At 42.4% G+C, this 107,491-nt stretch overlaps 2 protein-coding genes across 4 annotated transcripts; one reads left to right on the forward strand and one right to left on the reverse strand.

Annotated features, from left to right (window-relative positions):
* Positions 1-13,591: 13,591 nt before the first annotated feature.
* On the reverse strand, positions 13,592-16,533 carry BCL2A1 (BCL2 related protein A1). Its single transcript, XM_054042575.1, has 2 exons — positions 16,049-16,533; positions 13,592-14,467 (listed from the first exon to the last, which is right to left on the reverse strand). The coding sequence occupies exons 1-2, from the start codon at positions 16,466-16,468 to the stop codon at positions 14,360-14,362; spliced, it is 528 nt and encodes a 175-aa protein (XP_053898550.1). The 5' UTR covers positions 16,469-16,533; the 3' UTR covers positions 13,592-14,359.
* Positions 16,534-49,315: 32,782 nt separating this feature from the next.
* ZFAND6 (zinc finger AN1-type containing 6) lies at positions 49,316-104,203 on the forward strand. 3 transcript variants are annotated; one of them, XM_054041760.1, is made up of 6 exons: positions 49,316-49,412; positions 84,187-84,357; positions 86,590-86,701; positions 89,567-89,667; positions 102,663-102,776; positions 103,450-104,203. In XM_054041760.1, exons 2-6 carry the CDS (start codon positions 84,204-84,206, stop codon positions 103,596-103,598), a joined length of 630 nt encoding a protein of 209 aa, XP_053897735.1. In that variant the 5' UTR covers positions 49,316-49,412; positions 84,187-84,203; the 3' UTR covers positions 103,599-104,203. The 3 variants fall into 3 exon arrangements, with proteins under 3 accessions (XP_053897735.1, XP_053897733.1, XP_053897734.1); XM_054041758.1 differs by lacking the exon at positions 49,316-49,412 and adding an exon at positions 50,126-50,225; XM_054041759.1 differs by lacking the exon at positions 49,316-49,412 and adding an exon at positions 59,664-59,736.
* Positions 104,204-107,491: the final 3,288 nt, after the last annotated feature.

Here is a 107,491-nt window from a genome sequence, read left to right on the forward strand (position 1 = left end):
GAGACGACAATTGGCTTACTTTTTTTGCACCTTTTCATTTCCCCCACCTCTTAGGAAGTGCTGAATAACTCTATTTAATTTCATCATTAAATCAGCTTCATCAGATGCATGAGGATGTCATCAATGTAGCGCAAGTAAAGTAGGGGCATAAGGGGACGAGAGCTGAGGAAGTGTTGTTCTAACTCAGCCATAAAAATGTTGGCATACCGAGGGGACAGGCGGGTACCCATAGCAGTCCCGCTGACTTGAAGGTATAAATTGTCCCCATATCTGAAATAGTTGTGGGTGAGGACAAAGTTCAGCCACCAGGTTTGCCTTGATGGTATCGGGGCATCCAGGATTCCCAGGTTTATCGATTTTGGGTAGCAGGTAGAATACCCCTGGTCGAGGCTCTAGGGGTGTGTCAGTGTAGATTTGTTCCTGTGCTTCTTTAGGGAGTTTCTTGAGCAGATGATGTAGTTTCTTTTGGTAATCCTCAGTGAGGTCAGAGGGTAATGGCCTGTAGAATGTGGTGTCAGAGAGTTGTCTAGCAGCCGCTTGTTCATATTCCGACCTATTCATGATGACTACAGCACCTCCTTTGTCAGCCTTTTTTATTGCGGTGGGGGAGGTCTAGTTTGGATATTAGGAAAAACTATTTCACTAGGAGGGTGGTGAAGCACTGAAATGGGTTACCTAGGGAGGTGATGGAATCTCCAGCCTTAGAGGTTTTTAAGGCCCGGCTTGACAAAGCCCTGGCTGGGATGATGATTTAGTTGGGGTTGGTCCTGCTTTGAACAGGGGGTTGGACTAGATGACCTCCTGAGGTCCCTTCCCACCCTAATCTTCTAGGATTCTATGTCAGAGTTGTTTCTGAGGCTGTGGATGTCATTGTGTTCTGCACGGCTGAGGTTATGGGGCAAGGAGCTGCTGTAGTCATCATCTCAGGCATTGGCACCCTGATAGCAGGATTATCTGGCTATGTAGACTCTCTCCTCAGGGCCTACGCTACCAGCACTCCCAGCTATCTTCGAGACACCACTGACTTCCTGAGGAAATTACAATCCTTTGGTGATCTTCCAGAAAACACCATCCTAGCTACTGTTGATACAGAAGCCCTCTACACCGGTGTTTCCCAAACTTGGGACGCCACTTGTGTAGGGAAAGCCCCTGGCGGGCCGGGCCAGTTTGTTTACCTGCTGCGTCCACAGGTTCGACCAGTCACGGCTCCCACTGGCCACGGCTCGCTGCTCCAGGCCAATGGGAGCTGCTGGAAGCAGCAGCCAGTACGTCCCTCAGCCCTCGCCGCTTCCAGCAGCTCCCATTGGCCTGGAGCAGCGAACCGCGGCCATTGGGAGCCACAATCGGCTGAACCTGCGGACACGGCAGGTAAACAAACCGGCCCGGCCCACCAGGGGCTTTCCCTACATAAGCGGCGTCCCAAGTTTGGGAAACACTGCTCTACACCAAAATTCTACACAAAGATGGACTACAAGCCATCAGGAATAGCATCCCCGATACCATCATGGCAAACCTGATGGCTGAAATTTGTGACTTTGTCCTCACCCACAACTATTTCAGATTTGGGGACAATTTATACCTTCAAGTCAGCGGGACTGCTACGAGTACCTGCATGGCCCCTCGGTATGCCAACATTTTTATGGCTGAGTTAGAACAATGCTTCCTCAGCTCTCATCCCCTTACGCCCATACCCTACTTGCACTTCATTGATGATATCTTCATCATCTGGACCCATGGGAAGGAGGCCCTTGAGGAATTCCACCAAGATTTCAACAATTTCCACCCTACCATCAACCTCAGCCTGGACCAGTCCACACAAGAGATCCACTTCCTAGACACTACAGTGCTAATAAGAGATGGTCACATAAACATCACCCTATACTGGAAACCTACTGACCACTATACTTACCTACATGCCTCCAACTTTCATCCAGACCACATCACACAATCCACTGTCTACAGCCAAGCTCTAAGATACAACCGCATTTGCTCCAATCCCTCAGACAGAGACAAACACCTACAGAATCTCTATCAAGCATTATTAAAACTGCAATACCCACCTGGTGAAGTGAAGAAACAGATCGACAGAGCCAGAAGGGTACCGCAAAGTCACCTACTACAAGACAGGCCCAACAAAGAAAGTAACAGAACACCACTAGCCATCATCTACAGTCCCCAACTAAAACCTCTCCAGCGCATCATCAAGGATCTACAACCTATCCTGAAGGATGATCCCTCACTTTCACATACCTTGGGAGACAGGCCAGTCCTCACCTACAGACAGCCCCCCAACCTGAAGCAAATACTCACCAGCAACTACACACCACACAACAAAAACACCAACCCAGGAACCAAACCCTGCTACAAACCTTGGTGCCAACTCTGTCCACATATCTATTCAAGGGACAACATCATAGGACCTAATCACATCAGCCACACCATCCGGGGCTCGTTCACCTTTACATCTACCAGTATGATATATGCCATCATGTGCCAGCAATGCCCCTCTGACATGTACATTGGCCAAACCGGACAGTCTCTACGCAAAAGAATAAATGGACACAAATCTGACATCAGGAATCATAACATTCAAAAACCAGTAGGAGAACACTTCAGTCCCTCTGGTCACTCAATAACAGATCTAAATGTGGCAATTCTTCAACAACAAAAACTTCAAAACTCCAACGTGAAGCTGCAGAACTGGAATTATTTTGCAAACTGGATACCATCAGATTAGGCCTGAATGAAGACTGGGAGTGGTTTGGTCATTACAAAAGCCAAACTTAATTTCCCCAATACTAATTTCTCCCTACTATTACTCACACCTTCTTGTCAACTGTCTGTAATGGGCCACTCTCTTACCACTTCAAAAGTTATTTTTCCTCCCTTGGTATCCTCCTGTTAATTGATTTATCTCGTTAGACTGACCTCACACTTGGTAAAGCAACCCCCATCCTTTCATGTATTTATACCTGCTCCTGTATTTTTCACTTCATGCATCTGATGAAGTGGGTTCTAGTCCATGAAAGCTTATGCCCAAATAAATTTGTTAGTTTCTAAGGTGCCACAAGGACTCCTCCTTGTTTTTGCTGATACAGACTAACATGGCTACCACTCATTAAACAGAAATGTGCATTTAGGCTTATGCAAATTACTGTCTATCAAAATTCAACAAGGCTTTGCTGACTCTTGTGGAAACAGCCACATTGACATTTAGATACTCAAGGAAAATTAGACTCCACACTTGAACTTTAGGCCAAATTCTGCTCGCTGTGTAAATCTACTGCCATCAACTCAAGTTTTACTTTAAAAAAATGTGTGCAAAAAAAAAGTAGGTTTGGGGTTTTTTTTAGTCTAAAAAATTTGTATATTTTCCTCCCAAAATAACTGAAAACCTGGTGACTAGAGATTCCTCAAATAAGAGACAGAAAATCACCGATTACTAATAATAAAAAGACAATTGCTTGACTTATTGAAACATGAGTAAATCTGAGATGCAAATTCACCAGATTCACACTAAGACGTGTGCTGCCAGGCAGACTTCCATCACCAACTCTCATTCTGACCCGTGATAGTCTCATAAGAATGGCCATACTGGGTCTGACCAAAGGTTCATCTAGCTCAGTCCTGTCTTGCGACAGTGGCCAATGCCAGGTGCCCAGAGGGAATGAACAGAACAGGTAATCATCAAGTGATTCATCCTCTGTCGCCCATTCTCAGCTTCTGTCTCCCCTCCCTTTCCCGCTCCCTCCTCAGCCTTTTCTGTGGCAGGCTGCAAGAGGGGCCTCAGTGGGAGTCATGACCTGCTGTCCTTCCAGTTGGGTCTCCATTTTAGTGCTCAAGGGAACAGATAAAGGAAGGCCATTAATGCTCTTTTGGGCAAAAAGAGTCTGAAGGGAAGGGACAGGCTGCCCAAGAGAGAAACTGCTGCAGGAAATCTCCCCATCCCCAGAGGGAAGATAGGCTTGGGGTGGTTTGAGAGACTGGAGAGCCACTCAACAGCAGCCTGGCCCCAGTGAGAGAAGCAGCTGCTGGGGGGTAGGAGGAGTAGAGAGCTGCTGTACATTTGAACAATCCCCAGGGCCGGTGCTACCATTAAGGCGAACTAGGCGGTTGCCTAGGGCGCCAAGATTTGGGGGCGCCAAAAAACGGTGCCCCCAATTTTTTTTTTACAGCGTTCCAGCCTGAGCACGCCGTTGCTGCTCCACTTCTCCCGCCTCCCAGGCTTGCAGCGCCAATCAGCGGGGGCGGCGTGTTCAGGGAGGAGGCAGAGCAGAGGTGAGCTGGGGTGGGGAGCTGCCGCACGGCTCTCCGGGGGGGGAGAGTTGCCACGGGGGAGGCGCCTCAGTGCAGGGGGAGGGGAGCTGCCGTGAGGGGGCACCTCTGGGCGGGGTGGGGGTGTGTGGGGAGCTGCCGCAGGGCTGGGGGGGAGGCGCAAGGTGGAAGTTTCGCCTAGGGCGCGAAACTTCCTTGCACCAGCCCTGACAGTCCCCCTCTGGCCCCAGTGACAGAAGTTGTGGCAGCAGTAGGCGAGAGAAAGAGGAAGTTCTGGCAGTAATAGGAATGATTTTGGGTGAGCTCTGAACAACCAAGAGCAGTTTACAGTGGACGTTGAGCTGCACTGTCTCACCATTTGTTTTGCGGTAGAAGTTTGAATTCCCAGCAGCTATGTTTGCGAGAGTGCATTCTGCACAGGGCCAAATCCTGAAGTCCTTACTCAGTCCTGGGAGATTTGCCTGAGTAAGGGCCTCCAGCTATGGTCCCTAATATCTAGAGGAGCAACGCAATATGGTTTACACATGCAGCGCATGCGGAGTTGCAAACAGATACAGCACTGACTGCAGGGGCTTTGCTCAGGTCAGCTCTGTGCTTTTATCAAGCACTTAGTATGCTTATTATTCAACCCCCTCCCCCCCCCCCACCCCACCCCACCTCTGTAGACAAAACTCACATCACCATTTCTGTCTGCCAGCCACTAGGGCTGAACTGTGTTTTACTGAGACCTCCATTAAGGTGTTCCCAAGCAGTCAGCAGGTGTCACTATTGAACAGCAAAATGTCAACCCTCCTGAACCCCCTCTCCCCCCAATTTCCAGGAGCTGATTGATTGCAGAACAAATGGCAGAAGTTGATACTGACACTCTCCTAAAGGGATAAAAGGTTTCTCTTCTTTCTGACTCATCTAAGCACACACTAAAATAAAATAAAATAAACAAATATTACTTATCATCAGATGGGAAAGTAGTGGGGAAATTACTTTTTCCCCCTCCAGAGCATGCTGTACAACATCTGCTATTGTATGTGAGGTAATTTAGGGGAAATGGGCTTATTTGCAAGAATTGGCTTTTGAAGAGCACAAAAAATGTCACAGAATTGCCCCAGTCCTCGGAAAGCCTTCAGTCCTTCCTAGCACTTTGCATACGATTAGCTAACTCCTCAGCAGATCTGTGAACCATTACAGAATATGGAATTGTTTGACCTGAAGTAACTTGGGAATTTGTCATAACGTTGTTTGAATGACACAGACATTTAAAGGGATTTGCTCAAATGATAGTGCCAGCCTTGTTTTCTCTTTTATATGGAGAAACCACAACTAAATACATGCTAGGGTGAAAGTCTTCGCTCCAATCTGCACTGTGTATCTCTGATGCTGTTCTGCGCTGCATGGAAATATTGAGCTAAAGAAGAATCATTGTTTGCCATCAGCAATTATATGGCTTTTAGCCCATTTGCAGATAAGGCAACAGAGGATTATATATTTCACAGAAACTTGAATCACCTGACACTCTATTCTGTAGCATGTGGTGTTTTGAAAACTGTGTTACAATTGTAGGCTGTCCCTTTAAATTTTGGAGGTTTTCCCCTGGCCTTGCTTGCAGGTTAGGATCTGTCCCTAGCAGCAGTCAGTCTGAAGATACCCCAGAGTAAGGTGGGGTGAGTTGTGCCTCTCTTTTAGGGAGTAGCCTGCTTTGTCTATTTTTTGGGAGGGTTCTTGTGTGTTATTCTTCTGAATTCTAAGAAATAACACTGTGTTACGTTGCAGCCTTCCCGCAAGAGTACTTTATGTTTTTATCTAACTTCTCGGAGTGTATGTCATGAACATAACATAGAGGACAGTGATGACAAGTACACACACGCACTGGCTAGTGCAAGACCACCCAATTTACACTAGGGGCAGCACCACACATAGAACAAGGGAACCTGCATTACAGTTTCTCTGCAGAATCCTTATAAGTCCTGTGCCTGACTAGCTCAATGAGTCTGCCTGAGATGTGGGAGGAGAAAAATGGAAAATGTCCTACACTGTTGTGTACTGCCTCCAGGCAGGTCTGCTTATGCCCCATTTAACATTTCGTTGAGTGGATGGAATTTGAGACTTGCCCAAGTTTTTGTAGCTGGCTGACCCTACAAACAGGATGCTCTATAAGCCCTATTACTTCACTGTACCGGAGATTCTTCTTTAGCTGAAATGCTAGAGACCAGTGTTTCAACTAGTAAGGTCATACGTTCTGTTCTCTATTGTGCTATTTAGTTCAGAGATGGAGCCAGACCAGAGGTGGGCAAAGTACAGCCCGTGGGCCATATCCGGCCCACGGGACCGTCCTGCCCGGCCCTTGAGCTCCCGGCTGGGGAAGCTAGCCCCTGGCCCCTCCCCTGCTGTTCCCCCTCCCCCGCAGCCTCAGCTTGCTGTGCCGCCAGTGCTCTGGGCGGCGGGGTTGTGAGAGTGGCCAACCTGCCCTGGTGCTCTAGGCTGGATGGCAGCGTGGCTGGCTCTGGCCGGACAGCACGGCTGCCAGTCCTGGTGCTCTGAGTGGCATGGTAAGGCAGTGGGGAGCAGGGGGGTTGGATAAGGGGCAGGAGGTTCCAGGGGGCAGTTGGGACAGAGAGTAGGGGGCAGTTGGATAGGCGTCGGAGTCCTGGGGGGCCTGTCAGGGGGCGGGGATGTGGATAGGGGTTGGGGCAGTCAGGGGACAGGGACCAGGGGCAGTTGGATAAGGGGTGGAGTCCCGGGGGGTCAGTTATGGGCAGGGGGTCCCGGGAGTGGGCGGTCAGGGGACAAGGAGCGGGGGGGGGTGTTGGATGGATTGGGGATTCTGAGGGGGGCAGTCAGGGGGCGGGAAGTGGGAGGGGGTGGGGGCCAGGCTGTTTGGGGAGGCACAGCCTTCCCTACCTGGCTCTCCATACAGTTTCGGAACCCTGATATGGCCCTCAGGCCAAAAAGTTTGCCCACCCGTGGTCTAGATAATACTTAGTCCTGCCATGAGTGCAGGGGACTGGACTAGATCAGTGGTTCTCAAACTTGGGCCGCCGCTTGTTCAGGGAAAGCCCCTGGCAGGCCTGGCCGGTTTGTTTACCTGCTGTGTCCCCAGATTCGACCAATCGCGGCTCCCTCTGGCCGCGGTTCGCCGCTCCAGGCCAATGGGGACTGCAGGAAGGGCGGCCAGCACGTCCCTCAGCCCGCACCACTTCCTGTAGCCCCCATTGGCCTGGAGCGGTGAACCGCGGCCAGTGGGAGCCGCGATTGGCCGAACCTGCGGATGCGGCCAGTAAACAAACCGGCCCGGCCCACCAGGGGCTTTCCCGGAACAAGCGGCGGCCCAAGTTGGAGTACCACTGGACTAGATGACCTCTCAAGGTCCCTTCCAGTCCTATGATTCTGTGGTTCTGGCCACGCATGAGACCCTGACCCACCCATTCTGACTGCAAATCCTTGTAAGCTTGAAATCAGCCTTGGCAGCTCTTCTGGTTTTATCACCAGTGGTGCAGTGGTTGATGTTCTTAAACCTGTAGCTTTTGGAGTCGAGTGCTGACTAACAGTCTCTGCTTTCAGAAACTTCTAATCCTCATAGTTCCAAAGAACAGTTTGAAAATGTGAGCCAAGTGCACCCTAAAGAGTCAGAAGCCAGGCAACTAATTAAAGTCTTGTGATTTTTAAGCGAATCTCATGATTTGACTTCTGATTTTAGAATGCCTGGAGATTCACTACTGTGAGGGTTTTTTTAATGATTCAGACTTTAGCATCTACTACTAAAATCAACCAATTGAAAGTGACTGACAAAAATACTTTGGAAGATGTCGGGGGCCTCTGTTGCTTCTTTCTGATGTATGAAGAGACCTGAAAGGTACTTTTTAATGTATTTTGGGGTTTTTTGCTACTCTGTTAGAAATATTGCTCCAGATTCACTGGCCTGCCTGAGCTGTGCTCAGCACAGGACCAGAGGCAGGTGGCAAAGATGGTTTAATGTTATCCCCCGCACACACCATAATTTAGAGCAGTCTGAAGTTGACTGTTATGTTTGTAGAAAGGCATCCCATCCAACACTTGGTTGCAAATCATTTTTGCCTAGTATAAACAGAACATCATAAAGAAATCGCCCCCATCATGGTTTTGCTATCCAAAGGGGGAGTACAACTTAATAGAATTTAACAGCCGTTGACCAAGTGATTTCCCATCCTCCTACTGACTAAATGGCAACTGGTGGAGAGTCGGAGACAGTGTCTGGAACGCTAGGGGAATTTTGTGAGTTACAGGAATGGACGATGGCTTTTTTTGTCAATGTGGTTTCTCCCTTTCAGTATGTCTCAGCAGTTTCTGTGGCCTGCACTGTCTTGCATCATGCCTGTCAGGAACATGTATTAACCCGTGCAACAATCTCCCAAGAAAAGGGGCATAAGCCACATCATTTGGGGCATTTAAAACACCTGACCAAACACTAGTAAATACAATAATGACCAATGCTCCATTGGTAAGAAAATGGGATTAGGTGATCTGGTAGGTCTCAATGCCATCATGTGCTGCAGTGACATCCTGATACTACCTGACCACTATACTGATGTATTCATCTTCTGTGCTGTTCCACTGCCGTTTGACTGCCCTTTCCTCCAGAAACAGAGCATTGTCTGCTGCTCCAATATTTTGCCTGACAGTTGAAGGGATGTCTTCAATGGCTGTGGTATAGATACACTGCAGATGTGGTGGTGCATAATGTGATGTCAGTAACCAAACAATGTCAGTAGTGTTCTACACGATTGAGGCAGTAGCATTAAAATATACTACAAGTATACTTAGATACCACATAGAAATCAAGATATACCAGCGTAACTGCATCCCTTCACTGACTTTCTTCTCTATTGTATCAAATGTTAGCTACTTGTGTTCACTTTCAAAGCCCTTCACGACCTATCTCCACCCTACCTATCATCTTTCATTCAGTATCAAAAGGTTGACTCCTGCCTCTGATTGAAAATTTAACAAGTGGTCAATAGAGGCGGGCATTATGGGCCAAACAAGCATCTTTGTGCTTTCTCCTATGCTTCCCCTCAGCCTTGGAAAAAGTTCCCTGTAAACATCTGCAAAACAAACTCATTATCCTCATTCAAAACCCTCCTTAAAAACTCTTGCCGTGAGGCCTACAAAAACTTGACAAAGGTTAGGCTGTTGGGGTGCTGAGACTACTGCCTCTCAGGCTGACCAATATTGTCTCATTGTTTCCCTGAACTCCCCATCTGTCTGTATCCAGCTGCTGTCTATTGTCTTGTACTTAGACTGTAAGATCCTTGGGGCAGGGTCTGTCATTTCTAGCACACTGGAGTCCTGTTCCAGGCCTAAGGCTCCTGGAAACTACGATAGTACAAAGAATGAATAATAAAATAATAAAAAGAGGTACCAGATACACTGTTCTTTTTTGTAAATCCAGAGCAGCTATAGATTTTGTTATTGGTGAAGATAGTCCATAGTCCCAATGGATCATTTAGTGGATAATCCTAGCTTCCCTTATTTAAACCCATGTTTTAGAGATGAAAGACAAGTGCTAAAACCATTCACTGTCTATCTGTCATTCTATGTCTATATAAAAGGCCAAGTCTGGCTTTGTATATTTAATATACAAGTTATACAAGTTAAGTTATTAGACAAAAAATGAACTTATATTTTTCCATTGGGGCAAGATATACCCAAAGAATCTCAATGAATGTGTCATTTAGTTGACAGAGGAAGTTCACAAGGAGAGCTAACTACAAATCTTTAAACACTTAATTTACAACCGTTTTGTTCACAATTAGCGGTAAGGTCATTTTTGATTCCCTGCTGCTGATCTACAATCCCTAGGAATTACTGAAGTTCTGTGTCTGTACAATAGTAATAATAATGACAACTAAAATAAACATTGAGAATTGTGTCTGAAGGTGAACTGACATGCTTTAAAATCCCTAATCCTTAACAGAACATATATATGAAGGGTTAGATTACAAATAAATACATTAAAGCTTTTATTTTTAAAAAGCCATAGGAACTGCCTTGTCCGATATTCTGCTTCTTACAGTGGCCAGTATCAGGTGCTTCAGAGGAAAAGGTAAAATCCCATAATGGACACTTATCCTCCTTCACATCTGTTTATTTTCTCTCTAATGCATTCATAATGCACTCATAGTGGTGATATGCAGACATATATACTTGTTAAGAGACCTGAATCCAGGCTTTTGGGGTTCTGGATTTTCCCTGCTACAATTGTTGACCTAAGACTGCGTAAGGAATACAACTACCTGGACTCTTAGGTCTTAGGCACCACTCCCTGCAGGTGAATGAGCAGGGTCAGTGACTTAGTGACCAGGATTCCTGTAGGAAGAGACAATGTGCTGCAGAAACTCCATGAGGTTCGTCACATGACGCTGGATTTGCACATCCCAGGGTTGGCAAGGATCCACATGGAAGGCATGTCACGTGATCTAGATCCTGGGCTATCTTTGAAGATGGCTTTCCACCTCTTTGTGCTCTCAAGAGTCCTTCTCCTTAACAGCAGCTAGATTAACCAGGAGCTGTACTGTCAGTAACCATTCCCTTGCAGCTCTGCAATATCCCATCTTCAAGTGAAAAGAGAAACTGTAGAGGGAGCTAATACTGCTTGTAACTTTTTTTTTATGGGGACGCATTGGTTAGAAGTAACGGAAGAGGAGAAGGACCTAGGGGTCCTTGTGGACCGCAGGATGACTATGAGTCGGCAATGTGACGTGGCGGTGAAAAAAGCCAATGCGGTCTTGGGATGTATTAGGCGAGGTATATCTAGTAGAGATAGGGAGGTCCTGCTTCCGTTGTATAAGGCGCTGGTGAGACCTCATTTGGAGTACTGTGTGCAGTTCTGGTCTCCAATGTTTAAAAAAGATGAACTCAAACTGGAACGGGTGCAGAGAAGGGCGACTAAGATGATCAGAGGAATGGAAAACCTGTCGTATGAAAAGAGATTAGAGGAGCTTGGGTTGTTTAGTCTGACAAAGCGAAGGCTGAGGGGGGATATGATTGCTATCTTTAAATATATCAGAGGGGTTAATACAAGGGAGGGAGAGGAATTATTCCAGTTTAGTACTAATGTGGACACGAGAACGAATGGATACAAACTGGCCGGGGGGAAGTTTAGGCTTGAAATTAGACGAAGGTTTCTGACCATCAGAGGGGTGAAATATTGGAACGGCCTTCCAAGGGAAACGGTGGGGGCGACGGACCTGTCTGGTTTTAAGATTAAGTTGGATAAGTTTATGGAGGGAATGGTTTAATGATAAAACATAGTAGCCAAGGAAAACCAAGCAATGGTACATGAACAGCATAATGGCCAACAAGGGTCAGGCTAGAGACTCTTGCCTATATGCTCGGGGTATTACTGATCGCCATATTTGGGGTCGGGAAGGAATTTTCCTCCAGGGTAGATTGGCTGAGCCTCTGGAGGTTTTTCGCCTTCCTCCGCAGCATGGGGCAGGGATCACTAGCAGGAGGGTCTCAGCCGATTGAAGTCACTAAAACACAGGATTGGGGACTTCAACGGTAGAGTCCAGGGAAGGGTCTTGCGGCCTGCAGCATGCAGGGGGTCAGACCAGATGATCATAATGGTCCCTTCTGACCTTAATGTCTATGAGTCTATGAGTCTATAAAAACTGGAGTATTTTCTATCAAAAAGCCACCCCGTCACATAGAGAACATGCCCTCCAAAAGCAACTGCTTGCCTTCCTGCTATGGCACATCCAACACCACAGAACCATGCTTATATAGAGGGCTCTCAGAGAAGACATGGCATGGCACAGACCCACTGTTCCTCACCCATATGTACTTGGTGTTTCCTACCCTGGTTCACTCCCTCCATTCCTGTAAGGGAAGGAGACCAGTGAGTCCCAACTCTCATTAGCTATTCCAAGAGAATCCTAGGGTCCTAGTAGTTAAAGAAAAGGTATTTTAGTTAGCCTAAGTTGAAATCTTTAACAATCACTATATGAAGTCAGAAAGCAAATGTAAGACTTGAGTCAGTACAAATGTGTCCACCTTTGACAAGGGAAGCCAAGAAATCCATTAGAGGATGTTCTGTGACTTTTCAGAGGCTCCTACAGTAACTCTTCACTTAAAGTCATCCTGGTTAACATTGTTTCGTTGTTCTGTTGCTGATCAATTAGGGAACATGCTCGTTTAAAGTTGTGCAATGCTCCCTTCTAACGTCGTTTGGCAGCCGCCTGCTTTGTCTAAACTGCTTGCAGGAAGAGCAGCCCCTTGCAGCTAGCTGGTGGGGGCTTGGAACCAGGGTGGACCGGCAGCCCCCTATCAGCTCCCCTTATCAACTCCCCACTCCCCTAAGTTCCCTGTGCAACAGCTGCCTGCAGTTCAGCTGCGTCCCTCCCCGCACTGTGTCCCTCCCCCTTCCCTCCCTTTGCCTTGGAGCTGCTCCCCGAGACTCCTGCTTACTGTGCCAGAGGGGAGGGAAGGAGGGGGGGGCTAATGTCAGGGTGTCTCCCTCCCCCCTGCTCCTGCACCCCGCTTACCCCATCTTCCATAAAGCAGGGCTTAGGATGGAGGGAGCTTGCAGCAGCTGAGGTCTCAGCAAGCTGATCTAATTAACAAGGCAGTGTACTTAAGGGAAATGCGCATATCTCCCTCCATTCCTGCTGCCTTGTAGAGTGAGAGAGAACCATTGAGGGCTCAGCCAATTGCTAGTTCATCATTTAGCAGTAAGGGAAATATCTCACCCTCTGAGTCCTCTACCTCAACCAAGCTTCACAATCATCATCACTGTGTACCAGTATTAAATTGTTTGTTTAAAACTTATACTGTGTGTGTGTATATATATATATATAATATAGTCTTTTGTCTGGTGAAAAAAATTTTCCTGGACCCTAACCCTCTCATTTACATTAATTCTTATGGGGAAATTGGATTCACTTAACATCGTTTCGCTTGAAGTCGCATTTTTCAGGAACATAACTACAATGTTACGTGAGGAGTTACTGTACTTCATTCACTAAATGTATCCCCTAAATATCTAGTACTGTACCGCCATCCAAATCTGATCCATATATATTATTTCATCAAGATCTAACAGGCTGCTCATACAAGTTGCCAGATAATACACCAAAAATGCTACAGACTGGCTTGTAAACAAATCTTTGTATTGACTTCAATGGGTTTTGGATCAGGCCCATACTGCCTAGATTTGCACCTATGCCCACACTTACTTTACCAGGTGTATCTAACTCAGCTAAATAGAAACAATGTTTTTTCAGAGATGAAACTTGGTAAAAATAAACTTTCAGCCTAAGTATATGTTTATATTTTAATATATTTTTCCAAAAACCCATTGGTCACATTTTAATTATAGAAGATACAAATAGTTTATTGATTTCAAATAAAGTTTTTGCACTTGGCCATTTAAAAGCATCTCTTTAAACAAATCAAGTGGTCATTGCAGGTGGAAAGAACTCCATGCATATGAAAAACCTTTTTTTAAAAAAAAGAAATTATTAAACAGATGCCATTGTACTGATTAGTAAATATATACACACATTTTAAATTGCTGGTCCCAAGTGATCATTTGATCCAGCTCATGAACTTGCATGTACTTTCATGAGTGAGTGTTTTAGCCTCTTTATTTAAGAAGTCTACTGCTGATTAAGTAAACAACAAAATGCAATAAAGTAAGAAATTTAATTCACAAAATTTTTAAAATTCAGAATTAAAACTGATACTGCTCCTAACCCATTGGATTATGTGTAGGTGAAACAATGCACATCTTTGAAGGTGCATCAGAGAAGATAGACACTGAACTGCTTGCTGTCTCGCCTAGAAGAGTTCTCTCCAGGTCAGGGTTGAGGCATATTGGGAGTCAGTTCTGTACCTCTTCGATAGCAGGAGGACTTCAGTCTTTACTGTTGTCAAATAAGCCAGCACCTAAACATTTACTAGTAAATATATAAATTAAAATATAATATAAGCAAGAAAACATGTCCTTAATTCTAGAAGGCTGATTCATTTTCCTCTTGCTTGAAGAAAGCCACTGCAATGTGTCTTGTGGCAACATCCAGTTTACATGGAAAGGCTGATCTCCATCTTGTCAATAGTACTGACTGAAGAAGGAAAAAGCATCCATGATTTTTGCTTTAATGTTGAATAAGGACAGCCATGATCGTTTTTCCTCAAACATAGGTAGGAAGCCGTTTTCCTGTGGAGAAGAATATGTACAGTCTGGTTATAGCTTTCAAATAATGAGCTCGTGAAAAATGCACCATTGTTTTGTGATAGCAGGAGGCTTTCAGTTCAATAGAGCTGTTGAGCCTTTATTCCCATAGAGGCAGGTTTACAGACAACTACCTCAGAAAAAGATGAACTGGGCTTTAAAAACAATAGCTGAAACTATTTGCAAATCATGCAATGCCTGTCTCATCTCCAGGTCATAACATGGCCAAATTTGCTCCCTCCCTGCCTACTCCCTTCTGGGGAAGGTTCATTATTTAGGTTGGATTTAAACTTTGTGGTTTGGGCTCATTTCTGCAAGTAACATAACTGTCTGTGTTTCAGTTTTAATATGCTTATAAATATTCCCCCTTTAAACCTTCTCTTTCTGGTGTTATGAGGTACTTATTGAAAATTCCAGATACTGTGAGAAAAAAATGTCAGGAATAGATGGTGACCTTAAACAGGTTTGACTGAAAGAGGCAGGCAAAGGAGCTTCTATAAACATGATGTATGAAGCACCACTAACTCACTGCAACTGTTATCCAACAGAAATAGACAAAAGCAAGCTAGAAAAAAGTGTGGGAAAGGATAAAGACAGTAGTAAAGGGAGACAGGTTAGAAAAGAGAAAATAAGCCTGATTCTGAGCTCATCTACAATGGTATAAATCAAGAATAATTGCACTGAGAGCAGAATCGTGCCCAAAGAGGCGATATGAAGAGAATGTGACATTTGCATACAGACACACACACAAAATACCAGGGGATCTCAGGGTCTGATGGCATTTACCATCAACTTCCCCTAAACACCTACAGAAAATCAAGTTTGCGTGATGAAACCCTGCAAAGCAGAAGAGCGGAGTTTCCTACAACTTTCCTCTGCATCAGCACAGGAACTTTCATTAAATGGTCATATATATGACGCTGGAAAAAGGAACTACTGTTTGTCAAATACTTTACTCGTATTTGTAAAATAACCATGGGGAAGTCTTAGGAATATCTCAGCCAATTTTTCTACTCACACATGTAGTCTCAGTGCATGAATAAGGCAAGAGGGATTTAATCCCAATTATACTTAATTATCAGACTGTACAACTAAATTGACAGGGGATGAAAACCTGGCTGTATGGAGCTCTGTGGCAAAACTCCCATTGACTTCAATGTGGACAGGATTTCACCTATAAAGATTTCCCTTTCCATTGACTTCAAAAGGTTTTGGATCACGCCAGTCATAGCATTATTATTGCATCCTTCCACTTTAATTTCAGTTTGGAAAGTGTACTGTAAAAATGATTCAGGGCTTACTTTAGTGGTTTATACTGTCACAAGCACCTTAAGAAGATCTTGTATTTTCCTCTAATTTAGATCTGAAGCAAGATATTTGCTTTAAGTCTTAAGGAAGAATTCAAGATATAAAAGTTTTAAATAAAGCAAATGATAAAGCCCTGGCTAAGTTGACAATTCTTTTTGACAGTAGTTAAAAGAACATTTTTTTTTAATTTATTAAGGAAAATTCGCCTGATCTAGACAACAGTGAAAAATGGTTATAAAATATAGCTCTGAAACTTACCCAACCTCCATTTGCCTCTATCCACTCAGCCTTGTTGTTTATAATGTACTCGGTGATGAAATAAGAAATCTGCTCTTTATTATCTCCTGTAAGCTGAACTTTGTGTTCTTGAAGCCTCTTAGAAAGAATTCCTCCAAACATAAATATTGTCAAAATCCGTCCCCAGTTAGTGTTTCCATCAGCAAATTCTTTATCCACGACTTCAGTGAAAATTCTTCTGGCAGCATCTACAGAGGTAATATCAAGTGTGTCCAAACATGGTTTCAGACTCTCTTCATTTTCCTTTTGCAGAAAGGATACAGTATTTCTTAAGACATGAGCAACTCTGCTTGGGGCTGGTCCAAGCTGTGGTTCCTGAAGAATGTATTTCAGATAATCTTGGACTAAATGGTAAACATAGCAGTACTCAGAGCGTTCCATTTAGAAGCAGGCTCAGAGCAAATCACAGCCTTTGACCAGTGTGAAACTGCTAATCCACTCTAAAAGCTGAACTAAATAACTACAAGCGAGGCACTTGCATCACAGAAAGTTCCTGTAAAGCTTCCTTAAATGAATGTGTGGGTTGTGGCTATGAGTTCAGAAATGAAAGAAAAATTCTGACTGAGGTCAAAGAGTAGAAAAAAAAATCCTAAATGATGTAGATGCAGGAAGTGAGGCCTTACACGAATACATTAGTAGGGGCCACATCCTCATCTTGTGTAAATTGGTGTCGCTTCAACGGGCCTGTGCTGATTTACACCCATTGAGGATCTGCCACATTTTGCTTTTTAAAAGAAAAGTGCACACTATTGGAACAGGCAACTCTTGAGAAATACTCTGCCACTGGCAGTGGCCAATGCTTCACTCTGGACTGCATGGAGATGGTGACTAAATCTTCACAGTTAGTGATAAGAGGGAACCAAAATCTGGTATATCTTTCCTCTTGCCTATGGAAGAAGGGGGTGTCAGCTCTATAAGATTATACTTCTGCCCTTATTCCCACAAAAGCCCCCATGTGAGTGAAGATCAGGCTCTGACGATTGGAATGGAGTGACTGACTGTGACAAAGTTCTTCCCACACACAACTCCTCCATCTCTCAGGGAATCCAGGTATAAGAGAATACTGATCCAGTCAGCATTAAGTGATATGGCCTACTGTACTGTGAACACACACACACACAAATTACAGGGGGGTTTACTGGGCAGCAGCCAGGGCCTTCTCCAGGGTTTTGGCCGCCCCAAGCAGCCAAACAAAAAAGAATAAAATAAAGCCGCGATCGCGATCTGCGGCGGCAATTCGGCGGGAGGTCCTTCGCTCCGAGCAGGAGTGAGGGACCGTCCGCCGAATTGCCGCCGAACAGCTGGACGTGCCGCCCCTCTCCGAAGTGGCCGCCCCAAGCACCTGCTTGGTAAGCTGGTGCCTGGAGCCGGCCCCGGCAGCAGCTGAGAAAGAGGTATTGGTGCTCCCAGTGTCAACAGGGTGCTTGGGAGGAAGGAGAGAAGAGCAGGGTCTCTGAATGGTAGGGGCCAACAACCATGCCATCCTCTACCTCTGACTTATCCAAAAAGACATCCTTCAAAAATTAGAAGCCAAATCCTAGTGAGGAAAATAGAAAGGAGCATAAACTCTGGCAAATCAAATATAAAAGTACTGTATAAGGCAGGCCAAGAATGAACCTGAAGAGCAACTAGCTAAGGACACAGAAACTAACAGCAACAAAATGTAAGTACATCAGAAGCAGAAAGCCTGCCAAACAGTCAGGGGGACCACTGGACAATCGAGCTGCCAAAGGAGTACTCAAGCAAGAGAAGGCCATTGCGGAGACGCTAAATGAATTCTTTGCATCAGTCTTCACTGCAGAAGATGTGGGGCAGATCCCCACACTTGAGCGATTTGTTTTAGATGACAAATCTGAGGAACTCTCCCAGATTGAGGTGTCAGTAGAGGAAGTTGTGAAACAACTGATAAATTAGTTCTGAAGGAACTCATGAAATTGCAGAACTATTAACTGTAGTATGTATTCTGGCATTTAAATCAGCTTCTCTACCCAATGATTGTAAGGTAGCTAATGTAATGCCAATTTTTAAAACGGCTCCAGAGGAGTTCCTGGCAATTACAGTAGGCCAGTATCCATGTGGCAAGGGTGGTTTAGTTCATATAGTGTACTTGAACTTTCAGAAAGCCTTTGACAAGGTCCCTCACCAAAGGCTCTTAAGCAGAGTAAACTGTCATGGGGTAAAAGGGAAGGGCCTCTCATGGATCAGTAACTGGTTAAAAGTTGGGAAACAAAGGGTAGGAATAAATGGTCAGTTTTCACAATGGAGATAGGTAAATACCAGGGTCCCCCAAGGATCTGTAGTGGGATCTGTGCGGATCAGCATATTCATAAGTGAGCTGGAAAAGGGGGTGGCAAAATTTGCAGACAATAAAAAATTACTCAAAATAGTTAAGTCCAAAACTGACTGCAGAGAGTCACAAAGGGATCTCACTAAACAGGGTGACTGGCAGCAAACTGGCAGCTGAAATTCAATGTTGATCAATGCAAAGTAATGCATATTGGAAAACATAATCCCAACTATACATACAAAACGATGGGGTCTAAATTAGCTGTTACCACTCAAGAGAGAGATCTTGGAGCAGAGGTGATCCATGGGCCTTTGAGGGGCCTAAGTGACTTCCCCCTCTAAATTAATGAAAATTATTAATACTTCAGAACCAACTTGTCTGAGAGCATAAATGATTAATTTATGTTATTGTCAAGCAAAAGATGGTTTGGTTTGCTCAGTGGTGTGCTGCCACCTACCCGCCGCAAGCATTCCTGCATGCACAGAAATGTTCCAGCAGCACAGGAAATAATGTCACAGCAGTTATCTGCTCAGGGTTTCTGTGTCTTGTGTCTGTTTGTATGCACAGTGAGGAACAGCAACACAATGGTATTTGTGCTCACCCACTGCCTCTCAGTATAAATGATTAGGTGATTTTTTTATTCTTATTTTATTTTTATTTTTTGCATTTCTCGGGGTATTCAGTCAGTCTAGAAACCTTAAACACTTCATGTCCAAAGTTTTGGGATGCTCCTCTCCTTAAATAGAGATGTGCATCCCGTTCAATTTAAAAGCTTTCTCTTCTCCTAATCTTTACATGACCGAGAAATAGAAGAGGAAATAGCTGCAGTAGGGTAGCAGTTCTTAGCTTCTTAAGACAGTTGAACCAATTCACCAGGCTGTGGGCTGGGGCCAGAATCCGTGCTGTACCTCTCACGAGATGAAGCACAGATAGCACAGCCCGAGGGGTGGGGCTAGGGTGAGACCAAGCTACTCTTGCTTGCCCCTCACATATTCTGGGATAATGTGCAGGTCAATGTGGATCCCAACATAGAGGGGCTCTCTATGGATCCTAACTTGTAACTTCTGCACAGCTGCCATTGGGCTTCAGTGGAGCCCACCATTGCCAGGTGCTGAGCACTCTAGCCATTCCCCCTCCCGTCCCTGAAACAATCCATCTGCTCTCAGGATGCCCATACACCAGAGACTAAGGATGGGCAGTGTAAGGCTACATATGCTGCTCCTATTCTGCCCCTGCACAGAAAGAATTCTTGTGCGGGTCCCCTTTGCACTCTGTCCCCTTTGCAACCTCTCTCCACCACTAGAATGGCATAAAGAGGCCAGGGCCAGGGGCCTGCCACCTCCCACTAAGCAGTACATAGCCTAACCCACAATGCAACTCCAAACCCAGCCTCATTATCATGAGGTGAGACATGGCACCATACTGGGTCCCAGAACCAACATTCATCACTAAGATGGGGAGATGGAGCTTGGAATGGTTGGTAACCAGGGGACACTGTTCTGGAGTGTTCCTCTATCTATGGCTTTGTCCCGAGCCCTCCCTCACCTTCCTTTCCAGATTTTTACTCAGCACTGAGCCAGTTTGAATGATCCCTATATCTTACCAATGGTGAAACAAGCAATATACACGTCTCTTCAAGCCTCCCTTGCAGTGGAGTATGACTCTAAGTGAAGCCCTGTTAGAGCCCTACAAATCCTCCACAAAGACTTCATGTGTCACTGGTAAAACCCTCAGGCTCCAGCCAAATTCATTTTGGTATTCTAAATACCCATCTCACCGTGGTACTATGTGGCAAATGAAAAGGCTTGCAGGAATCAATGTCATTATAAGACATGGTCTCATGTTGCAGCATTGGATCCAAGAGCAACATTTTCAAACACCTCAAAGTTTTAAGGCTCTCCGATCTTGAGTTTGGGTTTGGCCTATTATAAAAACCAGGGGAATTTGGACACCTGCAAAGTTCACTCGCAAGTGGATCAATAGCATTGGTTCAGGTCTACATCTAACTATAATGCCAACAGGGAAGAGAGAGAGAGAATGTTATTGCAGTCTGAAAAGCATTAGAGCCGGGCTGTGTGCATGAGCATGAAGGTACTTTACATGGTGATTTGTCAATAGATAACTCCTGCCACATGTAAACCCCATTTCAGCAAACTACTTAAGCACATGCTTACCTTTAAACATTGGGTGAGATTTTTCAAAGGCACAAATGGGAAGTAGGTGCACAATTCCCAAGGATTTTCAGTGGGACTTGAGTGCCTAACTTCCTTAAGTTTCTTTAAGAGTCCCAGCCACTGACTTCAGAGGGACTATTCACATATTTAAAGTAAGGCATTTGCTTGAGTATCTTGCTGAACTGGGCGTAAGATACTATTTCTATTTTTTTAGAACAGGTTTAAATAGCCAATGCTAAAAACATAACTGAGTTTGAAATTTAATTTTACTTCATACTAAAAGTTTATATATAAGTTGTAACTGCTTGTGATAGGGGATCATCTCACCAGACCACATCCCTTAGTGGTCCAAGTCCAGGGTTGGCAGTAGGGGAACCAAGGCCCTCATGCTCCACTGGGTTCCAACCCAGGGTCCTAGGGCAGGCAGTTCATGTGTGTAACCTACGTAAGGATACCACCCAGCCTACTCCCCCGGTCACTTCCTACTGCATCCCTGCCTCTCCAGAGTCATGGTGAAGGCCTGGCTATTGGCCCACAACATATTCCACCAGAAAGAGGGTCAGGAGGTTCCTTCCCGACTCACAAGCAGATGTTCAACTCTCTTCTGCAATGGGTTGCAGTTCTGAGTTGAGGTCTGCTTTGGGGCAGCATGGGGATCCTACGTATTCCAGCAGGAGCTACCAAGAAAGTCTTCTCCTTTCCACTGACCACCCAGACTGAACTGTGCTGCACCCTTTTAAGCTCCGGCACGGCTGGGCAGAGCCTCTTATGACCAGAGTTGCTCCTTGTTCCCCAGAGTGGGGTTTGTATACACCATCACACAGCTAGTGATTCAGAAATCAAATATCTTCCTTTAGAAGATAGAAAATATATTCTTTTAACAAATCCAGTCCTTCATCACTCTTCTATAATATCCTTTCTGTTCACAACCCTATAAAGAGGGCTGTATCAATACCAGTACTTCCATTATAAATCAGTATTGATAGAGGTTCGTAGCTCATCCTTAAAGTGTGCTCGTGGGGAAATCTTTACATTCCGTGTTTCAGTCCAGGAGCACATTTGTTTTAAATTGTCTTGAACTAGTCTGAGTTATTAAAGAGCAGAAAAATTCAATTCTACTATTTAGAGATACTTCTTATTCTTTAATCCATCCAAATCTGTTTTAAATTTAAGTTATGTTTAAAGAGATAGATCTAGAATGTGGTTTTACTAATTTTGGTATGTTGAAAATAAATAAATAAAGCATGTAGCATATTAAACTACATTCATGAACCCTAACTCAGAAAGTTTTCAAGAATTTTATTGCCTTCCTATATGTATCTTTGCATGAAAATATCAAGATGCTAATCTCTGATGTTTACATGCTCTTTTCAAAAACCTGTAATCTACCCAATAGATCAGAAACAGGTGAAACTACTTTGCACTTTCAATTTCTGTAACCCCTTTCTTCCTAGGGTCTCAAAGCACTTGAGGTGAAATTCACTCCACCCACATATAATCTAAGAATTGAGGCTCTATATAAGCAGGATGAAATCCACAGAATAACTCATGATCTGGTTTGGGTTCTGTGCAGAAAAAACACATGTGGGGCCGTCTGCCCCCTGAGCAGCCACACAAGTTTGCCTCTGTGCTCCTTGCGTGTTGCAGAAATGATCTCTGCATCAGCCTCACATAAACTACTTCAGAAGGATGCTTTGGAGATGGGTCAGTGAACCCAATAGCTTATGCAATCACTATGGATATATTATTTTCAACATATAGAGATTATGCATAAATTGCTGCAAATAATAGCAAGAAATTGACTGTATTTCCCATTATATATTTGTATCCTTGTGTTTATTGTGAGTTTCTGATCTTCCAAAGAGCATGCTGTGATGGCAGTCCTCTTTACCCAGGAGACTGTGAATACAAATAGCTAACTAATCTGTCTGTCTAGGTATTTATACTATACCCATCACTGTGTTATTGAGCACACAGAAATACTCTCAACTTCATAAAAGTAAAAGATATCCCATAAAACAAGAGTGAAGCAAAACTGGTGCTTGATGCTTCGCTTACCAGTTACACAAACCAATGGGCATTCTTTAACTATAGCAAATGGAAATTTGCTTCAGAGCAAAAATCAAATGTCCTAACAGACCCTCTTTTTGTGTCACTTAGCTTCATCGTGCATTATGTTTTTATCTATATTTGCCCATCACTTCATTTTCATATTTAGGTCCCTATTCAGTTAGAAACTTAAGCACAAACCTAACTTTAAGCATTACAATAATGAGACTTAAGCATATGTTTGCATTTAAGCTGAATTCGGGCCCCAGTGAGCTTTTGTCCTTTAGAAAGGCTAGTTCTTTGGGAGTTTTCTAGTCTTTTCAACATAACCCTGTTGCTGCCTGTTGTTGACTGTTACTATTATGTATTATTGTACAGCGGCAGCACCTAGAGGCCTCAATCAGGGCCTCACTGTACTAGGTAATGGACACTTCACAAATTTATATCTAAAAGGTGGTGCCTGCCCTGAACCACTTACAGGCCAAGGACATGAGCCTGTAATTCAGGGTTTCTCAAACAGGGGTCGCTGCTTGTGTAGGGAAAGCCCCTGGCAGGCCGGGCCGGTTTGTTGACCTGCCGCGTCCACAGGTTCGGCCGATCGCGGCTCCCACTGGCCGCGGATTACTGCTCCGGGCCAATGGGAGCTGCTGGAAGTGGCGGCCAGAAAGTCCCTCGGCCCGCGCTGCTTCCAGCAGCTCCCATTGGCCTGGAGCAGCAATCCGCGGCCAGTGGGAGCCGCAATCAGCCGGAGCCCGCGCACGGGGCAGGTAAACAAACCGGCCCGCCAGGGGCTTTCCCTACACAAGCAGCAACCCCTGCTTGAGAAACCCTGCTGTAATTCATTGCAGTGGAGAGGCTGCTAAGCCCGCAAAGAGCCCCATTGCCTTCAATGAATTGCAGGAGCAGGACCTTAGTGTTCACTCATTATGCAGCAATTGTGATTCATATTTAATTATGAGTCAAATTTTAAATTGTATTGATAAAATATCAACACCAAGTACATTCAGTAGCAACAAAGGAATGGGTGATAATTTTGTAGTCCCATGTTAATCCACAAAATACCTGTAAATCTTTTGCAAACCTGCCTTTGCACTGATTTGGGGCTGGAATCTGTGCTGATTATGGAGGGGTAACACCAGATATTATTTTCAACAGATGGAGATTATGCATAAATTGCTGCAAATTAGAGCAAGAAATTGGCTGTTTTTCCCATGATTCCCCAGGCTGTGTGCCTTTTATTGATTTCATCAGGAGTTTTACAGTAGATTTATAGCCATGCAAACTTCACAAGCTCAAATCCAGATTAAGGCTGGAGTGGACTTTTGCACCTGTGCAGAACCCTTGACATCAAAGAAGCTCTGCACTGACTGACCCCGTGTGCCTGAGTGGTGCCACATTGACTTTAGTAGCTCCAGTTGCCTGGGGACATGAGTCCACTTGCATGGAGCTAAGTGGAGCCTAAGGTAGTAGATATGTTAGAGAAAGGAACCTTAGTTCAAGCTCTTTTGTGTTTTCCCATATACTCCTGATTTTGCACTAAGACATCACATAGGGTGACTAGATGTCCTGATTTTATAGGGACAGTCCTGATTTTGGGGTCTTTTTCTTATATAGGCTCCTATTACCCCCCACCCCCGTCTTGATTTTTCACATTTGCTGTCTAGTCACCCTAACATCACATCATGGCACAATATTATACTCAGCAGCCCTGATGAATAACATGTTCAGTGTTATCTGGTTTATTACAGCACAATCTGAAAGAACATGAATTATTGAACCAAACAGGCTTTTTTGCTATCTGTATTGGACAGCTGTTAATCATCCAGTGAGAAAAGACAGGTCTGATGTGCAACTACTCAAATAACTTATATAATAGCATCATCCTTGTTTTTTCTTTAGATTTAATTTTCCTTTGGAGATTTTACAATAAATGATAAATCTGCTTTGAAATGGAAATCTCTGATAAAAAAAAACCCTTAATTAGTTGGCTTGACATTTATCCTCTACATATTCTTGAGCAAATAAATAAGCAGTGGAGTTCGGAGGGAAGTTCCTTTCTCTAGTTGTCTAAAGAGGATGGAAAGTCTGATCTCAATTCTATACAATTCAGTGGGTAGGCTGAAGGTACTGGAAGAGGCTTGTGGTCTGAACAAAAGCTGGGCAGCCAGGAAATCTTGAGTTTTCATATCACACAATTGACTCAGGACATCTGGATTCATTCAACTGTCAGATTTCCTGCATGACTTTGAGCAAATCATTTGATCTCTCTCTGCAAAATGAAAATACTAATATTTCTTTTCTTCCACCTTTAGCTGAAGTCAGTGAGGCTCCATGCGGAGCTGGGGTGTGCCCACATGCCATCAGTTATAGAGTTGGGGCCTTGAAACTTCAGATCTTCCAGGCAGAGACTGTCCCTTACTATGTTTGTCCATCCAGAACCTGACCCTATGGGACCCCAACCTCGCTGGGGCCTCTAGGTGCTACTATAAATATATAGAATAGACATTTCACTGAAGATGAAAGTGATATTCTTGGCATTTTTTCATATGTGTACATTAAATCTCAATTTTCACCTCTGACATTGCATAGATTGCAGGTTGCTTTGCCACAGTGATGATGCAGAATTCCTCAAGGTTTTTTAGAGCGGTGATTCTCAACCCGGGGTATGCGTACTCCTGGGGGTATGCAGAGGTCTTCCAGGGTACCTCAGCTCATTTAGATATTTGCCGAGTTTTACAACAGGCTACATAAATAGCACTAGCAAAGTCAGTACAAACTAAAATTTCATACAGTGACTTGTTTATACTGCTTTATATACTATACACTGAAATATAAGTTCAAATATTTATATTCCAATTGATTTATCTTATAATTATATGGTAAAAATGAGAGCCATTTTTCAGTAATAGTGTACTGTGATACTTTTGTATTTTTATGTCTGATTTTGTAAGCAACTAGCTTTTAAGTTAAGTGAAACCTGGTGTATGCAAGACAAATCAGACTCCTGAAAGGGATACAGTAGTCTGGAAAGGTTGAGAGCCACTGTCTTAGAACATATGTTTTGGTTAAGACACCAAAGAAGACTGAACATTTAGAGGCACTCTGTAAGACAACCTTAACAAGCCCATCTTTTTAAATCACATTTCTTCCCTACTAAGGTTTACCAGCTGTAAAATTATTCTGTTAAACTGTGTTACAGCACTTTGAGGTGATTCATTCTCTTACATATTGAACATTGCTCCAAGATACTTGTTCCTATATAATAGCTACAACTATTCTTCTTCTGTTTAACCACTTATGGTTAAGACAGTTTTGTATAATCTGGAAATCTTTGTGGACCAATTTGTCCAGTGTAGCAACATCTGTTTTTGGTGCTACTTGGTAATCATGCCTTTTGCACAATAATGGTTCATATTCATTCAAGGTCAATTTATTTAATGGACAGCTCAATTGCTGTTGTTACCAAATTAATGTCTTGGATAGCCTCCCAAGTTCAGTGAGAAAGTGAGGTTTAATAAATGACAGCAATCTTGACCCAAAAAGTGCACTGAACTAGGTACAAAGAGGACAGATGATGAAGGCCCAAAGTTCAGTATTAAAAAAAAAAGTGACTTTGACAGAGGGCTGGATGTTTGAGGGAGGAGAAGAGGAGGAATGGAAAATTAAAATAGAGACATAGGAGTAACAAGAGGGAAAACAGTGGGGGAATCTGCTCCATATCTTAGATGTCTATGCACAAATGCACCAAAAATTCTGTTGGGAAAACAACACAAAACACAGTATGTCCAATAAGTTCTTGGAATGTGATGGGACAACTTGTTTCAGATGGTGGAGAAAGTAACCAGGGGAGGGTACAGCCATTTTAGACTGGATTTTGACTAACAGGGAAGGGATTAGTTGTGAATCTGAAGGTGGAAGGAAACTTGGGTGAAAGTGATCATGAAACAATAGGCTTCATGATAATCTAAGGCAAAAAAGGAGTGAAAGCGGAAGAGTAAGGACAAGGGAATTCAAAAAAAGACTACTTTTACAAACTTGGAGTAGATTGGGTAGGTAAAACCCATGGGAAGAAAATCTAAGGGAAAAAGGAGTTCAGGAGAACTGACAGTTTCTCAGAGACAATATTAGAGGCACAACAGCAAACTATCTGGATGCAAAGGAAAGATGGGAAGAATAGCAAGAAACCAATATGACTACATCAGGAGCTCTTGAATGCCCTGAAAATCAAAAAGGAATCTTTTAAAAAGTGGAAAGATGGACGAATTGCTAAGGATGAGTACAAAAAAATAGCACAAACATGTAGGGACAAAATCAGAAAGGTTAAGGCACAAAATGAATTATACCTAGCGAAGGACATAAAAAGCAATAAGAAGAGGTTCTATAAATACATTAGGAACAAGAGAAAGATGAATGAAAGTGTAGGTCCACTATTTAGCAGGGAAGGAGAGCTAATAAAAGATGACACCAAGAAAGCTGAGGCGTTTAATGACTATTTTGCTTCAGTGTTCTCTTAAAACATTAATTGTGAATGGGTGCTTAAAACAATTAATATTAACAAGAAGCAGAAAGGAACACAAGTCAGAATAGGGAAAGAACAGGTTAAAGAATATTTAGGTAACTTAGATGTATTCAAGTTGGCATGGCCTGATGAAATTCATCTTAAGGCATTTAAAGAACTAGCTGAAGCAATCTCAGAAACATTAGTGATTATCTTCAAGAACTCACGGAGGATGGGTGAGGTCCTAGAGGAGTGGAGAAGGACAAGCATAGTACATATATTTCAAAAGAAGAACAAAGATAATCCAGGGAATCGCAGATCAATCAGCCTAACTTTGAAATCTGGAAAGATAATGGAGCAAATTATTAAACAACCAATTTGTAAGCATCTTGTAATACTTTGATAAGTAGTAGCCAATATGGATGTGTCAAGAACAAAGCATGCCAAACCTACCTAAGTCGTCTTCTTTGACAAGGAGACTGGCCTAGCGGGAGCGGGGAGGAGGAAGCAGGAGATATGATATATCTTGATTTTAGTAAGGCTTTTGACAGTCCAACTTGACTCTTTCGTAAGCAAACTAGGAAAATGTGCTCTAGATTAAATTACTATAAAGTGAGTGCACAACTGGTTGAAAACTATACTCAAAGAATAGCTATCAATGGTTTGCTTTCAAACTGGGAGTCCTTCTGGGTCTAGTACTATTCAATATTTTCATTAATGACTTGAATAATGGAGTCGAGAGTATGCTTATAAAGTTTGTGGATGACACCAAGATGAGAGGTGTTGCAAGCAATTTGGAAGGCAGAATCAGAATGACCTTGATAAATTGAGAACTGGTCTGAAATCAACAGGACAAAATTCAATAAAGACAAGTGCAAAGTACTATACTTGGGAAGGAAAAATCAAATTCACAAATTAGGGCTGTCAAACAATTAAAAAAATTAATCTCGATTAATCCCATGATTAAAAAATTAATCTCAATTAATCGCACTGTTAAACAATAATAGAATAGCATATATTTAAATGTTTTTGGATTTTTTCTACATTTTCAAATATTGATTTCAATTACAACACAGGATATGAAGTATACAGTGCTCACTTTATTTTTTATTATAAATATTTGCACTGTAAAAAGCAAAAGAAATACTATTTTTCAATTCACCTAACATGAGTACTGTAGTGCAATCTCTTTATCATGAAAGTTGAACTTACAAATGTAGAATTATGTACAAAAAAATAAATGCACTCAAAAATAAAACAATGTAAAACTTTAGAGCCTACAAGTCTACTCAGTCCTACTTCACTCAATCGCTCAGACAAACAAGTTTGGTTACAATTTGCAGGAGATAATGCTGCCCGCTTCTTGTTTACAATGTCACCTGAAAGTAAGTACAGGCATTCGCATGGCACTGTTGTAGCCGGTGTTGCAAGATTTTTACATGTCAGATGTGCTAAAGATTCATATGTCCTTTCATGCTTCAATCACCATTCCAGAGGACATATGTCCGTGCTGATGATGGGTTCTGCTCGATAACAATTCAAAGCAGAGTGGACCGATGCATGTTCATTTTCATCATCTGAATCAGATGCCACCAGCAGAAGGTTGATTTTCTTTTTTGGTGGTTCGGGGTCTGTAGTTTCCACATCGGAGTGTTGCTTTTTTAAGACTTCTGAAAGCACACTCCATACCTCATCCCTCTCACATTTTGGATGGCGCTTCAGATTCTTAAACCTTGGGTCGAGTGCTGTAGCTATTTTTAGAAAGCTCACATGCTACCTTCTTTGTGTTTTGTGAAATCTGCTGTGAAAGTGTTCTTAAAATGAACACGTGAAGGGCCATCACTGGAGATTGCTAGAACATTAAGTATATGGCAGAATGCAGGTAAAACAGAACAGGAGACGTACAATTCTCCACCAAGGAGCTCAGTCACAAATTTAATTAACACATTATTTTTTTAACAAGCATCCTCAGCATGGAAGCATGTCCTCTGGAATGGTGGCCAAAACATGAAGAGGCATATGAATGTTTAGCATATCCGGCACATAGATACCTTGCAATGGCGGCTACAACCGTGAAAATAAACTTGTTTCTCTTAGCGATTCGCTGAAGTAGGACTGAGTGGACTTGTAAGCTCTGAAGTTTTACATTGGTTTGTTTTTGAGTTCAGTTATGTAACAAAAAAGCCTACATTTGTAAGTTACATTTTCATGATAAAGAGATTGCACAACTACAGTACTTGTATGAGGTGAATTGAAAAATAATATTTCTTTTGTTTATCATTTTTACAGTGCAAATATTTGTAATAAAAATAATATAAAGTGAGCACTGTACACTTTGTATTCTGTGTTGTAATAGAAATCAATATATTTGAAAATGTAGAAAAACATCCAAAATATTTAATACATTTCAATTGGTATTCTGTTGTTTAACAGTACAATTAATAGTGATTCATTTTTTTGAGTTAATTGCATGAGTTAGCTGCGATTAATCAACAGGCCTAGCACAAATACAAAATGGACAATAACTGGCTAGGCAGTAGTACTTCAGAACAAGATTTGGGGGTTATAGTGGATCAAAAATTGAATATGTGCCAATAACGTGATGCAGTTGTGAAAAAGGCTACTATCATTTGGGGGTGTATTTGTATGTAAGAAACGGGAGATAATTGTTCCATTCTATTCAGCACTGGTGAGGCTTCAGCTGGAGTATTGTGTCCAGTTTTGGGCACTACACTTTAAGAAAGATGTTGACAAATTGTGAAGAGTCCAGAGGAGAGCAACAAAAATGATAAAAGGTTTAGAAAGTCTGATCTATGAAGAAAGGTTAAACAGAGCATATTTAGTCTTGAGAAAAAGACTGCAGGGTGGTGTGGGGACCTGAGGACAAATCTGTTAAGGCCTGTTATAAAGAGGATGATGATCAATGTTCTCCACGTCCACTGAAGGTAGGATAACAAGTAATGGGCTTCATCTACAGCAAGGGAGATTTAGATTAGATATTAAGGAAAACTGTAAATATAAGCGTGAGGACTCAAACCCAGATCTATGGGTTCCCAGACCATAGCTATCACCTAGCAATTCACTGGTACTAGCAGGGGGTATGGGCTTGTGGATGCTATCTCACCATAGGCTCTGCCCACAAAGCTCCTAGTTGGATTAGACATCTGGCCTCGCCAATTGGCTCAGATTCACTCTTTAAGCCAGAAAGAGGCAAGTGAAATTGAGCAACTATATGAATCCTTGGCTGGCTGCCACATTAGACTCCCTTTTTGCCTGACTCCTGAGCCCTGCTTCATTCCTGTCCTGTTCAGTTCCAGATTCCTGCTTTCATGCCCCCAGCCTACTGACTGACTCTGAACCTTTCCCTGTCTCTGACCTCTGGTTTCTGACTCCTTCTCTGACTATGAGGCCTAATGGCCTCTGCTTTGACCACTAGCTATGCCTGCCTACATCCAGGTCTATGAGAATAAGGGGAGTTAAGTACTAGAATAGGTTACCAAGGGAAGTTGTGGAATCCCTGTTATTGGAGGCTTTTAAGAACAGGTAAGACAAATACCGGTCAAGGATGGTCCAGGTGTGCTTGGTCATGCCTCAGTGCAGGGGGTTGGACTTTATCTCTTGAGATCCCTTCCAGCCCTGCAAACACTGTTAAAAATATACTGAATTCACTGTAAATATATTTTTCACAAGTTTAAATTAAATAAAGTTTAGAGTTGATTAAAAATATATCTATGGTACTACATGGTTGACAATCATGAGATCACTGAAAGCTTCAGTAGTGCAACAAGATTGACAGGGATGGACACAGCCTGAACATCCAGCCAGTCCATCTTAAGGGCATAGCTAGAGATCGATCTGGGTGGCTCTTGATTTGCAAGGAGGCTGTGTCCCTTTGGGATTTGCCTTACTGATGTAATGTAACTATAAACTATTCTTCCTTGGCAGGTAAGTTGCACAGAGTTTGTGCATGATGTATACAAGGTGGCTATTACTAATATGCAACTGGTTACTCTGCAAAGGAAATCTTGCTCTTTTGATTGTGATGCATTCATTCTCTGCAGATACAGAGCTGTACATCAACAACCTGTCTGATTGTCAGACCCAGCTCCTCCTTCAACTGAGTCCAAAGAAATATCTCTATGCGTTCCCTGTTCCTTACACCCTGCAAATTTAAGACCTAGTCCTGCAATCCCATACATACCCAACTAGACCTGACTCATGTGACAATTCCGACTGACCTCAAAGGGTACTTCTACACTACAGTAAAGGACCCATGGCTGGGCCAGTTCAGGTGACTGACACTCATGGGGCTTGGGCTACAGGGCTAACAATTGCCCATAGACATTTGGGCTGAGGCTGGAGCCCAGGCTCTAAAACCCCATTGGAGGGGAGGGTCTCAGCCCGAGCCCCAGTCTGTTGACCCAGGCTCTGAGACTTTTGGTGCTGTGGGTTTTTTATTGCAGTGTAGACATAGACAAGGAGTCTTCTCCTTGCAGGGTGAGTAAGGGATTGCAGCATGAGGTCCTTATGTCATCCTCTGCATTATAAGTATCGCTACCATAGTCTAAGAAAAATCAGTCTGATTAAGAATCCAGAGGCCCACACTGGAGAAGTTTTTTAGCCATGACAAAGCTCTTCCATCATTTTAACAGGGTAGGCTTGCAGTCTGGGTGGACAAACATTTTACAACCCAGTAACACTTAGTGTGGTGCTGCCATGAAGAGTTTCTCTGTAAAACTGTCATTGTCTGGCTGTAGGTTTATTATCAGATAAAATGTGCTCAGTTTACAAGGAGAATTTTTTTTCTAACTGCCAGCCATGCAAATGGCTTGTGCTCTCAGTGCCTGATTCTCCATTGCTTACACCTTGTGCAAAGTAGGTGTAAAATGTTATAATCCTGATTTTGTAGTGTTTTACATCCACTTTGCACTCACATTGCCCAGGTGTAAATGTCTACACATTAGACACTTGCAAGGCAGGAATCAGACTCTGAGAGTCAAGCTGGGTTCTTTACTTTTCATTCATCATTACCAGTAATAGATTTTGAAGGCCAGATCATCTCATCTGATCTCCTGCATAACACAGGCCATAGAATTTCACTCACTAACTCATGCTTCTAGCCCCTAATTTCTGGCTAAGTCAGGTTCCACAAGCCAAATGAGACTTCTTGTATTAATTTAAATGGAATAAATGGGCCAAAGGTGTTAGCATAACCCAGTCACTGTCCAACTGGAAACAGTGTTAAACAAGGTTTGTTATACAGAGACCTCAGCCTGCTTAGTACCCTGGCAAACACGCCACTAAAAATCCTTTTAGCCTTGTATTAAAGATACAGAAAAACAGTTAAAGCATTTGAAATGTAAAGTAGCAAGTAAGGCTTTAATTTTAACAAGATTTCTGGTTTCTGTGCCCATTAGCTGGAGAGAATTTGAGAAGGAAAATCTCCCTCGCTTGACAGTCTCTTAGATGGTAATAACTGTCCTTTTGGGGACAAGAAGGAGTTAGTTGAGATGGGCTGGAGCTGTGGTTGTTGCTGCTCAATTCTGATCCCCTTTCATCCTGAGTGGTGTTTGAGATTCAGCTGGAGCTGGTAGGGGTGGCAGTGTTATCTGGGTCTCTGTCTCTGGCCCATACCAGTGAGGATTATTCCTCAGGATTAGAATGAAGAAGGTCATGGGCCCCAGGAGATGGTGGGTGTGGCAGCCATGATGGTGTAGCCCACTCCAGTAGCCTCTCTGCTCTTCCATATTCTCCCTCCAAAGTCTCTCTTTAAGGACCCAGGAAGGGAATGATGGGCGGACTAGCCCATCCCTTCATTATTTTGTCCACCAATTAGGCCTAATATCCAACACACCAGTTTTGATTCATTCATTTCTAGTTGCACATCTTCTGTTTTTACTAACCATGATTTTAACATAGTCCTTCAACCATATCAGTAGGTCTTTTTGTTTAGACTAATTTAGTTTTTCTGTCTCCTTGTCACAGGGTCCACTTGCTCCACCAAGTCCTCCAGCACCTTTGCCCCCAGGGTCTGAGTCCCCACTGTTTTGTGGTTCATCTCAGTGTTAGTCTCTTCATTAATTACTTTCCTTCCTGGAGTCTCTCCTTCTCCCTCTGCCCCAGCCCCCCAGTTTCACCTCACACTTCTTACCTGCCTCTTGGGTTTCTCCACCATTCTTTTGGGCTCCTTACGGCCTCTGGCTCTTCTTTTCTCTCTTGGCTTGGACGCTTGTGCTTTTCCTGGATCTCTCTTTTCCCTGTGGGGACAATGTCTATTTATATGACCCTTTTCCACACACCAAAAGCAGGTCCTCCTCTGACCCAATTGCTTATTGAGTGGGACTCTCTGGGCCCTTGTCTCAGTCCTTGCCTCATGGGAAGGCTCTTTCCTTCCCTCTAAATAGGGGCCCTCCCTCTTCAGGTGCTCCCTGTTCCCGCAGCTGTAGCCCCTTTGGGGTTAGCCCTATGCCCCCCTACTCCCAGAGCAACTTTCCCATTCCTGGCCCTTACATCTCCTCCTGCTTCTTTCCTGCAGGATTCTGTACAGCTGCTACCGTTGACCAACTACCCATACCATACAGTTTTGTAAATACACATGGGATTCCCACAGTCTCTGCTGGTTCTCTGATATCTGTCCCCACATAGCATAGACCCACCCCTGTTGGTTCTCCACTCCCCTCTTTGGGAGCAACAACTCTGGCATCCACCTTAGTAGGAGACAACTTCCCTCAGCCAAGAAACTCTGTGCTGGAGGCATTTCCATTTTCATCTTCCCTTAGGGGTTCCTTCTTTATTATGGCCCCCTGTATCAGGGTTCAGCCTCCCCTTGTATCAGGGGCAACCATGTGTCCGTTTCTTTACCACTTGTGACAGGGTGCTCCAATCTCCTCTGGGATGGCACCTCCTTCTGGTTGCTCTGACGATTAGCTCTTGAGGTGGACACCCCCTTCCATGGTTTGCATGCCATCACTCCAACTCCGGTCTGCAGCTCCTCTCACTCCAGGACCTTCACCGTCTCCTTTGCCTTCCAGCTAAGTCACTCAGCATTCCCTCTTCCTGGGTACAGTCCATCAGCAGTCCTAGGCAGTCTTCCCATTCACTATCTCATTTCTATGCCACACCTTCAGTGGCTGGTAGGGGAACCCACGCCCACCCTCTTCTCCAGAGTCCAGTCCAGGGACCCGCAGCTCAGCAGTTCTGGGCTTCCTCACTCTACCCTCACTGCTCCATCCCTGTCTCTCTCTGGGTGTACCAGCTCCAAACCTTCCTCCCACTTCTCAGGGAGCAACTATTGCTTGCCTTCCTGCAGCCTTTCCCAGCAGCACCCTTCTGCTCTCAGCTTCTGGGCTTTATAGGCCTCACCTATTCCTGTCCAGCTGAGCCTCATTTAATCAGCTCCCTGCTCCCTGGCTCCTCCTCCAAGTGCAGCCTGGGCAGTTAATGGGCCAACCTGGCTACCTTAATCCCTTCTAATCCTGTGTAAAGTGGACACCCCATCACACTCCTTTTCCCCAACAACATTTGTTACTATACATTATTGCAACATCTTATGAATTTACACATAGTTTTTACTTTGAAGCTTACAACTGGGGTAAATTTTTAGGCCAAATTATTACAACAGACCCTCACTGACAACTGTGCAATCTCATTCTTCTTTGGACAAGTGTAACAAATTAGAATTTAGTAATCAGATCTTTGGCTCTTTGGATCTGGCTGACCTGTGCTGGACACAAGTCTCAAGGCAGAGGAGAGGATGACTGTACGCCACCTTTGCATTCTCCCTCCTGATCCAATGTGAATAAGGGCAGCAGCATCTGTCCCTTAGTATCTGAGACTCATTGAGGGTTTGATCTGCATCACTGAAGTCAATGAACATTTTGTGCTTGGCTGACTTCAATAGTGTCAGAACAAGGGTTATAGCAAAGAAATTCGCTAGAAAAGCTAAAACCCCAGGTTGATGCTGCCCTTTACTCTTGCCCCTTATCATTTGCACACTTGTTTGAGTTGCAATGTGGTATCAAGATATTCTATAACCTCTCACTCTGAATAACTTAGCTTTGGGGCATTTAGTCAGACTCATAAACTAATTTTAATATAGTTTTATGGTTTCAATTACTTGTAGGATATATATACATTATAGTTAGAGGAAAAAGGAAGAATGCTGACTCTGTGTAGGCCACAGCTCTTGGTCATGGATGATCTGATGGTATCAGGAAGCATTTCCTAAGGAATTTGTTCAGACTTATCTTGAAACAAACAGCTGAGTTATCAACCTAGGAAGTGTTGATCAATAACAATCAATTCTGGCTATTATTATGCTGGTAATTTGGTTCCATTATCCCTTTGACATGAAGTCATGATTTTTTTCTAATTTAATGAACTAGAACATTTTTCTTTAGTGTCAACAATGGGAGATCAGGACCACTAGCTCCCAGGTGATAAGAAGACCAAGCAGCTTTACAATCTGTTTTGTTATAACAATTCTGAAAAGCTTAAAGAATGATTGGAAGACGGAAAATCTATTAAGGGATAAAATTTCAGTGTAGGGGTTAGCCACACATCTCTTGGCAGTGTTAATGGGGCTCTCACTACTAGATTCATGTGCACCATGCTAAACACTTTTGCCTAATGATCTTTGTTAAACACAGAAAAACAAACACAATTTAAACTTGACATTCCCTGATTCAATTTTAAAACTAATCTGGGTTAATCATCCGGGGCCAGCTCCTTGGTACAGCTGAAGGGTGCACAGCTCGGGTCCAGGTGTGTGAGTTGCACAGGTAGTATAAAACTCACCTTTGCTCTTTCCCATTCCTGGATCTGTGCAGGGCTGGTCCTAAGGCAGAACTTAGAGCAGCCCTAAACTATTCAGTAAAACAGTAGCAATAGACTAATGATGTATCTCAGTCATGACAGCATCACATATTCTACTGTATTTAGGAAACATTAGCTCTGTCTTAGATGTACAATATTTTCACAACAACTTGAACATCAGCAAGGTGCTCACATTACACTGGCCAAGTACTGCTCTGTTGCTGCCTGTCACGCTCATTACAGGTACCTTGCTTTGCAAAATTTTCTGCAGCCATAGCTGATTAAGCTGTGAACTCTTTAGATCTCATAAACTAATTGGACTTCATTGGGGCTTGGATGGGAGATTCCCAAAGGAAAATACAGGAAGTGGTGCATTTTACTCTGTGAGTGGCACTCCCTCCTCTGAGTCAGAATGGTGTGAAATCAATGCCCTGATCACTGTGATGGTGAGGAGAGTTAAGCTTGTGGAATTCCCATCTTTCACATGAGCTATGGAACTTGGTCCATGAATACTTTGTGACTCTTTTTTTCAAGAATAAGCCTGACAACACTCATGTCCTGGCCAAATCCTAGTGCGGATAATTATACTATAGTCTGACAATCTAAAATTCCCTGTAGTTTCAAATAGCCACATTGTTCTTTGCTTCCCTTCCTAACTATATTTTTGTAACATTGCTCGTGCAGAGCGGTCACCAGCTTTCCTAGCTATCATCAGTTACTTTTCAATGGGGGTAGCATGACCCCATTATCAATCTACACAGAACCTTGGGATCATTCAGGACAGATAGTACCATATAAATGTAAGGGATTCTTTAAAAACCTATTGTAAACACTTTGAGCATATTAGCCATAATAATAGTCTGATTGTTTTATCGGGCAGTAATCCCATTCCTTTGTCCATGATACATCACTTGGCTTTTGTCCTCATAGACTAACCACTTGGGAGCTGGATTATTGGGTCATAAAATAGCACAATGGCAAAATTATGAAGGAAAACAATAATATGTTTTATGTCACTGTAATTTATAGCTGTATAATAAAGGGGGGGGGACGAAATTCCTGAGCCCTCAAGTATAAAGGTGAGAGTTTTATTGTGGCTGTAAGTTCGGAAATGTGTATTTAATATAGAATGATCTTTAACCACCTGGCATGCTTTTTGTGTCCTGGTGTAATGAAAATAAACATGAACAAGATTTCAGTGGTGCTAAGAAAGTATAGCAAGCCAATGTTTTTGTCAAGGTCACCAGCCGGAGGAAAGTAATGCAAAACATCCTTAGTTGAAAGCAAAAATCTAAGGGCTGCAAAGAATGATGGGGGTGCAAATAAAACACTAGCCCAAATTGTTCCCCATTCTAGTTTCTTTGAAGTCAAAGGAGTTGGCCTGGATATTAATTTGGCTCACTATATTTAAGCGGACCCTGCCAAGACAAGAACATATATATATTGGAATAATAATGATATCCAGCTCTTATATAGCACATTTCATTAGTAGATCTCGAAGTGTTTTACAAATAAGGTCAGCATCATTGTCCCCATTTTACAGAGTGGGAAACTGAGACATGGAGCAGTAAAGTACTTGGACCAAAAAGTGTGTTTATATGTAATACTAATTAGAGCTGGCCGAATAAAAAAGCATTGACATTCACATGTATTTGTCAAATAATTCCCCTCAGCTGCCTACAGATCTGACTGAATTTAAAAAAATATATTTTGATAAATGATTTAATTTAAAATGGAGACATTCACACAATAATGCCTTTGTTGAATGACATTCTATCAGCTGCAATAATTAATAATAATATAACACAGGGGTCGGCAACCTCTGGCACGCAGCTCGCGAGGGTAAGCACCCTGGCGGGCCGGGCCAGTTTATTTACCTGCTGACAAGGCAGGTTCGGCCGATCGCGTCCCCTACAGGCCGCGGTTTGCCGTCCCAGGCCAATAGGGACGGTGGGAAGCGGCGTGGGCGAGGGATGTGGAGAAGCTTAATAATATATCTAAATGAAAGCTGAAATTCTCATGTAAAAATCTCTTGGTTCCAGCAGTTGGGGCTTGAGGAAAAACACCAAATATTGGGAGATTCATAATAGAATCACAAGACTTGACAACACTGATGCTGTCACTGAATTTAGATGGGTAACTTCCCCTTCCCATTTAAAGCGAGTTTCGCTTTCCAGATTTATACATCTGTGCCTCTGTGTTTGGGTTTCTAAAACCATCAAAGGAAGTTTTAATCCAAAAATATAGACCGTTTTCGCTGATGTTTTTTTCAATTGTGTAAATATTTCCGTTCATGTTGGGTGAAATTCAGAACTGTGCAGAGGCCAGCCATAGGCTGGAAGAACTGCCTCAAGAGGACAATACAACTGGTCTGCATCCTGGCCTTGGCTTGGGAGGTATTGATTTCAACTTTCCAACTGCCCTGTACTCCACCTGCATACAGCCTCGTTAATTGGGCCTTTTGCCATTAGTCAATTTCACCCATTCAATTTTGGAATTATTCCCCTTCCCCTTTTCTTTTTTGAACCTCATTTTTGAACCCAACACTATTTATTGAGCAAGGCACTCAATGGCCTGGGCTTAAGATATTTAAATCCAGGACGAAGGCTTTGGTTGACAACTCTGTTCCTCTGGCACAATGGATCTCTCTACAACAAGGATAATGCTTGCCTGTGTGGGAGTCAGAGCTTTGTTGAGTGTCCCTGACTGTGGAAGGAACTCTCCCAGGAACTGAGGACCATCACAAACCTCACCACATTCCATGCCAAGTGCAAGGTGCACTTCTTTGACCTGTCTTCCACAATATAAACACAGAACAGCATATACATTTTTTAAAAAGACAACAAAACACTCCACTGCACACACAATTCTTCCCCAGGGGAGAGGATGAGAGAACAAATTACACGTGACAGATATTAGTCATGCACTTCTGGAAGACACCCAGATACTACAGTGATGAGCAACATATAAAAACCTATGCAGAAAACAGCCTTGCCAACTCTCACCATTTTATTGCCAACTCTTGCTGTGATTTTGTTTGTTTGTTTGTTTTTCTTAAAGCTCCTAATTCTGGAATCATATTATTACTCAAGAATCTCAGCTTTAAAAAAAAAAGTTTCTAGCTTTCATGCTTGTAGAAAAAGGTTAGAAAATGTGACTCAAAAACCAGAAGCAAAATAAAAAGACCCTCAAACTGTACTATTTTTAAAATAATTTGTAAGCCAATCACATGGTTTTGGGGGCCTGACTCATTATTTTTGAATCCTTGGTGTCAGCAATCACGCAGTTTCCCTTTAACATCTGTATTTATGCTTGTGTACCTTGGCTTACAACTCCTGCAATAAAACTACCATCATTATTCAGATATATATTAAACTTTGTTTATTTTTCTTCTAGTTCTCGAGTCACTAACTGGAGAGATAATGCTCTGCAAGGCAATTTCTCAGACAGAGCAAGATTAAAACATGGAATATATTTCCTGGAGAAAAAAATATTTACATACTATCTACTGCACAAATGAAAAAGGGATGAAAGCTTAAACACTTCCTGTTCTGAGTCCTTGCTACTCATAAAATAAAGTACACCTCTACCCCGATATAACGCAACCTGATATAACATGAATTTGGATATAACACGGTGAAGCAGTGCTCTGGGGGGCGGGGGCTGCGCACTCCGGCGGATCAAAGCAAGTTCGATATAACACAGTTTCACCTATAATGCGGTACGATTTTTTGGCTCCCGAGGACAGTGTTATATCGGGATAGAGGTATATTTCTTTTGTTTTTCTTCCTTGAAAGAAGAAAAATTGTTGGAAGACAAGGATTCAAAACCGGGGAGAGGAACTCACTGAGTGAGTTGTGGGGAAAATGTTTGTCATTCCTCTACTGTACATAATGTCTCACTTCTATGAGGCTGTTGTATTGCAGGCAAAACATAATAACATGACAATGAATAAAATATTAAATACTGCTGAGTCTTTTATAGGGACTTTTTTATAGTTCTGTTTGGTATAGCAGCATTCTTCTAAGTACCCTGACACTGAGACAGCTACATGGTAAAGCATCAATTCAGTAGTATACATTTTTGCAATAAAAAAATACACAATCACCTAGAGTAATTCAGCAGTAACTAAGGACTGTTAGAGCCTGGAGACTCTCTTCTCTGTACATAAATGTTCCTTGTGTTGTCCACCCTGATGTGTCCACAGCTATTACCCTGCTAACTTGCTGAAATACATTTTAAAAGTGATAAAATCTGTGTGTACATCACATATCATCCTCTTTTGGGAAATGAGGATGTTGTTGATCTGGTAAACTTGGAAACTGCTGATCAGACTGATGTGACATTCAGACCAGCTGTAGAAAGACATGAATGCCAGAGTGGAACCACTAGTGCATAACAGGACTGATCACCAGAACAACCCACTGACTGCTGAGGTCGTCCCACTAGAGAGAGAAAAGCGCCACAGATACTGACATCTGAACAGTTAGGGACACTTATTAATCAGTATCTAAATCTAACTTTTGGACTGGTGGGTTGTCTTCATGTTTGTCCCTTGCTCTGTCAAGTGCCTATTCCTGTACTTTACCCTGCATTCTGTCCAAGTCTGAAGTAATATTGGTAAATGAAGGGTTTTATAGTTCTGGATAGTTTGTAATTATGTTAATTTAATACATTTTCTAAATAGCTTTCCATACACCCAGTGACTTGGAGTTTCATAGTTATAACATTGATCATATAGGAAATTTTATTTCATAAGATAAGAATGATTATCTTTGGGGATTTAAGGTGTTTAGATCTGACTCTTTAGTTGGATAGTGGAACTAAAATTGCCACAGAAACTTTCAGCTTCATATGAAATAAACTGAAGAGAGATGTAGAAGCTTCCACCATCAATACATTCTGACAGAGGAGAGACTCAAAGACTCGAGGACTACTGTTATAAGCTGTGGAATTCATGGATGACTGCTAATAAGTCAAATAGATGAGCTGTGTGTTATATTTTGTTAATAGAAATGTCAGGTCAACATTACATTTATGAGGGGGGAGCGTACAACTCATAACGGAATGTCGGAGTTAGATTGACCTGTGCCCTGTTTCTTTAAGAATTGAAAGTCTGTTGAAAGGCTCAAAGGAGATAGCTCTGGTTTCAGCAACAGAGTTGTGTGTATTCTAAAAGGACTACGCAGCAATGGGGCTTGTGCAAGATGTAGTTGTTTGAGTTTTATGATAATTTAATAACACTCCAGTTTTAAAACTGTCCTTGGTCTGGGAGGGAACACTAACATAACTTATTTACTTTAATGTATTGGATTGTGTGTGCCACTCAGCATCTCACAACACACCTGTGAGGTTAGGAAGAGAAAGAGAAATTAAGTGATTTGCCCAAGTTCACACAGAAAGTCTGCGCCAGAGCTGGAGGGAAAAATCCAGATTTCTTAGGTTCCAGTCTATTGCCTAAATTGCAAGACCATCCTTTTTCTATACCAGTGGAAAAGAGTTTATATAGGTTGTATTGTATGTGTATTTCAAGTGTCCTGGGGGAACATTAGTACATATTCTATATAGAGAAGACATAATTTTTCTTAGATCTAATTAAACTTAGACATGGACTAGTACAAGGACTGTCGGTTTTTATGGTTCTCTCTGATATAACATGACTAAATATTGATTTTTTTTTACTACACAAAGCTGTACTCTTAATGCACAGCTTGCTATTTTATGGGTGTATATCCCCACTCCTTTCTTCCAAGACCCAATATGTGCAACTGCATAATTAGGTACTTCAGCAAATTAACGGCAATGATACCAATCACTATATATATATAGAGAGAGAGAATTTCTGGGTTTTTTTACAATCTCACAGTGTGTGTAAGTATCTAATCTATCTATCTATCTATCTATCTACACACATACATACACACACACTACTCTGCACAGCTAGTGAGTGAAAAATAGGGAAAATGAGCACTACTATGCAGTTCTGAGAGGAAAGTATTATAGAGGAGAGTAATGTATACCGCAAAGCATATTTTATGAAATAATGCTAGGGTTGTAGTATTTCCAAAAAACGTGATGTACTTAGATATCCCAAAGTTCCTTCTGACTGAATGGGATAGATACACTGGAATCTATGAGCTCGTCATTTAAGGTACACTGACTCCTAGTAGTAAAAAGATGTAGCTTTCAGAAAAATGGAAGTGATCATTGGTCAAGAAAATGAGAACCACCGTGTGAAGGTGTGTGCATGAGCTATGTGCCTGATAACTACTCTCATGCTATAAAATTTGCCACTTACAATTGTCACTCTACTAATTGGCAGTTTCCCAAAGCAGGGAAACTTTAGTAAGCCCATAAAATGTGCCCAGGCTTAGATCAAATGGCTCCTACTACGCAAATCACAAAGCTCTAGAACAGTACATTCATTTTGAAGATTGCCAGTCAAATGAAGGATTGGGAGGACATAATTATTCATCCACAGTCTCCAAAGATTTTTAAATGAAGGGATAAAGATGTGACCCTATATTAGTAAAGATAAACTTAATAAATAAAGAAAAAAGGAAAGAAAGAGGGAAAAAATGGTCAGTGTAAACTGTGGAGGCACAAATATGCACTTGCAAAACAACTTCTGATTGAACAAATCAGGAAACAACATATGCTGTTTAACACATGTGGGTTGTGTTACCATTTTGTTTGTGTTCATATCCCTGTTTATACAGCACACATTTCAACAAATAGATCTGCCGAATGCAAATAACTGAAGGAGAATGAAGCAGAAGAAACAATAGGAGAGAAGTAAGGGAGATGTGGCTTATTGCTAATGTCACAATCCTTGTCATCCTCTTGAGTAGAGGAGAAGATGAAAAGAGGTAGAGGGAGGCAAGTTGGGAGAGAGGATTGACTTGTCTCTCTGATGTCATAGTCCGATTGCTTATCAGTTATGTCACAATCCGCTGCTCAACAGTGAGTAGTTCATAAGGCAGCGGAAGAAAGGAGAGGAATGTGAAAAGAGGAGAGGGAGGAACGATGAAGAGGGGGAGGGAAAGAGGGGAAGGAAGGAGGGGCCAAAAAGGTCTGGCATTCTAAGATGACTGACACACCTTATGAATCACTAGCTGTGCTATTTAGTGGTGGAGTTAAAACGTTTCATTGAGTGTGATGTTACGGAGAAGCCTATCTTCTACTACACAGTCTTCAGTAATCCTCTTCCATAGTCTTCATCAACAGTTACTTATGAAATCCAGCTTGGAATGTATTGTGGTGTAAGACTGGTAAGTGTTGCTGATATATATTATTATATTTTTGCATATTGGGTGAGATTTTCAAAGGCACCTAGGAGAGTTAGGCAGTTAAATCTGTGCTGCATTAGGATGTAGCTAACACCCATGCAGGGCCTTTTTCTCTGTTGTATACAAGGTGTAGCAGAAACAGGATTGGTACGAAGGTGCTCAGGGAGCCACTTATAGTTCCCTGATTCTCTGCCCAGCCATGGCCCTAGCACAGGTTAGAGTAGCCTGGGAGCTGTTCTCGCCAGCTGGCAATGGTCCCCAGGTGACTGGCCACCAGCAAAGAATAAGCCATCCTCATCCCTATCCTCCCTCTGCTTTCCCCACCCTCTGCCTTCTGCACTGGAGACTGCAGGGAGGGTGCTGTAAGATCTATTATCCACCAGCAGTTCCCTTAGGGGCGATAGGGCCAGATTCTGTGCCTCTTGCATTGTGGCTATAGCACACAGGTCCGTGTTGGTGGTAGAGTTAATGAATGGTTGTAAGCCTTTGAGATCGTTGGATGAAAAGTGCTATTCACATCCAGATATTGGTATTAATTTTCAAAATCCATGGATTTCTTTTCTGAGCCAGACAGTCAGGGCAGCATTCCCCTCTGTCAGATCAACTATACACTTAAGATATGTATAAGAAAACCCAAAACAGAAGGGATGCAGAAAAATAGATGGCAATTGATGGGAAAAAATACACCATCATCTGGGTATATGAAAAGGCTTACCTCCAGACTTACTAATGAGCACTCAGAAGGTCTCAAAGGCATTATAAATATCCACGGACCCATAGATACGTTCTGTTTTATGATTTTTCTCTAGTAATTCACTTTACCCCCCAGCCTTCCGCCCCGCAAAACCTGATAAATTGTTCATAGTGCAGATTAATTGGATTGCTTATGGAGACACTGATCAGATCTATTTTGCTGTAAAACTTTTTATTATTTTATTTCAAGTCATTTCAACCCTCAATATTTTCTTATGGGGAGGAATTCAGGCAGTATAATTCACAAAAAGTAGATAACCGCCTGGAGATTTTTGAAGAACAAATAGTTTACTTTGTGAGCAATCAGAGGGATGTTTTCGCCTGCCTAATAACCCAGTTTCATCATGAAGTTGGAGATTCTGACACAAGATATTCCCTCGGTAGCTGCAGCAGACTCTTCTGCCGTTGACAAATAGCATTTTTGAAACAGCAAGGTTAGAGGGACAGTCACAGAACAAATGAGGGACACAGATTTCCTGTGTGCCCTTGGGCAAGTCATGTAGTGCCTTTGTGCTTCATTTCCCCATCTGTGAAATGGGCATAATAACAGTACCCTGGCTCACAGGGTTGAAGGAGGATAAATACATTAGAGATTTTGAGATGCTCAGATATTACCATGATGGAAGCCAGATAAGGACCTAGATAAGTGAGCAGGAATTTTCATCAAGGCCAACCCTTAGTGGGTTGAGCCTTTTTGTTAACAAACTTGAGGCAAAATGCCATGACTACTAAAGTGAAATTATGTGTAACAATAACTACCCCAATGTGAACCAAACTCCAACCATCCCTATTGCTCTTGTGTCCTGCTGAGCTGCAATCTCAGAGCCTGTCCAACCTGTTATATACAGCAAGTAGAGATGGCAAGCACTGAATAGACAATGACATGACTGCACATTCTGATTGCAGTATTGAATAGACCAGTGTTTCTCAACGACCAGTCTGTGGACTGGCACTGGTCCCTGAGATCTCTCTGACACAGTTTAGGAAGGCAGCAAATTGGTCCCTGGTATCAAAAAGGTTGAGAAAACACTGGAATACACCGTGTTATGTATGGTAGATGATTACTCCATTTCGTGGTAGCATTATATGGCTACATGAGGCAGGTCCAGAGACCTCTTTATGCTTACCAGATTTAGTAAGGAGCTGATTGTCTATATGTGACATAAGCTAAACAAACAAACATGCTAGCCTTTTGAGGAAAACAATCAATGCTTTATATTCATATGACATAAAAGTCTCCCTTTCTGGCTCATAATAGTTTTAAAATGAAAACTGTTTGGAGAAAAGAAAAGAGCAGAAATGAAAGAGGCAAACTAGGAAGATGATAGCATGCAACAGGCTGGGACTGCAAATGAGTGTAACAGAAAAGCAAAACAGAAAGATCTCTCAGTTGGAACGAGTGAATGACAAGAAAAGAAAAGCGTGACAAGAAAGTCATACAGCAGTGATTCAGGGAATCTAGACAGAAAGCTACCAGCTGATGATGCCCAGGAAAAGAATTACATCAGGGGAAGAGGGAAAGAAATCTAGAAAAGGCTCCATCTACCCTATTGAAAAAGCCATGTTTAAGCAACAAGACTCCAACATGCTCATCTCACATGTTTCTATGTGTCCACATAGCATTATTTATCCTGGTATAGTTTTGTGCCAATTTTGTTGGCCAGTCCACGGCTACCATGCTGCACAGTGTGTTCGTGCATCCTGGGAAAATTTGTGCAAGTATCCCATAATGCCTCAGCTACTAGCGGCAGAGGGCACAGGATTTTAGATATTCATGATATAATGCAATCCGTTTTGGGATAGCTCCCCATGCAGAGTTGGAAAGTAAAAGAACTGGTTAACCCAACTACTGTACACAATCATAGTTGTATGGTTCCGTATGCTGATCAGAAGAAACACGTTGCAACCCAGTTGCAGCCTAATTGTGTTACAGCCCAGATAATGAACAGGTTCATTGATAATGAAAATACAGTAGATCCACACAGTTAGGAATCATGGATTAATATTTTGTGAGTACGTAGACACAAACCATGAGGGGAATCAATTGTATCACAACCTAGTTGCAAAATCAGTTAAAGTGTGCAGTGTAAAGTCTCATCTACATGTTAACTCCTCCCATGTTCAGGAAAGTTACAATACAGTAGTCTTCTGACAACACTGAAATACAGTTGTGTCGTGCAGGATAGATGCGACAGCACTGTATTTTAACTGTGTTCCCAAATAGTGCTACAGCTCTTCAAAAGTTTGGGATTTCAATCAATACATGTTAATACTGCAAGAGCAAATCATGCTTTAACCATGCCAATGGGCTATTGTTTTTGTAACCAGCTCAACTCTGGAAAATAAGGAGCAGTTGGCCCGTTAGGGCCAGATCCTGCTAGGTTCTAAACTCCTGCCAGGTGTTGTGGCTTTTTATTTCCATTGAAGTTAATGGGAAACAAGAGCACTCATCACCCGGCAGCAGGTGCTTAGTGCCACACAAGATCATGACTCCTAGTCCTAATTCACTAATGGTATTGGTTCCCTCACTGCTTGTTCTAAAATCCAGACTGTGACTAAATCCTTACCATGTCCTCAACACTTCTCCCGCTTTTGTTTTCTCCACCGAGCTCGTGGAGGAGCATGCTATGCTCTTCCTTTTGAAAACCAAACTTGCTACTTTACCTCACTCTTAGGAAAAAATAATAAAACAAACAAAAAAAAAACAACAAAAAAAAACCTCACTTGATATTTACCATCTCATCTTCTGTCACTTGCTCCTCCTCAGCAATGTTTTAGAGAAAATAGATTTCTCTTTCCACCAGCTGTTTCAGTTGAGCCTTTGACCTTTTGCATCTTCACTAACTGATTTCTGACCCTTTCTCAGTATTGAGAGTAGAGGGCCCTTCTCTCAGTGTTTAACAGTTTATTCTTTCCTCTGATCACGGATTCCTCTCTTTTCTCATCCTACTTGACTTCAGGGCAGTTTTTTATACTACTGATGGCGCTTATCCTTCTTTAGTTCCTCCAGTGAGAAAACTGGGGTTTCCTCTCTTGCTTTCAATCTTCCTTCTTTAATCACATCTTTCCCTTTGTAGTGGACCAAGATTTACACCTAGCCTTTATCTCCTCCGTTGCTGTAAGACGCTCTCCGTGGGCCTCTTCTCCATATAATTTCTCCCTTGAGGACAATTCACTACTAGCTTCAAATGCAGGCACTATCTATGAAGATGACACACAACTATGCATCTTCTATTCTTTCTCTATTTTCCATTTAGCTGCCTGTCTTGGCTCTGTCAGTTCCTAGCTACATGATAACTTCTTGAATCTGAATGCTTCAAGGAGGAAAGTCCATGAGTCTTTGTCTCATGTTTCTGGCTCCGCTATCAGTATTACTGTCCTTAACTCACACATTTCTCCACTGTCAAAGCAGTTCTCATTTTGGTGTGTATGCACTGAATGGTTGGGGCCAAACTTGGTACACAACTCCAGGAATGTGGCCTTCCACACCTGAAAGTTCTGCATCATTCCAGGTTTCAGTGAATACCTACAGCAGCTGTCCAGTTTCATTCACTGCTGCCTGCATCATCGAATCCTCCTCACTATTCTCATTTTCCCTGCTGCATGACCAGGCACTGTGGTGGTTCTGCAAATATAAAGAATCAGTCATCCTGTCTCTGAAATAGACACAAGAGCTCCACTAATCTGTTCAGCATCCATATTTCTGATGGTGAGATGGTGAAGAGATTGAAAACCTGCACGGAGGAGAGTAGATTATGGGATGGACCAGAGAAAAACATGGGAATTTTAAAAACGGTATGAAAGAGAGAAGATTATAGGATGGAACAGAATAAATGGTGGGAACTTGACCCAAACTCCCCCGGTTCCCTAAGTTGTGCTGGTATCCCACAGTACACCACAAAAATTTCCCACAAAGTAGTGTGCCAGACAGTGGTTCAGGGGACACTGTGATGCCAACTCACAATACCACATATCTTCTGCCAATACAACCTGGCACTGTGAGGTAGCACTGCACTAGCAAAGGCCGACAAATGTGAATGCACTCTACAGCTATTTTGGCAGATACTTGCCAGCAGACATTTTACCAAGAAAGCTTTCTGGTGTAGACATGGTTTCAGATACCATGGCCAGAAACCTAGAAATCATCATTCACAAATCATCTTCATGCTGAACCTTTTTCACTTGTTGAATCTCCTCTGTCTATAAGTCTATTACTGGATCATCCGTACCTTGATTTTATCTCTTGTGAAACCTTGATCTATGTCCTGTTGCAATCCTCTCTTCATGGTGTTCCCAAATTCCTATTATCTAAACTCAGAGATTCTAAAATGCAGCAACCTGGCTAAACTTTCCCTCCAAGAACTGGAAACATGTCCTATCCATAATCACCTTCCCTGGCTTCCTCTCCATTTCTGAATCTACTTCAAAATTGTTCTTTTTCCCCCAAAAAACTCCCAATAGGCTCACTTTACCTAACTTCTCTGACTCATCATCCAGCTATTCTCTTGTGTATACCTCCAATCTTGACCTCTTCCCCTCAGTTTTCCACACTAAGGTTGTTTTTTTGCTTGTGCTGTTTCATCTATCTGGAATTCTCACCTCTCCTATCTGCCTTTAAACCATTGAGTCATTCATGCTCTTTAAATCTCATTTTAAAACCTTCCTTTATGCTTTAATTTACAGCTGACTCTCTGTGTGGTTATGTGATACTGTGAACTGAAGACGCTATATAAAAATCACTATATAAAAATAAGATGTGGTATATTGTCTCAGCTCTCCATGGGAAAATAAAACTGGTGTGACATATTGCACAGAACTACAAGATATTCAAAATCTGGAGCTGACTTTTTATAGGGGGAATAAAGTAGCTAAACTAAACTAAAAGCAAGTGACCACGAATGTATTTGTTTAACTGACTGACATGACTATATACTTTTAATGTCCATAGAACAATAAAAAAGACTACATAGTAAAATTTATCTCAGTTTAGTAAGCCAGAATCATTCTTGTTTTCTCTGTAAACTCCAAACATCTTCCCATACAGAAGTGGGTAGAGTGGAGAGCTGAAAAGATGAAATTGTGTAAAATCTTTGGAGCGGCAGTCAAATAAATAAATAATTAAAGGGAAAAATACTAACAGATCATGCTGGTTTCAGTGAGCAAAATCTTTTAATCAGGCTGACTTCAAAGGGGATGCCACAGGAATTCTCCTCTCTCTCCATAGAGCGCTCAGCTGCAAAGTTGTTTGAATATAAGGTTGCATGCGTCAGTGATTTAGTTGTGAAATATTCCTGGAATGGGAAGAAGCCACACAAAGGTCTTGAAGCTCTGGTCCGAGGTAAATAATACGTCAGGAAACTTGTAACAAACAATGACACAAGCCACAGAGACGGACCTGTCAACTCTAATTTATTTGGAAGGTGGTTCCATCCCTTATTCTGGACCAAGGCAGCTTTTGAAGGTAGCTTTTAAAATGTGTGATTCTGCAATATGTAAGGTCCCTGACACATTTTAAAATAGAATCGCTTGTTTTTAACTTTCCCCATTTAGATCGTCACTGTTGGAGGCAGAGCACTGCAGATATATAGAGAGAGGGGGGAGCATTGGTGCCCTGGCTGGGGAGTTACTGAACATTTAATGCATGGGAATGGGGGGGGGGGAGGAGGAAAGGGGACATTTCCCTGACCTATCAATACATTTTTGTCTTGTGTTATTATGATTCATGTTACAGTTGCCACAAAACTGCTTCCTATTTGGCACTTTGCCCCTTGCCTTCTTCTTCCTCCTTATCCCTCCTCCCCCCATCTCCCCTTTCTCCTTCCTTCCTACCCATCAGCCCTACCCCCCGCCACCCATTCCACATCCCCGCTCTCCTTCCCAATCTCCGACCCCACCCTCTGCTCACCCACACTTGCCGCTCGCCTCCCCTAAGCCTCTGCCACTCTCCCCCCCCCTTACCTCACCTACTGCCCTACCCCCCTCTGCTCTGCCCCACATCCCCCGGCTGGGTCAGGCGGCAGCTGCGCACTGGGGCGCTGTCCCTTTAAATCCCTCTCTGTCCAGCTCTGTGGTTCACGTCGCCGCCGTCCCCTGTAATAATTAGTTGCGGGAGCCGGTGCCACCCTCCCTCCCTCCCGGCTCCGCCAATCAGCGCCCGCCCGCGTCACTCTCAGGGCAACGAAACAGGAAAAAAAAAAGTTTAGTAAAGAGCTAGCGAGCGGGGCCAGCGGCGGCGGCCGGGCGGAGTGGGGGCTTCAGCGGGCCCTGGAGCCAGGTAAGGGCGGGTGCCAAGCTACGGGGGCCCGCTGGGCGGCTGTCTCGGAGGGGCGGCCCCCCAGCATGGTGATGGGGGGCAGGCTCCCCCCCTCAGGCACCGTGGCCTGGAGCGTAAGGGGACCAGCGGCCCCGGCCGGGGGCGCCCTGTCCGCAGAGGGGCGGGGGGCCCGGAGTGAGGGGGGACGCCCTGTCCCCAGAGGGGCGGGGGGCCCGGAGGGACGGGGGGCGCCCTGACCGCAGAGGGGTCCGCTTGGAGTGAGGAGAGGGGCCGTGAGGGGTGGGGTGGGGTGAGGTGAGGGAGGGGGCCGTAGCAGGAGGACCCCGGGAAGAGTAAAGGGAGGCGAGGGGGTGGCTAAGGAGGGGCCCCCCATAGGGGAGTAGGGGGGATACGGGGCAGGTGGTGCGCACCCCTCCCACACACAAACATAGGAAGTGAGTCTCACTCAAGGAAGCTGCTGTTGCCCCCACCCCAGTCCTGGATGTTTGTGTGGATGAGTCAGGTGAGCGTCCAGGAAGGAGCATCTGGCTGTGTGGCTCAGCCTCTAGGACTTCCTGTAATTTGTGGGGCACGGGGAGAGGGGGATCCGTGGGACTCGGACTCAGCCCCGTCAGGTACCGAGGGTTGAAGGTGTCAAAATTGAGTTCCCCACAGTGTGTTGTATTTAACTGTGGTTTCTCCCTTTTTTGGGTTGTTTCTTCTCCCGCCCAACACTAATAGCGTGAAAGCCCAAGAGCAACCTTATGAGAGTAGAATTTCTACTAGTGTCCTTCAGTGACAATTCCCCTTCCCTTGTTGTTACTCAACTTGTTTGCAGGTATGTTGGCTTCTACACAAGGGAGGCTGAATTTCAGAGGTGATAGGTTTCAGAGTTCAGAGTAGCAGCCCTGTTAGTCTGTATCCGCAAAAAGAACAGGAGGACTTGTGGCACCTTAGAGACTAACAAATTTATTAGAGCATAAGCTTTCATGGACTACAGCCCACTTCTTCTCCTCAATATATGTTCCACTCTATATGCATCCGAAGAAGTGGGCTGTAGTCCATGAAAGCTTATGCTCTAATAAATTTGTTAGTCTCTAAGGTGCCACAAGTCCTCCTGTTCTTTTTGAGGTTTCAGAGTGGTAGCTGTATTAGTCTGTATCAGCAAAAACAAGGAGGAGTCCTTGTGGCACCTTAGAGCCCAAAGTGGGTTCTAGCCCATGAAAGCTTATGCCCAAATAAATTTGTTGGGCTCTAAGGTGCCACAAGTACTCTTCGTTGTTTTTTCAGAGGTGATGTGATTCCTCTGTTTTGTAGAGTGTTATGTGATCTTTCTGAACAAAGGGTGCTATATAGAGGTGGTCAGAATAGTTTGTCATGATTTATTTAACTAATCCAAGATGCATTTTTGAGAGAATTTTCCTAAATTGTTTTTTTTCAACCAGCTCTACTGCTATGTAAACACAGGGACTGCTGCTTCTGTTGTAAGTGTAAGGATTGAGTTTGTATGCCTGTGTATTTTTATACAGCAACCAGCACTCCATTGGGGGGTTAGGGCCTTAGGGACAGTACTATAATATAAATATTTACTATACTAGGATTGCTTCAGTCCAGAACACCTGGCTGTTTGGGAGCACGTGGATGAATTTTTGCTTCCTGAACAACCTAAATTGTGGTACTAAGCTCCTAGTTGAACCAGTGTGTATGATTGACTTAGGATTTCATTGTAAAATATTACATTTTTTCTAGTCCTTACACTTGTGAAAATAACCTTCCCAATGTAACCTTGATGAAGTGCTCTCTTTCCAGTCTCTGAAAAGCCTGAAATGCTAGGTGTGAGTGGTGTGAACATCCCCTTTTGTCTCAGTAGGTTGTTAACTCTGAAAGAATGACTTCCCACAGGTCAGCATTAATTATCTCACTGAACTGTTTTTACAGAAGCATGCAGCAAATGTATTTATGTAGTGGCAGATACTCGCCAGGAGTGGTGGTGGCAGAAGCAGCTGCACCTCTTTTTCTCAGGGTTTATGAATGTGTACTACTAGATGTGTCTTGCACAGTTGCACCACGGTCCTTTCCCTGACTCTTTGTCTGCACTTGTTCTGTGACTGAAATCTGTGCCCAAAAGGCCTGGGGGGAGTGGGTAGAGAAATTAGCTGGTGGGTTTTTTTTCCATTCTGCTGAAGGGTATATAATCTACTCTCAATTATTGTGTCAAACTTTTATTAACATTAGTGTATTGAGGGTAGTATATATCCCTAACTTTGTAGTCATGACCTTTAAAACTGAAATTTAGTCCTCTCCATTTCATCCAATTATTCCCTGTTATATCTTTTTGGTTCCACCTTAAATAATTCCTTTCTTGGTGTGTTTACACTCTTTGAATTGTAGATGGTTAATCATACTCTCATTCCATTAGATGATCAGCAGAGTTATATGTATCTAGTCCTAAACTTTCTTTAATTTCTTAACCGTTTCCTCCAGGCTCCTTTAACTTTTATCACGGCTCTTTGAATTCTCTCTAATCTATTGATATCTTTTGGTATTGAGGTACATAGAAATGTACTTTGCACTAGAAATAGTCTCCAATGTGTCATATAGAAGGAGACGGTCCCCTTCTATCTAGTCCAGGGATTCTCAAACTTCATTGCACTGCGACTCCCTTCTGACAACAAACATTACTACATGATCCTGGGGGAACGAAGCCTGAGTCCGCCCGAGGCCTGCCACCCCAGGCGGAGGGGCGTGTGGGGCCAGAGCCTGCTGCCCCTGGCAGCGGGCCAAAGCTGAAGTCCCAGGGCTTCCGTCCCAGGCAGGGGGCCCTGTAACCTGAGCCCTGCCAGCCAGGGCTGAAGCCCTCAGGCTTCGGCCCCTGGCAGTGGGGCTCAGGATTCAGCTTCAGCCCTGGACCCCAGTAAGTCTTAAACCAGCCCTGGCAACCCCGTTAAAACGGGGTGGTGGCCCACTTTCGGGGCCCGACCCACAGTTTGAGAACCCCTAATCTGCCTTTTTGTTCTGCCCAAAGTGTCATTGTGTGGTGTGTGTATAGTGTTTTGGGGTTTTTTGCTATACACCGCTACCTCGATATAACGCGACCCGATATAACACAAATTTGGATATAACGCAGTAAAGCAGTGCTCCGGGGCGGGGCTGCGCACTCCGGTGGATCAAAGCAAGTTCAATATAACGCGGTTTCACCTATAACGCGGTAAGATTTTTTGGTTCCCAAGGACAGCATTATATCGAGGTAGAGGTGTATATCACTGCAAGTTTATATCTGATTTGATATTTACTACTGCCCCTCTACCACTTTTGGTGTGACTTCTTTTCAGGTGTCTCCTTCACTACTGAATAGTTGTGATTTTTTTTTTCTCCAACTTTCCTGACTTTTTTTTTTTTTTAATTAGAGAAAACCCAAACTATTTCCTGCATGTATTTGTTGTGTCTTCAGGTCCCTTTGTATTATTTTTTTTGTCTTCATAAGCAATTCGTTTGGTATATTATACATATGGAAAGTGGCTTCTGGTTTGTCATATTCTTTTGCTCTTATAACTCAAGTGGTGTGTGTTTGAAAATATAAGAACTCACAGTAGTTATAAATTCAGCATCTGACTACCTTAAACTCAAACTGTCTACACAAAACCCCATACAAATAACTTACCACTCTCTTTTTAAAGTTATCAGTAGATGACAGAAATATTAACACAAGCTGCTGAGAAGTTACTATGGTTACTGATTAGGGTACCTCCTGTTCCTGTGAAAATGTGTGCCTTTTTGTAGGAACTATATTAATCACTTCTCTTTAAAGAATCGTAAATACACTTGGCAGCTAATTGGTATAAAGTTATATACACCTGGATCTTGAGTAGCCTTTCTGAATCAGATGTTGAACAAATTTTGGCTTGTTCTATATAGCCTTACTGGACATGCTTATTTCAGTTTAGCGAAAAGGGCAAACATTGATATATACGTATTCTTAGGCCATTGAATTCAGCATGCTCAACCATACTGTAGGATGCTGCTGTCCCATCTGAGCAAGATGGCTGATGTCAAGGGAATGGTCTGGATCCTTCCACAGGGGCTGTAGCCAAAAGGTATGATGTCTACCACCAGAGCTTTCACCTGTATAGTTCTATAATAGACACTGCTCTTTCCTGGTCTTATTGAATATCGTAACCCTTGGGAGTGATTGAGACTTCTTGAAGCTACAATTGTCAGAAAGATGTAGCCAATACTCAACTGTTTATTCTTCATGAAATCTCTGTCACCCAGGTATCCCAGCATCTGGGTGAAAAACTGGCTGAAGCTACTCTGTCCTGTTTTATGCTTCTAGGCAGGGCCGGCTCCAGGCACCAGCTTACCAAGCAGGTGCTTGGGGCGGCCACTTTGGAGAGGGGAGGCACGTCCAGCTGTTCGGCAGCAATTCGGTGGATGGTCCCTCACTCCTGCTCGGAGCGAAGGACCTCCCGCCGAATTGCTGCCGCAGATCGCAATCGCACCTTTATTCATTTATTTTTTTTTTTTGGATGCTTGGGGCGGCCAAAACCCTGGAGCCGGCCCTGCTTCTAGGCAGAAGGAAGCACTGTGAGGTGCTTTCTGCCACGCTGACAATTTTGGACTAGTGGAGACTTTAGGGTATCTAATGTAAAGGGTCCTTCAGGATATTTTGTTAGACTTTCCTTTAGCATCAGTCACAAAAACACATTTGACCTTCTATGGCTAGCCAGGCATCTAAGGCCTGGCCTTGGTCATATGCACTTTTGTTATTTCCAGACTTGATTGTAGCAGTGCAATATATCTTGGGCCTGGTCTACACTAGGGGCAGGTGTCGATGTAAGATACGCAACTTTAGCTACGGGAATACCATAGCTGAAGTCAACTTATCTTATTCCGACTTACCTCCCATCCTCATGGCGCAGGATCGATGGCCGCGGCTCCCCCGTTGACTCCGCTACCGCCGCTCGCTCCGGTGGAGTTCTGGAGTCAACGGGGAGCGCATTCGGAGATCGATCACTACCTGCTGATATGGCGGGTAGTCTGGATGTACCCTTGGATTGAAATCATCAAGAAAAGCACTAGAAAGACTCAGAGGGGTGGCCATGTTAGTCTGGATCTGTAAAAAGCGACAAAGCGTCCTCATGCGTCTGACGAAGTGGGTATTCACCCACGAAAGCTTATGCTCCAACACGTCTGCTAGTCTATAAGGTGCCACAGAACTCTTTGTCGCTTTTTACTAGAAAGACTGTGAGGTTACCAAGAGCACATCTGTATACTGCTCATTCTGCTGGCTTCCTGTTGAACAAATAGTCAGATTCAAGGTCTTGGTCCTAATCCTCTGGTTTTACCCTAGAATAGGTGAAATACTGCTTAACCATCCAGGCGCTTGACTGCCTTTGACAGTTTTGCTCCTTTTGAATAATGGAATTGTATGTCACTAAGGAGAAGCTCATCTGCACAGGGGAGAGTTTGTTCTTGGTGGTGGAATTCACACCCACAGGATCAAAGGATGAACACTAACTTCAAAACTTTCAGCTGAAAATGCAAATCTCCATTCTTTGATCTTTCCACACAGCTACTCATAACCTACTAGCATATCTGCAAAATGCAATCTCATGCAACTAACTCAGGGAGGAGCTGATATACATAGAATACATCAGTGATGTAAATCACTCTCTCTTTTGAGGATGATGCCCAGATACCATGCCCATCACCATGGTATAAGAAAGTGAACAGAATAGTGTTTGGAATATACTTTTGAAACAATGATTTGTATGTTCATGTAGTCATGGCACTAGTGTACATGTAAGTCATCTGTTGAGAGAATGGCTTTTTTTATAGAATAATTTAAAGTATTCAGAGATAATCTGGTGATCAATAGGTATACTATTTTCAAAATTATTAAGAATAGTAAAGTTTTTGTATATAGCAACTTCAAAAGCATAATTACTTTCTGTGTAAATATTCATAAATTTTGAAATTTGCCCGGGGTGGGAAAGAATTTGCAAGCTAAATAACTAGTACCATAACTTAAAATTAAAAGGCAGATAATGGTGGAAAGCAGGTTAAAAGTTAGAGCTGCATTTCTTTAAAAAAAAAACATACCCAAGAATGAACCCCATAATAGTACTAGCATATTGACAGCCCTGGAGGCTGAAGACCTTTTTCCATAGTGCAGGTACAGCACATGAAAGCTGTAGTTCCCTATGTTGCTTTGCCATTTATTAACCTGTAGAAACCTAGAGGTAAGTGTTATGTGTTTCCTAAGACTGCTTCACAATTGGCACCAATTTTTGGCAGGCTTTTGTGATTCACACATGCCCATAGGGACCTGGACTGAGATTGACATATTTTTACATAGATCACTGAACAGCCATCAGATGAAAGCATTTGATCATTACCATTCTGTTCTGTTTGAACTGGAGACTTAAATGTAACAGGCTCAGTTCTTCTTTTCCTGAGCTATCTAGTCTCACTATGTATCTTTTATGTATCTTAATATTGCAGCAGAAATAGACTTCTGGGTTTTCTACAATTAAAATAATCAAGTGAGACTAAGGCACCTTCTTTTCTTACTCTTGTCTCCAGCGCAAGTTACAGTAGCAGCTAAAATTTGAATTTGTCTTCAAGGCTGCTCATGCTCAGAGCTTCCTTAATTAAGTGGCAGATTGCAACTACGATGATCACATCAGTTTCACTCTGCAGATGTTACAAGAGCAGTAGAGGCTTAACTTCCCTTCTGAGTTTGATATAAAGTGAATTTCTCCAGACTCTGATCCAGAAAAATATAGGATGTGTGCAGAAATTAAACCTATAAAATTAGTGTCCTTCATGCTCATTTTCAACAGTCCTGATTGTGGTTTTCTTTGAGGCTGGACAGGGATTTGAGCAACAAAATTCCAACCTGGATTTCTAACCCCTAAATTCAGCTGTATCCACACATGAACTTTGATATGTAATAAATAAGAATCCAGGCCAGTTGTATCCTTACCCCAGTTCTCTGATTTGGAGGGGGGGAGGGTGGTGTCTGTTTACTTCACAAGGGCAGCAAACTATTCCCTGTCCCCTGGCCCAGTCAGTAAAAATAGGGTATCCTTGGACAAAATTTTCTCCCCTTTCAATACTATGCAGTGTGCTATTAGTTTGGATGTTGTAGATCACCTGATGGTGGCTGCATTTCTGTGGTGATGGATAGGTATGGGGTTTCTGGGATTCTTCAGGAAGAAAGGTACTATGTAAATACAATATAAGGTTGTATATGTAAGCAACAAAACTTGTTTTTAGGGCAGAAGATGTTGCCTTTCCAGAGTAGGGTAGTTTTGATGGTAAGATTTTGTGACTGTATCTATTGTTCTCACAGACCTGCAACTTCATGAACTCCAAATTGAAAGAAGTTTGTCCTAGGTATCATTGTGACCCTTTACAAGTCTTACTCATGTTGCTTTATTTGCCTAACCTATGTTCTTGCCATCGATTGCTTAGATTGCATGGCACTTTTATGATTTAATGCTGTCTTTTGCAATACAGCTGTGAAACTATATGAAGAGGATCTGAGTAACTTTATTCTTAATGTTCTGTGCATTCAAAGTATAGAATCCTCACAAAGCATCTTGGGATTAGGCCTCTGAATTGACTTTTTCAGTTAGTATATTAGGCACTATAATACATTGTGCAGCTGTAGAGCTTTCTTAAAGTTAGCCCCCCCTTTTTTATTTTTTAAAAAAGCTCTTTTTAGAAAGTGGTGCATGCATTAAAATTCAGCCTAGTATTTTGCTGTAAATATTCCCCTCAAATGTGGGTAATAACGTAGTATTTTGCTGTGACTAAAATTTCTTGGACATTTCATCTATAATAGCAAAATAGTTTAGAAGGGCCAATTGCTCTACAAATACAATCTTGGAGACCCTATATAAAACAGTTATCCCTCAACACTGTTGACACTGGCATCCATTTTGCAGTATAGCCTAGACCTTAATTATTTCAGAAGGAAAGCTGCTGCAATGGAGTCTTGAGGAAAGAGGGGTGAGAACCAGAGGGCTGGGAATTGGCTGTTCTCCCTGGAGATCCTTGTTTCCTCCTCCTCCTCTCTTTCCCTCTAACTTTTCCCTTTTATTAAAAAAAAACAACAACCACCTTGCCTCCCCCCCCGCCCCCCAAACAAAACCCGACAAAAAGTACAAATGTGCAGATAATTCACAGCTTGTACCATCCTGGGTAGAGTTTGAAATGGATGAAATATTAAACCCATGAAAATCTTGCATGTAATACAACACTAACTGGGTAAACTGTGGTGGCACTAAAAGTGGGGAGGTGTCCTGTTCATCTGTCAGTCTCCAGAATACAGCATTTTCTGGGTTGAGTCAGGGAGGGGTCTTCCTGAAGTGATCTGTGCATTTGTGAGACCTGATGCGAGATGCCTCTTTATTCTGTGTAACTTTTCCCCCTGAATGTCAGGCTTGTCAGTTAGGTAGACTTTTCTGGCAGGTGGGGCTGGAGCTGTTCAGATTTTTTTTTTCCCCAATGATGCCTAAGATCTTGTTAATGCAAACTGACAGCATTTTGTATTATTCAGTTATGAAGTGTAAAGATCAGCTGAATGGAATATTTAGTCATAAGCTAATTATCAGATCTAATTATTAAAATTCTTTTTAAAAAATAGCTTTAAAATAGTGTTAAACAAAGATTGAATCAGCAAAAAATAAAAAACACTGACTGTCGCTGACTCAGAAACATACCTAGACCCTGGTAAGATCCAGATGTTGTTTTCCATAGTGTGAAAGCCACTTTTGCTGAGTCATGTCTTAAATTAGCAGAAGAAAGCAGGTTGAAACAAGTGACTGACTATTCATATTTTCAAGTTTAGACTACTAAATCGTACCTTGAAAGTTACGTATAGTGTACTTAATTTTTCAGTTAGTTTATTATGTGATTTTTGAATAGTGAATTTGTTCCTGAAGCTTGAATTAAATTTTAACCTATATTAAAAAGCAAGCAGCAGTTAAGCTTTATATAGATAGAATTCTTTCCATTTCACTTCATGAAGTTTTACAGTACATCTAGATTTGTCACAAGTATGTATTCTTTAACATCACCTTTATGTTTCTAGATAAAACCCTATGAATCCATATGGTTTTGAGTGTTATGTTCAAGATCCGGAGTAGCAAAGTCTAGGCTCGTATTGTTCAGTTTTATGTAATGTTAATTGATATCCAGCTAGTCAAAAATAATGTAATTAAAATGCCTTGGGTTGGCACAACTAAAGGCTTGTGTGCTGTTTCTTTAAGAAACCAGCTTGTCCTGGGTGTTTTAACCAGATTAACCTAACATGCTAGCAAGGAAAAGTTCTTTAAATAATGGATATTAAGTTTTACCAATCAGAGATACCAGTTTTAGTGAAAGGGTGGAGTTTTTTCCATTTCAGCCACTAGAACTAAAGAAGGTGGGGCTTTCTGTTCAGGTTAGGTTGCTCAGGAGTACAGCTTCCAGTGAAGTTAATCTGGGGTGAAGCAAACAGAAAATTGTGCAGATTTTCTTGGTAGGATTTTTTTGTTTGTTCTAATCTTGTTCTATTTCTTCATTTTACCCTCTAAGGCACTTATGCTTATGTGTGGGCCAAATTTTGTGATTGTTTTGTTTTCCAGTGCTGGCAGAATATTAAAATGTATGCGGGGAAGCAGAACAAAAGGGCTCTTTGGGCAGGAAATAAGCTGTTGAGAGATGCAAACTTGATTGAGTTTCTTTTATCATTTATTGCTAGTTTAAAGTTTTGGTATTTTTATTTGAAAAAGTCAAGTTGTACAACAGTATCTTACCAAGTTGTGTTAATTGTAAAAAATTGAGGATCATGCTGCTGTTTTCTATAATGTTGTGTAACTCCAAAAGAGCTTTATTTTTAACTCTGACTTCTCTGGTTCTGATGAGACTTGAATTAACTGAATGTGACAGTTGCTACTAGATTATACAATGATAACATTTGTTTAAAGTCATCTGCCTTTGTTTTAAGTCATGTCCAGGTTTATGTCACTTGATTGATACTATTTATTTTTTGTGTTATACTTAAAAAGGAGAAGAACACTTTGTATAGATTTTGGTGTATTTGGAACAGTGTATGCAAAGAGGCTTAAAAGCTAGATTTAATGTGTTCTAAGTCGTCCCCCCCCCCCCACCTCCCTTTTCTCTTAATACAACTTCCCAGAATATCAAGGACCATCAGAGCTCTGATTTAAAAAAAAAAAAAAAGAGGGGGGGTGCAGGGGAGGAAATTAATTCCTCTTGCGCTTTGTTGCAGCCACAGTCCTTCCAGCTGAAGATGGGGCTTTCTTCAAAACTAATCAATACAGTACCACCCCGAATCTTATGTGTTACTTGAGCATAGTGTGGTGGTTACTTGTTGTTTGGGTGTGGGGAGAGGGTTATCTTCAGTTTCTACGCCATTTCCCCCCCGCCGCCCCCTTTTGGCTTTTATATTTAGGGGTGAGTTTTTGCAATATCTTTTCTCAGTGTCCAAGGGTCTTCAGGATTGGAACATGCTATAAATTAGTATTATGGAGAGGAGTTTCTATTGAGTATTGCAAAGTGTTTTTACTGCGGTCCCTTTGTATTCCTAGACAGAGAGATCAGATCGTGCTCAAGTCTGGGTATTTGGTTCAAATGCAAGGCATACTTTTTTTTTTTTTTTTTTTTTTTTTTTGAAAGCCTTCCCTAATTTTCCCCCCCCTTCCTTCACAAAAAAGTGTCTGTATGTGCATGCATGCACAGTTGTATTCATGCACACCTGCTCCTGGGGATCAAAGAAATACTATGTTATGTTCTCTGACATTGATTAACTTTAATGCTTAAATACCAAGTTGATGGATGCATTACAAGTAGCTAAGATGTGGCAGTACCTGGAAGTTTGGGGAATAGAAGAACAGACCTGAAAATCAAACCAGGATCTTCCAGGTGACAGTGCAAAGCATTTCACAAGATAATTAGACATGGTCAACATAGTACACTTCACACATTTTCAATTTTCCATTAGTTAATTTTCTTTTTTTAAAAATTTGGATTATAAATAGTTTTCATTTTTGTCTAAGAACATCCTAATACAGTGGCATCTCAGACTTGGTTCAGTATTTTATAGGCTTACGCACACTTATTACATATTCTGATTTTTATTATGGAATAATTTCATTCACTTTCCAAAATTTTTTGGAAATGTGTTTTACTACTAGAAAGTATTATTACAAAATGTGTGACCATCAAACTATGGAAATATTTAATACTCATCAGTAGCTCTACTGGCCATTCTAACTGCCCTTGGGCCAGAGGCCTCTTATTTAAATTGTTACTCTTTAATTACAGGAGAAAGGGAGTACTTAGACAAAAATTGACTTTAAGTGCAAAGTATCACAAACATCCTTCAATTGAGGTTAGGCCTTAATTGAGTGACCAGAGTTCATGTTTCAAATGAAAGCAAAAAGCAAAAATAAACTACAGGGTTATACTTGTGCAAACTATGCATGTATTATATGTATGTATATTTAATGTACACAAGCAAAATCCTACATATTTGTGTAATATTAAATACTAATTATGCAGAATGCTGCTTTTACTTAGCTGACATTTTCAGCAGACTTTTCTAGTTTAACTTATTTCAAACCAGTCAGTGGTTGAAGCAACCATTCTTTAATTTTTCTTGTACATGATCTACCTAGCTAGTAAAGATGGGACCAGTAATTTTCCTGATGCATTAAACTTTTGAACAGGTCACTTCTGAGTCTTCACCTCATGTATATAATTCTGATTGGCCCTAAAGAATAAACGTACCACGTTGCTGGCATGGCTGGAGAACTTCTGTATCAAGATACAGCAGGCATTCTTTGCCTGTATTCAGAATTGTAGCTAAGCAATCTGCATAGATTTGCTAGTTATTCCAGCAATTTTTACTAGTAAAACATCATTTTACACAGACAATTCTTCTACACACAGAGAGGTGTATATTCTGTGTCTGGAGATTCATGGACATACTACTTATGTCAAGATGGAAATTTACACATCTGATGTAAGTGAAATTTACATTCTCTTTAAAATTAAACTCCTAACTGACACTTAGGGCTAGATCATACTTTCTTCATCCATTCATGGAAAAGAGAGGGCAAAGGACCCATTCTTCCTCCCGCCTACCTTCTGAAGTCACTCCATGGAGTAGTGATTGGGTGGTTCTGCATTGAGCATGGATGTAGCTGAAGCACACTGCCCCCTCACCCCACCCCTTCAGCTCTGTGTAAACTACTTGGGAAAGATAGTACAACTTGGGGCTGTATTGCATTTCTCATGGAACTCCCTTCATGGTGAAGATACTGCTTTAAGGTTGTCCAAATTAGGAAAAGCGGTGTAGTATTAATATGTTTGTAAAAACTGCCTTGTCCATACTAGAATTTTTACCATGTTTGCCATGTTAGCTACATGTGGTAGCCAACACCTATTTTCCTAGTGAAGACAGGGCCTAAGTGGGGATCCAAGGGGCAGCTTTGGCTGTTGGTGCTGTGCTGCCAGCAAGTGGATTACGGATAGGGTACTGGAGGTACCGAGCTCATACATAAGATCAGGGACTTCAAGTGGATATCTTTGGCTTCCCATGGTGTGGAATTTTGTATGGAAGAGATTGATTATACTGTAACAAAGTTGTGTGAGAACAGTCAATCAATAAAATGACCTGTAAAGCAATAAAAAATAGCTTTGGCCCATTTTAGCTGCATTAAGATGTATATAACAGAGGCATGAAAAGTTTTTTCAACATAACGTGTTTTTTTTTTTTCTTCCCCTGCTTGTTTTTTTTACTGTAGAAATATTAAGTCCTTCTTCCCTGATTTTGTTGGATGTGTCTACACTTTGAGATGAAGAGGTAAACTCCAGCTCAAGGAGACATACCCCTGGTAGTTCTGATTGAACTAGTGTGCTAAAAATAGTGTATAGCAGCATGAGGGACTAGCCACCCTCACTATGTACCCGTCCAAGACCCAGGTACGTACTCGGGCAGCTAACCCCTTGTGCTGCTGCGTCTATATTCTGTTCTTATTGAGTTAGCATGAGTGTGTCTCCTTGAGCTGCAATTTATACCTCCAAATTAAAGTGTAGACATACCCTCAGATATGTGTGGTAATCTCTCAACCTTTAATTGAAGGGTGGGGGGACAGGTGGTACATTTTTACAGATCTCTTATTTCAACTGTGTTTATAGGGCTTTTGAGTTAAATAGGGATTAGCAAAAACAACGCTTTAAACAGTCTAAATGAAAAGCATTGCCCTCCCTGCTTGTTATGCTCCTAGTTCTCTAGTTGTTCATAATCTTGCAGGTAAAATGGGGTAAACAAGACATGAACTTCTAATGTTCCATACAGAGAACTTTTTTGAAAAGGTTTTATTCATCATGAAGAAACAAAATGAGTTAAAACCTAATTTCTTTCCCCTACCCCTTTAAGTCCGCTTCAGGCAACTTCTCGAGGCTCTTTGTCAAATAACTGAAGCCTTGAACTTAAGGGCGAGTCTTCACTAGCAACATTAAAGCGCTGTGCTCTCCCAGCGCTCTAAAAAAAACCACCTCCACGAGGGGAATAGCTACTGGTGCTGGGAGCACAGCTACCGGCACTGGCACTTTATATTGCTGAAACTTGCAGTGTGTGGGGGTGTTTTTTTCACACCCCTGAGCAAGGAAGTTGCAGCATTGTAAAGTGCCAGTGTAGACAAGCCCTTACATGCTAAACAAGCTATAGGGATTGAAAGCTTCTTATTTGCCAGAAGGTGGTGATGAAGGGTGTAAGAGAGTGAATATTTACTTCCCATACAGTAGTTTTTAAATGGGAAATCTGTAGAAGTTTACCTCTTTTGCTGTTAACCTGTCAAGATTTGCAGAACCTGAACTTGTCTCTGCATTCAGAATTTAGGCTTCCTGTGCACAGGGTGATTCCTGGTTAGCCATTTTATGTTGTGCTATGACACATTTGTATCATGACACTGACAAATACCACATCCTGAAGGATAGCCTAATATGTAGTAATACCTTGTTTGCTGGACCAAACTTTTAACAGCATGGCTGACCTGGCAAGCTCTGACAACCACCCAAACAGTTTAAGTAGCCTGTGTTTTAAGACAGTAATGCTATGGTGTGCCTCCTGTGATTTATAGTTCTAATTTGTGTAGCCACATGAGGTGTTGGGGAAATGTATAAATACAAATTCAAAGCCACCTTACAATAGGAGCTTAAAATTAGTATTTTTTTAGGCCAAAAATTAGCTATTGCCAGCATACTTGAATGCCCTGTAGTGGACTTTTACTCATAACTATTTTCTACCGTGAATGTGTGTCTGCGCTACACTTAACGTGGGCAAGGAAAATAGACTAGACACTTTCACTTTCTGGCTGTTGAGTACTAACACAACTTTGGGCTATTGTACTTGAAATAAAAATGTTTAAAGTTTCTCCCATAAAAATCCTATTTTTACAGGCATTTGGGATTAAATCAAGCTGACAGTAGTAGGTTTTCAAACTAAGGAGTAATTTATATATCTTAGAACTAAATGTGTCTAGAAATATGTAGATTGATTTAACCAATTGTTGGTCATATTGTGTATCTGGTGGCAAAAGAAATAAGGCTATGCATCAGATTAATACAAACTTGGTTACTTTTTTGCAAACTCTTGTAGGAGGTGGAGTGACTGAAGTTGCTTTCAGAAGTATAGTCTCATGGAATTATGTCCTTCATGTTGTAGTACTTTTATTGTCCAGTAGAACATTGTTTAAAGCAGCTTAGTAGGACAGGTGTGGCAATACAGTGAACCTTTCTTAACAAGAGATCTGCAGCTTTTGGATAAATTGGTGTCTGTTAAAGGGTGAGAATGCAAAATGAGAAGTTGAAGGTGGTTTTTCCTGTCTAGCTTCTCTGAATTCAGGTAAGCAGCTTACCAAGGTAGCTTTTGTTGTCAGTGCAGGGGAGTTTATATCATTAAAATTTTCTAAGAACTGCATTAGGCTTTTTATGTTGGGATAGTTCTAACAATAATTGCATGATACTGCTGGATATTGGTGTTAAATCTTGGAATGAAGTTGCTTTGCAGTTGTATTTACGGTAATCTGTTAACAGTTCAACAAAGTTTGGCTGAGTAAAATTCAAAGATAAGTGGTCATGTAGTCACTACACAGTATAAATATCCCACTTTATTAAGAGGTAAGGTTTCCAGGTGTCCAGTTTTCAACCAGAACACCTGGTCAAAAAGGGACCCTGGCAGCTCCGGTCAGCACCATTGACTGGGCCGTTAAAAGTCCGGTTGGTGCGGGGCTGGCAGGCTCCCTACCCATCTCCATGCGGCTCCCGGTAAGTAGCGACGTATCCTTCTGGCTCCTATGCATAGGGGTGGCCGTGGGGGCTCCATGCACTGCCCCTGCTCCAAGCGCAGGCTCCATAGCTCCCATTGGCCAGGAACTGCAGCCATTGAGAGCTGCAGGGGCTGCGCCTGCAGGCGAGGGCTGCGCGTAAAGCCTCCTGGCCGCATCTCTGTCTATGAACCAGAGAGACATGCTGCCTGAAGTAAGCACCACCCACAGCCTGCACCCCAATCCCCTGCCCCAGCCCTAATCCCCCTTCTGCACCCCAAACTCCTCATCCCTGGCCCCACCCCAGAGCCTGCAGCTGGAGCCCCTATCCCCTCCCTCACCCCAGCCCCCTGCCACAATCCAGAGCCCCGTCCAACACTCTGAAACCCTCAACCCTGGCCTGGAGCCCCTTCTTGCCCCCCAAATCCTTCAGTCCTGGCCCCACCACAGAGCCTGCACCCCCAGCCAGAGCCCTTACCCATTTCAGCAACTGAACCCTCTGCCTCAGTCCGGAGCCCCCTCCTACACCCTGAACCCCACATTTCTGGCCCCATCCCACCCCAGAACCCTCACCCCGAGCCGGAGACCTCGCCCCCTCCCGCTCCCCAAGTCCCTGGCCCAGCCCAGTGAAAATGAGCGAGTGAGGGTGGGGAAGAACAAGTGATGGAGGGAGGGGCCCCAGAGAAGAGAAGGGGCAGGGCCTCAGGGCAGGGGGTGGGGCAAGGGTGTTCAGTTTTCCGTGGTTAGAAAGTTGGCAACCCTATTAAGAGGTGGTGAAACAAAAATGAAACATGACAGTCCAAAAGGAGGCCTGTGTCCACCTCGGTAGAGCAGCAGTGATTCTAAAGAGGGGGGATTATGAATTATTTAACACACACGTAAGCAACTGATTTTTAAACAACAGTAGACTTCTATTAAAAAGAAACTTTGCTGTTAATGTTGCAAAGATTCTCTTTTCTTTTTAAAAATGAGCTGTCAACTAATTTACAACAAATCAGGTTCCCAATAAGCTGTAGAGATCAGTACAGAAAGGATGGAAAGCTTTCATCTCACTATATTTAAGTAATTCTTGTGGTCTGGCCCAACTTTCAAATATTGATGCCTTTTCATAGGTGTAGTACAAAGTGCAAGTTTGATTTAAAACTAGGAGTTATGTACCATATTGTTAAGTCAACTAAATTTCTGTCTTTTGCATTTTAAAAGATAACTTGCTTCTGTTCTGTCCTTTTTATCCTTCTTAATGTCACACTGTTCTCTTAACTAATCATAATGTATCTTCCTTCAATTTCATCTGTTCTTTCTCTCTCTCCATTGTTAGATCTCCACCCTATGTTTATCTTTTTCCTATATATTTAAGTAGAATTGCTCAATATACTTGCCAGAAAAAGCGACTTGTACATGTTGTCTACAAAACTGCATTTTAGAGATTTCAGATGGACATGGCTAATGTTTAGTTTGATTTTACTACAGCAATTAGCTTGCCATTCTGCAAAGTCACAGTGACCTATGACCTAAGTTTCGTATGCACAGTACATAAACCAGTCCTTGCATGGTTCTGCTTGTTGCCCATTTATTCCCAGCTCTTTACATCAATTCTTCATTGCACAATCACAGATACTGGAAGTGATATCAGTCTGTCCCCTATATTGGAGAATTCCCATGTCCCTGCCTCAGCCTTGATGACAGTTTAATTTCTCACTGTCAAGGCCCTAGAACACTGTTTATCCTGCCATAAGAATGGGTTGAAACTCTTCGGTAAGCCTTAATTGACCAGAAGGCTCCTTCCACTTGGAGTGAAATATGCCTCACAAGATTTTAATGTTTACAATTGACTTTTACATCTAAATTTGCTTTTTTAAAAAATGAATATTTTTCTGCAATGGTAGGTCTTTTAAATCAAGAAACTTCACTTGACTCAATCATGTGATTTATCTATGTTTCTTCAACAAGCTTGTGTCTACCTTTTTTCAATCTTTTGTTATTGTACATATTTCTAAGGTGATCCCAGTGGTTGAGGCAGAAGTACTTTTTACTGGTGAAGGCTGCAGTTGGCCAAATTGTGAAGCATTGTTGATCTTGGTTATCCTGCCTGATGAAATGTTACTGTCACTGTAAACACCGTATCCCGTATGTGTTTTTTGTCCTGATCACTTACCAATATAAATCCTGCTCTCTAGTATTTTTGGGGGATCAGGTGTGGGACAGTGAGGAAAGAGAGTACTTAGTACTGTTAATAAATACCCCAAAGGGTGCCTACCACTTCAGATACATAGATTGACAGGGCCCTGTTTCAGAGGTTACAGTTTAAAAGCACAAAAGAGAAGGAAAGGAATTATATAACATGCAAGCAAAATGACTGAGTTGAAATTTGGCATGCATATTGTTAATTCTACAGATTTTCTTTTTCCTCCATCCCCTTTATCTGCTCCCTCTTGCCATGTGACCATATATTTTTTCTGTGTAGTGTTATGGAAAGAACTCTGTACATAGGTGCCATCATATTAAGTGGGGAAACAGTGGTATCCAGCAATACTGTTTTTAGACCATTGTGATCTTAACTTGCTGATCTAAATATTCTGGATGGTAAATGAGTAGGAGGATGATGGGAGGAGGAAGGGGAATTGACCTGGACTTGAATATCTAAGGCAGAGGTGTGCAAACTATGGCCTGTGGGCCCATTCTGCCCGGCCTCTGAGCTCCTGGCCTGGGAGGCTAGCCCCCTGGCCCCTTCCCCACTGTCCTCCCTTGCCACAGCCTCAGTTCACTGTGCCATGGGTGCGATGCTCTGGGCAGCGGGGCTGCGAGCTCCTGGAGTAGCGCAGCTGCAGAGCCCGGCCTGACCTGGTGCTCTGTGCTGTCTGGTGCATGGCTGGCTCCAGCCAGGCGGCGCGGCTGTAGCGCCGCCAGCCATCGGCGCTCTAGGCAGCGCGGGAAGGGGGCAGGGAGTGGGGGAGGGGGGTTGGATAGAGGGCAGAGGAGTTCTAGGGGTGGGGACGGTCAGAGGGCAGGGAACGGGGGTTGAATGGGGGCAGGAGTTTGGGGGGTGGGTCAGGGAGAAGGGATGGTTGGATGGGGTAGGGGTCCTGGGGTGGGGCAATCAAGAAGAAGAGGAGGGGTTGGATGGGGCGGTGGGGGGGCAGTCCGGGTCAGGGAGTCTGGGGGTGATCAGGGAACAGAGCAGGAGGGGTGGATGGGGCAAGGGTCCTGGGGGGAGCCGTCGGGGAAAGAAGCGGGGGGGGGGGTGGTTGGATAGGGGGTGGGGGCCAGGCCATGCCTGGCTGTTTGGGGAGGCACAGCCTCCCCTAACTGGCCCTCCATACAATTTCTGAAGCCCGATGCAGCGCTCAGGCCAAAAAGTTTGCTCGCTCCTGATCTAAGGGTTTGTCTTCGCTATCACACTTAATCGACATAGCTGGACGTAGTTACTCCACCTCAACAAGAGGCGGAAGCTATGTCGGCAGGAGAGCATCTCCCGCCAACATTGCACGGTGTAGACACCACTTTAAGTCAGTGTAACGTGCATCAGTTGACGGTGGCTTTTTCACACGCCTGAGTGACATAAGTTACATCGACTTAAGTGGTATTGTCAACAAGCCCTAAATCTTGTCCAAAACCAGCGTGTGTCAAATTTGGTTGTCCAAAAAAGGTGGTTGACAACTTTTTGTACCCAAAGTGAGTACTTGTATTGTGTTTTGGATAGAAAGGTTGATTTAGTGGCTAAATCATTAGGTTTGGTATGTAGACTTTTTCTCAAGTCCTGACAGTCAGCTCTGCCTTTCATCCTTCTGAGTTTGAGAAATTAAAATCCATGCAGTTTATTCCATATCAGCTTTAGGAAGAGATGTTAAAAATGTGTGTCTGTTCCATGCTAATCTTTAAAAACACACAGTACCTGGGCCTCTTCTGAAGACTGGAGGATTTGTGTGAGGTCTGATGTACACCTAAAAATTACGTTGACCAACTACGGCATTCAGAAGCACGAAAAACTCTCACCTCTGAGAGACTTAGTTACGCCAACCTAAACCCTAGTATAGGCATTGTTAGATTGATGGAAGAATTCTTCCATTGATCTAGCCGCTGCCTCTCAAGGCGATGGATTTACAACTGCAACAGAAAACCTCCTTCTGGTGGTGTTGTAAGTGTCTGCACTACAGTGTTACAGTGGCCGCTATGTCACTGTAGCGCTTGTAGTGTAGGCATAGGGCTTGTCGACCTAAGTTATGCTACGCCAGCTACGTGAATAATGTAGTCGGAGTTGACATAGCTTAGGTCGACTTACCCCAGTGTCTGCGCTGCGTTGATGGGAGACTCTCTCTGGTCGACTTCCCTTACTAGTCTCGGAGAGCTGGAGTATCGGGGTCGAATAGAGATCGCTCTGCTATTGATTTAGCAGGTCTTCACTAGACCCGCTAAATCGACAGCTGCTGCATCAATTGCAGCAGCGTGGATCTCCTGGGTAGTAAAGACAAGCCCATAGCCTTAGTGTCCTTGGCTAAATGTGCTTTCCTACACCACTGTTGCATGATTTCAGTTAGCTGCCCCGGCAGTGCCCATATTTTAGCAGGGTGCTGTGTTTTGGGAACCTTCAAAAGGCAAGTCACTACATTAATGCAAACTGTTGTAGATTCAGTATAGTGAAATAAACACCCTTCCCTCTGAGACAAGGTGCTGATTTGACATAACATAAATCCTGGATGGACAAGGCTGAGATCTGAGGCTGCTAATGAAATCTGACCTGCCTCCCTATTTTTTGTAAATGATCCCCAACCTACCCTTCAGGGAGACTATATATATATTCAGCTTTGTGCTCCCTGCCTAATGTATGGCAGTTGGCATTTTGGGCATCTACAAGGAAACTGAGGAAGGAGGCCAACTTTCATGTCCAGTGTGACTTGGGATGTGCCAATCAGCCAGTGCCCCCATGCTCAAGTGCAAGTTGACAGCTTGTGTAATGGGCAATGAATAATTAAACTTCACTTGTGCAGATGGGATTTTGGTGAACTAAACTGAACGATTCAAGGTGGGTGAGGTAATGTATTTTATTGGATCAACTTCTGTTGGTGAAAGACAACCTTTCAAGCTACATAGAGCACAAGACTTTCTTAGCCGGCATGCAGAATCAGTACTTCTATCCTATGGTTACTCACTTTTTACAATCATTGGAGAACAGGCTTTTAAAATGTACCTCATAAGTTACTGGATGCCCAAATACAAAAATAGAGGAGCACCCTCTGAGTCAATGGATAAATTTAAGTGCATTGTAGAAAATTGGAAAAGTAATTCTTGCCACAGGGAATTGAATGCTTATTTCTCACTATGCTGAAAATGTGTCCCTACATATCCTCTCTACAGTTGGCAAGGCAGTAACTTTCAGCTGAGTGCCCCGTGTAGCATGTGATCACAGTGAGAATATTGTATATTCTGTTTGCTTAAATTAGACATGGTGCACAGCTTCAGATGGAAGTGACATAGCACGCTATAGTGAGTGGTAATAGCAATAACCCCAGAGTTAACCATATGCCCATGTCTTGAATTGTTAACTTAAATGATACAATTTGTATTGGAGTAGCACCGAGGAGCCTCAGTCATGGACCAGGACTCAATTGTGCTTGTTGTACAACTGCAATGCTATAAACTGACTTTCAAATTCAACACTGCACTTTTTATGCAGCAACTGCTCTTAGTTTCTGTTCTTGCTGTCAAAATTCTTTGCAACAGGTATCTTTTGAGAACTTGGGTTAAAACAGCTTTTTATCACTGCCTCTTTCCTCTAGGTTTAAATATCTGTTTAAAGTAAGTGAGGCCTTTGTTGCTGCGAGAGAGAAGGGTTTGTGTACACTGCAATTAAACAGCCATATCTGGCCCATGTCAGCTGCTTCAGGCCCGTGGGGTTTGGGAAGTGGATTGTAAAATTGCAGTGTAGATGTTGAGGCTGGGACTGGAGCCCAGGCTCTGACACCCCCCCCCCCCCCCCCCCCCAGGATCTCAGAGCTTGGGCTCCAGCCTGAGCTCGAATGTCTGCAGTGCAATTTTATAATCCTGCAGCCCAAGACCCACAAGACTGACTCAGTTGACATGTGCCAGCTGCAGGTGTCTAACTGCAGTGTAGGCATACCTTTATGGGCTGTCTACACTGGGATTTTTAAAAAACCTGCAGCATTGAGTCTGAGAGCTCAGATTAGCTGACACTGGCTGCTGGGCTAAAAATAGCAGTGTAGACATTTGGACTTCAGCCCAGACTCTGAGACTCTCTCCCCTTGCAAGGGCCAAAAAACGGGGTTCTGAGCCCAAATATCTACACTGCAATTTTATAGCCTCACAGCTTCAGCCCAGGTAAGCTAACACAGGCCAGCTGCAGGTGTTTTACTGCAGTGTAGATATACGCCTACAATCAGGGCTTCTGGGACCCTGGGTCCAAGCCCTGGGTTAGCATGATTTGTGTGTAGACAGAAGAGGGGTTAATCTTGAACCAGAGTTCAAACCCTGGTTTACATTGCAGTGTAGACATACCCTTAGAATACTCTATTCACTGAAGCTCAAAATAAACTACTAATTTTGTAAATGTTTGAATTTCCTTTGCAGAGGGTCATCTTTGCAAAGCTAGAACTGTTTTCAAACACAGGATCTAAGGCAGCTTTTGGAGTTGTGTAACTCTGCTTTACATTTTATAAATGATATTCAAAACATACCTGGTCTTATCCTTCAAAATCCTAAACTAATCTAGATAGGTACCCCTTGGGTTAGCTAAACGGAATAGCAAAATTTTACACTGAGAACGCATCCTCTCTGTTTCAGCTTCCCCCAACACTTCAGTAAGACAGTGTGTCCCAGACAGTCTCTGATATCAGGTATCTTTTTCCTCCCTACCATCCCCTTTGCATCCCTTGTTTCCCTCTGTTATACCTCTCAAGTTTCCTTTATCATTCCATTGTTCCTCATGACCTCCCCCAGAAAGATATTCACACAAGTCCCTTCAGAGATGGATAAGGCAATCTCGTATGTAATGTCCATATTTATGGATCTGAAATTTATTCAGACTTAGTCTTTGCTTGTACAAACAACTTTGGTTCCTGTTTTTCCTGTATTACTATTTAGTTTATACCAGTGTTCCAGATACCTTTACCTTCAACTTTTATTGCAAAATAAGCATGCCTACTCTAAGAATTGTTTGCTATTTGTCTAACCTATAGGCATGATTTTGCATTTTTATTTCCTGTTTTGGGAGGTCAGCCTGAATCGAGCCTTAGCAACAAAGCTCTTATTTTCCTATGATTTGTAGCTTTATAAATATGGCTTGGCAGTTTAACATTCCTCTGTCATAGAAAGGGGTAAAAGTAATTTAAGATGTTACAGCAGTGCCCTTTAGTCTTAAATTCTGAACGTGTCCTGATGACATTCTTGTTCACGCACTCACCTTTGGGCCACAATGTTATGGCTTCGTCAGGACTTGTGTATAGTACTGATGCTGTACTTCAGTATTGGAAAATAGAGGTATGCTGCTATTGGTACTGTGACTTCAGTCAGATGATAAACGGCAATTTTTCTTGCCATTTCTGGAAACTAAAAATTTCCTGGTTTTGCTTTAAGATTAATTCTCCAACACTGCTTTGACAAGTTCACTGTAGGCTCTTTGGGCTTGTCTTTATTAGCTTTTTCTCATAAAATCTCCCACCAGTGGGACAAGGCAAGCTGACTTGGAAAAAATGTGATTTGAGATTTTTAGGGTCCTAACTTTGCAAAGTTATTTCTGAAGAACTTGAAAACCAGAAATATGCACAATTTAAATACATTAACAATGTTATGATAGACATCTGAAACACATCTTGTGATTTTTATTTGTATTTCACTACTCTGAACTGAATATGTATAAACTGGGAAAGAACTCTGAGATTATATCTTTGGACTGGGGCATTTGGTCTCCTATGCAATGCAACAGATATGTCAGATGCTTCAGTATAAAGAAGTGGTACTCTTAAAAACTATGTAAAACCAATAGCTCTGTGTAACAGCCTGTAGCTTCTGAAATTCTAACATTTTGATAAAACTCTTTTTTGTTCATGCTCTGCTTCTGTTAAATCTCTGGTGTAAACAAAATGTGATTTCTCTTAGTATTCAAGAAAACTGAGTGTATGTGTTATAATGCTGATATTCCTAATACTTACACATCTTTCAGTGGATTTTCTCTGTCATGCTAGAGCAGCTTGACGAGAGCAGTGAAACTTTATGGAACCACCACTTCATTTTGTACAATGCAGCTTGATGTGAATACATTTTGTAGAAAAGGTGATTTTGCTTACCACTTGTATCCTCTGAGCGGTCATTGTATGTAATTTGCTCTACCGGTATGAGATGAACCAGAGTTCCTGAAGTGCCTTATTTTCAGCAGCTAGGATCTTTGATCCTTAAAACTATTTTTTGCTGATCTGTTTTATGTGAACCTTGAGTGTGGCTGTAAGTAGTAATTACTGTTTCAAAGTAACAGCTATTCATGGTGCAGTATATGCAAAGACATTTGCTGAAAGCTAAATCTTCATAATCCGTGATTCTCTTGGTATTTATATAGAGAACTTGTTTCTTGTAACTTTCTTTAGATTATTATTTTGTGTAGGAGTAGTAATGAAATATATGTTCAGCAAGTCCTGATGCAATCAAATTTTGAAGAGCACATTAGATTATGGTAGTAAGTAATGTAGGGGCAGGGAGCGTGATCTTGTTAGCTGTTGGTACAGCGCCTAGCTCAGTAGTCTACTATTACTAGGTATCCTAGGTGTTATATGGTAATACTACTAATTATAGTAACTTGTGTCCTAGCCCAGGTCAGACATAATCATTGCTGATCTTTCTCCTCTTTCCTGCTCCTGCTGTCCTGTGGCCACTTATTGCTGGGATTGTGAGATCAGAGGTAAACCACCCCTTGCATCCTTTTCCCTCCTCTTACCTACTGTCCCTACCCCATTCTTTATCTGCTGACCTTCCACTTTCATCCTTCCCTCACCGCTTGTTGCTGTTCTTCCCTCCTTTTTGCAGTGTGACTGTGAACCAGGTAAGTAAGCCATTCATCTCCTCCCCTCCCATGAACAGATCAGTGTGGTGAGATTTACTATGTTGCTGGATTTTTGGGAGGTTCCAAATGTGGACTGTATCAAAAAACAGTACTTTATTGCATATTGGCTGGTTGCTGACTTTCAGATTCCAGTAAAATTACAGGAATTGGAGATTAGGGGGGAAACCAATTAGGATTGTCTTTTCCATCCTCTGCAGAGCTCCAACTAGGATCGGTCTGATATAAAATTTGAACTTAGCTGAAAACCACATGTATGAAACACTGAAGAAACACATCTTTCACCAGAAATTGGCTGTGCGATAGGAAATCATAAGTGAATATCCGGTAGCTGACTTATTAAAAAGTGATTTAATAGAATACATTTTTTTATAGTTTGTGGGCATTAATTTGGAACATGAAATGGTATTGTGATTATTCAAACTAAGGCAATATGATTCTGCTTCAGTGGTTGAACATAACCTTAAAAATTTATAGATCAATTACATTAAATGTTACAGGAAGAAAACTGAGTACTAGAGTAAACAAGATTTTAAAATAATGTACTTTAAGTAGATGTTTTTGGAGATAGGGAAGTCAGGAAGCTAGTACGCCTGTGTTAAGCTGTTTGTTCCTCCCCAACTGTGTGAGTATATATTTTAAAATGTTGTCCTACTAACCTGGATATTGAAAACAGACTTCTTTGAAACTAGGTTTAAAACTTACTAAACCAGCATGGTTAAACGTTAAATTACAAGATTTATTTTGATGATTTTGTCTTAACTTTCTTACATAAAGCAGGCTCTCTCCACCCATATACACGTCTACCCCTATATAACACGACCTGATATAACACAAATTCAGATACAACGTCGTAAAGCAGTGCTCCGGGGGGGGGGCTGCGCACTCCAGCGGATCAAAGCAAGTTCGATATAACGCGGTTTCACCTATAACGCGGTAAGACTTTTTGGCTCCCGAGGACAGCATTATATCAGGGTAGAGGTGTAGTTAGCTGATTTGTAAGAACTAAATTACACACACCCATATTTGCCATATTTCCTTTATTGAAATTAGCAAGATAGATATTTAGATCCTAGACCTTGATCTAGTACAGGGGTCGGCAACGTTTGACACGCGGCCCGCCAGGGTAAGCACCCTTGCGGGCCGGGCCAGTTTTATTTACCTGCTGACGCGGCAGATTCGGCCAATCGCGGCCCCCGCTGGCCGCGGTTCGCCGGCCCGGGCCAATGGGGGTGGCGAGAAGCCGCGGCCAGCACATCCCTCGCCCGCGCCACTTCTCACCGCCCCCATTGGCCCGGGACGACGAACCGTGGCCAGCGGGGGCCGCGATCAGCCGAACCTGCTGCGTCAGCAGGTAAATAAAACTGGCCCAGCTCGCCAGGGTAAGCACCCTGGCGAGCAGCGTGCCAAACGTTGCCGACCCCTGATCTAGTATTTCACTTAAATAGCGTGGCTTTGCTCAAGTTTCTTTCAGTGTACGTGAAATTCTGACTTTTACCAGGGTTTAGAATTGGTCTAAGGAAAAAACCTGACTGCTGTCTTTTGTGGGATAGCCCCCAAATTTAAGTGTTCTTGTTTTTTAAAATTTACAAGTTCTCTCCTGCTGTTAGTCATGGTCCTATATAGTACTTCTGAGGTAACCTGTTCGCGGAGACTGATATAAATTCGTATACAGGTCTGTTGCATCTTAGGCGAATTTAACATGTGCGATTTCAGCTTTATGAGGTCGGCAAAAACAAAAACAAAAAGAGAAGAATAACAATTTAAATACTGTTTCTGTAGTCGGGCGATTCCACCCGCCATTACACTCAATGTAATTTTGACTATATGCGATTTTCGCTTTAGGCGCTAACTGCAGAACGTAATCCCAGCGTAAGATGAGACAGACCTGTAGCTCTTTTGTCTAATCTTGCAGCATTTGTGACTTCTGTGTATGTAGTCACTGTTTCCAGCTTTGGGCTCTCTTTCCCTTTGCAAGCAAAGGAGTTTGCATCTCTTGAATGTCAAAGTAGTAACATTTTAGTCTGGTTCATTACATTACACTACATGAAATATGCATCCTTGTTACTTGTTACTTTCATTTTTACTTTCAATAGATGATGTGATTAAGTCAATTATTAGGTTCTTGGCCTTCAGTAGACTTGGCAGTTGCCTCTTAGACCAGTTAGTTTCTCCTTCTCTAGAAGACTGGGTTTTATGTAGCAACTTTACATATAGGTAACTTCTTCCCATGATGTCTTGCAACAAAGAATGGAAAGAGCTACTACGCTTAACTTCCATGTTTCCTAGATGAGAAAATCCAATAGAATGTTTAGGTCAAGAGAGATTAATTTGTTCTAAAGTCGTCAAAGAAGTCTTGCGTACAATTGCTCAGATATCTTGAAGGCAGTGATATTGCTCAGGATAATGTGTGCGTGTAGTGAAAATAGTGTAATATGCATATTTCATGTAGTGTAATGTAATATATACACTTATCGTGTGTGTGTATAGATATATAGATATAGATATATAGATATAGATATAAATAAAAATAAAAATAAAAATAAAAAATACATATATATATATATATATATATATATATATATATATATATATATATATATATATATATATATATATATATATAAAATACATATGTAAGACAGAAATCCTGTTTATATATGAGAGAGATCCTTTTTGCTTCCTTTTCTCCTCCCTTTTTTTTTTTTTTTTTTTAAACACTCCTTCACTTTTTGAAAATTCTGCACAAGTATATGTGACGGGTTCTCTCCCTCGCCCCCTTTTCAGGATGCTGCCTGGGACTGTGGTACCACTGAGCCCACTTGACCCACCAACCTGGGCTCCCTTTACACTGTATTGCTGAGGCAAGCCAGCCAAGCCCTTCCTCAGGCTTCAGACTGCACTTAACCAGCACACATACTGGTAGGGAGACACCTAGCTGCAGCTATGCACACAGATGCTGAGATCAGCTCTGCATGGGAAGGCTCAGCTAAGGAACTGCCCAGTACTCAAGTGCACACCCCCCTCTGGAGTGGAAACCCAAAATTATACTGTCTTACGCTGCACAGAGAACTATACAGCATAAGCTCATGACATTCACTCCCTCCCTCGATGTGGAGAGGGATATACACAGCTTTCTGCCCCAAGGTAGGATTTCTACACAAACTGGTTATAGACCAAACAAAAGCAAAGTTATTAACTACAAAAGATAAATTTTAAGTGATTATAAGGGATAGCAAACAGATCAAAGCAGATTTCCTAGCAAATAAAACAAATATGCAATCTAAGTGTAATATACTAAAGAAACTGGTTATAAGTAACAAATTCTCACCCTAACTGTTGTTTTAGGCAGATTGCAGAGATTCTTGAAGACGAGCTGCACTTGCCTGCAGCTTAAAACTCCAGATATTCCTTTCACAGGCCAGACCCCCTCCTGCCTAAATAAAAAAAAAAATAGGATATCTCCATTAATTTATTTATCTCCTAGAACTGGAAGGGACCTTGAAAGGTCATCAAGTCCAGCCCCTGCCTTCACTAGCAGGACCAAGTACTGATTTTGCCCCAGATCCCTAGGTGGCCCCCTCAAGGATTGAACTCACAACCCTGGGTTTAGCAGGCCAATGCTCAAACCACCGAGCTATCCCTCCCCCCTGAGCCTGGGCTCAGCCCTCCCCCCAAGCTCAGTCTCTGTTTCTCAGGTGTTTCCAGCAGCCTTCTTTCTTTGCGGGCAGTTAATGAAGAATGAGCCATAAATAGTTTTTGCATATAGTGGGAATCCTTTGCCTCCTAGTGTGGTTTCCCCGCCCCCTTGCCTCCCTCCCCCCTTGTTAGTGGAAAAATATGTGTGGTGTTATGGGGTGCAGTGCCAGGTGACTTGATCACATGACCCTGCAGCCATAACTCAGAGGCTATTTGTAGCATCCCCAGGAGGACTTCTCAGTGGGTGACTAACCTCTTCAAAGACCCATTGTTTTCTCTAATGTCCTTCCCAACCAGCCATCCATTCTGTCTAGTGGGCGTTCCCCAGATGAAAACACATTTGTAATAGATCATAGAAGATTAGGGTTGGAAGGGACCTCAAGAGGTCATCTAGTCCAGCCCCCTGCTCAAAGCAGGACCAATCCCCAGACAGATTTTTACCCCAGTTCCCTAAATGGCCCCCTCAAGGATTGAACTGTCAACCCTGCAGGCCAATGCTCAAACCACTGAGCTATCCCTTACATACAAATAGGTAATCATATTCAGTAAAATATAACCTTTCAAATATCTCTCATGCTTTATACATCACAGTTATGCCATAATCAGATCATATAACAATATCTCTATGAAGAATATGGGGACATAATGCCACAGTATACATTGCCCCTTTAATGCTTTTCAGACCCTCAGGACTTACCAGATAGTAAGAAATACCAGTAGGTGCTATAAAGTGAAAATGATTTAATCATGCAAATTGTCAAACCTTGCTTCTGATGAGAAAGTACAGTATGAGTGAGCAGTACAAGTACTATCCTCAGCCACTGGGGTGGCTGAATGGGGAAGGATGTGTCTGCAGTTTCTTTTCCTGTTTCATTAGCAATGGTAGAAGGTTACCATTAGCAGTTTCACAGTGGACCAGTCTAAGTGTTCTTTTGGGTGGGGGGGGGGAGGTAGTTTAGCTACTTAATTTATTTAAAGTCTGCATTTAATGATATTCTAGTTAGATTTCATCCCCAAGTGAAATTTGAAATGCAAGGCTCTAACTAAAGTACTGAAAATAGTCTTTGTTAACACAACAGGTATGTAGTTTAATGTAAGCTTTCTCTCCTTCATTCTCCAATCCAGTAGTGATACTGTAGTATACTGATATCAACATGGTACAAATTGTATTTAGTTTTGTTATTGTAGTTGAGGCACCAGTATATCATTCTTGTGGTCTGCTCCACCCTAGTGGTTGTGGGGGCCAGAATCTCCATAAAATCTACAGGGAGCACCTGTACAACTCAAATCTTGCTTTGGCACCTGAAGCACACCTTGGAACTGGAAAACTGTTCATGATTTGTATGTGCTTAAGCAGAGTTAACTGATCTGCACCTGCAGCCTCACTACACTAAATCTTATAATAATAGTAATACAGTAACAGGTGCACATATGGTATACACTTACAAGTATATAAATAAGGAATAGGGGCGAGGAGACATACCTCTGTTCCGGGGAGGAATGCTGGGACAGTAAAAAGTGGAAGTTTTTAGTTTGCTTTAAACCTCAGGTTTTTAATCTCCTTGTAGACTAATCCTACTAAATGCCTCTGTGGCTGATCCCATTGATTGACGGTTGAAGCCTATGAACACTGACAGGTATGGAGTGTTTGAGACTGGTAGTAACTAAAAGCTCAAATGCACATACTTAATACTTTTAACGTTATCTGGCATCATGATCCATTTTACTCTCCATAACAGGATCTACACCATACAGTGGTACTGAGAATTATCTTACCGAACATAACCAGTATGCTCAGTGCTGTGCAGAGTCTAGATAGAAGATGTAGTCCTTGCCCCCAAAGAACTTACCATCTAGAAACTTACCCTGTTTTACTTTCTCTGCTATTTCAAGTTCTTGTAAATCAAGGTAGAAGTGTATAAAGATTCATCTGACACTGAGTGCTGTCTGCTACGTAATGAGATATACGGAAGGACTTGCCCATGAAAACTGTGCAGGAGAAGAACTATAGGGACTGTACAGATATGTAAACTACATGTGTGACATTCTATTGTAACTAGGAAACCTATGAGCTATATTGTTCCATTCCGCTATCTTTGTGCTGTGGGAGAGTATCAGTTTTAGATGGATTCTTTTCTGTCTTTCAGTGAATTTTAGCAGGTGGGATCAGGATGATATAGCACCATGTCACCAGACACCTCTGCAGACCACCAGTGGTCCACAGACTATAGTTTGAGAACCATAATGTTAGGGGGTTTATCTAGCTGCAGAGACAGTATTTGTTAAATGAGCAATGTATGAACAAAAATATCTATAGCAATAATAATCACAGTAACTGTGTGGCACGCTCATGTTAGTTACTGAGGGTATGGCTCCCAGCCCAGGTCGAATTTTCAGTAGTCTTGTTCTTCTGTCTCTGATCCATTTTAAAGAAAAGTGGTCACCCTTAACTAAGCCCAATTTTTAGTTACATGAAGCATGAAACTTTAGACTAGGGGGTGGCCAAACTGTGGTTCATGAGCTGCTTGTGGCTCTTTTACTGACATTGTGGCTCATGAGCCTGTAGTCCGTTGTGGGAGTGACTCCTCCTCCTCCGGGTCTGTGGGCGGCCAATCCGCCCCACTACGTCTCCGGGGATTGCCTGACATGGGGAATCAGCAGGGCGATGGGAGACGTGAGCTCGGGCCTGTGATCAGGGCTGAACAACAAACAGTTACGGAGCCCCAGCCCCTCGTCGGGGCAGGGCAGTAGAGAGTCTGAGGGCTCAGGCCTGCACTCAGGCTAAGCAGCAAACAGTGGGGCCTCCTAGCTCTGGCGGAGGGCCGACAAGTGCAGGCTTCTTGCCTGGGGGGACTGCAACCCACTCCACGGCGTCCTGGCCCATAGCCCTAGCAGTGGCAGAGCAATCTGCCACTGGGTCAGCAGGGATCCTGATCACAACATGCTGACTCACTTGCTGTCAGTGTTGCAGCCAGACGGGTCGGCTACCCCTGGGCCACTTCCCAACTCCCCCACAGGGTGTATTTGGCTCTGTAGAGGTTGTCCTTGTCGTCGGGGAAGAGGGCCTCTGTCAGCACTTGCAGCTCCTCTGTGCTTAGGTCTGTAAATGGCTCTGACTGTCCTGGCCAGTCCTCAGCTCCCTCAGGGTCTGCCGCAGCCTCCCAGCTTGGGGGCTCACAGGAGGCGCTTGGCTCCTCCAGCGGCTGCCTCGCAACTGAGTTCTCTGGCCCGCCTATTGACTTCCAGCGGGAGGGTTGAACGTGATGTGGCTCCACCCACCAGGGTTCAATGAGGGGCTCCCCTCCAGCTCTATGGGCTGCCAATCCACCCCACTACAGAGCTGCATGTGGCTCTTTTACAGACATTGTGGCTCGCGGAGTCCCCCACTTCCCTCCCCTCATTCTCCACTTACCAGACTTGGGGTAGGGAGAGCTCGGGACCTCTGCCTTGCAGCAGGGTGGTGGGGTAGGGGCTTCTGCCCAGGGGGTCTCAGGGCTTCAGCCCCATGGGGTGCACCTGCTGGGGCTTCAGCAGGAGGGGATGAAGCCCCAAGACCCGGCAGGTGCCTCCCACAGTCCTGAAGCGCCAACTCCCGGCAGATGCGCCCTGCTCTCGAACTTCTGAAGATTATCATATGTGGCTCAGAGGGACAGTAAGTTTGGCCACCTCTGCTTTAGACTGTTGAGCTGGTTCTGAGTAAGACAATTAGTACCATTTTTAGATGTTTAGTTCTTTGTGGTGAAGAAACATTTTATTGAAAATGGATACATTAGAACCTCAGAGAATAAACTTTATTTATTGACTTTATTCTCTAGTTTCAAAGCACCTGCTATTAGTGGTAAGATCATTAGTATATACTGACACTCCCTGGCTTGGAAAATGACTAGGATTGCTGAAACAGGCCTTTGGTCTCATGTTTACTATATTGCATTGCTCACTTTAAATCCACTCTGACATATCCACTGTTCATTTTATTTATAGTTTGGCTGTGCCCCTGATGAGGAAAACTTAGGAACATAGATTTGTCTTCCATACAGCCAATATTTGCTGTACACTAAATGTCCATGGTCTAAACCTACTGTATCATTCTTACTTGAATTCAACTGTCAAGTCTTGACAAGCTTCCAGTGTGCAACAATATCACTTTTTGGGGTGGTGTATATTGTATAAATTTTGAATGGACCATTGAATTGACTAGGCAAGTGATGATCTGAGACTTCTGCTTATGCTAATTTTGTTTTTTGTTACCACAACCTTCCATCCTCACCTATGTCTGTTTCATATTTGTGCCCTGTCACAAACCCAGATTTTTATGCTCCTGAGGGCGCAGAGTAACTCTGTTGCTTGCTTGTATAGTGCCTTGCACAAGGGGCATTTTGTTGAGTAGGGTCTCTGGGTGCTATATTAGAACAAACAATAATGGTCTGCAAACTTCTTAAATATTAATTCAAAATATATCTTTAGATTCGGATGGTCAGATTCACATTACTTTAGACTCGTAATGAAAGGGCAGTCTCCCTGCACTGATATACTTGTGAAAACTAAGCTGTAGAAGAAAGATGTTGTTCAGAAATTTCTACCATTAAAAATTTGTAAGGCAGTATTTTAGGACCTTTGACCATGAGGGGAAAACATTTGAGCATTTGCCAGATGTGTAAGAAGTGAAGTTAAAAGATAAATTTGACTGACTCCGCTACAAGAATATTTTTCCTTTATTCTCTCGCTGAATAAACTGTACAGTGAGAGCATTTTATGGACCAAGCTTAGGCAGATGTCAGATTGCTTAACAATTCTGTGGTATTTTGTACTTTACAGTCAGCTTGGCATTCTTTAAGGTAATGGCACATAGATATGATCTATTTGAAACTGACACTATAGTATAGGCTAACATTGAACTATATACTATGGTCAGTTTTGGAGGTTTGATTGAGGGCGAAGAACACAAAGTGATAGTATTGAATTCATGTATTATGGTATAGATTCCAATAGCCTGATCTAAGAGTTGGGTCACTTGAGAACTGCTAAGGAAACTCATCACAGAAGTTCATGATAGAGAAGGCCATCTGAGCTTTTTAGCTTGCAAGACAAATGTTCCTTGTTAATAAGGAGAGAAATACAAATAAAAGACAGGGTAACTTGCAAAGCAACACTTACCAAATTGACTACCACATACGATCTAAATTGTATGAAAGAATATTCCAAAAATGCAAAAATCTTGTTGGAGTTGAGGTATGGAGGAATGTATCTGTTCAAATGCTAGTCTTGACCAAAATGGTAACTTCTGAATATGAAAATCTTAATATGAATTTATAATGTAACAGATTCCTAAATTCAGAGAAATTGACTGACAATTTTTGTAGTTGCTGTTCATGATTAAATGTTGTGAAGTAAGCAGGAATATTTCCCTTCTTTAGTCTTCAGTTTATACTTTAAGAGTTTGAGTAGTGTCATGAGTACAAGCTTCAAAAAGTGTGCTTTCAGGGTGTAGGCTAGGAATTAATATAGTCTCTCTGAAAGTGATAAATTACTGAATGCTCCACATGAAAGTAAAAAATTTGTATGCTTATGAAAATGTATACTCTGCTGCACATGCATTTAAAATGGCCCAGTCCTGTACAGTCTTTACCACCAAAATCAATGGAGTTTTAGTTTTTAACCAGGGTCTTGAAATTTGGTGGTGGTTTTTGTTTTTTAAAGACACTGATTTCCACGAAACAATTGTAGAGAATTTTAACCCAAAGATCCTTTTTTCTAAAGCAGACTTTTGTGCCTGGAATAGATGATGCCAAAGCAGTAGGAACCTCAGTATTTTAAAATGCAACAGGTGAAAATCGTCTGAGCTCACTAGATCATTGGCTGTGTATGTGAATTTCAGGTTTACAGAAGAGGAAAATGGCTCAAGAAACTAACCATAGCCAAGTGCCTATGCTTTGTTCCACTGGATGCGGATTTTATGGAAACCCTCGTACAAATGGAATGTGTTCAATTTGCTATAAAGAACACCTTCAAAGACAGAATAGTAGTAATGGTAGAATTAGCCCTCCTGGTAAGTAACACTAATAAGTATTAGATTAATATCTAACATGTTGATTACCATTTGAGCAAACCTTGTGTGCTACATTAGAGTGACATTCTATTCCTGACCCTGCCTCATTCTTTTTTAAGTGGGGGTTTGATTTATTTTTTTCAGCAGCCGATGATAACACAAAGAATGAGAGAGAGGGCAATCCACTGTACTGCTGCCAAAAAGTCTCTACTGTTTTATAGAATTTTTGAATCCGCTTTAAAATGAAATAAATATATTGTGGATAATCTTTTTATAAGTGTAATTGTAGTTTATATTTTTGTGCCTTGCATTTATTTCTGGCAAGATATAATAAGCACTAGGTGTCCAATATCACTATAAAAATGCTAGAAATTCTCTTCAGAGAAGATTTATCAGTAATTACTGACTCTACAGAGAACAACCTGTCTGGGGCAGATGAAAAATATTTAGACAAAATCTAAATATTAAATTCTGGAAATAATTGGTGCAATATTAAGATTGACACTTCAAACACAACTCAGGAAGCATTGTTTTTAGAAAGGTTGCCACAGCAGTCTTTATCTGCACCTGGATTAGGACAACTCAAAGCTTTAGGCACACTTCATGTGGGCTTCCTCCACTTTGGCCCTGCTCCAGGTCAGCAGCAGAGGTCCTTCGTCTCCTGACCACTTGGAATGGGCAGCAGTTATGACAAGGGGCCTCTCCTTCCTCACCCTCAATTTCCTAGAGGAGCTAGGAGACTCCTTCCCCTCTGAACCATTGGCAGTGTCCCCCTCGTTCCAAGCAGTAGTGAAAGCAGCAGCAGGGTCCCACTAGCCCCATGATATGGTGGTCTTTCATGGTGTAGCTAAACCCTGGCCTGTTCTTGTGGTGAATGTGGGGCCAGACTGCTTTTTTGGTGACTAATGGCAGCTTCTCCTTCTGCTGGAAACCGCATGCAGACTCTGGTAAACCTCACGGTATGGATTACATTCAGGTCACATTTTTAAGCTTTTTCACAACCACCAGGGCTAGAGACTCATTTAAATGGAAAGCTCTGGTTCTGATAGCCCATGACTCTAGGATCTGGGCCCCTAGGTGTGGGCCTGTTCTAAGAGTTTTTCAATGGAATATTTGTAAGTTACTGCAGTTTTACGTTACTGTATGTTCCCTCTTGTAGGAGTGTGTTGCTTGTTTCTGTGTGTGGCTTTTTGTGGGGTTTTTTTGTTTTACAAAACCCAGAAGATCCTATAGTACTTGGCCTTAGAGAAGGTGGTTCTTCCATTTCAAAATTATTTCTATTGGCCAGACAGTGAAAATACATCCTACCTTGTGTGGCAAGAATTGTACCTCTTTCAGTGAAGGTGTCATGATTCACTACACTAAGTGATCCTGTACGCAGTGCTTCTGGTAGTATGACTCAATGAGCGACTTGCCAGTTGGCTCAATAATAAGTTGGGTCAACACAGAGATTCCGTCCATAGTGTTCCCATGGCCTAAGTCTCTCTTTACAATTGAATAAACAAATGAAGAAATTTGCGTTCTAGTACAGGCAGTCTGTTACAGACTTCTTTGGATATAGACACAGTACAATATCTTCAGAGATACTTGTATAGTTCTTTGGTTTTAAGCTATGTCGTCTTATGTACTTTTAACTACTTGTCGACTGGAAATAGACCATGTAGAAAGCATAACTTGTGCTACTAAATGTGTCATTTCATGTAGGCCCTAACATTCCATTCAGTTCAATGGCTTGTTATTGCCTGATGCATTGCCAAAAGTGTAGTGATGGATCCATAGTGAAATGGGTTAAGTAAAATGATAGCTGGATGAGATGTGTCTGGGCATACAGGGGCAGTTGGATACTGGTCCCAAATATTCTAAAATATCTTCTGTGGTATTGGTCTCTTACAAAAATGTGAAGTTGAAATACCAGTTATTCCTAGAAGCTTTTGAAATTTAAAACAGTCAGGCCTTCCTTTGTTTAATGCTGCTTTTTTAAAATATGTGCAGTGTGGGCTTTCGGTGGACAAGGGTGGGAAGTGGGCAAATGTGACCAGACATAATTAATGTAAGTAATTACAGTACAATATAAATCCATTAAAATGTAGGCTCTGATTCAGCAAGCAATTTCACCATATGTTAAAATAGCATGTTGAATTGCGACCAGATGCAGAAGAATCTTTGTTATGGATAAATTCTGTAACTCCAGAAGGCAGTGTAACCCATTTTACATTAGTGTCTTTCTTCCAGCAACTTCTGTCAGTAGTATAACTGAGTCTTTACCAGTACAGCACACAGAAGGCAGTGTCCCGGAAACTCAGTCAACATTAGAATCTACATCTACCCAGTCTACGCAGCCAAGGTAAATTATCTTGTCTATGCTTATTAGTCAACATTTTACCTACAAACTGATATAAACATGATTTTGTTTCTCTGTGTCCTGAGGTTGAATAATTAGATATTAAAAATTGGGAATGAGAAATGAGCAATTTGGTCTTGCATACTTAAAAATGAGATTTCTGTACCAATTACTATTCTACAAACAAGATCATCTTATAAATATATTTGAATATAAAATTCTGATTTTTTTTTTCCTTTTTTCTTAATTCAAAGTCTCAAATGCCAAAATCTCTGCAGTGACACCTCTCTGGTCATAGAGAAATCCTATCTGCACTAGAACAGTCTATGAAGCCTTATCACTCCACAACATGTTGATTTGGCTGTTCATTTTCTTAGAAATAGGAACTATTAATTATAAATAAATATATTTATTTATTTATTATTTATTTATAAATACTTAAACTGGACAAGAAAGGTCTTCTAATTGCAATCTCTTTACTGACACACAATGTTGCATATTGAACTGCTTGCTTCATTTCATCTCATCTAGGATAGGTATTCAGAATAGGATATAGGAGACTTGAGTTCTGTTCCTAGCTCTGCTACTCAACTGCTGTCTCCTTCACCTCTGTCTGAATTAGTAAAAGATATATGTCTTTTGTAAATCATTCCGAGATCTACAAATGAAAAACAGTATGTAAGAGCTAAGTATTTATTTTGGTCGCTGCATTTCAGTGTTGAATGACATGAATCCAACAGCAGTTTAATTTTTTCAAGTACATTGGGATCTTTTGGCATGAAAGAAGCTAGACAAGCAGATTATATTAATATTTAAAGTAAATTGACTTGCAATTTCTAACTTCATCGACCAAGCTTCTCCTTTTTAAAAATGTCATAACATAGACTAGTTAGGTAAGATTAGACTCCTTCGTTTATAGTTGTCTGAACACAACTAGTCCTAGTTTACAGCTTCTCAGTCCATATTTATGAAAGCTGTTAACTTGATACCCAAGTTTACAAGTATGAGTTATGAGCTGAATATGACCTGCAGTGCTAGCTGATCTTATGATCCTTTCACCCTTCTATTTCCAGTGTGGGTGGAAGGTTTGTACTTCACATTAATACTGCCTTTCTACCCAGTCAAACTGCACAAAGTTCATGCCAGGTCTGGAAAAGTGTCAAAGTATTATAGGCCCAGGGGTAGAGGAAAACCTTCTGAAATGATGCAAGGCACCTTTACCCTTCCTCCCCCAGATCCTGGCTAGTATCCAGAGCCAGCCTCTCTTTCCTTCCGTCAGTTCTCTGATAATATCTGGCTTGGTTGGCAGATTAGGTAATGGGCCAATGGGGCCCATGCCCAGGGTCCCCAACCAAATGAGGGGTCCCGGAAAAATGGGCACCCTGGTGCCCCAACCCGCTCCACCTGCTCGCCCAGCACTCCTGCCAGGGTTGGAATGCGGTGGCTTGCCCCGCTCTGCCCGCTCGCCTGGTGCTCCTGCCAGGGAGCGGGGTTGTGGCGTGAGGGCTCTTCACCTGCTCACCCAGCGCTCCTGCCGGGGAGCAGGGAAGGCACCCGCACCCAACCTTGCTCCCTGGTGGGAGGGGCAAGCCCCTGTGCCCTGGCCCCATTCCCTGGCAGGAGTGCCATGGGGGGAGGGACTGCAGGCGAAAGGGGTAGGGAAGGGGCCCCCTGCTTGCTCTGGCCCAGGGCCCCACAAAATTGTAATCCACCTTTGGGTAAGTGGATTCCTAAAAGGGAAGTGTCCTGCACCCTATCAGCACCTGGGAGTTTTGATCTATTCTAAGTAGTTCATCATCAGTGTGGCTGAAGGCTCTAGTCACAAAGTTGTACAGGCTTCTTTATGTAACAGGGAATGATAGAATGGAAGAGCAGAATGCAAGATGTTCTGTGGAAGTCCTAAGTACACCTCTACCTCGATATAACACTGTCCTCGGGAGCCAAAAAATCTTACCGCGTTATAGGTAAAACCGTGTTATATCGAACTTGCTTTGATCCACCAGAGTGTGCAGCCCCGCCCCCCCGGAGCACTGCTTTACGGCGTTGTATCCAAATTTGTGTTCTATCGGGTCGCGTTATATCGGGGTAGAGATGTATTTGAGTAGATTCCCCTATCTTCCTGCATTCAGGCTACAGCCTAATGACCACTCACAGTGACAAGCTGCAATTTTCTTACTCACGTTAAACGCCAGTAGGTGAATCTGCGGTTTAGTAGCCACTACAGTTACTGCATCTAGTTGTCATTACTCTTAATTAGGCTTGTAAGTAATTAGATTGTTATCTGTAAATTTTGATAAACATTGGTTTCACTATACACACAATCTGACAAAATATTTCTTTCAGTAATAATCAAAATTTACAGATAAGCAGATTTTTTTTACTTTGCCTGAGAATTTTTTAGGGTTTGATTTAAGCATATTTACTTTGTTTATTTTGACTTGATGTTGACAATTTATGCTTTAAAGGTTATAAAGCTTTAACTATTTGAATCTCAATTCCTAGTGTCATTAAATAATAGTCTAATCTCCCCCATAATTTCTTGCAACTATGAAAATTAAAATGGGTACAAATAAACCTCAGTATTATCAGTTAAAATGATAAGAAAATAAAAATTGATTTGCCAAGCCTACTCCTTACTGAAGCGTGTGCTACAATGGAAGCTGAAAATATTTGGCTTCGCATCAGTTTTTTTTTGTTTTTGTTTGGTTTATATACTAACTAGTGCTGTAATTTGCCATTGAAGTCCTTAACTTCTAAATTAAAAGATTTGGCACACTGCGTTGTTGTCCTATCATAATATCTGAGCAATCTTTGTGAAAATAAAGCCTGTACCTGGCTCTTACGAATTCTCAACTGTTTTTTTCCTAGTCCTGTGTCAAACCAGTCACTTTTAACAGAATCTGTAGCATCATCCCAAGCAGAAATTACAGCTGTGGACAAAACAGTACCTGAAACAGAAGATTTGCAAGGTTAGTATCTGAATTTGCATAATTAAAGCATGTATGAAACATATATGCTGTTTTTAAACCTTGACTAGTTTTATAATAAATTCTAATATACTGCATTCTGAGCAATGTAATGACAATGTTGCATAAAGCTGAAAGATAATAAAACATGGTATGCATGTGCTTTTAATGTGGAAATACTACCCGCATGGAAACTTCAAATAAGGTTGACAAAAATGTTCACATTTCAGTTGACTTTGAATTCAAACTACATAAAATGTGGTTAAAACCGGTGTGCGTCTTAGTGCTGGGTTTTTAACTGGGGTTGGGAAATATGCTTTTAGCTAACATTATGAATGGATTATTTTTTACTAAAACATTATTAAAATAAGATTTTAACTATTGAGTGATGAAAGAACTTGGTGCTGTTAAAAATATATATATAATGGACAATGGTCTGTTTTCATCTGCCCAAGCTAGATTGTGAAATTTTTGACATAGTTTGGATATTAGCTGTAAATGCTCTAGCAGTAGCTTATATTGTTGTGGAGCTGATACAGTGTGAATAATTCTAGTGGTCTTCAATCCATTTTTAAACTGGTACTACACTGTAATATGTAATATTATCTTGTAAGTAAAAGGCTGCCTAATAGTATGTTTACATTAGATGGAACCATCAATATTCATCTTATCAAAGATTAAATTATGTACACCAAACCTGCTGTAATTTTGCAGCAAGGGTTAAAATTCAGGTGCTAGACGGAAAATGGAAAATACATTAGAAAATAACTGGCTTTTTCTGGGTAGGTGACTTTACTAATATTGCCCTAAAATCTTTATGGTTGGCACAAAGTGCATTTTTTCCCACACGGTTTTCTGTTACTTACAGCAAACTTGCACATTTAACATGATCATAAGTAAAGATATATAATAGTGTTAAGTTTTATCAGATGGGTAGGGGGAGCTGGGAGAGAATGGAATTACCAATTCTATGTCCCTAATTTTTCTCAGAACCTTGCAATACTTAAGCATTATCATCATCATGTGGTCCTCAACTTTCTTTTCACTGCTTCCTGGCCAGCACACTTCAGATATGGTGCAGATATCAATCTTCAGGGTTTTTACTGCTTGAGGAGGAGGATGGCTTTAGCTGTTTCAGGCAATGTTCAAATGTTCTGGACTAATTTGACATTTGCCACTACCGTGGAATGGGCCTTTCACACTATGCTGTTGGTTTTCACCCTAGTGGCAGAGAAACTCTTGGCTGTTTCAGCTACAAGGACAGCGGAGCAGACTGTTGCAGGGCCACCTTTGGGGTCTTTATGTGATGCGAATGTATCAACCCTGAGGCATCGTGGAGAGGCCTTAAGGGTGGGATTTTTCAAACGAGCTTAGTGTTGTCTATTCTTGCTCCATTGGTTTAAATTGCATCTGAGTGGGAGCGAGATTAGGGCAGTGCTGAGCACCTTTGGAAAAAAATCTCACCCTAAATTTAGAATTACGTGGTTGGCTTTTCCACAGATACAAGACCTGCTATACCTCTAACTCAGTGTTTCCCAAACTTGGGACACCGCTTGTGTAGGGAAAGCCCCTGGCGGGCCGGGCTGGTTTGTTTACCAGCCGTGTCCGCAGGTCTGGCCGATCGCGGTTCCCACTGGCCGCGGTTCGCTGCTCCAGGCCAATGGGAGCTGTGGGAAGCGGCGGCCAGTACGTCCCTCGGCCCACGCCGCTTCCCGCAGCTCCCATTGGCCTGGAGCAGCGAACCGCGGCCAGTGGGAGCCGCGATCGGCCGGACCTGCGGATGCGACAAGTAAACAAACCAGCCCGGCCCGCCAGGGGCTTTCCCTACACAAACGGCGTCCCAAGTTTGGGAAACACTGCTCTAACTTAATTTAATTATTTACTAAACATTCCTGAAGCTAAATTCTTATACCACATCCACCTCTGATATCTGAACCCCACTCTTCAGATATACTCTAAAGTTTAAACTTTATCATTTTGAATACTGTTCTCCCTCTTTGAGATAGGATGGGTCACTCGGTCTTTCTAACTGACTGCTACCTGTGCTAAATAGAAGAACATGGAAAATTGTTCTCACGTGTGGTTTCATGCTTTTTTAGTTTATGTAGTCACAGTTTAAAATAGAGCTATTTCTAAGTTAAATTCGCACATTAAAATCCATCAGTACATAAATGAACATGTGTAAATGCATATCTCCATATTCCCATTTTATAGACTAACTGTCATGGCTTATAATTGGTAAAATATGTTACTCCTATTCATATGGAATTATTCCCCAAGTGAAGACTCCTCAATTTCACCTATGAAGATAAAACCTTAATATCAGATCTAAGATGCCGTGGACTGTATATTAGGAAAAAATATATTTCCATGATCTGGTCTCCCTAGCACATAGCTGGGTTTTCCCTTCTCCTTACTGGTTCTCAGGCCGGCAAATAACTTTCCAAGATTCTCCAGTCCCATGGCTCTTCTCCTTGCATCCAGTGCATGCTCTGCTCCCTACTCACTTTGCTTTGTTTCAGCTTGTAGCACAGTCAAGCCATTCCATCTCTGCAACATCTACCATCTTGTTTTTACTTTCCACAGGTGAATGAAAAAGTGAGGGGTTCTTCCTCACCTGTTCTCTTCAGAACTTACCTCTTTAGTGAGCTGCCCCTGCTCCATGAGGGTTTGCTGCAAGAGGCCCCAGCCACAGGGGTAACTTGCCAGAACTAGCAGAACCTCCACTCCTAACTAATAACTGACTGATGATTCTGAGATGAGTACAGAGACCACTTACCTTTTGGTAAGGGAGCTCAGGTGGTTTCAGACTGGCTTTCCACTCAGTTTTCTTTGCAGTAGTCCTGGAGTGAATTGAGCAATCTCATCTGACAGTGTAGGGTTGGGTTTACCCATTTATTTCTCCTGAAGATATGAGACCTACAATTCATTTCTTCCTTGGGGATGAATCTATAAGTGTCTTTCATCCTTTGTTCCTTCATTTTTAATAGGACCAAGTCCTCAGATCTCTCTCATGACACTCTCCTACTAGTTCGTCTGAAGAGAGAGAATGTGTCCAGACTAGGAAGGACTTACCTGCTGAGCTTTCCTGCAGCGCCTCATCAATAGAACTGGGACTAACTGTCAAATGTCTCTGTGGCTATGAATGGAAGATTCTGAGGAAAAATTGGTGAGGGGAATGGGATAGGAAACGCGGGAGGCCATGCTAGTTAATTCATATATGCAAAAGAACATGGGTGGCTTGTGCCAATCCACATGCCAAATCTGCCCTAACAAAGCAATTTGAGCTCTACAAACTTTACAACAGATTCTTCAAGTGCATGTCCCCTGAATGGACTGGGCAGTTGGGCAGATGCACTGTTTTCTAAGACAGACTAGCTCTTAAACTCTAGTATCCTTCACAGTATTGCAGATGGGAAAACACAAGGGTAGTCTAGAAAGATTCCTGACCTTGAGTCTGCTTATTTTACTTCTGCAGCAGATTCATATCTCCCATTCTGACATTGTCTGGTCTTGTGAGCTACAGTTCCTGCTTCCCTACATTTCCCCAGCAGTAAAATATTAATGATATGGATCAGATTGCTTTCCCTTTTCCGGGGGCTCTCTTTGTTGGGAACATCCCAGATTTCACTTTGGCCTCATGTCATCTCAGGATTTTCAGAGTTTGTGGTAGCCTTCATATAACAAGGATTCTGTATCATTCCATTGTTTATGAATGACCCAGTGCCCTAAAGGAAGTGCTTGGAGGCTAGTTTGGCATTCTGTTAGTTCTGGAATATGGAGCTGGTAATCAGCCGATAAGGTGTTTCTCCTCCTGTCTCCAAAGTGCCCATCTGGATGCACTGACAGACGACCCTGTCTCCTCCCCCAGAAGAGTGAAATGTGTATTGTTGGTTGGTTTTTTTCACCAGAGGGAAGGCTCACATAAATGAGAAGCCCTGATACAGTAACTCCTCGCTTAACGTTGTAGTTATGTTCTTAAAAAATGCGAGTTTAAGCGAAACAATGTTAAGCGAATTCAATTTCTCCATAAGAATTAATGTAAATAGGGGGGTTAGGTTCCAGGGACATTTTTTGTGCCAGACAAAAGACATTATATACATATACAGTATACATTTTAAACAATTTAATACTGTTCTCAGCAATAACGACTGTGAAGCTTGGTTGAGGTGCTGGAGTCAGAGGGTGAAAGAGGGTGGATCGTCTTGCTGTTCTTTCCAAAGTGCTGGGGGGTGCTCAACTCCCGGTTCTGCCCTAGGCTTTCCCCAAGGCCCCGCCACGCGACTTCCCGCCCCTGCTCCACCCCCTTTCTCCCTGAGTGCGCCATGTCCTCACTCCTCCCACCTCCCCATGCCACGAAACAGCTGATCGCTGCAGGCGAGCGGTATGGAGAGGGAGTGGGGAGTTGCTGATCTGCGGGGCCGCCGGCAGGCGGGAGGTGCTGGGGTAGGGGGGTGGACGGGAGATGATGGGGAGGGGGGGCTGCCATCCCACCCTGGTTCTGAGCCCCCACGGTCAAACAACATTATAAGCAAACATTGTGCAACTTTAAATGAATATGTTCTCTAATAGATCAGTGACGTAACAATGAAACAACGTTAACCGGGAAGACATTAAGTGAGGAGTTACTGTAATGGGAATTTTCCTGTGCCTGGTGCTTGAGGAACTCTGGACCTTGTGGTCTCATGCTTCATTTTACTGCCTGTTTCACTGTAAGGATCACCAGCATCTAGTAACTACAGATCTAAACCATGAGGACCCAGACATGGAATTCCCTGTCACAAGCAAATTCATAACTGCTCTCCAGTAGTGGCAGTCAGCCCTCTCTCTCTCTTTTGAAGGGAGTTTCTGTGCATAACCTTAACACTGTACTTTGCAAACACAAAGTTCAGTCTGTTCACTTCCAGGTTTTGCAGGTAACACTTAATTTTTTTGTTTAGACGCTTAGCAAATAAAATAACTTTTGCTTGGAGCTAGCTAGACTCTACACAAACATGTTTTTAAGCTATTGTAACAATTTTGTGTGAGATAAGATAATGTAAAAAAAAATTGAATTAAATTCATATTCATGCTAGTAGTGTGAAGATCTATTAGTATCTCTTGGGAAATCTAAGATAATATAAAATTTAAAAAACTGTTCGATCTATAGTATCACAGTTCAATTTACCCATTTTACTTACCCCAGCTTTCTAAAATTCCTGCTTCTAAGAAGCAATTCTTGCTTTGTGCATCAGAAAGTTGTACCTGTTCACCTTTAAATTAAGAAAGTTTCATGTTTTGGTAGCTGCTTCAGTTTTTGTAATTTCTGGTCAAAGCAGTGTGGGGCATTAGTGCCAGATTGAAGCATTAGTTCTTTATTGCATAAAACACTGCATCAGCTGAGAATTCAAAATGAAAATATTCTGCACAATATAATCAACATAAACCAAATATTAACATACCTCATTCAAATAAATCATTTGACGTTTATGAGTATGTTCCATACTGGTAATTTAATAAAGGTTAAAGTATGCACTAATGTTTTTGCTAGGAATCTAAATTGGTTACTGTTAGATTTGTATAAGCGAACACAAAAGGCTGCAATAATGAGTGGGTTTGCACTTAAGGCAGTGTGTAGACATTCCATACCCAGCTAGCACAGGTATAAATAGCAGTGGAGACACTGAGGCACTGCTTAGGCGAGTAAAGAGATGCTAGAACCCTAGAATATATACCCTGGATGTCTCTCTACATGCCCAAGCTGTGCCTCCTATATCTACACTTTGTTTTTAGCAGTGTACTGCCCAACTGCCAGAGCCTTTCACTGCCACATATAGCTACACACAGCATTGTGGCTGCAGCCTGCCTTTCCCTGTGGCACGTGGCTACACATATGCTACATGCCGCTGCAAGTGTAAACGAGAGCATGGACAAATCACACTTACTTGGGCTCTCCTAGACGTTAAAAAAACAAACTCGCAAACAGACACATGAAGTATTATTTGCATTTGTGCAGATATCATGTAACGTGTTCAGGCAGCCTAGGTAAAATTGCCAGGTTACAAATCCCTCAGATGGCTCTGACTTGAGCTAGTCTGTGCAGCTTTGCCTTTATACACCCAAGTTTGTGTTATGCCTTGCAAAACCGATCAAGGAAGAGGTAGGAAACTTCAGCAAACCTGGCTTTCAAATAGTCAGTGTGTTCTACAATTTGTTTACTCAAACTGGTTGCGGGTATTAAATACTGAGGCAAAACTAAAGACTTTGGATAACTCTAAAAGCTATTAATTGTGAACATTCTCAAATCTTATGAACATTATCCCTAATATGACAAGATAAAATGCATTAAGATAAAACCTAACTTTTTTTTTTCCCCCCCTCATGAGGTTTTTGCCCTAGAAATGTTCAGGTAAACCACTTTGCAAGTTATAGTGCTACAAACCATTATCTTCATGTATGCTCCCTGCTAAATGCAGGGTAACACAGTAATATTTTTGTTCATGTGCAGCTAAACTCTCCAATATTCTTTGACTTCTTCTGACTATAATGTAAAGGTCACTTAAGGGCATACGCAGCATAGTAGGGCTACAGGCTGGTCTGCCTTTTTTTTCTTGCTTAATGGCAATATCTGCATAACTTTTAGGATGGGAGTGGGTTTCAACAAGTGGTAGGGTTGAGAGCTTTTTAATGAAACGTGCACTCAGCGTTATGGTAGTTACATTGGCGCAGAACAGCAAAAGATTGAGGCCAAAAAACCAGGCTCTCAGGCCTCCTCTGTAGATGGCCGGGAAGTAGAAATAGCTTGATTTAAGTCCCTGGGCATTGTGTGCCATCATGAAACTTGACTGAGCTCAATGAAAATGAACTTGGCAAAATGTCTGAAAGGTCTGTCTGTCTCGTCTGACTACTGGAAGGTGCCCACTGTTGATGCATGTCTTGGTCTGTCCAGTCCATAGGTAAATAATCTTTTGAGCTGGACTATTTAAAATAAAAATGGACTAAGTACAGGGAACACATTTATCTTAGATAAATGCTATGGTGCTCACAATATCTGCTGGTGTGACTGAAAGCATATGTAAGTCAATGGGAACATTCCCATAGACTTCAAAAGGCTTTGGATCAGAGCTGTGACAGAACTGCTCCTATTTAGTTTGCATATATTGCCCATAGTGCTTAAAAGAGCACTTCTATTGCAAAAGGCAACATGGAGCAAAATTAAGGAAGCACCCTAGTGGCTCCACAGTTATGAATATTTTTGTTTTCCATTTGGAGTTGTGCTAAAATCCCTTAAACAGAAAACCTGACCCTGATCATTCTAAAAACAGATCATTTCAATAAGGAGCACAGACTTTAAATTTCTAGGCCACTGTCAGACTCCTAGGAGGCTTGCTTCACCCAATATAAGATGACAACTGTCCTTTCAGGCTTTCCTGAACTCCTGTAGTTTAACCATGATAACAGTTACGGACTTCAAATTTCACAGAACATTTTATGTTGCAGACACAGCATTACATCACCTGGGAAGATTTAAAGTATCCAAAGATAACACTACTCCATCCTGTGCTTTTTGTTTTCCTTTCTGCAGTGGAAACTGATAGAACAATCTTTGCAGTCTACTTCCATTTTACTTTCAGTTTGGCTCCATGTCTTCTGCACCCGTCCCCAGACAATCACTCCAGCAAAGCTCAGATTCCCAGCAGAGCTGCCCAGTGTATCTCCATAACTATACCCTCCAGCGAGCTTCTCCCTGTAGCTTCCTAAACCTACATCATAGTGCATTGTGCCCTCCACCCCAAGTCTCCTTTGGACCTGCTACAGTTAGCCAATGAGACTCTCAATCTGTTGAGCTAGCCAGTGGGTTCATTGGATTAGGGTTTCTCCTTAGCAAACTGTAGGAGAATCAGATGGTGAAGTTGCTTTTGTACTGGTGTACAACCTCTGTGTCTTAAGCATAGCCTCAGATAGATCTGCACATTGTGGGGACCTTTTACCTGGCAGATTTAGGATGTACGACTGGTCCTATAAATATTAAAAGTGGAAAAGACCTTTGGGGTCATTGGAAGTGTTCTCTTCAATATATTGTACTTCTAGCCTCATGTTTTTGAGTGTTAACTATCAAAACTGTTTGAGTTTCTGGGAGGGAGCGTTGGAGGCTCTTGATTTCTCTGTGTATTAATCAGATAAAGACGTTATCTGGTTACTGCATGACCCTTCTGGGCTTTGCAGTCTAAATACTTAGTACTGCACCAGCCATTTTCACTCCTTGTTCAGGTTGGTCCCCGGCCTTGTTGCACTAATATGGGATTCTCTTGTTGGACAGGACCAATTAGGCATACAAAAACTCTCCTTTGCAACTTGCTCTAATACAGGCAGCAAGCACTGCTATGCCTCCAGAGCTCTGGTTTATGTAATTAAGATTAATAGTCATGACTCCTATGCAAGTCAAAGATCCTTTACTTTACAGTGGGGCTGTTTTACACAAACTCAGCACCACAGTTCAGCATATTCTTGCAAGAGTTGCATTCAGGAGGGTAGTCTAGCAGTGTTACTGTGCTACTGCAACTATAGTGCAAGGAGGAGTTACAGGCCAGTGGGGCTAAAGTTCAAACCACTAGAGGTTTAAAGGTATCTGAAACACACATTATAAGGGGGCTGCTGACTTCCATGTATAATCTACCTACATGGAGCTTTGAAACCCAAGAACAGGGAGGCTGTAACAGGGAAGACATACTAGCAGACAGTTGCTATGCTGTTTTTCCATTAGTACTGGTTTTTTTTCGTTTGGTTTTTAAATAAGGGTTGTCTTTGCTTCCATTGTTTTCCCAAGCGTTTTGCTACTTAGGAATCCACCCTCCCTCTAAGAGGGCTGGATTACACTGGGGAGGGAAGTATAAGTGGCTTTAACACTACCTTTTCGATTCTCCCCCCTGATACTGGGAGCCACTAGGGCAGGGGTGGGCAAACTTTTTGGCCTGAGGGCCACATCAGGTTTTGGAAATCGTATGGAGGGCCGGTTAGGGGATGGGGTTGTGGCCCAGCCCCCACCTCCTATCTGCCGCCCCCACCCCGGGACTCCTGCCCCATCCAACCTCCCCGTTCCCTGATGGGCGGGGGGCGGCCGGGACCCTTGCCCCATCCATACACACTTGCTCCCTGTCCCCTGACTGCCCCCAGAACCCCTGCCCCTGACTGTCCCCCGCCAGCCCATCCAACCCCCACTCCTTCCTGACTGCCTGCCCAGGACCACTGCCCCCATTCAATCTCCCTGTTTTCCCCCCCCCGATCGCCCCAACCCCTATCCACACCCCTGCCCCCTGACCACCACCCCGAACTCCCTTGCCCTCTATCCAACCCCCTCGTTCCCTGCCCCCTTACCACGCTGCCTGGAGCACTAGTGGCTGGGGGCGCTACAGCCACGTCACCCGACTGGAGCTGGGCCACGCTGCCACCGCCACCACACAGTTACAGAGCACCGGGTCAGACCGGGCTCTGCAGTTGTGCTGCCCCAGGAACTCACAGATCTGCCACCCAGAGCATTGCGCCTGCAGCGGGGCGAGCTGAGGCTGTGGGGAAGGGGGAACAGTAGGGGAGGGACCGGAGGCTAGCCTCCTGGGCAAGGAACTCAGGGCCAGGCAGAAGGGTCCCATGGGCTGGATGTGGCCCGTGGGCTGGAGTTTGCCCACCTCTGTACTAGGGCCTCAGTAGCCTTAGTGCTGCTGTATCACAAGTAGAAGCTAGTTCAGCTTTAGTGCTTAAGAAATACAAAGTGGAATGAGGAGGGACAGAGGATCAGGATCAGTATCTTGCATGAAGGAAAACTTTGGCAATGCCATTTTAAATAACCGGTAAGTGGTAAACAAAATTGCCTCTTGCTTATTTCTCGCCTTCCCCTCCTTCACGCTCATCTGACCTTTCTTGTACTACTATTGCTGCAGCCAAAGAATATTTTAAGATGTCCCTTTAGCCCATCCACTGCTGATCAAGCAATATAAAATGTAGTGTTTGCAGCGATCATAGACTACCTGTCCTAACTCCTGAAATGCAAGTAATTAAAACTAAATAGAAAGAAAGTGCAAACAAGTAACTTAAAGTGAGCACAGATTATTAAGACATTTAAATGAAATGGATCTAAAATGTGCCATCCCAACCAACATCTGTGGACCTCACCTAGAGAATTTCAGTAGACCATATGGGAGAGGACTTGCTGATGGATATTTTAGATTTACTTGATACTACAAGGGGCTCAGAAACAGAGTACACTTACTTTATGATGCAAGCATAGAAAATAATGTAGATGATCCTGACTTCCTAGATGAAGGCCCCAGAGAGAGAGGAAAGATGTACGATACAGATTTTAAACTATGTACTATAGGTAAGTGAAAGTTTTACTTAAATACTATCCATTTGGTGACACACATATTAGGTCATATAAAATTCTTTGGTACAAATGTGTCATGATGGTAGTATTGCTTTATAATGGGATGAATGTCTTCATGGATATGTTTAATTTATATATTTATGCTCACTAGGTTAACCTTTCAACCAAATTGATGTATTTATTTTCATTAGGTCTTTGCTGTAACAAACCTTTATTTTGCTATTTAGTATTTTGTGGCTCGCTAATTTTCCTTAAACAGTAACTGTAAGATATTAACTCACTAAAATGAGGTTTTTCCTCTCTTGCACGCACCTTGCCGCCATTGTACATGCTGTTGCACGTCATGCTTTGTCCTAAGTCTCTTTGAGTAAATAAGTGGAGTTGGTTACTTTAGAATTAGAATTAGAATCCTGTTAGTTCCGAAAGACTTAGATTCTCCTGTTTTGCATCCAAACTTACTTTCCTGCCTCTTGTAACCTTTTATTTTATTAGTTTTCAAAATGTCAGATTGCCAGTCTACAAAGTGGACTTCTAGTTAACAAACACTTGAAGACAGTTATAGTTGGACCATTGATAATTTCAAAGTTGTATATACACATTAAGCACACCCCAAACATTCAGATAATATCGACAGTAAAAAAAGCATGAACCGTCAAGTAAAGGTGAGTCTTTAGGAGTAGTAGTGAGGTTGGTAGAGAGCTCTTAAGTGATACTTCACCGTATCTCTGACAGATTCTGCCTGGTAAGCATGCAGCTGTGTGTATATTGTCAGAAAAAGTAGCCAAGGTTCAGACAAACTTTTAGGACTACTGCTGTATCCCTTCCTTAGGAATTTATGTGATTAGTCTGGTTTCCACTGGCATTCACCCAGTTGCAGCCTCCTTTCATTCTTTCTCTGTCCCTTCCCTTGCACACCCGATTTCTTCTGCTCACTTTCCTACACCCTAGGCAGTGCAAGCTTGTCCTATTGTGACCTAGCAGATAGCTGGTAGGTAGTGTTTGGCTTACGGACCCATTTAAAATAAGTTTAATTTCCCTTGCTGTCAGTTTAAGTTTTGGATACACCAAGGTGTAGAGAAGAGGGCAGCAACCGAACAAAATACCACTCATGTTTTTCTTGGGTCAGGCAACTTGTTCAGTTGTATGTTCTCTACTTGGATTCTCCCATACGCCGCCCATGTCTCACTTTCAGATGCAAGAGAAGATTAGAATTGCCTGGAAACATTACAGCGCCTCCTTACCAAAAGGATGTAGTTTTCACTTTGGGTAATTCCTTCTCCCTCAGATTTCATAATTAAATTCTTTTCTCCATTGGCAATGGATGTCTTCACTTTAGCCTCCAGTGGCTGGAAAGAGAAGCTGCATCTCAGTAGCATAAATCTGACATACCGAAAGTTGTTTGATCCAGTATTGTTATCCTCAGCAAGATAGCATTGTGAGGCAGCATTGCGTAGGGTTACCATACGTCCAGATTTTCCTGGACATGTCCAGCTTTTTGGTGCTCAAATCCCCATCCAGGGGGAATTGCCAAAAAGCCGAACATGTCCGGGAAAATGCCGGCATCCCTGCCCCAATCCCCTGCTTACCTGAGCGGCTTCGGCAGGTTGCGAGCTGCAGGCGGATTCCCCGCTGCGGCGGCGGCTGCTGCTGCTCCCCCCAGACATCTCAGCTCTGCGCAGCTGAAGAGCGGAGCTGCCCGAGCGCTACCGGCTTCATGGTTTGCCGGGCAGCCCCCAAACCTCCAGACCCTGCGCCCCGGGCCAGGCACTTCCCCAGTGCAGCCGGAGCCCGGGAGGGGAAGCGCCCAGCCGGGGGCGCAGGGTCTGGAGGTCTGGGGGCTGCCCGGCAAACCGTGAAGCTGGTAGCGCTGGGGCAGCTGTGCTCTTCAGCTGCACAGAGCTGAGGTGTCTGGGGGGAGCAGCAGCAGCCGCCGCCGCGGAGGAATCCGGCAGCCCTTTCCGCGTGGCTGGGAGGGAGGAGGAGGGGGAATGTGGGGCGCTCAGGGGAGGGGGCGGAGTTGGGGCGGGGCCAGGGCCCCGTGGAGTGTCCTCTTTTTAAAAACCTTTAATATGGTAACCCTAGCATTGCGGAAGGGAGAAGTGCTTTGTTGAACTCTGGTAAATTATCTGTTCTTCTCACTTGACTTGAATCAGCTTTGAAAACTGCTAATTGTAACAATTTTATGGAACTGTTAAACCTTACACTTGCATCTTGCCAAACTTGGTAACTTCAGGCCCATTTTTAAATCTTGGTTTTTGAGATTTAAAAGGAACTGTGTGTGTGTGTATATTTAAACCTTGGTCTTTCTTTATCTTACTAGTCCTTATGTTGGTATGTTATAAATTGTATATAAAACATTCAGCACTGTCAACTGACTTCTCTCTTGGATGACTCAGATTGGATAATTAAATTTAGAAAGAGGGAGCTCAAGTGCACTTGTTGTGTGATGCAGCAATATTGCTAAAGCAGAGTTCCACCCACGATTAGATTGTAGATTATGGAAGGAAAAATTGATTACAACAAGGTTACAAGTCCCAGAGCTTGAATTTACAAAATAGGCTTCAAATTTCTCTTGTGGCTCAAACAAATCTCTTGCAATTTTTTCCACTCTTTTTTCAGTGTTTTATCTCTTTTATATTAGCTTTAGTGTCAGAGAGTGCAGAGTCTACATCTGAAGAACAAGACAAGTCACTTGACAAACCAAAACAGAAAAAGAATCGCTGTTTCATGTGTCGGAAGAAGGTGGGACTTACTGGTAAGAAATACTTCATTTTCTTTCTTAATCCAAGACTAAGTTATGCAATTAATATCAAAGGACCAAATTCTGCCTTCAGATTCATGTGTGGGTTAGTCTGTTGACTTCAATGTATTTGAAGTAAAACTTGGCCCTACGGTGTTTTCAACCAGTAGCTGTTATTAAAGAGGACTTTTCGTATGTCCTTGTGTTTAACTGTTTCATTTATTAAGCAAAATGATCTTCATTACAAATGCTTCTGTTTGGGAGCTCTTATATAATGGCCTGGGGAGTTAAGGTAAATGTAATAGTGTGCTCATTAATCAGCCCTCATAATGAAGCGGCGTGATTCAGTTTTAAGTATTTGAAAATCACTTGAGTCATTCCACTGTGTGGTGACTGAAAAAATGTCTGCAGCAAGTCTTGAGGGAATGTATTTTTGTAGTGCTGTATAGTGATGCATAGTTGAAGTGAGGGCTCTTTATTATAATCACTACAACAAAGATTTATAACTTTGGTGCTTTATATGACAGCAATTTTGGCAGCAGAAACTGGCTTTGGCTGACTGACGCTGGTGATTGAGATTAGTTGGTACCAAATGTGAATGTAGTATTTAGGATATTAAAAAAGCCAAACCTGTAGAATTAAATTGTCTTTAATGTCTGTCTTAATAGGTCAATATTTCTGTTTACAGGGTTTGAATGCCGGTGTGGAAACGTTTACTGTGGTGTGCACCGTTATTCAGATGTACACAGTTGTTCTTACAATTACAAAGCTGATGCTGCTGAGAAAATCAGGAAAGAAAATCCTGTAGTTGTTGGGGAAAAGATTCAGAAGATCTGAACTGCTACTTCTGCTGGAATATAAAATCCCCTGACCATCTGCAGATTAAATTGACTTGAGCTTTTTCCTTAGTCATCAGGAATGTAGAGCAGTGTATCTTGCCTAGACCTTTTAATCATGCATGTCATCAGAAGAATAGATTTTTTTGTTTGTTTTTGTTTTGAAAATGACTCTGAACATTTATTTTCATTGCAGTTTTCTGTGGCTGAAGACTTAAGTAAACTTTACAAGTATTATCCTTTAAGATCATTTTAATTTTAGTTGAGTGCAGAGGGCTTTTATAACAAACATGGAGAAAACCTGGGAGGGCTGTGCTTTTCCAGTACAAAACATGCATGCATTAACGTTGCAGTTTATTTTCTTGTTGTATATAGCTTTTCTCTGCAGCACGATTTCTTTTTTGGTAATGCCTCATGGCACAACTAGTTATCAGTAACTGAATGTATTTTAATCATTATAGCTGCTTCTGGTTTTCATTAACGAGACAGGTTAAACATGTTAGCATATTAGCTTGTTTGCACCCACTACCTATTTATGTATGAATCATTTGTAATGAGAGAGTGTGTGCTGAGATTATAAGTTTGTGTGGGTTTTTTTTTTTTTTTTTAAATAGATTTTGTTTTCGTGTGTGTGTGTGGGGGCGGGGTAGGCTAGTATGCACCTCATTGCTGACTGAAGGTTTCACTGGGATTACATTCATGAGTCTGTATGTACACAAATATGAAGAATGATCTGAAGTAACTGTGCTGTATTTATGTTTATCCACGTCTTAACTTTGATTAAATAAAATTTTAAAAAAATGGGGGTATTTTGTGTTGATCACTGGTATCTGTCACACTGATTGCTTTTCAGCCCTTGATTTTGATTTGGACCTCTTGTCTCTGGTTTCTCCAGGTACAGTGCATTCGGATATCCTTGTAGATCTGAATAGCAATTAAGTCAACTTTTATCTGAATTTATTTTACCTACTGTTACAAGTAACACCTACCTATTGAAAGACTGGAGGGAATAAAGTCATTGTCGTCATTCTTAACTTGTGTGTTTGAAAACACTTTGTATACAGTCAGTGCTTTTTTTTTTTTCTCCCCACATGTCTTTTGTACAGCAGCAAGACATAAAAATGCACTTTAAAATAGGCAAATGTGATCATAAAAGTGACAGGGAACTCTGGGGCAAGTGAGGCACATGAAATTGTTTTTCATCTACCCTCTTGAAATTGACTGGATAAAAGGTTCCAACATTGCAGTTGGTGGGAGCCACTTCTGGCTTGGAGAACCAGGCAGTCGCAGGATGATGGCTCCTCCTGATTTCAGTCTGCTAAATTGCATTCAAAGTAGTGAAACGTATATTGTCATTTTTCCATGTAAACAATTGCTCTAGCTGTTGTTAATTTGTGATGATTTAACCTAAGTTAGGGGATTTTGGTCTGTGCAGTTCTGATTGGGAGAGCTGGCCCTTGAGACAACTTCTCCATTAAGATGTGATCTACACTATACAAAGGTTAGAAAACCCTTAGGCAGTGTTTCAAATTTAGTGTCCGTTTTCAGACCTGGTGGCTTGTGAATCAACTTCTCTGACTCAGGGTATGTCTCCACTAGCAACGTTAAAGCCCTGCCGCGACAGCACTTTAATGTGTCTGTGTAGTCACGGCACCACCCCCACGAGGGGAGTAGCTCCCAGTACTGGTGCACTGTCTACACTGCCACTTTACAGTGCTGAAATTTGCTGCGCTCAGGGGGGTGTTTTTTTCATTCACAAGCGAGAAAGTTGCAGCACTGTAAAGTGGCAGTGTAGACAAGGCCGTCTTGCAGTTGTTCTGTGACTCATAGCTGCCTTTCTTGTCAAGTCCTGGATAGTCACTCTGCCGACAGATGTTCACACCCACCTAATCACCAATGTCCATTTAAAGGCTATGTGCTATAACTATAAGACAGTGTGTGACAGTTTTTGTAACTGCACATGTAAGCTCACCCTGCATTGGATTCTTTACAAAACTTACAAATACACAGAAGTAGGACTCAAATTCCGCTCTGGATCTGATCCTCAGTTTACATTTCTCTTGGTGACTCTTACTTCCGATTAAACAGCTTTCATATATTGTGGAACAAATGAGATTTTGTGTGCAGTTGCTCAGTCATTCAGGATTTTGACTTTCTTTTAAAATGTTAATTTTCTTTAATCAATGCTGAATGCATCCTTTAAAATTCTGAACCCTGCAGGAATAGTGGTTACTGACAATTACCAGATAAGTACCATACATTGCACTGCAAAAAGGGTCTTACTACATCAGGTGGCATGTGAGGTAATCCACAACGTCAGATAATGGAGAAAACCATTTTGTCCCTGCAGGAACATATCATGGAGGTTTAATCAGATGTAGACTTTGAACCATGCACTCCTAAGCACTCCTTGGCTGTGGAACATAGGGAGAGGGCATGAATCAAGGTCTTGCAAATCAAGATATTTCAGTGGTCCCCCAGTCTTTTTGGGTTAAAGAAGATCCTAATTTATGATGTTTGTGAACAGTGCATCCAAGTGTCATGCAATGGCATAGCATGGTAGTCACATCTCCCTTGAGTCTTGTATTTTTCCTTGTCTTTTATGTTTTCCACAGGTTTTGCTTACCATTTTTACCCTCCCCCACTACCCTTTCACCCAGTTCCCTTCTTCTTTTCTAGATCTTCCTTCTCAAGTTTTTGACCCCTCTCCCTTATCTTCTTCCTCCCCTGCACTGTCAGTCCCTCCCTTCATTCCTCTTTTTATTTCTTTCCCCACAGCTTCCTTTCTCTTCCTTCATCTCTACTGTATATTTAACACAGCGACCCATTGGTGTGTTTGTGCTGCTGCAGGACTGACCAGAGAACAGGCACAACATGCATAAAGAGAAGCTGGTTGGCTTAAAAGGAACTGCTGCTTCTCTGCTCCATGGAGGAGGGAGGAGCAGGAGTAAGGCTGACATCCCTGACTGATGAGGAGGGAAACAAGTGCAGGGAAAGCACTTGCCTTTGGAGTTCCCATGCTCCCTTTGCTACCTGGTTCTGCACTTATGACATGCAGCAGGAACAATTGTGCCCCCTACCTCACATATTGGGAACCACCACCCTCAAGCAGGAGGAAACTAGAACTTAAAATACTATCCAAAATCAGATGGGGATATTGACCAAGATTTAGAGTCCACCTTATCCAATTCCTCCTCTGTGCAAATCTATTTTGAACCAATGAAATAAGTATGCAGTCTGGCTGTTGAGGGCATGGTGTCATCGTCTTTCAAGCTTGTATAAAATTCCTCTAGGAGTTAAGTGTATTGTATACAATTAATAGACTTTGGACAACGTCCTTCACAATTTATTATTAATGCACTAAAATAGAAATAGCACACGACACTGGAGCTTGATTTGACTGTTGCTGCGCTTAATGACAGCACTATGACATTGATGCTTCACATCCTAGTAGATGGTCTGCCTGATGCTAGCGGATGAGCATTTACTTCCCTTTATAGCAGTGCATCTGTTGCATCATTAAATGTGATGCTATAAGAAATCCTAATTCTGGAGAGGTATTAAGTGTGTTTCAATGAAACACATTCTCAAAACTTAATGCTTTAACTATAACTTTTGTTTTGGTGTAGATAAAATCAAATCAGCTGTGGAAATGTTTAGCAATATATGCTGGCTACCATAAGAATGTAGGTATTCAAATGTCACAATATACTGTGATACTACTGCCGTTAAACATAGTATATAACTGCTTGAAAGCTAATTTTTCCATGCAACGAACATTCCTAAAATTACATGGGCCAAGGCCTCAGCTGATGTAAACTAGCATAGCACCATTGAAGTCCATGAAGCTATGCCAATTTAAAGTAGTTGAGAGTCTGGTTTTACGATTGCTAC

The sequence above is a fragment of the Malaclemys terrapin genome, chromosome 10 (assembly GCF_027887155.1).
Source record: "Malaclemys terrapin pileata isolate rMalTer1 chromosome 10, rMalTer1.hap1, whole genome shotgun sequence".
Lineage (NCBI taxonomy): Eukaryota > Metazoa > Chordata > Testudines > Emydidae > Malaclemys > Malaclemys terrapin.

Coding starts and splice junctions, on each gene's coding strand:
- ZFAND6 (XM_054041760.1), top strand. CDS start 84,204: ATGGCTCAAGAAACTAACCATAGCCAAGTGCCTATGCTTTGTTCCACT. Junction 84,358..86,589: donor TGGTAGAATTAGCCCTCCTG/GTAAGTAACACT, acceptor TCTTTCTTCCAG/CAACTTCTGTCAGTAGTATA. Junction 102,777..103,449: donor GAAGAAGGTGGGACTTACTG/GTAAGAAATACT, acceptor TTCTGTTTACAG/GGTTTGAATGCCGGTGTGGA.
- BCL2A1 (XM_054042575.1), bottom strand. CDS start 16,468: ATGGAACGCTCTGAGTACTGCTATGTTTACCATTTAGTCCAAGATTAT. Junction 14,468..16,048: donor TAGAGGCAAATGGAGGTTGG/GTAAGTTTCAGA, acceptor TCTTCTCCACAG/GAAAACGGCTTCCTACCTAT.